The sequence below is a fragment of the Stegostoma tigrinum genome, chromosome 15 (assembly GCF_030684315.1).
Source record: "Stegostoma tigrinum isolate sSteTig4 chromosome 15, sSteTig4.hap1, whole genome shotgun sequence".
Lineage (NCBI taxonomy): Eukaryota > Metazoa > Chordata > Chondrichthyes > Orectolobiformes > Stegostomatidae > Stegostoma > Stegostoma tigrinum.
Window position 1 is genome coordinate 65,212,252 of NC_081368.1, and position 144,179 is coordinate 65,356,430.

The 144,179-nt window shown below is 42.4% G+C and overlaps 2 protein-coding genes across 2 annotated transcripts; both read left to right on the forward strand.

Annotated features, from left to right (window-relative positions):
- The first annotated feature begins 9,721 nt into the window (after nucleotides 1-9,721).
- LOC125458778 (sodium- and chloride-dependent neutral and basic amino acid transporter B(0+)-like) lies at nucleotides 9,722-71,179 on the forward strand. Its single transcript, XM_048544429.2, has 16 exons — nucleotides 9,722-10,011; nucleotides 17,144-17,329; nucleotides 17,593-17,746; nucleotides 20,052-20,114; nucleotides 20,600-20,744; nucleotides 28,207-28,374; nucleotides 45,764-45,902; nucleotides 46,256-46,388; nucleotides 47,065-47,205; nucleotides 51,049-51,277; nucleotides 53,135-53,260; nucleotides 59,724-59,842; nucleotides 60,171-60,270; nucleotides 65,721-65,830; nucleotides 67,431-67,601; nucleotides 70,944-71,179. The coding sequence occupies exons 1-16, from the start codon at nucleotides 9,722-9,724 to the stop codon at nucleotides 71,070-71,072; spliced, it is 2,403 nt and encodes an 800-aa protein (XP_048400386.2). The 3' UTR covers nucleotides 71,073-71,179.
- Nucleotides 71,180-97,938: 26,759 nt separating this feature from the next.
- LOC125458777 (sodium- and chloride-dependent neutral and basic amino acid transporter B(0+)-like) lies at nucleotides 97,939-127,271 on the forward strand. Its single transcript, XM_048544428.2, has 15 exons — nucleotides 97,939-97,998; nucleotides 98,117-98,447; nucleotides 98,678-98,831; nucleotides 102,107-102,238; nucleotides 105,739-105,906; nucleotides 108,026-108,164; nucleotides 110,551-110,683; nucleotides 111,875-112,015; nucleotides 112,993-113,221; nucleotides 115,327-115,452; nucleotides 118,892-119,010; nucleotides 120,552-120,651; nucleotides 122,582-122,691; nucleotides 122,796-122,966; nucleotides 125,060-127,271. Exons 2-15 carry the CDS (start codon nucleotides 98,376-98,378, stop codon nucleotides 125,183-125,185), a joined length of 1,920 nt encoding a protein of 639 aa, XP_048400385.1. The 5' UTR covers nucleotides 97,939-97,998; nucleotides 98,117-98,375; the 3' UTR covers nucleotides 125,186-127,271.
- The last annotated feature ends 16,908 nt before the right edge of the window (nucleotides 127,272-144,179 follow it).

Sequence of the window (144,179 nt, forward strand, 5' to 3'; positions counted from 1 at the left end):
ACACCAGCACTTCCTAGTCACATAACAATTTGGATATACATCAACATTCTTCGTTTCTGCTGGGTCAAAATTCTACAGTTTCCTATATTCACCACATCAGAATGGAAAGAATAGGAGCAAGCATAGACCATTCAGCCCCTCAGGCTAGTCCAACATTCAATATGCTTATGGCTCATCTTCTACCTTAACTCCCTATGGGGAATAAATTCTAAAGATTTATCCCGCCTGAATGAAGAAGTTCTTCCTCATCTCAGACATAAATGGCCTACCGCTCATTCTGAGACTGTGTCCCTTTATTCAAGACCCCTCCATCTGAAGGGAAAATATCCTTCTTACATCTAGCAAATTGAACCGTAAGAATTTTCCATGTTTGAATAAGGTCCCATTCATTAAAGGACATTCCGAGGAATGAATTTTGTGAAAGTTTTTTGCATTCCCTCTATGAAAAGTATATCTTTAGGTAAGTAAGGAGACAAAATCAACACATAATACACAAATTGTTGTCCAAACAAGATTCTATTGAGTTACAGTAAGACACCTTTACTCCTTTTGTAAAATCTTCTTGCAACAAAGGTCTTCTTAACTGCTTACCACTCCTATACATTGTTTCAGTGTCTTGTGAACAAAGACAATCAATTCTTTGATGCTCAACACTTCCCAACCTTTCACCGTTAAAGAAATACTCTGTATTTCTGTTTCTCCAGCTAAAGTACATAACATCACACTTCTCCACACTATTCTATCTGCCAATTCTTTGCTCACTCACTTAGCCTCTCCAAAACCAAAAAGCATCTTTGCGTTTTCCTCATAACTCACACTTACAAATAAAAGCACCATACTGCGGGTACTGGGAATCTTAAATAAAAGATAAAATGTTGAAGAAATTCAGCAGGTCTGGTGGTATGTGTGGACAGAGAAATGGAGTTAATAGTCTGAATTCAATATAACTCTTCTTCAGAACTGGTTACAGCCTTCCAAACTGAGAATGATCCATTTGTACCTACTTTCTGCTTTCTACCCATTAGCCAGTTCTTAATCCATATTTATTCATTCCTCTTTAGATTCATGTGTTGGTTTTGTTTACTATTCTTGTGTGTGGAACCTTATCAAAAACTTAGTGTAAATCTAAATATACCACATCTATTGGTCCTCTCAACCTAACCACACACCTCACCCTTCCCCATCTCACCTAGAGAAAATCTGCAGATTATGTTCTCATAAAAATTAAAGCAGTTTTCAAATGTGATGCTCTTTTCATAAATCTTCACGAGTTATGTTAACAGGTCTGTAACTCCTTGTTTTCTTAAATTGTGAGGTTATATTTGCCAACTTTCAATCTGCAGTAACCACTGCAGAGAATAAAGAATTTTTAATTGTGACCACTGATGCATTCATTATCTCTACAGCCACCTCTTCTTACAATCTGGGATCATCATAGAATCCTTACAGTGTGAAAAAAGCCCACTCAGTTCACACCAACTGTCCAAAGAGCATCCCAACCAGAACCAACCCCTTGCCCTATCCCCATAATCCCGCATTTCCCATGGCTTACCAACCCAGCGTGCATATCCCTGGACACTATGGGCAATTTGGCATGGCTAATCCACCTAACCTTCACATCTTTGGACTGTGGGAAGTAACCAGAGCACCAGGGGGAAACCCATGCATTCACAGGGCAAATGAGCAAACTCCACACAGGCGACTAACCTAGCGTGGAATTGAACCCGAGATAACAAGGTGTAGAACTGGATGAACGCAACAGGCCAAGCAGCATCATAGGAGCAGGAAAGCTGATGTTTCAGGCCTTGAATCCAAGTCCCTGGTGCTGTGAGGTAGCAGTGCTAACCACTGAGCCACTGAGCCATCCAAATGCAGTTTACATTCAGAGGATTTGTCAACTTTAAATTGCATTAGATTTTCCAGTTATTATTGTTTGCCAATATTGACCATTTAGAATTTGAGTTCCTAATTTGCATTAGTTTGTAGATTTTTAAATTTTTTTCTGCGGTATTTTCAATATTTTCCTCTATGGCGATAGATGCAAAGTATTTCATCAGTTTTGCTGCTGTATCCTTATCCCCTTTATAAATTCTTCAGGTGTTTCTTGTAATTGCCTTTTTTTTATTTTTACATACTTATAGAAGCTTTTACAGTCCAACTCTATGTCTCTTGCTACTTCACTCCAATGGTCTATTCTCCCTTTGGAAAATAGAATTGTTTTCACATTCATCATTTGCTGAATTCCAAAACATTTCTAATCCATAGATTACAAATTATTTTGGATGGTTTATACAGTTCTTCCTTGGATATAATACAGTTATTAATTTCTTTTATCAGTCACAGTTAACCATTTTTGTTTCTGGATATTTGTACATTAAAAATATGGATTTTTCTTCTAAACTATATTGTAGATCTATAAATGTCAGCCATTATCCACTATTATGCCATTATACTTTTAATGTACTATTATGACTGAGGCTGTAAGAACTGTTGCTCTAGTCCCTCACTATAGATAAAACGAAAATACTTTTCCCAGTAACTGAGTTGGCAATTAAATTTCTTATTAGTGCCAATAAAATCAATCAACCAAGTTTTCTTATGGCTTTCCATAGGAAACTCCTGATGCCTCCAAAACAGTTTTGTGTTTTTGAAAGGTACTCATCGATAAGACAGACCACAGCATGGCTGCCAATGGTGCCAGGCAGGCAGTTCCCCCATTTGGATGTACTCAGTGCCTCGAAGTAGGTGCCAAATCTACCTCTTGACCAATTAGGTCATTTAATTACAAAAATTACATTGCGAGATTGACATACCTCAAGCATGGGTTGAGGTGCAGAACTCATCTAGATATTGGGGTTTCCCACCCCACACTGAAAATCTGGCTTACAAAAGAGATCATTCAGCCAGCCAATTCCAGAGTTAAATGAAAACCTCAGCGAATGCTATAAGACAGACTTTTTTTTTACATTTTTTTAATGGAAGGTGGACATTTCCAGCTAGGCCAGTGTTTATTGCCCATCCCCAATTGCCCAAAGGGTTTTTTAAGAGTCAACTACATTGCTGTAGTTCTGGAGTCCATAGGTAGGCCACCAGGGAAGGATGGCAGATTTCCATCTCTGAAGGGCATTAGCGAACTAGATTGTCATTTAAAAAATAAGCAATCAACAGTGGTTAGTCATCATTAGACTTCTGGAATTTTATTCCAGAATTTTGAACAAAACTATGTCCCCCACAACTTCACCCTGGAGTTCTGGATGATTAATCCTCTGACATTATTACAGCTAGGCCACCATCTCCCCCAATCATTGCATTGCCGCACAGACTAATAATCACCAAAAATCCTTCTGAGCAAAGGTGTTTCCTGTTACAAGTGTTAGATCCAAACGGCATGTTAAAACAATTCTGCGTGAGCTTGGAAGATACAAAGCTAATTATTTATTATATATAAAAGAAACAAAAGAACTGCAGATGCTGTAAATCAGAAACAATAACAGAAATTTTTGGAAAAGCTCAGCAGCTCTGCCAGCATCGTGAAGAGAAACCAGAGTTAACGTTTCAGGTTGAGTGACCCTTCCTCAGAACTGATGGTAGAGAGGAAAATGTTGGTTTATATGCAGAAGATAGGGTGGGAAGAGGGCCAAGGAGTAAATGATAGGTGAGTGTAGAGCCTGAAGAGAGAGAAGAACAGTTGGACAAAGGAGTGTTTAACGATCCGGCTGGGAGGGTGAATAGCTATTAATGGGGGCTGTTAGTGGCTAACAATGGGTTGTGTCTAATAGCAGGCTATGTGATAACAAGGCCTGGTGTGGGGTAAGGACATGGGAAAGGCCAAGCCTAAAGTTGTTAAAGTCAATATTGAGTCCAGAAGGCTGTCGAGTCCCTAAACTGAAAATTAGATGCTGTTGTTCCAGCTTGGGCTGAGCTTTGCTGGAGCACTGCAGCAAGCCTGAGACAGAGGCGTTGGCCAGGGAACAGGGTTGGGTCTTGAAGTGACAAGTAACTGGAAGCTCAGGGTTTTCTCTGCAGACGGAACGTAGGTGTTCTGCGAAGCAGTCACCTAGTCGACACATTATTTCCCCAAAGTACAGGGACCACATTGTGAGCAGTGAATGCAGAAGAGTAGATTGAGTGGAGTGCAGGTAGAACACTGCTTCACCTGGAAGATGTGTCTGGACCCTTGGATACTGAGGAGGGAGGAAGTAAACGGGCAGGAGTTACACCTTCTGTGATTGCAGGGGAAGCTGCTGTGAGCCGGTGGGGGAGGTGTTGGGAGTGAATGAGGAGTGGACCAGGGTGCCCCGGAGGGAATGGACCATATGGAAGGCGGACAAGGGAGGGGAGGTGAATATGTGTTTGGTGGTGGCATTCTGCTGGAAGTGGAAGATTTAATATGTTTGAACATCCTTTAAAGTATTTATGTTTAACATGCACAAATCCGCATGCACCAAGCAAGTTTAGTGCACAGTATCAGAAATCTTCAGTTATCAGTCTCCTGAGTGAAGTCAGTTTTGTGAGTTGGAGTTCTGTATTGCTCACTTTAGTTGCTCTTCACACTGGTACAAGTGGAAACATTTAAAACACATTTGGATAGGTACATGGATGGGAAGGGTTTAGAGGGACATGGAGCAAATGTGAGCAATTGGAGCGAGCTGAGAGGGTATCATGGTCAACATGGACCAGTTTGGGCTGAATGGCCTGTTGCTATGCTGCATTACTGTATAACCACATAACCTATAAGCCCAGAAAGATGGAAACCAAGAATAAATGCATAAAGATAGTATAGTATTGATCCTCAAAATCTTTAAGGCAGAAGAAATTCTCACTTGGTTAGATAGTGAAGTACGCAAGCCAGTAATTTGCCTGGCAAAGTTATTCATTTACTGAACTTTTAGAATTGGAGCAATCTCCTTGATACAAATATAGGAATCACAACATGGGCTGTAAACTAACAGAGTATAAAGATAAAATGATTGTCCTATGTAGCATTGATCAAAGGAAAAATTAATAAATATAGATAAAGTGAGAAAGAAAAAGTCAAATTTTTGACATCAACATTTAGACCAAATTCCACTCTTTGGAATCAGATCACTGCATTCCTGTAAATATATAATTGTTATCCGAGAAATATTCACTTCACAGACTGTCAGACATGTATTCTAGCAAGCCAGGTGTTGATATTCAAATAACTTCTTATAACAGTTCCACTTTTTTGGCCAACGTAGACTAGAAATCATTTAGGAAGTATCTTTTCCCACACAGCAAGAAAAACATCCAGCGATATAAGCTTGCTGCCTTTAATATCAAACAACTTTTCACCCTCAGGGTGTGCTACATAAAAGAAGGAAGGGTTATATTTTCTTCTGCTTGCTCACCTTTCATGCAGCAAACTAGCTACACATGTCAGGTGCTGTGCTTTGTGTAAGGAGAGAATTATTGTTCTTTCTCATGCCTCTCAGCAACATTTATTTCTCATTGCTATATTAACAACTGTGCCATAGTCTTGCAGTTCTGCCAACACTTCCATTTTTACCTTTGCTTCCTCATATACTCATCCACTTTTTGCTTAACACTCCTATAAGGTAGAACCTTCCATGCCCTAACAATTCTCTGTACAAAGATCAGACAAGAGAAACTGCAGAGAGACTCAGTATGGAGGGATTTAGGGTTCCTTGTACATGAATCACAAAATGCATCCACATTCAGCAGTTTGTAGGGAAGGTAAATGGTTTTGAGGAATGGTCACTGGATCCGAAACGTTAGGTCTGCTTTTCCTTCACAGATGCTGTCAGACCTGCTGAGCTTTTCCAGCAACTTTGTTTTTATTCCTGATTTACAGCACCCGCTGCTCTTTCAATTATTGCGAAGGTAAATGGACCGTTGGTGTATATTTCAAAGTGACGGAGTATAAATTTGAGGGATCTTGCTAAAACTATGCAAGAGACAAATCAGATGATAGCTGGAATACGTTGAACAGTTTTAGACATCTAATCTATGAGCAGTTTAGTAAAAAAAAGGCAGGTCAGAGAAGGTTCACTTGCTTGACTTCAAGTATGGAAGAATTTTCTTATGAGAAGAGGTTAAGTAGATTGGGATTGTACTCACAAAGGTTATTATGGACCAGACCGGACACCGCAGCCCCCACCCCATGAAAGTTATGACAATAGCCTTGACCCTAACTTTTATAATTTTTCAAAAGGCAAATGTAAGGTGTTGAGTTTCAGATATGATTCGATTGGTCCAACACTAAGTTTTTAAAAAGTACACTTTATTCTTACAACACAATTAAAATACAATGGAAAGGAAAGAAGAATTGGCTTAACTTTACACTACTGAAATAATTAGCAAGATAACATATAATGTAACCACTAATCATCAACTGTTCCAAAATCAATAGCATTCCATAAATACACCCCTGGAAAAGGCAATTCAGTGACACAGTTATCATTCCCACGTGCTGTCTCTCTCCAGTCCATGAGAAAGAAACAATCTGTCCCTTATGGTTTTTTACAGGAAGCCTCTCTAAGGCTTCACTCTAGCAGCACAGAACTCAACCTTTCAGCTCCACCAGCCAGCAAAACAACATTACTCGATGGAAGCAAAAACAATGTCAACTGGTTCTATTTGAGCCTCACCCTGCTCACTCATGATTCTTTTGTCTTACTTTAAAAAGTAACACCCAGGGTGAATTCAAAGTTTTTGACCAACTGCTTGTCTGAAGGAGACATTTCGGTACCACTGTGGCAATACCCCTCTGCGAGAGAAATAGGAGAAAACACATCTTTAAAAGGCACAGTGTCATCACAGTTTCAAAGAATTAGACGTGACCTTATTGAAACAGAAAAGGTTCTTAGAGAACTTGACAGGGTAGATGCAGAGATGACAGTCTAGAACCTGAAAACATAGCTTCAGACAAGTGTGTACCCATTTAATACAGAGGCAAGGAGGAAACTTTCTTAAGGGCAGAATCTTTGGAATTCTTTTGTGCAGAGGCACATGAAGTCATTAAGTATATTCAAGGCCAAGGCAGGCAGATTTTAATAATAAAAGAAACAAGGGTTATGGGAAAAAGACGGAAAGTGGAGATGAGGATTATCAGGTCAACTGTTATCTCACTAAATGTTTAGATTCAGTAAGCAAAACTAACTACTGCTACTCGTCTTAACACGCTATTTGAAGGAAATAAGAATTAAATATGTGGATGGTATAAGAATTTTTAACATAAAAATTACTGTTCAGTAAAGCCTACAAGCAAGTGGCATTCTTCTAAGAATAAGAAGACAAGACCCAGCATGGTCAACTTCCTTCACAACTGTGTAGAATAGTGAATACAGGATCTATGTATCTAAAAACCACTATCCTGGAGATCCTTGCGATGACAACTTCTCAATACAGTACGACGCTAGTTCAAATAAGTAACACTATGACCTGATCAAGGAATGTCACACTTTCTTACCTCATTACCTGATTGGACCCGAACAAACAGATTGACCAATATGTCTATTAATTAGCCCTAGCCAGAACAAATTCAAAACGATTCATTCGAAATTGAATGGGCAATATTATAATGGGAAGGCATTTTCATTTATTATGGGATAATGATTAGGGAATGTCTATTATTGATCAATGACGAGCTTCCATGCTATCTTTAAATTATTGCAAAACCCAACAAAAAAAATCAATGTAGATGTCTTGACGTGACCTAAACAATTAGTTTTATTAAAGAGAGATTTGGGTACTGATTACCTTAATTTCAAACTAATTCTGAAACAAATGGGTCTCACAATCTGGGGGAATCCAGATACTATATATTATTTTGATGTTAAATTGATTGTGTTGCTTTCTTTTAGAATCTTTTACTCAGATCAAATAGAATTGGAAGCATGGATTCTCTTTCCTTTCAAGATATAATTTTACTTTGTTGTTTATATGCTTTGTATATGCATTGACTGTAATGAAATCAGCCAAGTTGTCCTCATAGAGGGACCCCTGGCTGACAGATAAAAATGGGAGTGTCAGAAGTTCTCTTCATTCTGAGAGCTGGCTCTAAGGGAACTGGATCAGTGTCGAGGACACTCTACGGGTAAATAAAGGGTGATTTCGGTGATGGGATACCAGCCTCTGTGGAGCTACTTCAATGGCAACGAGAGTGCAACGATTGATGTAACCATGCAAAATACATACTAGCTGAAGACCAACTGGAACTTCGAATAGGCACTTCAACTGGCTTTCTCATTGGAAAATGCTGCAAGTGGAGTTAATGAAACTGGACAACCTGACCAGTCTGACTGAGCTTGGGAAACACCACTTGAATGAAGAACATATCCCGAACAAGAGGACTGTAGAACAGCCCATAGCAAAACCCCAAAACAAAGCTAAGTCTCAGCCAAATGATTAAAATTTTCTTCAGGATCCAGGCCAGCAAGCCATTGTAGTTGCTGCCAGTATGCAGGCTCAAGACAGCAAAAGGATCTCACTAGACCTAAATTGAATAAGAGAATGCATAGGCTGGTATCTAAGACAGTGCACACCCTGGAAAGTCCACCTATATCTCATTTGGAATACCCAAATGAGAACCAATCAAAATAAACATCTGGCTAAATGTTGATTGGGTTCTAATGAAGGCCGATGTTCTGGGGTGGCTATTTCAGTGATTGCAGAACAAAATTAGCTCTGGACTCCAACCCTTAAGCTTGTGTAAGGACTTGGCTAGACTGAGAACCTATACCTGGGAGCCTTTACAGATTAAGGGTACAGCATCGGTTCCCATCTCTTATGAGAAGCAGCTGGGTCAGTTACCACTGTTTATAGTAAAAGGCTCGAGCCCAAGCCTGATGGGGTGAAGTTGGGTGAGAAAGGTTCACCAAGATTGGCTCAGCATTTTTCGATTAGCAAGTGGCTGTCTGAGTGAAGTCCTAATTAAATACCCAGAAGGTTTCTGAGAAGGACTAGGTACAGTCAAATGAGTGTAAGCCACCTTGTATGTTGACCAGGAAGCAATTCCACAATTCGGCAAGTGCCGTTTGCCTTAGATGCGAAAGTAGATGGTGAAAGCAGTGGGCTGGAAAGCGAAGGAAGGATCAGACTAGTCCAGTTTGCAGAATCGGCAGCACTGGCTGTATGGATTTTGAAGACCGAGTGGGTCATTTCACCTTTGTGGGGGTTTTAAATAAATGGTAAACCACTTTTTGCAGCTCGATCAATACCCAATTCTTCACACAGAGGATTCACACACAAAGCTGGCATAGGTCTGTCCTTCACGAAGCTGGACATGGGCCATGCGTATTTACAATTGTGGTTAGATGAGGATTCCCAGAGTTATGCTACAATTAACACCCATAAGGGTTTGTACCAATATACAGGCCATTTGGGTTATCATCAGCCTGTGCAATTTCTTGGCAGGCAATGGAGAACATTTTACAGGTCACTATTTATACAGATGATGTGCCTAATAGCAAGGAAGACAATAAGGAGAACTTATAAAACTTGGACATAGTCCTTTGACATTTCTCTCTGGTGGTAGTGTGCCTTAGAAGGGAAAAGTGTGTGTTCCAGACACCGCAAGTGACCTACTTGTGCTACAGATGCGATAAAAATTACCATCAGCAGCACCGCCACGTTCATGGGGCTGGCCAGGTAAACCCCAGGCTCAATTGTGTGTCACCTATGCAGGTCCTTGCATGGCCTCATTGTTCTCTGTTATGTGGCTGCCCACTCAAAATGGATGGACGCACATGGAGTTCTTCGTCAAACACGTGGTCAACAACAGAAAAATTGCACGCATCTTTTGCAGTACGCGGAATCCCGGAAGTTTCGGTCACAAATAACAGGCCATAATTTACCAGAAGGGAACTTCAGTACTTCGACAAGTAAGGACAGCTCCATACTACCCATCATCCAACGGTCTGGCAGAAGCAGCAGTCCGAACTTTGATGTCAGCTTACAGCTACACTGGATACCAAATTGTCCTGATTCCAAATTCATTACAGGAACACGCCTGATGCAACGACAGGGGTAGGTCCAGCAGAGTTGCAAAGTGGGAGAAAACTCCGTTAAATCTGGTCTTCTCAGACCTGGCGGCAAGGGTGTAAAAGCATCAGAAATGCCGATGCCAGACAAATGACACCTCTAAGTGGAATCGAAAATCACACGACACCAGGTTATTTGAACACACAAGCTTTCGGAGCATTGCCCCTTCCTCAGGTGTAATGAGTGAGAGAGGAAGGATCAAGATTCAGAACTTATAAGTAAAAGATCAAGAGATTATACAAATGATGCAAATATATTTAATAACCCCAAATTGGCTGGCCAACTCCCTCCTGTTAAATCCTTAATCATTTAGGAAGGAGATGCAAGTTTCAATTGATTGATTATTATTCAATTGATTGATTAATTGATCTGAATTTCTTCTAAGTCAATGTCCCGAGATAACTAAAGGCTTTGTCAATGAATATAGGAGGTGGCATCTCAGGTCAGACAATGCCTTTTGGTGTGAGGCCTTGTTTAGAAACTGTCAATGCTTGAACAAGAAGTCAGACTGGTTTTATTTCCCAAGCAGGAATTCAGAAAATGCCCACTGACTGACTGTGACAACAGTGTTGCCAGGGTTGGAGGGTTTGACCTATAGGGAGAGGCTGAAAAGGCTGGGGCTATTTTCCCTGGAGCATTGGAGACTGAGGGGTGACTTCGTAGAGGTTTATAAAATCATGAGGGGCATGGATAGGGTAACTGAACAAGGTCTTTTCCCCAGGTTGGAGCAGTCCAAAACTGGAGGGCATAGATTTAAGGTGAAAGGGGAAAGATTGAAAAGAGACCCAAAGGACAATTTTTTTTATGCAGAAGGTGGTGTGCGCATGGAATGAGCTGCCAGAGTAAGTGGTGGAGTCTGGTACAAATACAACATCTAAAGGACATCTGGGTGGTATATGAATAGAAAGGGTTTGGAGAGATATGGGCCAAATGCTGGCAAACGGGACTAGATTTATTTAGAATACCTGGTCGGCATGGACAACTTGGATCAAGGGGTCTATTACCTTGCTGTACATCCCTATGACCCTGTGACTCTAATCTTCTGTATCACACCACTCAACATCCCCAGTTCCTGTTTCTTTTGGTGGAGGAATATTTTCTGAGGAGTTTCAACCTTGACAACATCCAGGAAAATTACAACCTAGCTGAAAAATAATTTTGCATTAGACTATACAGAAGAAGGTAACACCCTTGACTGGCTTTCTTTCTTTGGGTGCGAAGCTCTGTAGTCTCTGTGGGTTCATACTACATGTTCGAGAGTCCAGCTTTGTCTGGCTGAACTGAGACAAATTAGTTGAGAGATACTCCAAATCTCAATACTTCCAAGTGAGAAGTTATGCTTGTAAACAAGACCACAGCTGAATGTCCACATGCATATGACCCACACGTTCAATTTGACTGGCAACTCTAACTATTTCCCAGGTGTGGGAGACTAACGCAATGAGGCCATCTGCACACTTGGTTGCCAGAGATGCCCTGGATAGATGGCTTCAGATGCACTGGCATGGATGTGCAACAGTACAGACATCTAACACATCAATCCTGAGCCCTCCGTGCCCCTCCCAGGCCACAGAACAAGTAAGTTCCACCTGAAAAACTCAGCCCATTCACGGACACCAACTCCTTATCTTTGACATATCAGATCTTGTTTTGTGACATAGTTGGCAGACAACAGGGGGGAAGGTAGGACAATGGAACATTGAAATATATTCTATGGATTGTAAACACGAATCAGATGAAAAAATTGCAGGCAGACAAAGGAGCCACCTGAATTTGAGCTGACCAATATTTTGAAAGGATGTAAGCGAAAATGGAGCAAAAATCTGCTGGAAAAGCTCATCAGGTCTGGCAGTATCTGTGAAAGAGAAAACGGAGTTAAAGTTTCAGGTCCGGTGACACTTCCTCAGAACTGATGGAGGCTGGGAAAACACTAGTTTATATGCAGAAAATAGGGAGATGGGGGTGGGGGGGGGGGGCTGGGGTGGGGGTAGGGGGTAAATGAAAGGATAGAGCCCTAAGAGAGAGAAAGACAGTTGGACAGACAAAGGAGTTGCTAATGATCAGGCTGGAAGGGTAAGTAGTTGTTAATGATGACTGTTAGTGATTAACAACAGGACCTGTGTAATGGCAGGCTATGTGGTAACAAGGCCTGGTGTGTGGAGTAGGGGACTGGGACATGGGACAGTTTAGGCCCTAAAATTATTGTACTCGATATTGAGCCGGGAGGGCTGTAGGGTCCCCAAGCGGAAAATGAGGTGTTGTTCTTCCAGCTTGTGTTGGGCTTCACTAGAACACTGTAGCAAGCCAGAGACAGAGATGTTCTCCAGGGAACAGGGTGGTGTGTTAAAATGCAGGCAATGGGTAGCTCAGGGTCTTTTTTGTGAGCAGAACGTAGATGTTCTGAGAAGTGGTCGCCCAGTCTAGCTTTGTTTCCCCAGTGTAGAGGAGTCCACATTGTGAGCAGTGAATGCAGTAGACTAGATTGTGGGAAGGGCAGGTGAAGTGTTGCTTTACCTGTAAGGTATGTTTGGGACGTTGGATACATGGAAGAGAGGAGGTAAATGGGCAGGTGTTGCACCTTTGCCAGTTACATGGGAAGGTGCCGTAGGGCTGTGGGGGTGAAGAAATGTGGACGAGGGTGTCCTGGAGGAAGAGTCCCTGCAGAATGTGGACAAGGGAGGGGAGGGGAATACGGAGAGTTGCTGAAGATTGGTGCATCTTTGCAATAGGATGAGGGTCAGACGTGACTGCTCAGATAAGGATTTGAGAAGCTTCCCCAACACCTACATTGCCTGGAAGAATAATATAAAAGAGAAGGTTTGGGAAGGCAAGGCGAAGGGCTTTGCTAATCTCTCTTGCCTGAATCAGCCGTTTGGATCTCTTGACTCTTTTCATGAGATATGTGCAATACTGGCTAGGTCACATTTATTGCCCATTTCTAATGGTCCAAAGGTCAGTGAAGAGCCCAACACATTGTTGTGGTTCTGGAGTCACATGTAATAATGGCTAATTTCTTTCCCTAAAGAGCATCTGAGAACCAGATCAGATTTGACAGTGGTTACTTTGTCACAATTAAGCTCGCTTTCTTTTCCAGATTTTAACCAAAGTTGATATGATGTTTCACTGCTGGCCATGTTGCGATCTGAACATACGTCCCCGATCAGAAAAACATGAGGGTTGTGAGTTATCAGTACCACTCACATAACTGCAACAGCACTGTCTGTCTGGTGTAGGCAGGAGTGACAACCCACATTCCTGCAGCAAATTTCTGACTCTAACATCAGCAGTTCTTACTAATTCTGCGGTGGTGGAGTGTCGCATTTCAGACTGGAAGCCTGCGACCAGCGGTGTGCCACAAGGATCGGTACTGGGTCCACTGCTTTTCGTCGCTTAGATAAATGATTTGGATGTGAACATAGAAGGTCTGGTTAGTAAGTTTGCAGATGACACCAAAATTGGAGGTTATAGTGGACAGCGAAGAAGGTTACCAGGAAGAAGTTAGAACAGGATCTTGATCAGATAAGCCAATGGGCCAAGGAGTGGCAGCTGGAGTTTAATTTAGATAAATGTGAGGTGCTGCATATTGGAAAGGGAAATCAGGGCAGGAGTTATATGCTTAATGGTAAGGACCAGGGAGTGCTGCTGTACAAAGAAATCCGAGAGTGCAGGTTCATAGTTCTTTGAAAATGGAGTCCCAGGTAGACAGGACAGTGAAGAAGGCATTTGGCATGCTTAACTCTATTGGTCAGCGTATTGTGTGTAGGAGTTAGGGCATCATGTTGCAGATGCACTGGACGTTGGTTTAGCCGCTTTTGGACTACCACATACAATTCTGGTCTTCCTGCTATAGGAAGGATGCTGTGAAACTTGAAAGGGTTCAGAAAAGATTTTCAAGGGTATTGCTAGGGTAGGAGGCTTTGAGCTATAGGGAGAGGTTGAATAGGCTGGGGCTATTTTCCCTGGAAGGTCAGAGGCTGAGGGGTGACCTTAGAGGTTTATAAAATCATGAGGGGCATGGATAAAATGAATAGACAAGATCTTTTCCCCAGGGGTGGGACAGTCAAAATCTAGACGGCATAGGTTTAAGGTGAGAGGGGAAAAGATTTAAAAGAGGCAACGTTTTCAGGCAGCAGATAGTGCTTGCATGGAATGAGCTACCGAAGAAGTGGTGGAGGCTGGTACAGCTACATCATTTGAAAGGCATCTGCATGGTTATATGAATAGGAAGGGTTTGGGAGGGATCTTGCCAATTTCTGCCAAATGGGACTAGATTTATTTAGGATATCTGGTCAGCATGGACAAGTTGGACCGAAGGGTCTGTTTCTATGTTGTACAGCTCTATGACTGTGACTCTAAACTCTCAATTACTTGAAGTCAAGCCCTACTTGTTCCCTGGGTCTATCCTTTTCCTCCTGCTTATTGGGAACAGTCTCCCTGTAGTTCTGGCAGCTTGTCCTCCAGGGCATGCAGAAAAGTGTGGTGCTGGATTGTCAAAAGGAGCCTGCATCTTTTACAATTCACAGGCCTGTCAAAATGCACGTGATTCTTCAATTCTGATCCTTGCTGCGTCCTTTTAAACTCATTCCAGACTGCCATGTGTTGCTCCCACTCTAACTAGTCAGGAAACCCCGAAAGATTGATGTAAGTATTGTGGCTGGTGTTTAAAGGTGACAGACAAATGCAATGCTGAAACTTCCCAGTTCCCAATGTACTGTGAAGGGGTCTGCAAGTTAATTATCTTAATTTAAGCCTAACAGAATAAATATTCAAATGGTAGTCATACGGCCCAGATTTTAATCATCAGATATTTTTTAAAAATCCCGTTATTTCATTAATGTATGGATGGTTCAAAATTCCATGAACTGATTGCTGCAAAGTTCTGACACCTTTTAAAAATGCAACAAAAATGTAAATGCACTTTGACACTGAGTGTTCTGAAATTGATACACATTAGTAGCCTTGGACCAACAGATTCACCTGTTCCGAGTTGGTGCAGATGGCGCTTGTCTGAGACTGTGCCAGGAGTCACTCCTTGCAGCCAAAGCACTGCAGCAGCTTGAGTTTTCAAACTGGAGCTCTATACCCCCAGTAAACAGAAGAATCTTTTGTTTTCCACCACATGGCCAAACGACAGCTGACTGTGTCTAGGTTTTTACAACTTTACCATCTAATACACCCTCCAGAGGGCACTGTGAGTACCAGATCAAAATATGCGTGTAAACACAGGCAAAATGCTGATGGTTTTGATTATCGCGAATTGCAGGGTCTCTCTGTGTGGTTCAGGGGGATTCTAAACCGGTCAATGGTTGCTATTGAATGCAGATCTACACAGCAGGCTGAATCATGCTTTTTTTTTTCATTTTGATAAGTGCGAATTGCATCGGGGTTTGTTTTTTTGGAGGGATTTCCACCATGAGGCCTAGCAAGATTTCTCGCCCTGCACTACCAACCTCGCTGCATTAAATACCCTATCCCGCCAGCAATGGCTTCCCTCACATAGGATTCCTGCCCCATCTTACCGTGAGCTGTTCCCAGAACAGCTGAATGCTCGGTGGATATACTGCAATTCACCAGAAACCCTTGCCGTCAGCGTCATCTTTGAAGGCCTGGAGCACGCAGGAGTAGCCGCTGCTTTGTACAGTGCCTGAGATTTACCCTCCTCGCTGGTAGTCAGGCAGCAATGGGTGCCCTGCTTTTCAGACAGATGTCTGGAGGTCCTGCCACAGAGGGGGTAGTGTAAAAGCAGGACTTCCTCTTCCCGCAGGACTGGCAGAGGAGACTGCAGCACTGACCATGCCAGCCTGATAGGAGGGTGTCACTCAGGTCAGTACGTCTCAGCCGTATGGTGGAATGCCCAGTGCAGTGAGACGCAAGTCAATGACCTTCTCCACTCCGCCAGCGTCAGTGCCACCATCTTCTCTCTGTTGCCTTGCGTCCACTTTGTCTCTGTACGGCACCCACCTCCCACCAGGGTTCATGTTCTACCACTCTCACTATTGCCTTCGACCTTTTCCCTCACTTGGTCTCACACACCCCCAACGCTTTTGGTGCCACTCATCCTGCATACCCTCTGCACCGCCCGCTCACTCACTCATGAAAGTTCCTCAGCTCCTCTGACATATAATCCTGTGACATACAGCGTGGAAGCAGGCCATTCAGCCCATCGAGTCCATACCAGTTCTCTGAATAGCATCCCACACAGACCCAGTCCCCCTTACTCTATCCCTGTAACCCTCTATTTGCCACGGCTAACTCACCTAGTCTGCACATCCCTGAAAACTATGGGCAACTTAGCACGGCCAATCCACCTAAACTGCACATCTTTGGACCGTAAGAGGAAGCCAGAGCACCCAGAGGAAACCCGTGCAGAGTGAGTGAGTGCTAACAGAGTGAGAGCTTAAGAGAACAGAGACACAGCCTGGTCCAGTCCACGAGCCAGGTGTGTGTCCCCTGAGCACACAGTCTCCTTGCTGCAGCATTACACTGGGAGTTGCCGGGGCAGCCCAAGATGTAGCGTTGATGCTCAGAAGTGTCCTGTATGTGGCTCAGAGGTGTGCCATGAGGGTTCAGGGAGGCTGGTGCATATTGGATGTCAATGTCCCTGGATGTCGGATACACGTGGGCAGTACCTGCGGAGTTCACCTTGAGATTTTAGCGCGTGGTTTCCATGTACAGATCGAGCAGCGGACTCAATTTGCCAGGCACTTGCTCTGGTTTCAATGCCGAGCTTTCTTCACATCTGACTTGGTTGGCAAGTTGTGGTAAGTCAGAAAGCTGAATGTTGAAGAGGTGAATCAGACTCTCAAAAAAGGTGCTTCCAAAAGAACTAGGAGCAGGAGTGGATAATTCAGCCCCTTGAGCCTGTTCTACAATTTCATACAATGATGGCAGCTCTCATCCTGGCCTCAACTCCACTCTCCTGCCTGCTCTCCATTAACCCTTCAACCCATCACTAATTAAAAGTATGTCTCACTCCTCCTTGGGTTTAAACAATGTCCTGGTGTCCATCGCCCTCCAGTGTAGTGAATTCTACAGAACCTTTCAGAGAAGTGATTCCTCCTCATCTCGTTTTAAAATCTGCTACCACCTATGCTGAAACTATGGCTTCTTGTTCCAGATTGTTTGGCAAGCAGAAATTGCGTTTAATTGGTAACTCGTCATTGCCTCGTGGGAAAGTCAACAGGCCGCTCATGAGAAACATTGAAGATGGAGCCAAGATACTCCGACGTCAAGGTGGCCCTCCCTGGTCCCCTTGTCCAATTTCAAACACAAGTCTCCCCATAGCCCACATTGCTCAGAACCTGTAAGATTCCGCTCAGTGTTTCTGTTGTGGGTGGGGTATTTGCGTACAGTCGATTCTTAGAAAGTCCAACTTATGAATCAGGCAAAATAAAAGTGAAGTAAATGCAAATGCTGGAAATCTGAACTGGAAACCAGAAAGTGTGGGCAGAGTCTTCTGGACTCAAAACATTGACACTGTTCCTCTCTCCGCAGATGCTGCCAAAGCTGCTGAGTTCCTTCAGTAGTTTCTGCTCATATTTTTTTTGAATTCTCTGTGTCCCTCAGGCTGCCAGTAATGAACAAGCAGCTGAAGGTGAAGAGAATGTGGAGCGGGGAAATTGGTCCTCAAAGTCTGACTACTTGCTCTCGACGATCGGCTGTGCAGTGGGTCTGGGCAACATCTGGAGATTCCCTTACCTGGCTTACAAAAACGGAGGAGGTACTATCGTGAAATCTGAATGACAGGGAGAGAGAAAATCATAATTAATGGAAACAATTCACTGATTTACAGAGAATATCACGTTCAGTGTAAAAGGGAACTCTAAACCACTGTTATGTCATCCATCCGCCTAGCAGTGAGATTAGGCCTCTATCATATAAGTAGTGTTTATTATAGTAAACATTATTATTAATTAAATATTGTCATTGAACTCACTAACTAGAATCTAGAACATAAAACAGTACAGCACAGGAACAGGCCTTGGGTCCACATGTCTGTGCTGACTATAGTGTCATTCTAAACTAATCTCTTCTGCCTGCATACAGCCCATATCACTCTATTCCTTGCCTGATTATGCATCTGTCTAAATGTTGTTTTCGTGTCTACTTCCGCCACTTCCCCGGCAGCATGTTCCAGGCTGTAAGGTACCACAGATGTAAGGCTCACTGGCCTGTAATTTCCTGGATGGTCCTTATTGCCCTGCTTAAATGAAGGAACAACGTTGACTATTCTCCAGTCTTCTGGGAACTTGCCTGTGCAAAGATCTCAGTCAAGGACCCTCTTACCTCAAACTTAGTAAATGACATTTCCACCCTGGGATACAGACTCTGACTATCCACTCAATCCATTCCTCGCATAATTTTACATACTTCTTTCAGGTCTCCCCTCAGCCTTTGACTCTCTCACAGAAAGAATCCAAGTTTGTCCAACCTCTCCTTATAGCTAACAAACTCTAATCCACGCAACATCCTGTTAAACTTCCTTGCACTTTCTCCAAAGCCTTCACATCCTTCCTATACTGCTGCAGCTGGAACTGTACACTATATTCCAAATTTGGCCAAACTGAAGTCGTATACAACTGCAACATGACTTGCCAACTTTTATACTCAGTGCCCTCAACTGAAGAAGGCAAGGATGCCTTATCTTTACCATCTTATCCACTTGTGTAGCCACTTTCAGGGAGCTATGCACGTGCACCCCAAGATCCCTTCATATATCAATGTTCCTAAGGGTCCTGCCATTTACCATATAGTTTCCACTTGCATTTGACCTGCCAAAATACATGACCACACTTATCCAGGTTAAACTCGAGCTGCCATTTCTCTGCCCAACTTTCCAACTGATCTACATCCTGCTGTATCCTTTGAAAACCTTCATCGCTATCTACAACTGCACCAGTTCTCATCTTGTCTTCAAAATTACCAATCAGGCCACTGACATTTTCATCCATATCATCTGTACACATTACAAACAACAGAGGTCCCAGCATTGATCCTTGAGGAACACCACTGATCACAAACCTCCAGTCAAAAAAACACCACTCCACAACTACCCTCTGTCTTCGAAGATGAAGCCAATTTTGCATCTAACTCACCATAGATCCCATGTGTCTTCACCTTCTGGACCAACCTGCCATGAAGGACCTTGTCTGATGCTTTCATGAAATCCACATAGACAACATTCACTTTCCTACCCCCATCATCTTCATAATTTCTCCAAAAAACTGTCAAATTTGTGAGACAAGATCTCCCCCAGACATAGCCATGCTGACTATCCCTATTAAGTCCATTCATTTCCAAATGCAAGTAAATCCTTTCCCTAAGAATCTTCTCCAATAATTTCCCTACCATGGATGTAAGTCTCACTGGCCTATAATTTCCTGCATGGTCCTTATTGCCCTGTTTAAACTAAGGAACAATGTTGACTATTCTTCAGTCTTCTGGGAACTAGCCTGTGCAAAGATCTCAGTCAAGGCCCAGCAATCTCATCCATTGTCTCCTTCAGTATCCTAGAATAAATCCCATCAAGACTTGGGAAAGCAATCTGCCTTAATATTTTTCAAGACCCCCAACACCTCCTCTTTCTTAATATTGACATGCTCTAGAATATCAACATGTCCCTCCCCTTATCTTACCATCATCCATGTCCTTCTCCTTGGTGAATGCCAATGTAAAGTACTCATTAAGAACTTCACCCACTTCCTCTGGTTCCATGCATAAATTCCCTTCCTTGTACTTGAGTGGGCCTGCAGTTTCCCTGGCTAACCACTTGCTCCTAATGTATGTATAAAAGGCCTTGGGATTCTTCTCAGTACTACTTGGCAAAAATATCTCATTACCCCATTTAACCCTCCTGATTCCTTAAGGTCTTCCTTGCTCCCTTTACATTGTTCAAGGATCTTGTCTGATTTCGATTTCCTAAATCTTTTATATGTTTCTTTTTTCCTTCCCCATGACTAAACTTTCAACACCTTTTCTCGTCCAGAGTTCCTGAACTTTGCTGTCCTTATCTTTCATTCTTGCAGGAATATGATGGTTCTGAACTATGGTTAACTGCTTTTACAAGATTTGCACATCTCAGCATGAATGTAAATTGAGGCGCAAATGAAGCAAGGACGTTGTGAAATTAAAGAAAAAATGTCTTCCCACAGCCAGTTGTAAGGGTCTGGATTGCGCTGCCTTGCAAAGTAGTGGGGGCAGGCACAGTTGCAATATTCCAGAGAGTAATGCCATACAGTTGATATTAGCGAAGACAGGAAATTGACACTAGGGAACAGAACTGTAGAATTGTGAGCTGAATGGCCTCCTTCTGCACCATAGCAATTCTGTGAAACTGTGGGGTAACTGGGGAGAAGGTTCAGGGGAAAATGGTGGAGCAGAGCCAAGGGGGTCATTGATAAAGCAGGACTGACAGGAGTGACCATTTGCCTCTTATTCCTCACATTTTGCCCTCTGTTACTCTCCCTGTCCGCTATGCCCGTCAGTTTTGAACAGATCCAGCAAATATATGTACTTCATTAAAGAGTGATTAATTGTCAATGGGTCCTTTTGCTTTTGTGATTTCAATGACCAGAACTACTGCACGATTGCTGCTCATAGGTACTTATGGACAGTGACAAAAACTTCTACCTGTGAGCCATATCCACTGGGCACCCATTGGTTCAAATTGGTTCACCAGGCTATCAACGACTCAGAATTTGCCCCCAGCAATTCGTCATGTATTAACTGAAAATCACACTACCCACACAGCACAATAATACTTCAGATAGTAGAGGTACTTATCGACAGAATCACAGAATTGTCACAGTGTAGAAGGAGGCCATTCAGCCCATTATATCTGCGTCAGCTGTCTGAGCATTTTCACTTAGTGTCAATCTCTTGCGTTTTCTTTCTCTGTGGCCCTGCTCATTGTTGCTACTTACATCATCACACAATGCTCTCTGGAATGTCTCAGTGCCTCTACCACATTCCCTACCCTAACTACCCCCTGTGTGAAAAACCTCTTTCTCACCTCACATTTGCTTTATTTGCAAAACTCTTCAAATCTGTGGTGCGTAGTTCTCTATCCTTCTATGAGTGGGAACAGTTTCTCCCTTTTTACGCTCAGCAGTCTTTTCAGGATTTTGAAAACCTCGACCAAACTTTCTCTTCATCTTCATGTCTCCGATGAAGTCAGTCCTGATTTCTCCAATCTGCCCTCAAAACTGGGATCCCTGGGATTATTCTGTAAATTTCTTCTGCACTTACTCCCGCTCATATTTGTCCAGTGCTGGACACAATACTGCAGCTGAGGTCTAACCAGTGTCCAGGAGAAGTTCATCTTAACTTCCCTGCTCTTATACTGTGTGCCCTTATTAATGATGCCTGGAATTTTTTTTCTTATTCGTTTTGTGGGATGTGGATGTCGCTGACGGGCCAGCATTCCTTGCCCATCCCTAGTTGCCCTTGAGAAGGTGATGGTGAGCTGCCTCCTTGAACCACTGCAGTCCTCCTGTTGTATGTTGACCCACAATACCATTAGGGAGGGAATTCCAGGATTTTGACCCAGCGACAGTGAGGGAACACCAATATATTTCCAAGTCAGAATGGTGAGTAACTTGGAGGGGAACTTGGATGTGGTGGTGTTCCCATATGTCTATTGCCCTTGTCCTTCTAGATGGAAGTAGTTGTGGATTTGGAAGGTGCTTCTGAGGATCTTTGGTGAATTTCTGCAGTGCACCTTGTAGATAGTACACACTGCTGCTACTGAGCATCAGTGGTGGAGGGAGTGGATGTTTGTGAATCTGGTGCCAATCAAGCAGGCTGCTTTGTCCTGGATGGTGTAAAGCTTCTTGAATGTTGTTGCGGCTGCACTCATCCAGGCAAGCGGAGAGTGTTGCAGGACAGGCTTTGAGGAGTCAGGTGATGAGTTACTTGCCGCAGTATTCCCAGCTTCTGGCCTGCTCTTGTAGCCACTGTATGCTTTCTTTACATTTGGATGTTTAGTCTGCATTCTGCTGCTCTGTAACTGACCGAGTTATTGATGTTGTGAAACTCAAAGGGATGCAGAAAATATTTACAGGAGGTTGCTGGAGATGGAGGGTTTGAGCTATAGGGTGAGGCTGAATAGGCTGGGGCTATGTTCTCTGGAGTGTCGGAGGTTGAGGAGTGACCTTATAGATGTTTATAAAATCATGAGAGGCATGGGTAGGGTGAATAGCCATGGTCCTTTCCCCAGGGTAGGGGAGTCCAAAACTAGAAGACATTGGTTTAAGGTGGGAGGGGAAAGATTTAAAAGGGATCTGAGGAGTAACTTTTTCAGGCAGAGGGTGGTGCGTGTATGGAACGAGCTGCCAGAGGAAGTGGTCGAGACAATTACAATTATAACATTTAAAAGCCATCTGGATGTGTACATGAATAGGAAGTGTTGAGAGGAGTATGGGCCAAATGCTGGTAAATGGGACTAGATGAGATTGTGAAGTCTGGTCAGCACAGATGAATTAGATCTTAGGATCTGTTTCCATGCTGTACAGCTCTTTGACTCTGAAATGTATGTGCCCTTGACCGAGGACTACTGCAACAAGACAACCTGCTTGATTTCCCGACAACTTGTTGTTGCGGTGATAAAAACCAAAAGAACTGCGGATGTTGTAAAACAGAAACAAAAACAGAAATTGCTGGAAAAGCTCAGCAGGTCTGTCAGTATCTGTGGACAGAAATCAGAGTTAACGCTTCGGGTTCAGTAATGTTTCAGGTTCTGAGGAAGGGTCACAGGACCCGAAATGTCAACTCTGATTTTCTCTCCACAGACGCTGCCAGACCTGCTGAGCTTTTCCAGCAATTTCTGTTTTTGTTTGTACATGGATTTGGTGAGATCACAAGTGGAACTGTTAACAAAGGGCTTAACAAGTAATAATGTGCATTTGTTTGCAAACTCAACCATTGCTTGGTTCGAATCTCATCATGCCATTAGTGTGGCATAGCAGTGCTGTCTCTGGGTACCTGCCTCTAGGCCAAAAAGGCTGGTATAAATTCCTGTCTGCCTCATAATATCTCCCAAAATAACATCTCTGATCAGTCTGATTTAAAATGTCTACAAGATGCAGTGAGATACTTTTGATAACAAGACAGGTCTCATTAAACATCTCACTTGATTCTGCCATCACCCATGTTGCTCAGAACCTGGTAAGACGCTGCCTGTTAAGTCACTACCTTGCACACTATAATTTCTAGGGAATATTAGGAATTAATGCATGTGCCAGCTCTGCTTGGTCCCTGGTCAGTCAGTATGCATTATATCATGCCGATGGATTGCTTGAAATGCTTTGGTATTCCTGTCAACATGATACGAAATGTCACTTTATGTTAGCAAGCCTACGAGTCAACTCTTTAGTCAGATATTGAACCTGTAACTTCTATGGGAAGCAGCATTTTGTGCTGATGGCTCTTTGGTCTCTGTGTGCAAATACACCTTTGCTAGGTGGTTTCTGCCAATCTAACTGGAAACTTGGACTTATTGTATTACTCACATTTGAGGCAGGTTGGAACTACTGAGAGATTCAGGAGCAGACACAGAGTGGAGAGCTAGAGATATAGATAGGAACGCCACAACAGCCAGGAGTGGAATACAGCTCATCCCCAAATACAGGCTATCCCTGGGTTGAGAACCTATTCCATTCCTGATTCCATTCACAAGTTGATTTGTAAACAAGTCAGATCACAATACAGGACGATCTAAGGGAGCCATTTGTAAGTACATGCAATGTTCTTGTGGTTATATTTAGTGATTAATCGCCACAGTAAAGAGATTGCAAAAATAAATCATATGGTCCATCAAGCCAGGTGTTGCAGCGGACTGTGACCTGTTCAGTCAGAGCCATTTCTAGGATAATAACATATTCTATATTTTCCAGGTGCATTCCTTATTCCCTACATTGTCATGTTGGCACTTGAGGGGATACCATTGTTTTTCTTGGAGTGTTCTTTAGGGCAGTTTTCCAGCCTCGGGCCCGTGGCAGTATGGAAAGCCGTGCCAATATTAAAAGGTAATATTCATTGATAAACACTGACATAGCAACCTTGTAAATGAGCACATATGTTTAATACAAATTAATAAATTGGCTGCATTCATTATCAGGTGACATTGTCAACTAACCTTGCTCCCACACTGAATTGACAGTATTTTACTAAGGCAGATAATAAAAAATAATTGTTTGTCTTTCCTTATCCAAATTTTCAAAATGACCGCTCTCTCAATAATTCAGGCAGACCTAGTATGGCCGCTCGAGAAACGAGGAAGACATTCCGGTACATCATAGAAGTATTTCATTAGCATGGTAATCCAAGTCAATTCCATTAAAGGAACATAATGTCTAAAACCTGACTGAGGGGATTAATGAAAATGTTCTTTGGGGTGACCCATAACAGAACTTTCTATTTGTTGTCCAAAAAGAACTGGATATCTGCTCTAAACTGAGAATGCAAAGATGTCTGTGTGGCATTCTTGAGCAGATGGTCTTCCAAAGGAGCACTATATATCCCTTAAGATTGTACTGTAATTTGTTTTGGAGAATGGAGAGAAAACATTGCACCCTCCTGCCATATCTCCTGTTAGCCCATCATGGGAAGCCTTGAGATCTATACAGGGCTTGCTCTGTTTCAGATGCTGGGTGAATGACAATCTAATGGATCTCTTGACACCATGAATGAGGAGTGGTAGGGAGCAAAGTTCACATAGAGTGAAGATGAGCGAGCAAAATGAGGGGGTAAGCCCTGGGATGTAACTGAGGGCTCGTTTAAAGAAGGCACAAGACAATCCAAGAGCCTAACGTAATAACAAGACTGTGGTCAGAAAGTCCAAAGCAGACAATCCAGACTATCTGTAACATGAAACAAAGAGCTGTGGATGCTGTCAATCTGAACCAACAAAAGTAGAAATTGCTGGAGAAATTTATTAAGTCTGGCAGCACTTGTGAACAGCAAACAGATTCAACATTTCAACTTAAATGTCAACTCCAATTTCTTCTCAGATGCTGCCAGACCTGCTGAATTTCTCTAGCAATTTCTGCTTTTTTGTTTATACCAGATAAACATCCTGAAGTAATAAAGACAGAGAGAGATAGAGAAGGAGAGAGGATCTCACGGTGATGCAGGAACTACTGAGAGACCTTTACCCCAGGGAACAGAGAGCTGTTCATCTCCCCAATCAACTGATTGGTAGGCTGTATAAGTAGGTTCATGACGTGGTTTCTAGACAGCAGTACTTTCACATCTTGACAGGTGAGGATAGGTGAGATTTACAGTGACATGGCAATACCATTCAGAGTCACAATAAAAGTTATCAAACCTTTATCAAGTCCCTAAATCCAAAAAAGAGGGACAGGGAAACCAGGAGATTAAGAGAACATGAGGGAACAATTACAGTGCAAGTGGAGTAGATCTTCATTCTGAAACCTGAACAGAAACCCACAGTTATGTAATGGCATTCAGAAACTGATATGAGGTACTTACTTGATGGCCCAGTTGGATGAGATTGGGTACAGCCAGTTCACAAACTGGAAGCAGGCTAAAGGGTACCGACAACTTTAACAGGATATTGAAATAGAAAATGGCTCAACTTGATCCCGAATAGGTTGATTATAAGTATCTACAGTTAACATAGAGTTACACATCTACATGAGGGGAGCTTCTATTAGACAGAGCATGAATATTTGGACTCATGTCAAGTGCAACATTGGGTTTGTGAAGAACAAATACCTTGGATACAGAAAGTTGAAATTATAAAAAATCCAGTACAATTCAAGATAAGGAGCAAGTCAGAACATTTTTGGATTCATTGTTTATTACCAATGATTTCTGCACTTTTATTACCTTACCGACCCCTGATTGAAGTGAAACCATCATCTTGGATATGATGGATCCTTGAGATACAGGAACTTCTACAAACTGGCCCTAAACTTTATATACTACCCTTGTCTCATGGTCATAGATTTTAGGGAAAAATACCATTGCTTCAGAGGTTTATTGTTTCTCGCCACTCAAATAATTTGAGGACAGGAATACCCAATATCTAATCTGAGCAGGTATTACAGCCTAGGAGACAATAGTACATTAAAGTGTACATAGCGTGCCTACCAATAAAATAGAGTTTGGAAGTCTTAAATTTCTACATGCTGGGGTGGCATTGTTTCCTGGTTAGCAATCATGTGACCTGCATGTTGAATGTGATCCATCAAAGAGGATCCCAAGATGCTTAGTTTCACACTGATGAAGATGGTCCACCTGGAGAAGAAGGAGTCCAAGGTGGAGGGCCTCATTGGAGTCAGCAGCCACCCCTTTAATGGTCATCCTAAATCCCTATGAATCAATCCTGAAGGCATGAGGTAGACGACGGAAACACTCGGGTTCCATGGAGTACTTCCATCTGTCAACATTATGTATGCCTCTAGTGAATCCCGAACACACATTCTGTGAGATCTATTGGAGGTGACTGTACACCAGTTCCCCATTCATCATCCTGTGCTTTACAGACCACATGTATGCAATCTAAAACGTCCTATGCCTGGTGGAACCTTGTATACACCTCCGGCCTCAAATCTTTGACTCGCTCAGAACAACTATCTGGACCAGTGGGATAATGAATGTATCAGTGGACTCTCCTAACATCAGTCACCACCTTAATACAGTGACGTTACTACTGATTGTGAAAGGCGGCCACACATATCTCCGTTAGGCTACAGACTGAGCCAGAGGCACTGAAGCTAAGAGCCACTGTAATTTTGACAGGTTCTGACATCTGGTATCTGATATCTGACACGTGACACTAATATCACATCGGAGAAAAATATAGTTTTATTGCTCTGAGTTCTATATTGAGACTAGACTCTTATTCATAAAAACACTTCTGATATTTGTTGACACTTTTTAATACATGGGCACTCATGGACAATATTGACACTTCTTCAGTTGACATTGTTTGACACTTCTCAACACTCTGCAACAGTGCTTGACAGATCGAGACAAGTCCAACAGTTCCACGCAGTCCTCTTATACACATCATTGCCACAGTTAACAGTCCCAAAGAGCACGCTAACCCCCAAACCCAAAGGATATCTGACATCAGCCTCCAGCAAAGAATCCCAAACTTCAAAAAGGATACCCCAACCATCCAAAAAAAACAGAGAACCAAACTGCTTTTAACCGGTCATTCAAATGGCCAGCTGCTTTTAGGAGACATTCATGCATGAACTGGCCACAGTGCCTCTCATACACGAAAGAGAAATGCCAGTATCAAAAATAGCACTTAGAATTCCCAGTAGTACCTGGTATTTTTGCAACAACAGAGGTGTTCTCTGTCATGGCCAAAATTAGGCCTCACTTTATTGGGCCTTGAATGATCTTATTGCATTTTGTCACATCCACACATATGTAATCTCAGCATATCAGTTCCTCCTTGTAAAATATGAAACTGATACAGTGTCTTCAAAGGGCCCTGAAAAACCAATATCAGCCAATATTTTTCAGGATTATGTACAAATGTTTTGAAGATGTGGCATCTTAAGTTGATACACACTTATCCTTTGTTTTAACTAATCAAGTGTCCTTATACACTCCTGAGCTATGTGGTTCTTGATATTTATACATTTCTACATTATATATTTATAATTAGAAACATACATCTTCACACTAAATGGCTTGTAATTAAAGTACAGCTGATCCTCAAATGTGATATAATTCCAGAGAATGAAGGACACGCAAATAACTGGGTGGCAAAGTGGTTCAGTGGTTAGCACAGCTGCCTCACAGCACCAGGGACCTGGGCTCAATTCCACCCTTGAGTGACATTCTCCCTGTATCTGTCCAGGTTTGCCCTGGTTTCTTCCCACAGTCCAAAGATGGGCAGGGTAGGTATATTGGCCATGCTAAATTGCCCATAGTGTCCAGGAATGGGCAGGCTAGGTCGATTAGCCATGAGAGATGCATGATTACAGGAATGGGGGCGGGTCTGGGTGGCATGCTGTTCAAGGGTTGGTGTAGAGATGAGGGGCCGAATGGCCTGTTTCCATTGTGTAGGCATTCCAACTGCAGAAATTACAATGGTTACTGGCTATGAGACAAGGTTGATTTATGTGCAAGCTGAAATTATGTGGAAGAATTTATTGCAAAAGCAGTTTCAATCTAAGTTTATGTTCCTTCTTTAAGGTGTGGGCATAAATATGGTAATACAAGGATCAATCCTAAGCATTTCCTACTCCTGCATTGTCGCCTACAGTCTGTACTACCTGTTTGCTTCCTTCCAATCACCCCTGCCGTGGTCAGACTGCTTCAGTTGGTGGGGAGCAGATGAAACATGCAGCAGGACTCCCAAAGGTACAGTGCTCACTTCTACTGGGGAATGTGTTCATATCTTATTCAGTTGATCTATCAGAGGAAAACTGGCCAGTTGTTTCAATGACCACCTTCATTGTGTTGTGTAGAAGAAATGCTGATAGAAATATGCAGCAAGAATATTATTACTGAGTCACTGGACTTCTATAATAATCAATGGCTTTAAAACATTAAAAACTTAGAAGAAAATAACGATGTTTCTCATGAGGAATTCAATAAACTTTGGGTTTTAAATGTATCTTGGGTTGGGCTACAAAATGAGCCATGATAAATTGACGTGCTTTTTATACATTTTCTGAATTGTCTTTTCATCAGATTAAAGTGCAAAAAAATTGCTGTACTAATGTTAGTCTTCAGTCAGGGAATTGGCACTGCACTGTGCTGTCTGTGCCCAGTTATGTTGGACAGACAGCAGCTATAACTTCTTGCTGGCTGCTCGTCAACATAATGCAGTGTACAGCATTGTGCAAAATGCACTACAAATTTAGCTCAATAGAGGATCAGGTGTGTGTTTGATTAGAATATTGGATAGCTAAGTTATTTCCCTTAAAGGCTCTGCGGTTAACACTGCTGCCTCACAGCATCGGGGACCTGGGTTCGATTCCACCACTGGGTGACTGTCTGTGTGGAGTTTGCACATTCTCCCCGTGTCTGCATGAGGTTTCCTTCCACAGGCCAAAAATGCGCAGGTTAGGCGGATTGTCCATGCTATATTGACCGTAGTGTCTGGGGCGTTTAAGTTAGGTGGATTAGGCATAGGAAATGCCAGGTTACAGGGGAATAGGTCCGGCTGGGATGCTTTTGGGAGAGACGGTGTGGACTTGGTGAGAAAACAAAAAAGGGCAGCACAGTGGCTCAGTGATTAGCACTGCTGCCTCACTGCGCCAGGGACCTGGTTTCAGTTCCACCCTCGAGTGACTGTACGCGTGGAGTCTGCACATTCTCCCCGTGTCTGTGTGAGATTCTTCAGGTGCTCCGGTTTCTTCCCACAGTCCAAAGATGTGCAGGCTAGGTGGATTGGCCATGCCAAATTGCCAACATGCCCAGGGGTGTTTAGGTTAGGTGGGTTAGACATGGGAAAATGCTGGTTTAGGGGAATGGGTCTGGGTGGGAAGGTGAGTGTAGACATATTGGGCCAAATGGCCTGTTTCCACACTGTAGGGATTCTATGATGATTTCTATGAAGGTGGTTACATCGGATGACATAGAAAATATGACACAGATCAGGCCATTTGGCTCGACAAATCCATGTTAGTGCTTCTCTCCCAAGCAAGCCTCCCCCTATCTTTTCTTGTCTAATCTATCATTGTAACCAGATAGTCCGTTCTCCCCATCTGGTTGTACTGTTATCTCCTGTATCTCTTGCTCAACTTACTCTGGTAGCAGTTTCCTCATTCTCAAGACATTTCTTCTGAAATCCTGATTGGATTTTGTGGTAATCTCCTAAATTGATGGCTCTAATACACTCTTCATTCAAAATAACATTGTCACTGTGTCCACTCCATTAAAATCTATTTGGTATTTTTGTGCCTTATCCTTCCTGGGCTTGCACGTTCTAAGGAATAAGTGGTCTCCTTGTTTTTGCAAGTAACATGTGCCAGAACACATTTATTTCTCACGTAACTTCATTCACCAATTATCTGTTCAGTCAGCAAGTTCATTAATATCCTACTACAATTTGTGGTTGCTCACCTCAATTTGGCGTCAGCTATACATTTTGATATTCTGTTTTTGATTCCAAAGTCCATATAACTCGTGTAAATTGTGAACAACATTACTCTCAGCAGATCATTGTAAAACATTCATTTCTACCTTCTACCAGACTGAATAACATCCCTTTAGCCACACTCTGCTTTCGGTTTTAAAGCCAGCCAGCCGATCCATTCTACCATTTCTCCCCCTTTCTACATTCCTTGGCCTAATTAATTTGCTTATTAGGAAGTATATTATCAAAGTTATGTTATGTTACTTCCTTATTTCCAGATGTTCTTCTTTCTCTCCTTTTTTGGAGAGTCTATGACTTCCCTTCTCATTATATCAAGCTGACAGGTTGATGATTTTCTGTACATGTTCTCTCTCCTTCCTCAAATATGGAGGTAAAATTAGTTTTCTGTCATTCCTCAGCCACTGTTGCATTTTTTGTTCCAATTAATTATTAATATGTGTGCGGTAATGCCTCTGCTATCACTTCCTCAGATCCTTTAAAAATTCATGGACATAACCATGGAATAAGGGCTCCATTCTTTCACTTCTGTTTAATTTTTTCGATATATCCCATTTTTTGTTTAACTTTTTTCATCGCTTAGCTCACAATTCAGTGCCACATCTCCCTGTTCTAACTCCAAGGGAAAAACCAAAGCAAAATAGTTATTGAATATTTCTACTGTGCCTGTATTGTTTACTGTGGCATTAGCCTGCCTGTCGTCTAGTGGTTCTATTCTAATCATAGCCTGCCCATTTAATCAATGCAGTATGTAAAAAATTTTATTATTTTGATTTATGTTCCTCGATAATTGAATTTCCTAGTTCCTTTTGCCTTCCTAATAAATTTTTCTCCAAATCACTTTGTACACTCTCTTATTCTGCATTCCTCTGCTGTCTAGGTAATTTATTCTGTTACAAAAGCTCAAATGTTCTTTTATGTCTTTATTTATTCAGGGAGTCCCTGACTAGTGTTTATTTCATTCGTTCCTTTTCCTGGAATATATTTTTCTGCATTCTGTTGAATCTGGGTAGATACGTTTTCATTGTTATGTTACAATGTTGCTTTTTGATATTATAATTTTGTATTCTCAACCTTTAAAATCAGTTTTCTCCAAATGGTTAACTTCATTTTCATCATATGTATGACCTTTTGGCTGCAGTCTCTCTGGACCAAAGGGGTGCCCTCTCATTACAGAGAGAGAAATGGTGATAATTTAACCTGGGGGTCACCATGCCTCAGGGGAGGGGGGAGGTTGAGAAGGAGAGCCTCTTATGGTAACCTCAGCTGTTTGCGGGAATTGGACCCATGCGACTGTGCCTCTCTAATCACAAACCAATGGAGCTAACAATTAAAACCAATCACATTATGGTGGCTTGGGGACCGCTTTGCAGAACACCTCCGCTCAGTTCGCAACAAACAACTGCACCTCCCAGTCGCAAACCATTTCCACTCCCCCTCCCATTCTCTAGATGACATGTCCATCATGGGCCTCCTGCACTGCCACAATGATGCCACCCGAAGGTTGCAGGAACAGCAACTCATATTCCGCCTGGGAACCCTGCAGCCATATGGTATCAATGTGGACTTCACCAGTTTCAAAATCTCCCCTTCCCCTACTGCACCCCTAAACCAGCCTAGTTCGTACCCTCCCCCCACTGCACCACACAACCAGCCCAGCTCTTCCCCCCCCACCCACTGCATCCCAAAACCAGTCCAACCGGTCTCTGCCTCCCTAACCTGTTCTTCCTCTCACCCATCCCTTCCTCCCACCCCAAGCCGCGCCCCCATCTACCTACTAACCTCATCCCACCTCCTTGACCTGTCCGTCTTCCCTGGACTGACCCATCCCCTCCCTACCTCCCCACCTATACTCTCCTCTCCACCTATCTTCTTTTCTCTCCATCTTCGGTCCGCCTCCCCCTCTCTCCCTATTTATTCCAGTTCCCTCTCCCCATCCCCCTCTCTGATGAAGGGTCTAGGCCCGAAACGTCAGCTTTTGTGCTCCTGAGATGCTGCTTGGCCTGCTGTGTTCATCGAGCCTCACATTTTATTATCTTGGAATTCTCCAGCATCTGCAGTTCCCATTATCTCTGACATTATGGTCATTATATTCTAGATGTTACCCACATTTTAATCCTCTTAGCTATTAGTAGATCTCATGGCAACACCACACCCTCCTCTCCCCCACCAACACCCCCCACCCACACCCCGCAACCCCCCCCTCCCCCGGCCATTCCCTTGTTGATCTTTTTACATGTTGGTTTACATAACGGAGTCCTGAATACATCGTAGGAATTCCATTCCATTTCCTTATTATCTTTCTTTCCAGTTAATACCAGGTACTTAAAAATCCACCCAGATTGTTATGATGTTTTCTTTTTATTTAGCTTTGTAGTTTGTCAGCTCATTTTTCTCCAACTCACTTCCATTATTAGTTGATCTTGTAAGCTACATGATTAGTGAGATTGATCAGTTACTATTTATTTTATCTGTACCAATATAGATTGTGTTTTTGTCTTCATAATAACTGTAGCACAAAGGGTAAATGGCAGTTATGGGATGAGATGTGGGAAGGAGGTTGTAAATTAAGTCTCTGTAAATAGTTAATACATGTTCATTTGTTTGTATTGTATGTCAGTGCAAACTCACTACCCTAAATGAGGAAGGGTCTAGGCCCGAAACATCAGCTTTTGTGCTGCTTGGCCTGCTGTGTTCATCCAGCTTCACACTTTATTACCCTAAATGAGATACTGCTCATGACGGACGTTGCTGCTGTTCTAGTTTGGGAAACTATAGAGCCTGCTCGGTCTGGCATGAAAGAGAAAAACTGTCTCCTAATCTAACTAGAATGATGATCCTCACTAACAGGTTACATTAATATGATAGATAGATCCTGAAGAAATGTACTCACCTTTTAGAACTGCCCACAAGTTCATATGACATCATCATCAGAAATTATACTGTGAGGTGACAAAACAGTAGTTCTCCGAAATCTCGTGGTTTTAAATAAACCTGTTGGGCTATAACCCAGTGTTGTGTGACTTCTGACTTTGTCTACCACAGTCCAGCATTGGTATCTCCACATCGTGACATCATCATGACAGGTCTGCTGAGTTTCTTCAGCACTTTTGTGATTGTTTTATGTCCAAAACATTAAAATTCGAGGTGGCACTGATGCATGGCAACTCTTTGCGAGCTTTCTGCAGCAGATCTTATTCTTAAATATCTTACAATCATTCTGCTCTTTTAAATTTCAACTCTAAGTCTGTTAAAATTACTAACAACGTTCTCCATAATGTTGCTTTGCTTACTTTGTTTCATTACCCTTATGCATTTTGTATGTTATGATCTGCCTGTACTGTGTGCAAAACAAAACTTTTCACTGTACCTAGGTACATGTGACAGTAATAAATCAAATAAAATCAAATGTCCATGAGTCTTCTTAATATTAACCCTCATCCGATGCTTAAATGCCCACATACAACAATTTAATAGCAATAATAGGAGCAATTACTCACTACCAGTGTTCTATGGCAGCTGAATAGAAGTGAACAGAGTGATATAAAAAGACACAGGACGTGCACATATTTTCCAGAGACTATGGTCCTGCTGGAGGAGGAGAAACGTACTGTCAGGAAGATGATTGTCATGTACAGAGGTGCTGCGGTTGAAAATCAGCAGCTAGAGCATAATCATGGCAAAACAGATCAGGTCTTGCATTGTGCTGATAGATACTTCAGGCCTAAGGTGTTGGACAATCACAGACAGAGGGCAGGATGGAAATACTACGGAGGACAAAACTGAATCATCTTGCACACAAAAAAGTGTGCTCCGAAAGAAGCACAACAAGGCAAGTCCAAATGGCCATGACAGATGTCGGCTGAAGATTCTGACAAATCAGTCTACACTAAACAGCAAGTAGATTCAGTGAGGTCAGGTGAATCGTGACTGAATCAGGAACGTAGAATAAGAACATCAGATCAAGATAGAGTGTCAGATACTAAAGAAACATGCAATCTTCAAAGTGATGCAACATGGTGATCCACAAATGAAGCGTTGGAAAAAGTAAATTTGAGGCTGTATGATGGTACCATACCTGTGCCAAGAGGACAGTTCACTCTGTGCACCAAACACAATATGAGGATCTCAAGTACCAGATGGCAGGAAATTAAGTCACTCAGCTCAGAGAAAATCCAAAGCTTAACTGGTACCCTTAACATTCCAAAACAAATTTGTGACACATTGCAGCCGTTAGACCACTGATTGTAGAACACTAAAATGATGTGTTGACAGGATGAAGATACCTTTCCGGAGAATGTCATCTTGAAATAGATGCAAGTCCAGTTCAACTTCTGTCAAAGAAAGTTCCATCTGCCCTCTGGTCCAGCTTGAAAGGTGAGATGGAAGAGCTGGAAAAGAAAGAACTATCCAGAAACTAACACCTCCTACAGAATGGATTAGCAGCAGGCTAGCAGTGAAACAACCTGGAAAGCTGAGAATATGTATCTACCTGGAGAATGAAGCGATCTCAAAATTCGTACAGATAATTAAGGAAACATTGCCAGAATTTGCAAGGGAAAAACTTTTGACTCCACTAGATATGAAGGCTACAGACTGACAAGTGAAACTGGATGGAAAAAGTCAATTTCTAACTGCATTCTGGATGCCATTTGCAAGATGGTTACATCTGCTGTAGCAATTGTAATGGGTCAGCCAAGCGGAGCTCCTAGAAAATGAGCTCCCTGTTTGGAGCTGTCCATCTGGTCCAATCGGGGAGCCCTGGCTGACAGATATAAACAGGAGTGTCAGAGGTCCTGTTCACTCTGTAAACTGGCTCTGAGGGAGCCCGATTGGTGTCAAAAACTTTCCATGCGTAAATAAAAGATGACAGGATACTGGCATCTGTGGAGTTATTTCAATGGTAATAAGGAAAAATACATGGTCCTGAAGAAGATCGCTCATAACAGTCATCTTTTTAGTTGGGGTAAGCATTTCTGGCGTCATGCTGCTTTTTGGGAAGCTTGACTCATTCATCTCTGCCATCAAAAACTGAGCCCAGTAGTTGGAAACAATTCTCAGAATTCTTTCTGGGCAAATGACAATGAAGCAGATGAAAAGCAATGAGTGGATCCAGATCTTTTTCAATTATTAGGAAACTAACTTTCCCTGAGGCACTAGATATTAAAACCTTTCAAGGGCTAATGGGGTTGGTTCATGTTTCCGAGCCTCCTTTAATTAGGAGACGCTATCAGTTTTATTCAGCAATTCAAGATTCAGGGGAATCCATTTTGGGATTTTTGATGAGGTTAAGACGACTGGCAGAGGCATGTGACTCTGGTTTAACCCTTAATAGGATACTAAAAGACCGTTTGATACATGGGGTTAATGGTGTAACCATGCAAAAGTGACTTTTGGCTGAAAGTCAACTGGACTTCAAATGGGCGCCATGATTGGCTCTGTCATTCAAAAATGTGGCAGTTGGAACATATGAGTTACAAGGTATCCCAAAGGAAATCGACAGTCTCGCCATGCCAACTGAGCTTGAGAAACACCACTGAGTGAAGGTGATGGCATAGCCTTGTTCAGGACATATCCTGAACAAAGGGGCTCTAGATCTTCATTGAAATTTTGCATCTTCATAGAATCCCTCAGGTCAAAACACAGGAAAATCCCAAAACAAAGCCAAGCCTCAGACAAGCAGTTAAAATTTTCTTCAGGATCTGGGATGGTAAACCATGCTATTGTGTAGATTCAAGACAGCAAAAGAGTCCATTTACACCGAAATTGCATAAGAGATCTCATGGGCCGGGATTCAAGACAGTGCAAACCCTGGAAAGTCCACCTTTATCTGGTGTGGAACAGTTAAATTACTTAGCAACATTCAAATCAGAACCAGTCAAAATAAAGCAAGGAATAGCAAGAACTGCAGATGCTGGAGTCAGAGATAAAAGTGCGGAACTGGAGGAACACAGCAGGCCAGGCAGCATCAGAGGATCAGGAAAATTGACGTTTCGGCTTGGGAGCCTTTTTCAGAAAAGAAATCAACGTGTGGTTGGATGGTTAGCCAATTCTAATGGAGGTCAATAACAGCACAGCCACTTCAGTGATAGCAGAACATGTCTTTTAACAAAATTTGCTCTGATCTCCAACTCTTAAATTTGCATAAGACCTCAGCCAGACTGAGAACCTGTGCCGGAGAATCTTTACAGATTCGACTTCGGTTCCTGTCTCTTATGAGAAGCAGCTGGGTATAGACCACTGATTGTAGTAAAAAGCTCGCCGGAGAATCTTTACAGATTCGACTTCGGTTCCTGTCTCTTATGAGAAGCAGCTGGGTTATATACCACTGATTGTAAAAAGCTCAGGGGCCAAAGCCTTATAAGACTAAATTAGTTGAGAAAGATTCAGCTACCTTGGATCAATATTTCTCGATTAGAACATGGCTTCCAGAGTGAAGTCCTGATTAAACGCCTGGATATTTTTCAGGGAGGTCTCGGGACTATCAGAGGAGCCACGGTCACCTTACATGCTACCAGGAAGCAATTCCGTGATTCTGTGAGGCCCACCCAGTGCCATTTTCTTCATGGGCAAAAGTGGAGGCAGATATCAGAGGCTGGAAAGCGAAGGAATCATAAATCCAGTCCAGTTTTTGGAATGGCCAGCACCAGTCATACCAACTGTGAAGCCTGACAGATCACTTCACTTTTGTGAGGAATTTTAAACAAATGGTAAATCACTTCTTGCAGCCGAATAAATAACCAATCTCCCACATAGAGGATTTATTTATAAAGCTGGCGAGGGAGGCGGGCATGAAGCTGGACGTGAGCCAGGCATACTTGCAATTGCGGTTAGGTGAGGAAAACCCAGAAATATGCTACACTTAATACCCATAAGGGTATGATACCCAATATGTGAGACTGCTCCAGCCTGTGCAATTTTTCAGCAGACGATGGAGAACCTTTTACAAGGTCTACCCCAGGCCGCCATTTATCTTGATAATGTGCTAAAAATGGGGAAGACCAAGAAGGAGCACTTGGAGAAGGAAGATGCAGTCCTGAAACATTTCTCCCAGGCAAGCACACACTTTAAACAGGAAAAAAGTGTTTTGCAGGCACTCCAAATGACATACTTGGGCCACCGACTCGACAAGACAGGGTTACACCTGTTGGAAATACATATAAACTTTTGCATTTGCTACAATGAAAACTGGGACTCTTGTTAGTAATAATATGGCCATGTTTTCTGTGAGGTGTTTGTGCCTTAAAGGAATACACATTTGTTGCATACTATGTACTTTTTTTCTTAATTTTTGCTATTGTTTGTCTATCACATCTTTTGATGCAGTTTCTGAATCAGCCTTAGCCAAATGGACCCTCATTCTAGATCGGCTGTGTAGATGTAAAACTCAGACTTCACAAGATCCCTTTTATACTCAAAGTAAAATTCTATCATATTTCAGTCACTCCTCTCTCAGGACCCCTTTATATGATAAGGTTAGTTAGCCCTAATCCCATTGTGCAGTAATAGAAAAAAAATCAGTCTGTTCCTTCATTTCTTCTTCGACGCACTACTTTGAAATCTAGCCTGCATACATTCTCTGTAGTCATTTATTATGAAATATTTTGCTTAACTCATCTGTTTGAACATTAAGTTCCAACATGATTAGTTTATGAACTTTATGACATATAAGTTCTTAATTTATATTCTTCCTGACCATGCAACTTCTGTTATGGGGCCTACAACTCCAAGTAATACTTCTTGCCAGTTGCTTCAGGTCCACAAAAGCTGACTTAATTTTTTGACTTTGTGAGGAAATATCATTTCTCTCTATTGAAGGTTTAGGATTGGAGCTAGCCTCTTTATCCATTTTGCTGATCTCTCCGGATGTAGTGCTTTAGCTTTCGTTTTTTTCACTTTCTTTTTCTGTTGCCACATGAGTCACAAATGCCCAATTGTTTGGGAATCATACAGGGGCCTGAACAGTATGGGCAATGGTGAGAAAGGTGGCAGAATTGTCCAAGATATCTGGTGAGGTCTACCTCGGTGTTTCTGCACCTTCTTAGCGTGTTCTGGGCGTTGAGGGGAGACTCTCGTTAGGGGGTTCTAGTTGGATATTGACTGTTAGCAACCTTATTAACTGCACGTCTCACCTCATTCAGATGCAGCTGCCAATCCCACCGCCCACAACTGGGTGTTGCAAATGCTCACCATGGAAGTCAAGGTGGGTACCTGCTTGCCATTGGCTGTGAAGAGCCTCCATGTTGCTCACCGCACAACAGCATCTCTGGGCATTATCCACAGGCACTGGCCATTTGCATCCCTCGTCCACAGATGTTGACATTCAATATTTACCAATCCCTAATGACCATCATGGCACCTCTCCGATCCACTTGCCAAATGCTTAGGAAGCACTAGCCTGCATTGCAGGGTGCAGCGGCAAAGGCCTTAAGCGTTGAGCAATAGGAACAAGAGTAGGCCGTTCGGCCCCTTGAGCCTGCTGCGCCACTTGACAAGATTATCCGCACGTCCACTTGCCTGCCCTTTTGCTGCAACACTTGATTCCCTGACTGATCAAGTATCTACCTATCTCAGCTTTAAATAAAGACAAGGACTCCGCCCCACAGCTCTCTGTGGCAAGGAGTTCCATAGACTTACAATCCTTTGAGAAAAGAAATTCCTCCTCATCTGTCTTCAATTGGTGCCATTTTATTCTCAGACTGTCCTCTCTAGTCCTAGACACTCTCACAAGGGGAAACATCCTCTCAGCCTTCACCCTGTGAACCGCATAAGAACCCTATCTCCTTCGAAGAGCTCAACTATCATTCATCTAAATTCCAGTGATACAGTCCCTTTGTTTTGCCTTTGCTCAAAAGGCAATGCCCCATATCATGAATTGTCCTAGTGAACCTTCTTTCAAGTGCCTCCAATGAAATGATATCCTTCCTTAAATAATGGAACGAAAACTACTCACGGTACTCCGAAAGTGGCCTCACCAGCACCTTGTACAGTTGCATAAGACTTCACTACTCCTGTACTCCAGCCCCTTTGAAATAAGGGACAACATTCCATTCGCCTTCATGATTCAGGTACAGCTACACCCAGGTTCCTGTGTGTTTCAATTTTCTGCAGCATTTCTCCAGTTAAATAATATTCTGTTCTTTTGTTCTCCCTTCCAAAATGAACAACTTCACATTTTCTCACATTTTACTCCATTTGCCAACTTTTTGTCCACTTACTTAACCTATCAATGTCTCTGTAACTTTTGTATTCCTCTCAGAACCTGCCTTTCCAACTATTTTTCTGCCATCTGTAAATTTGGTTACAGTACATTCTCTTCCTTCCTCCAAATCACTGGTTACAGGTTGCCAATTTGAAAAAGAACTCTTTATCTCTACTTGCTATATCCTGCCCATTAATCATTTCGCTATCCATGCCAATATACTGCCTCCAACACTGTGGGCTCTTATCTTATGACAACCTTTCATGTGGTACATTATAGAACATCACCTGGAAGTTCAAATACATCACATCTAGTGGTCTCCCTCTCTCCACTCTGATTGAGACCTCCTTGAAAAATTCTAATAAATTCATCAGACACAATGTTCCTTTCCTGAAGCCACGATGACTCTGCTTGTTTAGATTTTGATTTTCCAGATGTTCTTATTATTTCCCTAAATAATTGATTTCAATAATTTTTGAACAACAGATGCTAGGCTAATCAGCCAATCATAATCCACTTTCTGCCTCCCTCATTTTTTGAATAGGGTTGTCACGTGACAATTGAAGTTGGTTGGCTCGCCGAGCTGGTTAGTTGTTCTGCAGACGTTTCATTGCCATGCTTGGTAACATCCTCAGTGCAGTCTCTGACGAAGCGTCAGTGTGTTTTCCCACCTGGTTTTTAAACTCAGGGGTCCATTGCAATGGGTTGCCTCACTTCTGGGTTTCCCCCATAGTGGAATGTATATGGGGTTGAGTTCAATGTGTTTATTAATAACCTGCTTCGTGGAGTGCCATGCTTCCAGGAATTCTCGTGCTTGTCTTTGCCTAACCTGTCCCAGGATCATGGTGTTGTCCCAGTCGAAGTCGTGGTTGTCCTTGCCCATGTGGATTGAGATGAGTGAGTATGGGTCGTGTCTTTTTGTAGCCAGTTGGAGTTCATGTACTCTTACTGTTAGTTTCCTTCCTGTTTGTCCAATGTAGTATTCCTCACAGTCTCTGCAGGGGATCTTGTAGATGACATTGGTCCTGTCCATGGCGGGGAGTGGGTCTTTAGTTCAGGTGAGCACTTGTCGTAGAGTTGATGTGGGTTTGTGTGCCACTCTGATGCCCAGCGGTCGTAGAAGTCTTGTGGTGAATTCTGACGTGTTCCTGATGTAGGGTAGTGTGATGAGTGTGTCAGGGCGTGTGCAATCTTTCTGATGCTGTTCCTGCAGGCATCTCCCGACTCAGTTCTTTGGATATCCATTATCCTTGAACACTTGGAAGAGATAGTCCTCCTCCTCTTGGCACAGTTCCACGTTGCTGCAGTGTGTTGTTGCCTGGAACAACAAACCAGCTCAGCGAGCCAACCAACCTCAACACCCACAAACCGAGCTACAGATCTACTCCAAAACCTTAGAGACCCATGGGCGCAACACGCTCAAACTGCAAGGAAATGGGAAAACTATGCCAAACGTGAGCGCGCAACCCACGAACAACTCTTCTTCCTACATGGATGCCTCTGGAACCAGGTACTACCACACAGTGTGAAGTACAAACCACCCATCACCAACCCACAAGCCCGGGAAACAGCAGAACAAAATGGCCGCAAGATGGTAAGGGTAATAGTAAACGATGCACACAACCGGCTCCACAAATACAACAGAGAAATTACATGCCAAAAGCGTTATTCCAGGAAGCTACCAATCAAGACTGGACAACCGACATGGAACGAGCCATTAATATCAGCTGACAGACCACAAGAGCCAAACAAAGGCAGACCTTGCAAGACAAGACCAGCTAACCACACTTACCCACAAAAATGACAACAACAGAACTGACACATGGATAAGGAACCTCTCCGATAGGAAACTGACAGACGCGGAAAAAGCCGTTCTCACCCGGGGACTGAACTACAACTATGGAGACGCCAACAAAACAGAATGGCTAGCTACACTGGAAACCACACTCAAGACCAACAATATCAACAAAGAAACACAACGGACTGTAAGACAGACAGTAGTCCTGACACTAACCGGAAGGAGTGAACTCCACTCCCTCAACACACGGGAAAGACAAGCCCTGGACAGATTAAAGAAGGACAAGAACATCACTATACTATCTGCAGACAAAGGGTGCATGACAGTGATAATGAATAAAAGGGACTACATCTCCGAAGCACAAGCACTGCTCGCTGACGAGAACACATACTGACCAGTACAAACTGACCCAACATCGCAACTAGGCAACAAACTCCTATACACGCTACAAAAGACTTAAACAAACAGGACAGATCAACAAAGCAGACTTCTTAAGAATAAAACCTGAAGGAGCCAACACACCCCGATTCTATGGCCTCCCTAAAGTGCACAAGCCGCAAGTCCCTCTCAGACCCATCATCTCCCTACCAGGCACTCCATCGCACAGATTAGCCAGAGAACTACAAAGAAGACTCAAGCACCTAATCAACAAATCTCACCCCACTCCATCCACTCAGCCCAAGAATTCCTGAACTCTATCAAACACATAAAGATAGAGGACGAAGAGACCATTATATTGTTTGATGTCACCTCCCTATTCACATCAATAGACACACCACTAGCAAGGGAAACAATGACAACACTACTTGAACAAGAACACAACCCCGGTGAAACCATCTCCAACGACAACATGCTTAAACTACTGGACCTATGCCTGACCACCCACTTCACCTTCAATGGCCAAACATACGAGTAAATCAACGGGACACCCATGGGATCGCCTATCTCCAGACTCATAGCAGAAGCAGTGACGCAATGACAGGAAAGGACTGTCCTTCCGCAAATCCAACCTAAACTATGGATACGCTACGTAGACAACACCTTTGTCATCATTAAACGGACCAAATTAGAAGAGACACACGAACTCATAAACAACACCCTCACCGGAATAAAATTCATCAGAGAGGAGAAGAAGAACAAACAACTCCTATTCCTGGATGTCACAGTAGAGCGCAAGACAAATGGAGAACTGCAAACAAAAGTACACCGTAAAACCCCACACACAGACCAGGTGTTGAACTTCGACAGTAACCATTCCCAACACACACAAACGAAACTGCATGCGAACACTATTTGAAAGGGAAACAACACACTGCAGCAACATGGAACTACGCCAAGAGGAGGAAGAGGAATATCTCTTCCAAGTGTTCAGGGATAATGGATATCCAAAGAACTGCGTCAGGAGATGCCTACGGGCATCAGAAAGATTCTACACGCCCTGACACACTCATCACGCTGCCCTACATCAGGAACTCGTCGGAATTCAGCACAAGACTTCTAAGACCGCTGGGCATCAGAGTGGCACACAGACCCACATCAACCCCACGACAAGAGCTCACTCAAAATAAAGGCCCACTGCCCGCCAAGGATAGGACCAATGTCATCTACAAGATCCCCTGCAGAGACTGCGAGAAACACTACATTGGACAAACAGGAAGGAAACTAACAACACAAGTATATGAACTCCAACTGGCTACAGAAAGACACGACCCATACTCACTCATCACAATCCACATGGGCAAGGAGAATCACCACTTCAACTGGGACAAAACCGAGATCCTGGGACAGGCTTGGCAGAGACAAGCACGAGAATTCCTGGAAGCATGGCACTCCATGAAGCAGGTTATTAATAAACACATTGAACTCAACCCCATATACGTTCCACTACGCGGGAAACCCAGAAGTGAAGCAATCCATCGCAACGGACCCCAGAGTTTAAAAACCAGGTGGGAAAACACACCAACGCTTTATCAGAGGCTGCACTGAAGATGTTACCAAGCACGGTAACGAAACATCTGCGGAACGACAAACCAGCTCGGCGAGCCAACCAACCTCAATACCCACAATCCAAGCTACAAATCTACTCCAAAACCTTAGTGTCACATGAATAGTTTTCCAATCCTTTCCGACACCTCTGACCACCCCCGCTACACACACACACACACACACACACACACACTCACAGACATGTGCACACACACATACGTAAATCTATGGGGTGAATTTGTGATTGCAGATACATTCTGTTTTGTTCAAAAGCACACAATTTGTAGACTGTCAGTCAATGCAGCATTTTATAAATTCCTACTTTAGAAATAAATCCTGTCTGAATCCAAACCAAAACAAAACCAGATTCTCACACCTAACATGCATTGTCTGACCAAAATGTCACCTCGTTTTTACACTGATAAAACCTTTAGTTCTCACAGGGCAGTGACTTGAGTGAAATTCGGGTATTTACATGTACATATTAATCAATTAAAACCTTCTAACTGATTGAAGACTTAACAGCATCTTGCGTTTGTTTAATATATCCTCAGCAATGGTGTTGACCCTATGATCTTATAAATTCTGTGTCTGATACCACCTCTCTCACTATCACCTGAAGAAGGAGTGAGGTTCCAAATGCTTGTGTTTTCAAATAAACCTATTGGACTATAAGTTGGTATGATGTGATTTCTGACCTTGTCCACCCCAGTCCAACACCTGCACCTCCACATCATTAATATTTTCCAACCTCTTCCATTGGGCAGAAGATACTAAATCTAATACACACGTACCAACAGATTCAAGAACAGCTACTTCCCCACTGTTATTAAACTTCTGAATGGACCTCTCAAATTTGAAATTTAATGTTGACCTCACTCTGTGTGCCCCTTTTCTGCAGCTGTAACATTGTATTCCTCACTGTGTTCTATTACCCTTATGCACTTTGTATGGTATGATCTGCCTGTACTACATGCAAAAACAAAAGTTTTCACTGTACCCAAGTACATGTGACAATAATAATTCAAATCAAATCAAATCCTGTCAATTTTCCAGAATTCAAAGATTTTTGGAAAATTACAACTAATGCATCCACTGTCTCTGTAGCTACCTCTTTTGGGATCCTAGGATTATTTCTGAATGGACACAAGGGCAGGCACCCAGATGATCGACTGGACAAGGTAGTATCTCAGGGTTGCTCACTCACTGTCTTGGTACATGTTCACTTAGCACCTACCCACATGGTCACAACATCCTTGGCTTGCAATTCTTATCCCTGCAGTCACACCAGAAAGTCTGCCTTGCTAGTTAACTGCCCTCCGTCAAGAAACACATATCTTGCACTGCAGCAATGTGCTACATCAATCTCAAACCTACTCCAAGTGCCGTGGTCAGTCTGTCGGGTCCCTATAGAGGAGCCAGGGGAAAGGGTGTCAGTTTCTCTATTGGACAAAAGGACATCTCACAGTTTCCTGTAAGACATAAGAGAGGGGTGTCACTGCCCATGTTAGGAGTTTTGGGCAATCAGTGACACTGACAGTGGGGCTAATGTGAGAGTTGCCGTAGAATGAAGAGTGGTACTTACTCAGTTTTTGGGACATGGATATCTCAGCAAGCCCACAGCAGCAGTGTCGGTTTCTTCTGCAAGGGCCAGGAATCTCCCCTCCTGTGGGGTAAGGAGCCTCATGTTCAGTGGGTGTCTCGCGTCCTGGCTCTTCCCATGTTGATATGGGCTGTTTTCTCCTGCAGTGGGAGAAAGAGGGATTAGGCGGTACAGGTGAGCAAACGGCAGTCACAGATGAATGAGTGGCTGGTGCAGTGGGCATGGAGGGTTAGTGGTATGGGGGGAGAGGGAACAAGCAAGTGAGGGAAGATATTGTAATGGTGAGTGTAGTGGTGCATGCAGCTTGGCAAAGAATGGTGCAGTAGCAGAGAGAATGAATGTGATGTAGCAAAGAGAGAGAAGTGTGACACTCATCCTGGTGCAACGGAGAAAGTAACTGACCCTCTTATCACACACACACACACACACACCTATATTACATACAAACATACACATGTCAGTATGACACACAATTGTATTACACACAAACACACAGACGCAGTACGACACATAAATACACATGAACACACATACACCTGTATTACACTCACCACACATGGACACCTGTCTTGTTTAAAGTCCTATCTGGAGAAATAGAAAGAAGAAAAAGCAGAGTTCACAATGAAGTGACATCCAGCGTTACACACAGAGTGAGCAGCAGGACTGGACTGTGCTGCGGGTTGAATACGCCTCTGTATTCTGACTCATCTGTAACCTCAAACAGATCAGGCTGAATCCGACAGGGTGAAACAATGGCCCCGGTTTTATCATTACAAATGTTGATACTGGAATTTAAAACAAAATTGTTGGTATGACGAAGGTGCTGCCAGATGCTTAACAAAGTTCCTTTGGCTGACTAATATCTGGTCTATAATAAATTCCAATCATTTCACAAAGGCAGTTATCTCTTAATCACCACCTAAAGAGGCATATTAACCTCACCTGCTAAGATTAGTAGTAAATGTCTGCCCTCCTAATAGTTCTCACATGCCAAGAACATGACTTAAAAACAAATCTTCAATAAATTATACTTCATAAAACATGTTCCACATTTTCCAGATCCACTCTGTAATCTCACTCTGGATGATGGATATTTTAAAATCGTTAGTACAACATGGCTACAGGCAAAAAACAAAATTTGTCCAAATGGATCAGAAATCTCCGTTCCTTTTGAGACTCCAAGTGTGCAATACTGGAAGTAAGTGCATTGCTACAGATCGTTACACCTGTAACCTGCACAGCTGTGCCAGTAACTCCTCTCGGGACAGTTGATCGGTGATTGTCCTATTTAATGAGAGAGAAGCTGTTTGATTTTGATTGAGGTATTTTTCATGTCATACTGCTTATACAAAATAACATCACAAGGGAGGCCTTTTCATTAGTTAATAATACACAACAATGATACGCAATAATGTACAACAATATGAATTAGCTGCATTTATTGGGTGACCAATTGACTAACATATTTAGTTTAACAGTGCAATTTCATTAATCTAATATTTTTCATCTGTAATGAGCATTTCATATCTTTTCTGTTGTCATTTTCTTCAGTAAAGTGGTTTTACAGCGTTCCAGTTCAATTGAAGAGACTGGAAACATAGTCTGGTATTTAGCTCTCTGTCTGCTTCTGACCTGGCTGATAGTTGTAGGAGCCTTATCAAAAGGAATCAAATCTTCAGGAAAGGTAAATGATTGGTGATGAATAGAGTTATAACTAGTGACAAAGCATAGATTTCTAAAACCATGGAACTAGAATTTATAAATCATTTGTGAAGTGGCTGGTTTATCACCCAGGTGATGTTAACAGTGTCCTTTTGGGGAGTGGGAGATCCATAATTCATCAACACTTCAGGCCTGAAGGAGATCTGAAGATCTTTCTCCTGAGGGAAAGAACAGCAGCAATTCCACACCCCCACCCCCAACCTCCGCAAAGTCTCCCTTAATCTAAGGGTTGCAGTCACTGATACAGGGTCTCCGGAGGAATTTTTAATTGTTCTGGAAGGCTGGACAGGACAGGGGGAAGGGATTGAGCAGATTAGGGTCAGGGTTTTATTTGAGTGAAATGAGATTTTTCTGGACAATGAGAATGGTAAAGAAACCTGAGAAATCAATGTGTGAAATGAAATATATTCACCATACTCCTCTGTCTAAATATGTTACTTTCCTCAAAATGCAATGTTGTGCTATTTAAGTTCAATTACACAGTTCAATTTTACATTATATATCTTTATGCATATCCTCACGACATTAAAACTCCTTCAATTCTTCATTGACCACAATTATATTAGTTCATCATTAAATTTGACTGAATACTGTATCAGCAATGCAGGAAAATCTAATAAGTTATCCTCCATGTACAGGTGGTTTATTTCACTGTGACGTTCCCTTACCTGTTTCTGACCATACTCCTGATCCAAGGACTTACTCTGGAAGGAGCCTATAAAGGAATTGACTTCTACATCGGAAGCCAATCAGACTTTTCCAAACTGGCTGACGCAGGGGTAAGTACATCAGAACAATCCACAAAATTTCAACTGTGATTTTCAGTCAAGTTGGTTCACGTGCTGAGGAAAGGTCACTCAACCACAGACATTAACTCTGACTTCTCTCCACAGATGCTGCCAGACCTGCTGAGCTTTTCCAGCAACGTCTTTTTTTTTGTGTTTTTGGTTTCCTGCCTCTGCAGTTCTTTCGGTTTTTGCACACCAAAGGTAATCACTTTAAAGAGCTAAATGCTGTCTTTATGTTCCTGCTCAAATGTGGAGAAAACAAAGAATGTTTTGTGAAACTGCAGGGGGATGTCAGTCACGGGTCAGGAACCATTCCTCAGTGACAAGGATTTGGCTGTGACTGTGACTATGATATGGACATCAGTATTTGGGTGCGAAGACAATCTTCGCCAACTAATGGAAGAATTTCTCCTCACAGTATTCTGCACTGTTCCTTCACTTGAGCCACATGGTCATGTTTTAGACAATGAGGGACCACAGGGAATTTCTGTTTCCCACTGAAGTGAGCAAGGGGCCAGTCTCATGGAAGAAAAGCTGGAAGTGGTGGAGAGAATGAACCGGACAAAGCCGGTTTCAGTGCCTCACGGGTTTCAATGAACTCAGAGGAGTAAAGTTGCACGTTATTTGAAGGCAGTACATCCTGCAACTTTGGTTTCTTCAACATTCTTGTGCTCTCCTCCCTGAAACTGGATCTTTTTGTTAGAAAGCGGTCTTCCCTCCGTGGAAGACTACATAGGTAACAGAAAAGACCTGCCGTGGACCTCTGACTCTTTTAGTGCATTATTTGTCATATCGAGGAAGCTAATCCTCTACTCTATAGAATCCGTGCGGTGTGGAAGCAGGCCATCGAGTCCACACTGACCCTCTGAAGAGAATCCCACCCAGGCCCACACCTCTACCCGGAGCCCTGTATTTCCCATGACCAATCCACTTAACCTGCATACCTTTGGACAGTGGGAGCACCCTCAGGAAACCCACTCAGACACAAAAAGAATATGCAAACCCCACACAGACATTCACCTGAGGGCGGAATCGAACCTGGGTCCTTGACAGTCTGAGCCACCAAGCTGCCATCTTGTATACCTTGTGCCAGGCGTAGAACCTCCCTGTGATGTGGCTGTGAAGAAGGTTGCTGTGTTTCTCCTTGTGCTGTTGGAAATGGTGTCTCACCTGTGCCCCATCAGAGCTCCCAACTGGAGCTGTACAAGCTCCTATCCTACAGTGCTGCTTGACAGCAGTTCGGATCAAAGTGGAAAAGTCAGGAAAATTTCCAAAAAATGTTTGATTGCACTGTGAAGGAAATAGTGCAGAGTGCAGGAGTTTCATTTTGGCAGAGAAACAGCTCAGCAGTTCCAGTGTTTGAAGTACTCTTAGCTTGGAAGTTTCACTAAATGATAAACTTTCACTGTAGTCTCACTTTATTGACCCTGGCACATGTGTACACTGGCTATTAAAGCCAGAGATCCAGGTTTAAGGATGGATTAATTGGCTATTTACTAGTTCAAATGCTGGAGATACTCAGAAGGTCTGTCATCTTTTGTGGAGAGACCTCCTAGTTATGTCGCTGATATTTATCTTGACCACGACAACTGGATCATTCCCTTTCCACTCCAAGTTCCTCTCCAGCCCAGAAGAAATGGCTTCTCCAAAGTTCCATTCTGAATCTCCATACCTGCCTCACTCTCAATCTCACCCCTGGTCCTGGCCCTGAACACAGACCAAATTAACCTAACGGGTATGAAAGCCTCCAGGGACCAGCGTCCACCATTTCTTCCCCCTCCCTGATATGCTGCAGTGCCCGCGCTTCTGATTCCAGCTCTTCAACCCTGAGCCAAAATTCCTTGAGCAGTCAACACTTGCTGCGAATATAGTCACTGTGCATAGCACCAGACTCTACCAGATCTCACCCACTCAAGATGCGCATCACCTACACCCACACTAATTAATTTGGATTTTAAATATTTTCAAGGTGGATTTCTTAATTTCTTCACACTTCAGCTGTAAGAATATCTCCTGATTTGGATGACTTGGCCAATTAAAACAGACACAGAAGAATTACTTATCAACCATCTCCCTGTTTTCCTGTGAGATCACATGTAAAAAACGGGGTGACCTGTTGTCGGATTTAATCTTGCACCACGATTGCACATCTCACACAGCTTGGCTCTCCTGTTTCTGAATCTGCTGTCCCCATCCCCTCACACTGAATGAAAAGCTGCTTACCCTGTTCCCTCTCTCTCACTGTGTATGTAGCCACTGTCCTCGCTGTTTCTCGTGTTGTTTTAGAAGTTGCTTTCTTAGATACTGGCGGTTGTCTCGAGGTCCTCACTTCTTTCATTCTTTTGAGACGAAGTTAACATCATGACAAATGAAATTGCACTAGGCTTCTAACTTTTGACATTTTGATATCAAAATGTTGGGAAGGATATGGAATGGTTAGATTGGGGGGAGATAGGAAGAGAAAGTATAGGTAAAACCATGTGAGATGGAAAAGAATCAGATTCAATGAAATTGAAAAGGATGGGGTGGAATATCAGAAAATTGCAGCAGTTTAATTGTTTGGGCTGACTTTATGTTAATATCTTAAGTTCAATTCATTGTCAGTCTAATGTGTTGGGTGATTTGATTTTTATCATAGCATCATTCAATGGACAATCAGAATTCTGGCAACATTTTCATGAATGGGTCACAAGAAAAGAATCAAATTTTTCACTCTAAAACATGGTTAATACATCAAACATCAAGTAATTTGTCAGGAATTTGGCAGAAAGTAGCTGACACAGAGACAAAGTGATGTTCCTGTTTGAGTAAGATGTTGTCGACCAGAGGAAACTTCATCTATTCAACTCAGCATTGAGTTGCGGCATAAAGCCAGCCCTGGTTCTTTGTGGTTAATGTAGGCCTGGTTTCTTGTGGTCTCAGAAAGTGGCAGAAAGTGCAAATAATTGGACAGGTTGGCAAAATCCTCTTCTCACCACATCAGAAACTCAGTTCAGTGCAGGAAGGCCCACATTCAATCTTTTCAAAGTGCCACCAATTAAGTGAGCAATTAATGACCACTTCAGAGCCTCATCACCACCCCTGGCTCACAAGAGAAGCACAAACCTTCATAACTAGTAAGGTGGCTTAGCCTTTTTGTGGGATTTGGAGGATGGAGGAGCCTCAAACTAAGTCAATTTGAGGATGTTCAGAATTCCCGACAGGATTCAGCCAAGTGTGACTGCAGAAAGCCACTCTCCCTGTCCTTTCCTCCAACCTGTCCCCTCCGATTCTCCTCTTCCTGTCACACTTCAGAGTCTTAAAGCGGCATGGTGGCTCAGTGGTTAGCACTGCTGCCTCATAGGGCCAGGGACCTAGGTTCAATTCCAGCCTCAGGTGACTGTCTGTGTGGTTTGCACGTTCTCCCAGAGTCGGCGTGGGTTTCCTCCTACAGTCTAAAGATGTGCTGGCAGTGGGAAATGCAGGGTCCAGGGATACGATAGTGAGGTGGGTGTGGGTGGGATGCTCTTTGAAAGATCACTGTGGACTCGACTGGCTAACTTGCACATTGTAAGGATTCTATGACCTGTGCGCAATCTCTCCTGACCTTCAGAGGGTGCACATCAATCCTGCCATAGCAAGCAGGGCACCAAACAGTGTGCTAAGTGACCAGCCTGAATGCCAGAGAGGCACATGGTCCATGGACTCTCAAAAGTGGTGGCGGAGCTGCCATAATTATAATGCCCACCTCCACACTGTGACCCTGAGATCGAAAATCCAGGCCATGGCTTTGTCTGTTAAATGAGTTCAAGTGATGTTTCCTGACACTAATTATTTCTCCTCTCTTTGTACCAGGTCTGGAAAGATGCTGCAGTGCAAATTTTCTATTCTTGTTCAGTGGGTTCTGGCTTCTTAATAACACTGTCTTCGTACAACAAATTCCACAACGACTGTTACCGAGATACCATCATTGTCTGCATCATTAATTGTGCTACAAGTTTGCTTGCTGGGTTTGTCATCTTCTCCACTCTTGGGCACATAGCTCATGTCCAAAACAAGACTTTAGCAGAGATAGCGCAGTCAGGTAAAGCAGAATCAAACGTAACAGCATCTGTGAAAACATTTCAAAACAAATGATAAAAATGGATGCATTTCACAGTCTAAACATCTCCATCCTGTTAGAAAAGTGTGGGTCCGATAATTTTAGCTGAACAATGAACTAGAACATTATCTTTTATAGAGCAGTGGAGAGGATCCTGAGCTTGGTGGGGAGTCTTGTGAAAATATGATGGATTAAAAGGAAACTAGGTCAATTAGTTCGCATACCTTCAGAGCTAACGAGATGTGATTTAGAATCCTAAATGATTTGAGGGAGGACATGACAGAGGCCCCATGTAAAGAAGTTCCCATTGCAACCAAAAGTGGTCAGCAACAGTGATCACTGTATAATACATGGCCAAGTAGTTTCATAACAACAAGCTGAAATATATATTGAAAAGGATGGAATGAGTCTTTCACATTTGTTCCACAATTTACATGGATCCAATCTGGCTAAGGATGATCAGTACCAGGATAGTAGTGTTCAACAGCCCCTTGAGCATTCAAACATTTAGGGAAATGTATTCCTCTCTTGTCCTGTGGTGTGTTGTCCTACACACGGTTGTGTTAGTATTCCACCGAGCTGACGACAGGCTGAACATCACGCGCAGCTCATTTAATGTTGTTATCCTCTCCTCCTATTAGTTGGTTCTTTTGATGTTTTCAAAATGCTAGCCACAAAATGGCCTCGCATGTCAGGCTGTGGAATTTCCTGGAACCAGATTCAGGGCTTAGCTGCAAGAAGTTCTGAGGGTAATGCCCTGAATCCCACTATCTTCAGCAACTTCATCAATCAGCTTCCCTCTATGTGCGGGCCAGAGGTGGGGATGATCACTGGTAGCCATACAGTCTGCAGCACTGTTTACAACTCGTCAGATGCTGAAGCACTCTTGTGGCCATATACAGTGAGACCTGGACATATGCAAACCTGAGCTGCTGTGGGCAAAGTCGCTTCTCCACCTCTCATGGGTCCAACAGTAACGGTGACCAACATGAGAGAATTTAAACCTCGCCTCTTGACATTCAATGGCATCATTACTGACACTGTTATGATCAAACCCAAGGCCAGGTTTCCCATTTTGTGGTGACCCCAGACAGGACACCCCAAACTTTTCAGGTCCTGAGTATGGAGGGATAAATTGCTCCCCTCTTTTATTCACTAACACCTTGGTTGGTCAAAACCAGGCTAATTTAGAAAGGATCCCTTCTCTTGTGCCTGATTGATCTCTCTAAATTGGATTTGTCTTCCTGAAGCACAGCAACCCCTCCTCCAATGTCACGCATGTCAATGGTACTTTAAATGATTGGCATGAACAGTCCTCATTTGTTAAAACGTTTAAAACAAATACTGTGCTGAAATTTGTGATGAATTTTCGTTAGGACCTCTCAATCCCAAGAACCTCGTGATTTCCCATCATGCTGTGAGAATGGGGAACTGTGCTGCTTGCTGTTGCTTTGCAGCTCTACGCAATACTCACTCATGTCCCAGTAAGCTGTCCTGGAATATTTTCTGGCGTCAGGTTGCTCTAAGTTAATTTCCCATGTGCAAAATAGGTCAATTAGCCATGGGAAATGCAAGGTTATTGGGACAGGATGGAGAAGTTGGGTCTGGGTGGGATGCTCCTTGGAGGATTAGTGTGTACTCAATGGGTGGAATAGCCTGCTTCCACACTGTAGGGATTCTATGACGTAAGACTGCCCCACGATGGTTAATGGGTTAATGTTAAACTTGTCACCCTCCTAAGACTGGGTCTCAGGCACCTTATTATTGTAATAATAGGGTATCTTCATTCTCTCCTTTCAGCAACACTAATTTTACTATTTCAATTGTGCCATTATTTAGATTACGGTTTGGTTTTCACTGTCTATCCAGAGGCTGTTTCACAGTTGCCATGGGCACCTTTATGGTCCATTTTATTTTTCATCACACTGCTCCTGATGGGAATCGACAGTCTGTTTGCATTTGTAGGTAAGCATGACATGCCTTAACCAGTTCATTTGTAAAGGAAAATGATATTACTATATCAAGCGCAATTGGCATAATGGTAGTGTCATTGCACGAGACCAGGCTAATGCTCTGGAAACACTGTTCAAATTCCATTACATGTTGTTGGTAAAGTTTAAGTTCAAATTCTGGCAGCAAATCTATAATCGAGAGCAAGTGTCCGTAATGTTGTTCATGCAGCTATCATTGACATATCGTTATGTTCACTCATGCCCTTTAGCAAAGCAAGTCTGCCTTCCCTACCTGGGCTGCTCTACTCTTAACTCCAGATCCACGTTAATGTGGTTGGCTCCGGAAGATCTACTGATAGATCTGGTGAGCCTCCAAACGACAAATAGGGATGGACAGTAAATGACAGCCTTGACCATCACACTTACCACATGATTTTTTTTCAAAATTAAGATCTTGGAAGATTTTGCAGTAATTAACATTATAGATGATAAATTACTCTTCATGATAGGGTAATGAAAGCTGACCATGTTCATGTATTCATTCTCTGCACATACCTTAATGGAGACTTAGGCTGTGTTTAATTGAGCTAAAAGCTATATTCATTTGTGATTCTAAGGAAATCATAGAGCCATGTAGTTATACAGCATGGAAACAGACTGTTCAGTCCAACTCATCCAGGCCACCAGATATGCTAAATTAATCTAGTCCCACTTCCAGCATTTAAACCCTTCCTATTCATATACTGATTCAGCTGCCTTTTAAATGTTGTAATTGTACCAGCCTCCACCACTTACTCTGGCAGCTCCTTCCTTCATACACCACCTTCTGCGTGAAAAAGTTGCCCCTTAGGTCCGTTTTAAATCTTTCCCGTCTCATCTTAAACCAATGCCCTCTAGTTTTGGACTCCCTCAACCTGGAGAAAAGATCTTGGCTATTCACTCTGTCCATGCCCCTCATAATTTTAATAAACCTCTATAAGGTCACTCCTCACCCTCTGACACTCTAGGGAAAATAGCAGCAGTCTAATTAGCCTCTCCCTGTAGCTCAAACCCTCCAAACCTGGCAAGATCCTCATAAATCTTTTATGAACACTTTCAAATTTCACAACATCCTTTCTACAGCAAGGAGACATGAATTGCATACAGTATTCTAAAAGTGGCCTAAGCAAAGCCCTGGACAGCCACAACATGACCTCCCAACTCTTATACTCAATGCACTAACCAATAAAGGCAAGCATACCAAATGCCTCATTCACTATCCTGTCTACGTGGGACTCCACTTTCAAGGAACTCTGAACCAGCACTCCAAAGTTGTTTAGTTCAGAAACACTCCCCAGGCCCTTACCCCAGGCTATTCCACCCATTGAGTGTATAGGTCCTGCCCTGATTTGCCTTTCCAAAATGCAGTACCTTATCTAAATTAAACTCCATCAGCCACTCCTCAGCCCATTGGCCCATCCGATTAAGGTCCTGTAGTACTCTGAGGTAAATTTCTTTAATGTCCGCTACACCTCCAATTGTGGTGTATTTTCTGCAAACTTTTGACCATTCCTCCTATGATCACATTCAAATCATTTTATAAATATGAAAGGCAGCAGACCGAGCTCCATTCCTTGTGGCACAGTCCACCCTAACATTTCAAACATTGTGGGGAGGCAATGGCCCGGTCGTATGTTTGCTAAACTATTAAGCCAGATCTCTGCCAACTGTTTGGAAAACCAAGTCTGAATCCCCCCCCCCCAACCCCTCCAAGGCAGGTTGTGGAATCTGAATTTAACAAAAAAAATCTGGAATTAAGAATCTACTGGCGTCCATGAATCCATTGTCGATAGTTGAAAAAACCCATCAGGTTCATGATGTCCTTCAGAAAATAAAAACCTCACCTGTTCTGGCCTACATGTGGCTCCAGATCCACAGCAAAGTGGTTGACTCTCAACTGCCCTCTGAAATGACCTAGCAAGCCATTCAGATGTACTAATGAAACTGGACAGACCACCCAGCGTCGATCTAGGCAACAGAAAAGACAACAGCAGAAACATCCCTGTTGACCCTGTAAAGTCCTCCTTACTAACATTTTGGGGCTAGTGACAAAATTAGGAGAGCTATCTCACAGACCAGTCTATCAACAGCCTGATTTGGTCACACTTACAGGAGACAGATTCTATCCCAGATACCATCATCACCATCCCTGCATATGTCCTGTCCAACCAGCAGGACCTTCCCTGCAGAGGTGATGGTCCAGTGGTATACAATCGCTGGGAATTGCCGTGGGAGTCTTCAACATTGACTCCAGACCGCAAGAAGTCTCGTGGCTTTGGGTTAAACATAGGCAAGGAAACCTCCTGTAGATTACAACTTATCATCCTGCTTCATGGAGAAGCTGGAATGATTCCATGGAAGTTGCAAGGAACTGGAAGATAGTACCCCTGGCAATATTGGGCAGAGTAGACTGTGGCCTCATTACTCACACAGTTATCCTGCAGCACAAAAGACTGGGGGCTCCAGGAAACCTAGAATTGCGTCCACTTCACCATTTCTAAATGATTCTGAAATCCTTAAGAGTTCAGTTGCCTTTGATAAGGCCCATAATTTGCAAATAGCTGCTTCAAACATTTGGAAAAAAGCTGTAATTCAGGCCTGACAGAAAACTTGTCAAACTAAATTAAACAGCAAATATCTGCTATAGAGAACAGTGGAAACCAAGGCCAAAGAGATCACAAAGGTTCATGGGGAACCAGTAATGACCAATCTGAGGATTCTGTATTGAAGAAGTTTTGATCAGACTTTCTGGCACCTTGACATCCAGCCAGTGCCTGAGGACATTTATATCTTCCTGGTACAGCAACAGTGAAGGGTGTTGGCATGGCCTCAATGGATATTTTGAACCCCATTTATGACACCAATGGCCAAGGCCACAGAACAGTCCACAAGTTCAAGATCAAGTGGGATAAACACACATACCTGGCAGTCACTCCTTCAGTGAAGACTCGCAGCAAGATTCATGATGGAAGACCATGCAACAACCCAAGAAGATCCAGGAGAAGATCCGCCCTGAACTGTGAGATCTGCCTGATAGAAGAGGAAGGAGATTCCAATGGTTCAGGTGAAACACATGGATCATTGTGGGTGATATCCTTTCTTAAATAGATAGAGCTAGATACAGGATAAATATTGTGGGAATTTGGGAAATGGTCACATACTGTTTTTAATAAGGAATATTTTGTTAATAAAGTTGAGCTGAATCACAGACCCGAATTCTGTGTCCCTTAGTCCAGCTCACCAACAACAGCACTGGTCAAAGTGTTCAATGCACAGGCAACACACCTGATCCACACAGTTGACAAATTTTTGTAAAACCAAGTGGATTAGATTAAAGGTAGTCAGTGCTGATAATGACATTTCCCCTGAAGGGCAATAAAATTAGTTAGTCAGACATCCAGGAAGTGTAAAATGGTCCTCATTTCCTATTTGATTTACACCATTATGAGAATCTTCACAAGTTGTAGATGAAATATCTTGTTATGGTTATCAGCAGGAAACAATAATCTCTCGACATGGAATACACAAACAGCACCTGTTTCAAGGAACTAAGTTAAACTGACTGACTTGAAAGAATAGACTGTTAGCCAAGAAATGTGTTTAAAGCATGAAAGCCTCCTCCAAAAGCTCCAGTGAAGGACACAATTGCATTTAGGCAACTGATATGCTGAAATCACCTTTCAAGATAGGGTGGCTCAGTGCTTAGCACTGCTGCCTCACAGCACCAGGGACCTGGGTTCAATTCCACCCTCAGCCAACCGTCTGCGTGGAGCTTGCACATTCTCCCCATGTCTGCATGGGCTTCCTCTGGGTTCTCCGGGTTCCTCCCACAGTCCAAAGATGTGCAGGCTAGGTGGATTGGCCATGCTAAATTGCCCATAGTGTCCAGGGACTAGGGGGATAGGTTCTGAGTGGGATGCTTTGAGGACCGGTGTGGACTTGTTGGGCCAAAGGGCCTGTTTCCACACAGTAGGGATTCTATGATCTCAAAAAAACTCTAGAACTGCAACTTATTATTCCCTATTGAATTGTTTCAATTTTTCCAACAATCTTCACCTCTTTCACACCAAAACTTGTTGGTTTTATCTTGTTATATATTATGCTTGCATTTGTTTGTGATGGGTGAGTTAGGAAACAAAATATGTTTCTTTAAACAAGACGAGCACCTACTGTTTTAATAGTCTTTGTTTAACCCAAATGAGTTTGTTAATAACGCACTTTGTTCGAAACAATAATGCAACTGAATCTATCTAGACTATTTCTTCACATCATGTACAATTAAGCTATACAAATTAGGATTTTAAAATTCATCTCTGCTATGACAGTCTTGGATGTGAGGAAAGGAAGGGGGCGTATTCATGCCTCGGGAGCATTCAAAATAATGGTGAGGAAACTCCAGACAAAGCTGTGGTTCGGCACAAAAAAATTTGTAACTAGTGCTCAATCTCCAAGATTACCAAAGAGTTCGAAACTAAGAACAGTCTAATCAAAAGCAGTCTTCTAACTATAATAGAAATCACCAAAACATTGACCTTCTCAAGTTGGTGGAAGGGGAGAGGGTGTAAGGAGTAATCAACCAGATAATTGACAATCATCAGAGGTCTTATTTAGTACACATTATGGAAGCTACTTTGCGAAAAACAGGAGGGATCTTATTTTTATTTGTTTGACATATTTGAATGAATTAGATTTTGAGCTTGAAATTCAGAAAGAGCCAAATACTACTAAACTCAATGAAGGCCATGCAAGCATGAGGCTGGAGTTCTGAGAAGATGACTGAATTTCTGAGTGTGACTAGAATGCAGTTAGACAGAGTTGTGCAGATTGAATCTGCAATATCAGGGATTTGCAGGGCAGTGAGGGTTGTATGTAAAACAACACGTGAAAGAAAAGTATCAGTGAGAAGATACAGTATTAGTGGTTGAAAGAATTCATCGTACAGGAGTGTTTGAATAACACCTCACATAGAAATGATATATAAGAGAATGCATACAGAGTGCTCTTGTGACACAGCAGTAGTGTACAAACCTCTAAGCCAGAAGCCCCAGAGTGTCATCACATCTCTGAACATGTTGATTTGGAAGATTCGTAAGAGAACATGTGACAAAGAAGAGTTGATCACGTCTTCATCAGAGTTCCGTAATGTGTAATGTACTAGTTCCTGTTTGAACTTATGACTGGCTCAATAATCAGTCCAAGACTACCTAATAATCAACTTTTAAGCAATAATCATGATATTTTATTTTCCATTCTTTCATCTATGTCATGTTAAATATAGTGGAAAGCTAAGGGATGTATGGATTCCTCTTGGAAATTTTGTTTTATCCTATCAACTGGAGTTTATCCTAGCAATTGGAGTAAATACCCATTACTCCAAACTGTCTATTTCCCACCACTAAATCCTCATGTATTACAAAGGGATGCTGATAAGGCCAAGTACTTCCTAGATTCCTGAGAGAAACACAAGCAAATGCTTCTGGGTAAAGTCCACATAAATTACATCCATGTATATGCCCTTATCTATCATGTTAGTCATCCCAAAGAAAAGTGCGAATAGGTTAATTCAGACCACATTTAGAGTATTGTGTACAATTTTGAGCCCCATACCTCAGGAAGGATGTACTGGCCCTGGACCAGGTGCAGAGGAGGTTCACGAGAATGATCCCAAGAATGAAAGGTTTAACATATGAGGAATGTTTGAGGATTCTGAGACAATACTCGATGGAGTTGAGAAGGTTGAGGGGGGGATCTAATTGAAACTTGCAGAATACTAAACAGCTTGGGCAGACTGGACATTGCGAAGCCACTTCCATTTATAGCAGAAACTAGGACCTAAAGATGCAGCCTTAGAGAAAGGGAAGGTCTTTTAGATCGGATATAAGAAGAAACTTCTTCTGCCAGAGAGTGGCGAATCTATGGAATTCATTGCTACAGAGGGCTGTGGAGGCCAGGTCATAGAGAATATTTAAGACAGAGGTGGACAGATTCTTGACTGTCAAGGGAATCAAGGGTTATGGGGAGAAAGTGGGAGAATGGGGATGAGAAACTTATCAGTCATAATTGATTGGCAGAGCAACTTCGAAAAGCCAAGTGGCCTAATTTCTGCTCCTATGTCCACGTTGCTTCTTCCTGGTCAGCTCGTATTTGTCCAAATCTCAAATGACCTCAAAAAGCAGTCTCTTCATCATCATTTTCCTCCACTTCTGATGCAAACATGTTTAATCACAAATGTGGTAATATTCAGCTTTGAATACTGTAAGTGATTGAAAGCCTGAGAGTCTCTCCAACGATTGAGACAGCAGACTCATGTTAAACGGAATGTGTCCCCATGTGCTCCTCTGGTCTGCTGAGCTTTAGTACTTTGAGTCGGGTTGTGCTGGGAATGTATAAGTTATTAATTAATTATTGATTGCAAGTAATAATTTTCTTTTTCTTAGAAAAAATCCTAACATGTATGATGGACAGGTTTCCGAAATACCTACGACCAAAGCGTTTTAGTCTAACAATTGGCATTTGCATGTTAGTTTATTTGCTTGGCCTTGTGAGTGTAACAGAGGTATGTTACCATTATAATTTATTGTGACTTTTTTATGTATTGCTAGTTGTACCTAGGAAGTCAAAAACTTCAAATTATTAAGGAATAAAGGATGACTGCGATTTTGATGACTGTTGTTTCACCATTTGAGTGATAAGGTGCAGCGATGCCATGAGACTGATTGACCCTTCCCCCATCTCCTGTTACTAAATAAGTGCCTGAAATCCTACTCAAGTTCAGATTGTACTTGAATAGAAGTACTCAGAGGTCTTATGTCACAGTAATCACATATTTTGTACATTAGACCACTGTTATTTTCTCAAGTGCTCATGTCTCATTTTAATTTCAGGCTGGAATTTACTGGATAAACTTAATTGATCATTTCAGTATTGGATGGGTCCCCATTATAACAACACTGCAGGAACTCATCGCTGTAAGCAGTGTTTATGGTGAGTTGAGTAAGAATTGAAACAACGTAAAATAATGCAGCTAGAATTACTTGCATGGATCTTCATGTCTCTTCAGAAAACATAAGATGAGTGAATTAGATGGTTTCTTAGTGTCAGAGTCTTGGTCAGAATGGAAACAGACCCTTTGGTCCAACTTGTCCATGCTGAAAGATATCCTAAATTAGTCTAGTCCCATTTGCAAACATTTGGCCCATGCCGCTCTAAACCCTTCCTATTCATAAACCCAACCAGACACCTTTTAAATGGTGTCATTGTACCAGCCTCCCACCACTTCTCTTGCAGTTCATTCCACGCACATACTACTATCTGCGTGAAAAAGTTGCCTATCAGATTTCTTCTAAATCTTTCCTTTCTCACCTTAAACCTATGCCCTCTAGTTTTGGACTCCACTTCCCTGGGTAAAAGACCGTGGGTAAACACCCCCAAACCGTAACACCCTCATGACTTTATACGCTTCAGTAGGTCACCCCTCAGTCCCTAATGTTCCACACAAAATAGCCCCAGCCTGTTCAGCCTCTGTCTATAGCTCAAACCCTCCAACCATGGCCACATCCTTGTAAAAGTTTTCTGAACCCTTTCAAGTTTCTCAACATCCTTCCTATAGCAGGGAGACCAGAACTGCAGGACAACAAAGTGTGAAGCTGGATGAACACAGCAAACCAAGCAGCATCCCAGGAGCACAAGTACTCCTGGGATGCTGCTTGGCCTGCTGTGTTCATCCAGCTTCACACTTTATTGTCTTGGATTCTCCAGCATCTGCAGTTCCCATTATCTCAGACCAGAACTGCACACAGTATTCCAAAAATGTCCTAACCAATGTCTTATCCAGCCTCAACATCACCTCCCAATCCTAGACTCAGTGCACTGACTAATAAAGGCAAACATACCAAACACCATCTTCACTATCCTGTCTACCTGCGACTCCATTTTCAAGGAACTATGAACCTGCACCCCAAGGTTTCTTTGTTCAGCAACATCCCCAGCACCTTACCATTAAGAGTATAAGCCCTGCCCAGATTTGCCTTTCCAAAATGCAGCACCTCACATTTATCTGAATAAAACTCCATCTGCCACTCCTCAGCCCATTGGTCCATCCGATCAAGATCCCACTGTACTTTGAGGTAACCTTCTTTGCTGTCCACTTACATTACCCATTTTGGTGTCATCCACAAACTTACTAAACGTACCTCCTATATTCACATCGAAACCATTTATATAAATGACAAAAAGCAGTGCACCCAACACCGATTCTTGTGACCCATTGCTAACCAAATCTGAAAAGCAACCCTCCACCACCACCTTCTGCTTCTGATTTCAAGCCAGTCCTTTATCCAAATGGCTAATTCTGCCTGTATTCCATGGCTCTAACCTTGCTCACCAGTCTACCATGAGGAACCTTGTCAAACACCTTACTGAAATCCATATAGATGACGTCCACTGCCCTACCTTCATCAATCCTCTTTGTTACTTCTTCAAAAAACTCAATTAAGTTAATGAGACTTGATTTCCCATGCTCAAACCTATGTTGACTATCGCTAATCTTGTCATTGCCCTTCCAAATACATGTTAATCCTGTCCCTCAGGATCTCCTGCAACAACTTGCCCACCACTAATGTCAGACTCACCGGTCTATAGTTCCCTGGATTTTCCTTACCACCTTCCTTAAATAGTGTCACAACATTAACCAACCTCCAGTCTTCTGACACCTTACCTGTGGCTACTGATAATACAAATATCTCAGCAAGAGGCCGAACAATCCCTTCCCTAGCTTCCCAAAGAGTTTGAGAGTACACCCGATCAGGTCCTGGGCATTTATCCACCTTTATGCATTTTAATATGTCCAACACCTCCTCCTCTGTATTTGGACATTTTTCAAGATATCGCTATTTATCTCCCTAAGTTCTCTAGCTTCTGTATCCTACCCTACGGTAAACATTGATGCAAAATACTTGTTTAGAATCTCCCCCATCTCCTGCGGTTCCAACATGGGCAGCCTTGCTGATCTTTAAGGGTCCCGTAGTACCCTTTTGTTCTTAATGTATTTGTAGAATCCCTTTGTATTCTCCTTAATCCTATTTGCCAAAACTATTTCAAGTCCCCTTTTAACCCTCCTGATTCCCCTCTTAAGTATATTTCTACTGCTTTTATATTTTTCTAAGGATTCACTCAATCCCTGCTGTCTATACCTGACATATGCTTCCTCTTTCGCTTAAGCAAAACCTCAATTTCTCTGGTCATCCAGCATTCCCTACATCTACCAGCATTGCCCTTCACCCTAACAGGAACATACTGTCTATGGACTCTCGCTGTCTCATTTTTGAAGGCTTCCCATTTCCAGCCATCCTTTTACCTGCGAATATCTGCCCCCAATCAAACTTTGAAAGTTCCTGTTTAATACTGCCAAAATTGGTCTTCCTCCAATTTAGAACTTTAACTTTTAGATCCAGTTTATCTTTTCCATCACTGTTTTGAATCTAGTATAAATATGATCACTGGCCACAAATGGCTCCCCTACCGACACCTCAGTAACTTGCCCTGCCTTATCGCCCAAAAGTATGTCATGTTTTGCTCATTCTGATTCATGGGCCACATACCGAATGAGAAGGTTTTCTTGTATACACTTAACAAATTCCTCTCCATCCAAGCCCTTAACATATGGCAGTCCCGTTCTCTGTTTAGAAAGTTAAAATCCCCTACCATAACCACCCTATTATTCTTATAGATGACAGAGATCGCCTTACAAATTTGTTTCTCAATTCTCCTTTGACTTTCTCAGAGTCTATACAACTATCCCAACAAGATGATCATTCATTTCTTATTTGTCAGTTTCATCCAAATAACTTCCCTTGGCCTCCTAGGAATATCCTCCCTAAGTACAGCCATTATGTTATTCCTAATCAAAAATGACATTCCCCCTCCTCTTTGTCCCCCCTTTCTATTCTACCAATAGCACTTATACCCTGGAACATTAAGCTGCCAATCCTTTCCATCCCTGAGCCATGTCTCTGTAATCACTATGATATCCTATTCATAAGTTTCCAACCATGAACTGAGTTCATTTGTCTTACCTGTCAAGCTTCGTGCATTGAAATAAATGCAGTTTAATTTATCAGTCCTACCTCGTTGTCTGCTTTGTTCCTGCCTGCCTTGACTCATTGATTTGCACCTTTTCCCAACTGCACCAGCCTGAGACTGATCCCTTTTCTCACTGTCTCCTTGGGTCCTCTCCCCTGCACCCCCCCCCAACTAGTTTAGATCCTCCTGAGCAGCTCTAGCAAATCTTCCGTCAACATATTAGTACCCTTCCAATTCAAGTGCAATCCATCTTTCTTTTACATGTCACTTCCACTCCAGAAGAGATTCCAGTGATCCAAAAATATGGATCCTTCTCCCCGGCACCACCTCTTCAGCTACACACGCTTCTGCTCTAACCTCCTGTTCCTAAACTCACTAGCTCGCGACACCGGGAGTAATCCAGATATTACTATCCTCAAGGGTCTACTTTTTGAATTCCAGTCTAATTTCCTATATTCTCTCCTCTGAATCAAGTCCTTTTCTCTCCCTATGTCACTAGTTCCAAAATGTACAACGACCTCCTGTTGTTCCCTCTCCCCTTTGAGAATATCTTTCACTCGCTCCAAGACATCCTTGATCCTGGCACCCAAGAGGCAACATACCATTCTGATGTCTCGGTGCCAGCCACAGAAACATTTGTCCATGCCTCTGACTAGAGGGTTCCCTCTCACAATCGATCACTTGGAACCTGATGTACCCCTCATTACATTAAAGCCATTCTCGGTACCAGAAACCTGACTGCCAGTCCTACCTCACTCTAAGAGTCCATCACTCCCCCCATTTTCCAAATCAGCATACTTGTTTGAGATGGGGATAGCCACAAAAGACTCCTGCAATATGTGCCTACCTCTCCTGCCTTTCCTAGAGGTAGCCCATCTACCTGGCTGTATTTGCTGTTTCTCTACCTTCCTGCAAATACCATCCAACATGCCCCTGAAAATTCCTCATTGCCTCGAACTGCTGCTCCAAATGATCCATCTCATCCCATAGGATTTGCAACTAAATGCACTTCCTGCAGACATAATCATCAATAACATTGAAATTCTCCTTAAAATCCCACATCCAACAGGAAGAGCACATCATTCCACTAAATGTCACCTGTGCACCTTAACAAAGATCTGGAAAATAGCACAGTCTAACTGCTCTAAAAACACTGTTCCAGGATAACTTAATACTTTCGTTTTATATTTTTAAAGTTCAATCAAGAGACAGATCTCAATTAAACATATAATCAAAAACCACCCACTCTACTTACTATTTTAGACTGACAAAAAACAAGTAAAGTTAAACTTTAAAGAGAACAACGTAGCTGCTCCCTGGCAATGAGCTCCCCCACATAGGTTCCTCCAAGGTCAGCTGTGAATTTCACCGTTTGTTTATTTTTCTTAGAATGGGCTACAGCGTCCAGAGATACTTGTTTCTAAACAGCAGAAGCAGTCAGCTGGGCAGGACCACTGCCTGGTCAGACAGCTGTAAAGGTTCACTGCTCATATGTTTCACTTCCGAGTAATATCTGCTCTCCCCTCCTCCTTTTTCAAAATGCTGTTGTTTTGATCTTTGTTTTCAAATCACCAAAACAATACAACAGCTTATAAAACAGTAATTACTGCTCCAAAAATTGAAGGAAATCAGCTTCAACATTGAAAATACCTCAAAAAGACAGCAGCTCCTCCAGCTACAATGTTATTCCGTCCTCCATCTTTGGTTACTCAGAATCCTGTGATTCAGATCTTCATTTGCAAGTGTACCCTCTTTAATTGTCAAAGATCTATCCTTGAGTAGTTCCAGTGCTCCCTGCACCAACCACATGTGAACACCTTGCATTGCTGGGTTACAGCTGATTGTGGTTGGGGTCAGTTTGCTGCTAGCATGTTCCTGTTAATTGTTCATGGGGAAGCTGTTCAAACATCTTCATCCCAAGTCCAACTGCAGGTAACTGCTGAATGCATTCAGTTCCTCCCAATCATCAAGGCAGGTAGGAAAACAGAACAACTTGCGTATCCATGATACTTCCCATGACCACCCAGGATCCACTTTTCACTCTTCATCTCAGCACAGGACAACCTCTGATGTTCCATTGTCCCCGATTCTGATAACGGGTCCGACCATCTCAGCACAGATCAGAAACACGGGCCTTTCTTAGAGAGACTTCTTCAAGATGTATACAAACATTTTACTTTCACAGTAATTGGGTAGGTGACAGGGAATCAGTTTGAATCCTGAGTGACCCCTGCCCTGGTTTAACCTGTTCATTAATGCCAGCCAGTACAAGATGAACTTCAACAGTAAACAAGCCACCCTGAAGGCAGGATAGAGTGAGTGATGGTGTCTCTCTATTTCCTTGTTGTTCACAGGAGTAAATAGATTCATCAAGGACATTGAGATGATGATTGGGGCAAGGTCTTGGTACTTCTGGCTGTGGTGGAAACTCTGTTGGTTTTTTATCTCTCCATTCGCACTAACAGTAAGGAAATGTTACAAAATTATTAAATAAATTATTCCTAACTGATTAAAATGACATTGTAGTTTAGAAATAAGCAAAGGCTAGCACTCAGAAAAAAATTTTCATTCTATGGGAGAAACAAAAATATGGAGGTATAAATCTAAGATGGTCCCAAGTACGTCCGAATTTGCTTGGGAAGCAAATGGAATGTGGAACTTTCTATCACCAGGAGCAGCTGAGGCAAATGGCAAAGGTATAGCCACAAGGAATCAGGTTAGCACATGGGAGAGACAGAAAGGTACATGCAAGAACAGCCAGTAAGAAGAGCCTTGTATGGAGTATAAACACTAGAAAAGGTCTGTTGGGTTAAGCAGCCTTCTTTTGTACTGTACAATATACGTTCATTCAAATTTTGTTGTCAATTCATTACTTCATTGTTGGTATGTAGCTTGTTCATTAAAAATCTGATGCGCATGAAAAATTAACATCATAGAATAAAATTTATAGCATTACAAGATAGTGACTGATTAAAGTTGACACAGAGTGGAGTTGGAGAAACACACCAGGACCTGATGAAAGATCCTAATCCAAAACATCGACTTTCCTGTTACCCGATGCTCCCTGGCCTGCTGTGTTCCTCCAGCTCCACCCTGTATTGACTCTGGCTTCCAGCATCTGCAGTTCTTGTTATCTCCTAATAACTGATTAAATAAGGTTGGAAACTAAATGCATTTAAAATAGTAAATGGGGCAGTAAAATCATTAAAAAACATAAATTGAACACATTTCTTAAAATTTATGAAGACTCTGAATAAAGAGGCCTTCTTTCCAAAAGTAGTTACATCACCTACCCCATTCCCCTTGCCTGAACTCATGAAGAGTGTCATTCCAAACAAAAAAGATAATTATGTTTTGGAAAAATGGTGGCATGGGAGAAATAACAGAGAAGTAAAAATGCTAGATAACAAAGTGTAGAGCTGGATGAACACAGCAGGCCAAGCAGCATCTTAGGAGCAGGAAAGCTGATGTTTCAGGCCTAGACCCTTCATCAGAAATGCTTACCTGGTTTGCTTCAGGACATGGTCGAGCAGTTTCAAGGCCAAAGAGATTACAGGAGAGTTGCAGTGGGAGAGAGATCCCCTGAGGTTTTTCCCGAGGAAAGAGGGTAGCTTCTTCAGGTTAGGCATCCCCAGAAGATGCTTCGCAGTGGGGTTAAAATTGTATCAGAGATAATAGGAACTGCAGATGCTGGAGAATCCGAGATAACAAAATGTAGAGCTGGATGAACACAGCAGGTCAAGCAGCATATTAGGAGCAGAAAAGCTGACGTTTCAGGCCGAGACCCTTCATCAGAAATGCAAATGCTTATTGGGTGTGAGAGAGCAAAAGACATGGACAAAAAAACATGAAAAGCATAAGAATGCGGCCTGACGTTGACTTATTTCTAGTGATACACCACAAACCACCTTACACAATGCTTGTTTGCTGAAGGGGCTTCACTTGAATTTCTGATATGTAATTTCATGTGATGTTTCCGTGAACAAAACTGAAGATAATCATGTTTGAGATACCAGGTTTCGTTCTGTTTTCCTGATCATGACTGATGTAATCTTTTTAAACAGATAACGTTCTTCTGGTCCTTAATGACGTTTATCCCGCCAAAATACGAATCTGTTCAATATCCTGTCTGGGCGATTGCACTTGGCTGGTGTCTGATCATTCTCTCTGTTATATGGGTCCCCATTGTGGCTGTAGTGACAATTATTAAAGCTAATGGCTCCACCTTGTACCAGGTAAGGAAACACCTTGATACATTTCAAAGAGGAAAGAATAAATCTCCAATATATGTTGTATCTCCAGTTGAAGCATGGAGAAAGCAAATGGCAATTATTTTAGGCTTTCCGTTGATCTTTTTCCAGATATTCTCCAAATTTTTTTATGCACGTGTAAATTTAATCTGTATTTATTCACGCTGTTATTTAAATGGGAAAACCTAGAGAGCAAAATTGGACTAGTAGAAAATGAGCTGAGTGAATGTGATTCACCCAAGCATGTTCCTTTTGATGTAAATACCACACAGACTGCTCATCCAAATGTGTGCTCCAATGCGCATGCTTTTTAAATAGCTGCACACTTCAGTGGGGGCCCAAGATTTTTTCTGAGGAGAGTGCCGCATAAAGATAGTTCCCACTGGGAACATGGGAAGACCAGGAGGCTTTCCACCATTTAATGTGATTGTGGCTGATCAGAAACTTGAAAGTGCTTTACCCTGATTATCTCTGTAATCCCACCCAACGCAAGTATCAGGAATCTATCAATCTGTAAATTAAACATACTCAAAGACTGAGTCTCCATTGCTCTCTGTGGTAAAGAATTCCAAACGTTCAAACCCTCTGAGTAGAAAAAAATCCCACCTTTTTCCCCATATTTTTAAGTTGAGCCTCCTGGTACTAGATTTCCCGACCAAGGTAAATATCTTACTTACATCTAAATTGTTCATCCACTTAAGCATTAAGGTAGGCATTGATTGCTTGGTATCGTCAACGCGGTGAAAGGAGAAGAAGATGGGAAGGGAAACATGGCGATATAGTCTGCAGCAACTCACTTCGCTGCTCGAGGATCCTCAGCCTCAGGCTGGAATGGGTCAACTTGTCTGAGAGTGCCAAGGCATCTCAAGATACAACATAAAGACAATGCACACCCTTACACCCTTGCCAACCCGTCCACTCTAATCTTCGCCAACACCTCCACTCTAACCCTCACCAATGCCTCCACTCTAATCTTAGCTAAGCCCTCCACTCTAGCCCTCACCAACACCTCTACTCTGACCCTCGTCAACTCCTTTACTCTGACCCTCATCAACCCCTTGACTCTCATCCTGAACAACCCCGCCACTCTAACCCTCACCAACGCCACCACTCTAATCCTCGCCAAATCCTCCACTCTAACCCACACCAACGCCTCCGCTCTCATCCTCACCAACCCCTCCTCGCTAACCCTCAGCAACCCCACCACTCTCATCCTCGCCAACCCCTCCTCTCTAACCCTCACCAACCCCTCCAATCTAATCCTCACTAACGCCTCCACTCGAACCCTCGCCAACCCAACTCTAACCCTCACCAATGCCTCCACACTCATCCTCACCAACCCCACCGTTCTAACCCTCACCAACGCCTCCACTCTAACCCTCACCAAAGCCTCCACCCTCATCCTCATCAATGCCTCCACTCTAACCCTCACCAACCCCTCCTCTCTAACCCTCACCAACCCCTCCTCTCTAACCCTCACCAACACCTCCACTCTAATCCTCACCAATCACACCACTCTAGGCCTCACCAACACATCCACACTAACCCTCAACAACCCCTCCACTCTAATCCTCACCAACCCCGCCACTCTAATCCTCACCAACTCCTGCACTCTGACCCTCACCAAGGCCACCACTCAAACCCTTGCCAACACCTGCATTCTATTCCTCACCAATGCCTCCACTCTCATCCTCACCAATGCCTCCACTCTAACCCTCACCAACCCCTCCTCCTAACCCTCACCAACGCCTCCACTCTCATCATCACCAACCCCTCCTCTCTAACCCTCACCAACGCTTCCACTCTCACCCTCATCAACTGTACACTCTCACCCTCACCAATGCCACCACTCTAACCCTCGCCAATGCCTCAACTCTAACCCTCACCAACGCCTCCACTCTCATCCTCACCGCCTCCACTCTAACCCTCACCAACCCGTCCTCTCTAACCCTCACCAACACCTCCACTCTCACCCTCACTAACCCCTCCACTCTCACCCTCACCCAGGCCACCACTCTAACCCTCGCCAATGTCTGCACTCTAACCCTCACCAATGCTTCCACTCTCATCCTCACCAACACCTCCACTCTCATCCTCACCAACGCCTCCACTCTAACCCTCACCAATGCCTCCACCCTAACCTTCGTCAAACCCTCCACTCTAGTCCTCACCAACTCTACTCTGACCCTCGTCAACTCCTTCACTCTGACGCTCACCAACCCCTCTGCTCTAACCCTCACCAACCCCTCCGCTCTAACCCTCACCAACCCCTCCACTCTAACCCTTGCCAACCCCGCCGCTCTAACTCTCACCAACCCCTCCACTCTAATCCTCACCAACCCCGCCACTCTAACCCTCACCAACCCCTCCACTCTAATCGTCACCAACCCCTTCACTCTAATACCCACCAACGTCTCCACTCTAACCCTCAGCAACTCCTCTTCCCTGCCAAACCAAATCCCTGCTCCCACCTGTGGGGTTTGCTTTGTTTAGACTTAAGATGCTACATCATAAAGAAAATACCCACAACCTCAAAACAAAATATAGAGTCCCTAGGTAAAGTTACTCTACCCTAGAAACTTTTTCACTTCAAAGTTAAAAATCAACTCTTCCTCATAGCATAGCTTCACGGCCGCCTGCTCTGTTAACGGGTAGTGATTTACACAACTATATTTTCTCCAATGCATAAACCTGCCCTTCCCCATTAAAATGTCATTGTTCTCAAGAGAGATGGATGAGTAGAGATGCAAGGCAATTTGGTTTGACAATGCTGTGCGGGAGGATGCTGCGGTAGACAGAGAGTTGGTACAGTCACCTGTAGGTGCTTTGTGATTGAGCTTTCCTTTCCTTTTTTAGGAGATTAAACCCCCTGGGCGCTGTATCCATGTTCTCAGGAGAGTCCTACCGCAGCTCGCTGCTTCTGCAGACTCCAGCCACAACTAGGCAGCCGCCACCACCAACCCCCCTTCTCTCCATGGGGATCAATCCCTCCCTTCCAGACCCCACCCCATCACATTGAGCCTTGGGAAAGGAGTCAGAGATTGGGGTGGGAGGCAGGGGTTTGAAAGCAGTTCTTTCATATCTTTGCGCCATCATTTTTCTGTCTTCCCAAAGAAAACAGGGCGTAGCCAAGGTCCCTTTAATAAACAGGGAGGAGCCATCACTGGGATTCTAGGACTGGGTCAGGAATCCCGGAGCAGGAAGTGAGATCCGCATCGCAAAATAAACTGATTAAGATTGGGATTTCTTTCCCCGGTTAGAGGTTACCGATCTGGTTGAAATTAGGTCGAAATAATCCAACTTTTTGTTTTGCTTTTCCTTCCGCAGAAATTTTCTGCCGCTTGCGCATCAAGCCCTGACTGGGGTCCGTACTTGGAACAACACCGAGGGGAACGGTACAGAAAAAGACCCGTTTTGTCAGAAGCCCAGATCAGCGTGGAAAGTGTCACTTTGTGAAATTTTAAAGGAAAACGTATTCTTAATTTGTGATCATTTGTAAAACCCACTTCTATTCTGAAGCGCGTTCATTGTAATTTCAATGGCAATTTCCAATGCAGCCAGTAAATCGGTCAACACAGTTTCCCACTGCTCTGCATCTTTAGTTTTCTGCTGAAGTCTGTTTGGGTCCTGTCCAGCTGACTTCTTCTCCCTCTCATTTTGTCTCCACATCAACCTCAATTCCTCAATATCTGCTCTTGTCAGTCGGTACGCGTTGAACTTACAATTTAATGTTTTGGTCACTGCAATGTTGCGGAGCTCGCTTTTTCAAACAGCACTGTTGTGTGAACACCAATTTTTTTTCAAGTTGACTGCTGCTGTTTCTCTCGCTCTCTCTCCCTGCATTGGCTCCCGTTTGAATTCTGCTTGCACGAATCTTTATCTTGGCGCAGCTGGATGTGTGGCAGCAACAAGAGGAGATCTGTTTCAGAGATAATGGGAACTGCAGATGCTGGAGAATCTGAGATAACAAAGTGTGGAGCTGGATGAACCCAGCAGGCCAAGCAGCATCATAGGAACACAACACAAAGAAAGGAGATCTGTTGGCTGATTTTGATCATTCACCCACTTGTCCATTTTCTGACTGTCCATGAGTATTATTTTTAACACACACAACCACATTAATGTACAGAGGCAACATCTTCACTTGAATCAACTTATCAAAGTTAAGAAGAACTTTATTTCAGTAAAGCGTTTGATAAGGTTCCCCACGTAGGCTATTGCATAAAATATGGAGGCATGGGATTGAGGGCTGTTTAGTGGTTTGGATCAGAAATTGGCTAGTTGTGAGAAGGCAGAGGGTGGTGGTAGATGGGAAATGTTCATCCTGGAGTTCAGTTACTAGTGGTGTACTGCAAGGATCTGTTTTGGGGCCACTGCTGTTTGTCATTTTTATGAATGACTTGGATGAGGGCGTAGAAGGATGGGTTAGTAAATTTGCGGATGACACCAAAGTCAGTGGAGTTGTGGATAGCGTGGAAGGATGTTGCAGGTTACAGAGGGACGTAGATAAGCTGCAGAGCTGGGCTGAGAGGTGGCAAATGGAGTTTTATGCACACAAGTGTGAGGTGATGCACTTTAGAAGGAGTAACAGGAATACAGAATACTGGGCTAATGGTAAGATTCTTGGTAGTGTGGACGAGCAGAGGGATCTCAGTGTCCATGTGCATAGATCCCTGAAAGTTTCCACCCAGGTTGATAGGGTTGTTAAGGTGTACAGTGTGTTAGATTTTATTGGTAGAGAAATTGAGTTTCGGACCCATGAGGTCATGTTGCAGCTGTTCTTGTCGCCGCATTGTAGGAAGAATGTGGGAGTATTGGAAAGGGCACAGAGCAGATTTACCGGGATGTTGCCTGGTATGGAGGGAAGGTCTTAAGAGGAAAGGCTAAGGGACTTGACGTTGTTTTCGTCAGAGAGAAGGTTAAGAGGTGACTTAATAGAGACATACAAGATGATCAGAGGATTAAATAGGGTGGACAGTGAGAGCCTTTTTCCTCGGATGGTGATGGCTAGCACGAGGGGACATAGGTTTAAACTGAGGGGCAATAGATATAGGACAGATGTCAGAGGAAGGTTCTTTACTCAGAGAGTAGTAAGGGCGTGGAATTCCCCGCCTGCAACGGTAGTAGACTCAACAACTTTAAGGGCATTTAAATGGTCATTGGATAAACATATGGATGATAACAGAATAATGTAGGCTAGATGAGCTTCAGACTGGTTTCACAGGTTGGCGCAACATCGAGGGCCGAAGGGCCTGGACTACGCTGTAATGTTCTATGAACAAAGAACTGCAGATGCTGGAAATCTGAAACAAAAACTTGTTTAGTTCAAAAAGGCTGCCAGTGGATCATAGATGTATTTCAACAAGAGTGAGATAAGCAAGAAAACAATAATGGAGAAAAATCAGAGCATTAAAATATGGAAAATAGCCAAAGCCAGATAGTTTCCATCTAGGTACTTAAAATAAGTAGGTTGGATTATTTTAGATAGAGTAACAAAGTTATACAGCATAGAAACAGACCCTTCGATCCACCAGTCCATGCTGACCATAATCACAAACTAAACTAGTTCCACCTGCCTGAAATTGGCCTATATCCCTCCAAACATCTCTTATAAGATACCACAACTGCAATCCCTGAGTATTCTCTCAATTTGGGAATAATTTACTAATATTGAAAAATGTGATATAATCAACGTGAGAAAGCAAAAGGAGGTAGAGACCAACTAGTCTAAAAACCTATTGACAGGAAATTATTAAAGTTGATGGTTAAGAACAGGGGGCTGAACACCTTGAAAAATTTTAACTGATCAGAGACAGCCGGCATGGGTTTTTATGACTGGTTATGTTCCTCTTGTCGCACTCCAGAAAATATATAGTCACCACTTCTGACAGTGTCCCCAGTGAGAAATCTAGCTTCCTGCAGATGCATGTCTTGTGGTTGCTTCACTGTGTTCTGGACCATGCAGTCACCCAAAATGCTGGTAGCCCCAGCCACGACAGCCAGTTATCACATACATAGGTCAGACCCACCATCTGTACAGCCCATCTCTTAGAGCCTGCTGCCCTTAATTCAGTTTGTGCACCACTACTTGGACATTCCTTCAAAATGGATCGTCCAACAACAGCATCAAGCAGCGTTGGGATTCAGAAGCAGTTTCAGACCTGTAATGAAAATTCCACCCGAAGACTCTGAAGGAGGGGGCTTGACAGATCAAGCAAATGGGCAAGCTGGTAGAGGAGGGGGAAAGCTTGAGGAGGAGGGGGCAAGCTGGTGGAGGACATTTGAGCAAATTTGGAAGGAAAAATTTTTTCTTACACGTTAAACTGTTAGGTGTTGATGTTTAGAGAAATTGGTTGGCTTCAAACATGGAACAGAGGAAGGAATTTGGCATGCACAGTAAATGCGAAGGCAAATGGTATGAAGTTCTTCATTAGAAAGGCCCTGGAGCTCAGGTGTAAAGAAATCTTGTTGCAATTGTATAGGGCTTTGGGGACAAATGCTTCATATCTTAAAAAGGATATAATTGTCTTTGAGTGCAACAGAAGTTCACTAGACTGATTTCTGAGGTGAAAATGTCTACTAGGACAGATCAAGCCAAATAGGCTGCAGAGTTTAAAAGAGTGAGCAGAAAGCATGCTGAAACATATTTGATTGTGGGAGGGTGTAACAGGGCGTGCACCAGGCGAGATCAACATTAGCAAGATCAGCATTATATGAGGCCAGAGAATCCATTCATCAGTTTGATAACGGTTGGGAAGAATCTGTTCCTGATCAAGGCTTCTTGGTCAAGGCTTCTGTATCTTCTGCCTGACGGAAGATGTATGAGGTCATTACCAAGATGCAATGGGTCTTTAATGATGTTGGCAGCCTTTCCAATGGCAGCGAGCCATGTAAACACAGTCCATGGATGGAAGGTTGGCTTCCATGATGGTCTGGGCTGTGCACACCACCTTCTGTAGTTTCTCACAGTCCTTGGCACAGCAGTTGCCATACCAGGCCGTAACTCACCCAGATAGTATGTTTACAATGGTGCATCTGGAGAAGGTGGTGAGACACCTTCTGGACATGCCGAATTTCCTGAGCTGCCTGAGGAAGAAGAGGCATTGTTGCCCCTTACTGACTGTTGCATCTATGTGGGAAGACCAGGACAGGTTGTCAGTTATCGTCACTCCAAGGAACTTGATGCTCTTCACCTTCCATCCTCAAGAGAACTTATGTATTTAAGACAGAGATAGGTTCTGGATTTGTAAGGGGATCATGGGTTACAGGGAGAAGGGGGTTGAGAAGCATCAGCCATGAGAAATAGCGGAGCAGAAATGATGGGCCTAGTTCTACTCCTATACCTAATGGTGAATTTTCTGTTCAGCATTTGTCTTTTCAAATTTTGCCTACTGTTATGCTCTTCCACAGTACTTGCCCATACTGACCTTCACTGATTCCCGGTCCCCAGTGCCTTACTTTTAAAACTTTTCATTCATTTGCTTAAATGCTTTTCCCATGATTAAATTTGTAACATGCAGAAACTCCTACCACTGATGTACCACCATCTTCCCTGCTAGGTTGCCCTTCCAAACTCTCGCTAACTCCTCCCTCATGTCTTTGTAGTTACCTTTACTCAATTGTAGGGCGAGTACATCAGAGTTCAAATTCTTCTTCTCAAAGTGTAGGGTGAAATCTATCATATAATGGTCACTGCCCTCTCAAGATTCCTACATATTAATCCAGTACGTGTCAATCCCTAATCCAGTATGCCTCATTACACAGCACCACACACAGAACTCATGAAATCATGCCTTACCATGTCCCAGGCACCATCATCACTCCATGGATAAAGTCATAGAAAGTACTGTGGATGGGGGATTTCAAACAGAGGCTCAGCAGCAGTACAATTGATTGAGTTGGCCAGGTCCTAAAGGACATAGCTGCTAGACTGGGTCTGCAGCAGTTGGTGAGGGAACTAACAAGACTAAAAAAAACTTGACCTCATCCTTACCAATCAGCTGGCTGCAGATACATCTGTCCATGACAACATCTGTAAGAGTGACCACCGCACAGCCCTAGTGGAGGTGAAGTCCCGTCTTCACGTTGAGAATAACCCCCCAGTCTTGTGTGGCACTACCTCCGTGCTAGATGGGACAGACATTGAGCAAATTTAGCAACTCAAGACCGGGCATCCATCAGGCACTGTGAGCCATCAACTGCAGCAGAACTGTACTCTGACATAATCTGCAACCTCATGGCCTGGCAAATCCCCCACTTAACCATTACCATCAAGCCAGGGGATCAACCCTGGCTAAATGGAGAGTGTGGGAGGATGTGCCAGGAGTGGCATCAGGCATAGCCAAAAATGTCAACCTGGTGAAGCTACTAAACAGGGCTACTTGCATACCAAGCAGCATAAACAGCAACTGATAGACAGAGCTAAGCATTTCCAAAACTAGTGGATCAGATCTAAACTCTGCAGTCTTGCCACATCCAGTTACAAATGATAAACAGTTAAACAATTTGCTGAGGCAGTATGCTGTGCTAATATCCCCGTCCTTAATGATGGAAAAGCTCAGCACTTTTGTAGAAAAGATAAGGCTGAATCATTCATGACAATTTTCAGCCAGAAGTACTGAATAGATGATCCATCAAGGCATCTTCCAGATGTCCTCAACATCACATATGCCAATCTTTTGCTGATTCAGTTCACGTGATATTAAGAAGTGGCTGGAGACAGTAGCTGTTGCAAAGTCTGGAGGTCCTGACAACATTTGAAGATAGTACTGAAGACCCGTGCTACAGAACCTGCTGCACTCTTACCTAAGCCGTTCTAGTACAGCAACAACACTGCCATGTTCCTGACAATGTGGAAAACTGGCAACATTTGTCTTGCAAACAACAAATAGGAGAAATGCAACAGGCCTCATTAGTCCACTCCCAATAATCAGTAAAGTGATGGAAAATGTCACCAACAGAGCTACCAACCACTGCCTGCTTAGCAAAACCCTCTCACTGACTCAGGTTGGCTTGTGCCAGAGCTTATAGTTCAGCTCAATGTGATAGCCATCACTTGGATCAAACCTTACCACTCCATTCGTAGCCAAAGAACATCCATAATTGGGCCCACTTCTCAATCCCCCACTATTATCTCTGAAGTGTGTCAAATATCTGTTTGTGGTCCCAACTCCATGACAACATCAAAGAAGTGGATCAGCTTCATATATGTGCTGACGTCACCTCTTCAGCCTGTACCTTGATACCTCTACTAATACCCAGCTTTGATTGGTCTATTTTTTCCATTCAAACTTTCAGAAGACAGAAGCCACAGTCTAAAGCCCATTGCCCTCGTCACACGCGATCAAACAACAAGGTAAATGAGTTTGTAGCACAGATTGTAATTGGCAAGTATCACAGAGGTGCGGCTGCAAGGGGATCAGGGCTGGGAACTAAATATCTAAGGATACACGGCCTATCAAAGTACAGGCAGATGGCAGAGTGGGTGGGGTTGCCCTTGTTAGAAATCAAATCAACAGAAAGAACTGATATTGAGTTGAAAGGCATAGAACTTGTATGGGTTGAGGAACGGCAAAGGGGTAGAGACTCTAATGGGAGATGTGTACAGTTCCCCTAGCAGTAGTCAGGATGTGGTGAGAAAATAAATCAGGAGACAGAAAAAGCATGTAAGAATGACCCTATTACTGTCATCATGGGGGACTTCAATATGCAGGCGGATTGAGAAAATCAGGTTGGTAGTGGATCCCAAGAAAAGGTAATTATGGAATGTCTACAAGATAGTTTTTTTGGAGCAGCTTGTGACTGCATCAGGCTGATACGTGACTTGCCTGTGAAACAGCTCTCCCAAGAGGTTGTTGACTTGCTCGCCGAGCTGGCTTGTTTTTGTTCAGACATGGGTTATGCCCGGAAGAAGAAGAATACTAATACAAGATCCTCGTTTAAATGGATATCCCCGCAACTTCATCCACAGATGCCTACACAACAGGCAAAAACAGGAGGAAACAGTACGCCCTAATACACTGACCACAGTTCCCTTCATCAGGAATATATTGGAACTGACAATAAGACTCCTCAGACCACCAGGAATCATGATGGCCCACAAGCCCATGGTCACTACGACAAACACTTACAAGGATTAAAGACCCCATTCCCACAGTATGCAGAACGAACATGGTTTACAAAAGACCATGCAATTACGGCCACAAACATTACATCGGACTGACAGGAAGGATGAACATCAGCTAGCAGCAAAATGGCACGACGAACTCTCCTTAATATCTGTACATTCAGACAATGAAGGCCATCAGCTTAACAGAGACAAAGTAGCCATAGTAGCCCAAGCCAAACATCGACACGCAAGGGAATCCCTAGAGGCATGGTTCTCCACCCATACTTCCATCAACACACATATAGAATTGGACCCCATATATAAACCCATACAGATCAAATGCGGAAATGACAGCACTCACCATAACAGACCGGACAATATAAATTCCAACTGGAGTAGAATAATTCTGCTTCATTGGAGGCTCCACTGTTGATGTTACCCAGCATGGTGACAAAACGTCTGAATGAGAACAAGCCAGTTCAGCGAGCAAGGTGGATTGGCCATGCTATATTACCCATAGTGTTCAGGGGTGTGTGGGTTATAGGGAGATGGGTCTGGGTGGGATGCTGCAACAGGCAGTGTGGACTTGCTGGGCCAAAGGGCCTGTTTCCACACTGTAGGGAATCTAATCTCAGATTCTCCAGCGTTGCAGTTCCTATTATCTCTCTCTACATAAGAGCAGCAGATTGTTTCCTTTAAAGACATTAGTGAGCCAGATTTGTCTTTTTTTTGCTCTGACAATCAACAATGATTACCTGATCATCATTCAATTTTTAATTAGTGAATTCAAATTCAGCAGGATTTGAACCCAGGACCCCAAAATATTAGCTGGGTTGCTCACAATAATACGGTTCAACTATGCCTGCCCTGCATTAGTTTCTGTCGGAAGATCAGAAGCAGGCCATTCAGCCCACAACTCAATTAACTGATGAAGGTTAAAGCCACTTATGAAAATCACTTCCTTGCTTATTGTCCCCTGATTCATTCTTTGTCCTACTGTATAGCTATTGTTAGGGACCCACAGATGACTACTATTAATGTTGTCTTCTTCTTGTTATTCCTTACTTCAACCCATCTTCCAATGCAAGATCATTTCTTGCTATCGTACTTATTCCATGTTGTACCACCAAATCTACCCACCAGCCTTAATTTCCTGCCATCCTTCCAAAAAATCACATACGCCAGAATATTTAGTTCCCAGCCTTGAACTCCTTGTAACCATGTCTCCATGGTGATTATAAAATGACGTCCATTAACTTCTATTTGTGCTTGCTTTTAAACTTTTGTTCTGAATATTGTGTAACCAAGAAAAGAACCATTAATGTTACTTTATTCCCCACTCTGACCCTTTTTGCTGCTGTTCTTCTGTGTTTGTATATTCTGCCCCACTCTAGATGTCAGTACCCAAATAGCTGCCCTGCAATCATGCCACATCATTTTCTTTTGTAAGCCTAATTGCCCTCTCCCAAACCCTCCATCCTTTTAATCCCACCCTACACGCTGCAGTAACTCACCAAGACTCTTTCAATAGCATCTTCTAAGATCACAACAACTTTCATAGAATCCCGACAACACAGAAGCAGATCATTCGGCCCATCAAGCCTACACAGACCCTCCATACACGCACTCCACCCCCCCCCCCACAACCCTGTCCCCGTAAACCTGCATTTCCCATGGCCAATCCAGCTAAGCTACATATCCCTGGACACTACGGGCAATTTAGCATCGCTAATTCACCTAACTTGCGTATCTTTGGACTGTGGGAGGAACCGAAGCACCCGGAGAAAACCCACACAGACACAGGGAGAATGTGCAAATTCTACACAAGCAGTTGCCCAAGGGTGGAGTCACACCCAGGTCCCTGACACTGTGAGGCAGCAGTGCTGACCACTGAGCCATCATGCCATCCATGCTTACCACCTAAAAGGACAAGGGCAGCAGATACATGGGAACACACCATATACAAATTCCCCACCATCTTGACCATATTGCCATTTTTTCAATGTTACTGAGTCAGAATCATGGAACAGTAAAGGAGCTGTCCCTATATCCCAAGGAATGCCACAGCTTAATAACGCATCTCAACACCAGCTTCTCCAGGACAATTAGGGACGGGTAATAAATGTTGGCTTTGTGAAAGACTTCCACATGCCATGAACGAATAAAAGATCACCCAGATATCTTTTGGTTGATGTAACTTCCCATTTTCTGACGAAGCATCTCATTCATCATTACCGTGAGGGTCTTCTAGTTTTATTTTCAGAAGTTGCTTGAATACAAAATAGAAAGTTGCAAAACAAATGCAATCGGTGCAGCTTATCAGGCTTTTTTGTACTTTTTTGATTATCTTTCCAATTTGTCGTATGCAATGGCAGAGGAGAACGATTCGTGATTTATTAACACTGCTCCTCACTGACAATTTTCTCACACATGGAGTGGTTCATCTTCCAGAGGAAGTGGTTATTGCAGGTAGAGTTGCAACATTGAAAAAACATTTAGATAAGTTCATGAAGAGGAAATGTTTGGAGGGATGTGAGCCAAGAGCAAGCAGGTTGGACTAATTTAGTCTGGGATTGCGGTCATCCTAATGGTTTGACCAAAGGGTTTATGTCCATGCTGTATGACTCTGTGACTGCAACGTTATCAGAATAAGACTCATGTTAATGACTAATTTGAACACTGGTCTGTGGGTTTTCCACAATGGTTTCATAATTTTCCCACAGGGTGGTGCTGTAACGTCATTCTTTCCATCTGTTTGAGGCCACGGATGAATGTTCAAGTCTACTCCAGTGTCTCACTACCAACATCCTCACACCTAATGCTCATTACGCCACCCCATAGACCCTCCTCACCCCGATCTCTCATATAATCACATGGTCCGCCTTAGCCTCACTCATTAACCACTGCAGTGAACCTCACACCCACCTCTCACAGCCTCCTGCACTTACTGTTTTTCAACCCTGACTGATGCATCACCCAAACATGTGACACCACAGTGATTGTTAAGTCAAGCAAACAAGCTATTTCATTTACTGGGATCTAAAAATATATTGCAAAGACAAAACATGCACAAGCAGAATTCCATTGAAATTACAAAATAAGACAGCAACTGGATCAATTTTGACTCAAGTCATGACAACAGAGAAGAAATAAGAACAAAGTTTAAGAAACACACTTTGAGGAGACGGATGCCATGGTAATAACTTGGAATGTTTGCCTTAATCAGCTTATCGTAACCAGAACCAATAAGTAGCTGCATTCCAGGGGTAAACTGAGAAAGACTCCCTGACATTGCTGAACAAATCGCAGTTTGCCCTATAGTCAATTAATCAGATAATTAAATTCCTTAAACCAACAACTGTCTCCCTTCAGAATACAGAAACCTCTGGGAGCCAACAATCAACACCGCCCCAATTAATGAATCCTGTGTACCTCATCTGAGCACATCTCTCTCACCCCAACAGTGAACCCCACTCCCACCCTGTTGATAACCAGCTACACAAAACCCACTCGCCTTCTGTATTGACTGGGAGCCAGGGTGCTCCCCACTAAGTATCACTAATTCCATTGCAGTCCACAGCCTAAGCCAACATTCCCCAATGCTTTTCGCCATCCTCTCTGTTTAATTCTTTGCCTCTCATCTCCTCCATACCTTAGCTTCAATCTCTCAACACTCTCTTACACTTCTTTTTCCATGTTCTTCCTTTTCCTTCCATGTTTGCCCCTAGTACTCCCCCATCCTACTAACCCCTGTCACCCTACGTCTCTCCCTCCCCTCTCCTCCTCAAAAGTCTCCCGAACTTGATCTTGCCTGAATATGTTTGAGGCTGCACAACATCATTATCTCCTGAAAGTCATATGTTGTCTGCAACATTCAATTTCACATTGCACTTCAAATTCCAATATCCGTTTATGTCAATCGGGAAAATACCTTACACAAATTAAAGTGCTCACCTCATGTACCTGAATAGATTGTCAATCTTTTTGTTTAAAAATTGCATAATATGAGCAGTTAATTAGCAGCTAGCAGTTGCCAGGAAAGAAACTAAAGTGCAATGAGGCCTGACAATAGGGAAGGTTGACCTCAATTAAAGCCACTCTGTGTCTATTAAACAGCAACATAATTCTGGTAGTAGCAATTCATTCAAGAGGCTGGAAAATACATTCGGAGCAGAAGAAAAAGACTCAGCAATGGTGCTACAGACCAGAGAGAGGGACTCTGTGATTCTCTTGCAGCGATGGAAGCTTTGGTGTAGGAGGTTGAAAGGAATTTATAAGAACACCATCTGCAGATGTCCAAGAGAGTGTCCAGGCACATATTGTTGGAGCAAAGTCTGTGGGCATCGACACAAATTTACAGCTCCCCGATACAATGCCAGAAAATGTTCATTGATCTCCAGTGGGTGCTTGAAGGTCTCTGAATGAATCTTCAAGTATATTCCAGTAACTCCACTGCCAACCACCAAACCAGCCCCTCAACACACACAGTGCTCACTACGCCAATGCCCCCACCGCAACAACGCTCATATAATCACATGCTCCTGCTTAGCCTCATTCATTAATCACTGCAGTGAGCCTCACAGCCACCTCTCACAGCCTACACTCCAACTGCTTTTCAACCACGACTGCTGCATCACCCAAATATATTACACCACAACAACTGTCACTCCTCTCTCTCTCTCTCTCTCTCTCTCTCTCTCAGGATAAGATGACCCATAACACAGTAGCAATGTATCGGCAGGGAACAGGCAAGCTTGAACATCGTTACCTGCACCAAGGGCACAGGACTCAGGCTCACTGAGTTCTTGGAGGAGCAAATTTTTGGGTGCTCTGTACTGAGCAAACACTGGCGATCACAGTAGGTCAGACAGCACCCATGGAGAGAGAGCAAGCCAACATTTCAAGTCTCGATAACTTTAGCTTGCTCTCTCTCCATGGATGCTGTCTGACCCACTGTGATCTCCAGCATTTGTGGTTTTCCGTTCTGACTGAGTTCCTGAGCAGAGTCCTTCAGAGTGACAGTATCATACACAGAGAAGGCTGAAGAAACTCAATAGTTTGGGGCAGCATCTGGGGAGAGGGAAACCTTTAACATTTTTTGAGTCCGGTATGAATCTTCTTCCGAAGTGAACGGTGTGGAGCACAGTGGGCTTTTTAATATAATTTTGACAGAGGCAGAGGGGGAGCAAAGGGGAAGATGGTGCTGAGGACCAGTGCAAACGACGAAGGGCTGTGAATGGTGACAAAAGAGAAATGGAGACACAGAATGGGCATATATGAAGGTGTGAAAGGGAGAGAATGGGGCCTCTCTACTGGGACTAAAGTAAACAAAACAGAAACAAAGGCAAGGCTGTTGGAGAAGGCATGGGGAAAGAGAACGGAAGAAAAATGGTGAGCAGACATAATGTGGTCAGCTTCTGAAGATATTGACTTTGATACTGAGACCTCCAGAGTGTCAAGTGCCAAAGAGAAAAATGAGATCTTGTTCCTCAAGCTTGCGTTGGGCTTCATTGGAACATCGTAGAAGGCTCAGGACAGAACATCGGCAAGACTGACTGCAGATTAGGTGACCACATTGTGGTACACCTCCACGTTATCTATAGGAATGACCCTGACCTCCAAGTTGCTTTCCATTTCATTAAACCACTTTGGTCTCATGCTAACACTTCTATTTCAGATTTTCAACATCAGCAATATTTTTCCTTAATTCAAGGGTGAAAGTATCACTGTTCCTAACCCACCTTCATCCTGCATAGTATCTCCACAGCCCACAATCTCTGTGGGTGAAAGTGCTGCAGATGGTATAAGTAGGTACATCTTATTGCCTCCATGCCCACATTCTGACTCAGTGAGCACAAATTCCTACCCTAGTGTTTTCCTTCGGTCACATACACATGAACATAATTGAAACAGTCAGGGTTGGAAGATCAAGAGCTGGCTGAGGATCAAGACACTGAGGATTTGGTCACAGTGCCATTTGATCCAACGTCTACTGCTCAGTTGCTGGTACCACGTGTTTTTCCCTAGGGTAGTACAGCCAGACATTCCACATAACATGGTGAAATTTTAGGCAAGGTCACATTGCAGCTGGCCAGAGGGAAAGGATAAAGTGTGGGGGACTTGAGCTCTGTTGCAGAGGGCTCCAGTGACAATCTTAATGGGGCAGAATTTCGACAAAAGTGGATGGGAACGCATGTGAGAAATGAATTGGTGGAGGGCCTGCCCTGAACCCGCTGCCATGGCACAGGGTCACGGAAGAATCCAACAGCAACATGGCAGAAGGTTTCATATGGAGCTCAGATGCGATGCTAAGCTCGCGTGGAAATGGCAACAAAATGCCTGCAGTTCTGGAGCACTGGGCGGTCGATATCTCAGCTGCCTCTTGCCTTCCCCATTCACCTTCCACCGCACCCTGCCACCTTCCCCTGAGGTGACCATTGAAGCCATGGTGTCAGGGTCTGCATCTAATGCTGAGGATTCCCATGAGCCAGGGGCCCCGCTCCCTCTGAATCCTGGAGGGTTCTTCCCAAGTGTTTCACTTCACTTCAGCATTCCGACGATCCGCTCGATGACATTCCCTGTAAGCGTCCACCACATTAGTGAAGGCCTTGCAGAACAGAAACTATTCCCCCGGGGAACATTCTGACCTGGGGTCAAGGGGTTTCCTGGAACTGCAGACTGAAGCATGATAAAACCTACAGGCCTGCTACCAGAATAGCAGGCATTCACCAGTGGGCCCTTCCAGGCATGGGTCACCAAAAAACTAGAGGTTGCACCCTTCCCTGTTACTGTGCCACTTCCCCTGAGAAGCTGTGCCCACCTCCATGTGATTAAGGACTCCCTGTGCCAGGGAAAGCCATCAACCTGGCAACGCGAAGCACATTTTATCCCTAGGGAAACAAAATGCCATGGATTAGAGACTGCAACTAAAAAGGAGCAGAAAAGATGAGTAGACCCAGCTGATGTGGAGAGAAAACAGAGTTAATTCCAGATCTGTGACTTCTCATTTGAACATTAAAGCTGTTTTTTCTTTCTCTCTCTCTCTGCCTGACCTGTTGGATCCATCCAATTTTTTTCTCTCAGTTTAAAAGCCCACTATTCCTGTTTTGTATTGTTTACTAAGAGGAAACTATGAAATCCCATCTCCTGAAGCCCCTACAGTGCAGAGAGAGACCGTAGAGCCCATCAAGTCCACACTCACCCTCCAAAGATCATCCCACAGATCACCCCCGCCCCAACCTCTAACCCTGCACTTAGCATGGTGTTATAAAGCAGAAGTTGATCATCCCTCCACTCTGAGAACTTAAACTAAGATATTCAAAGAGGTGCACCTCACCCTATAATCTTTAAAAGAGTGTACAATGTGGTGTAACCTGCGCTTCAGTAACTTCTTGTCGTTAAATGAAATAAATCCCTGACACTCATTTAAAATTAATGAGTAACAATTTATTTATCCAACTCTTAACAGTAAACAAATTAAATAAAGTGTTAAGAAACCAAACAAATTCCTGCTAACTGCAAACTATTCCTAAATAAAACAAAATTCTAATGGTATGCTACTCCAATAAATACAAGTCCCACTTTTAAAAAAATAGAATTTATTCCCCCAAAATTACAACCAGGTTATGTCTTCCAAAATGTTCTGTGCCTTCTCCGTTGAATCCTCTGTCAAGAATATTAACTAGCTGTACTGTTGTTACTGTTGATATTTAGATGGTGCTTTCTCAAAGACATAGAGGAGGCTGTGAAAGCCAACTATTCTCTTTGGAGATTTAAGGGCTGTTAGCTCTGGCAGATGACAGTTAGCTCTGGACCTTTGTCCAACAACTGCCCCCTTCTTTTATATCCTTGATGACATATCAATATGTCTTACCATAGGATTGGTCCTATGTTGTCAAAACCATCAGATTCAAATTTAATTGGTTTTCGGTATCTAAGTGTCCAGCTAAATCCAAAATTTTTAGCCTTGGTAAAAACTGTTGCATGGCCTGCTAACTGTAATGCCTTTCAGTACAAATGTTTCAATTCACGTACTTTCTGTATACTTCCAAACTTCAAGTTGCTGCTCACAGACATCATTTTAAATCTCTAAGCACAGAAAAAGCACGTCATCTTTCAAAGGGACCACACAATGCTTCCCTTCCCCCAGCATTTTAGAAACTCAAAATTCTAATTTCCTGCTTCCCAATCCACAAGTACTCTCCTCAACTTTGCAACAATGGCCAATGCACCTAACCTGTAAATCTTTGGACTGTGTGAGGAAAGCAGATGAACAAGGAATACCCACACAGACACAGGGAGAATGTACAAATTCTACCCAGACAGTCACCTGAGGGTGGAATCCTCATGGACCTACTTCTGTTGGTCAGCAGTGCTAACCACTGAGCCACCCTGCCTGCCTAATGGCCATTGCTAGTGGATATAGCAATGAACAGGATACAGCAATATGTTGGTAACGTTGCTGGCTCATGTCTGGAAGGATGCTCTGATGGAAAGATTGAAGGTCAAGATCACCTCAATAGCCGCCAACAGTGCCTTCCATGTTCACCCTACTCTGTGACTGGCAGGTCTACTTCCAAGAGGTGATAGAGTTCTGCAACTATGCCCTTGGTGAAGTGGAGTTACCAAATACAGAGGAGAGTTCTCCACATTGCTCTGCTCTACCAAGCAGCCTGCCTTCCCTGCTCCTTCTGCTGTATCCCCTCCATATTTTTGCTGTATCGCAAGGGGAGCAGCTCCGATCATCCCCATGACTGGGGCCAAAGGGTGCAGTCCCAGTACAAAAGGCATTGCAACTCCTCACTGACCTGCAGAATTTTTCACAGCTCCTCCAATCAGGCAGGATGGGCCAGACAGCCTCCTTCACACTGAAATAATTCCATGATTCTGATTCGCTGCTGCAAGGGCAAATGAATGAGCAGAGCCGCTGATGGAGTGGCCTTTAAACAGTGTTACCGGGGTAACAATCTCTCATTCAGTCATTGCAGGCCAGCCCCATACGTTGTTGAGGTTCAAAATGGCAGGTCCATGGGTCAGCTCCAAAGTCATCATTCAAGGTCTACATTACTTGCAGCCTGCCGAGAGAAATTCCATGCTACAGCCCTCAAAGACATGAACATCACTGTAGACTGCTTCAGAAAGGGTCGGAACATGGCTTCCAGCAGTTTTCATCTCTTCCAGCTCCCATAGCCCTGAAACCATTGGTGTTACTGAAGCCAAATTTTAAGGTCACATACTGACACTGTGTGATGGAAAAAACAAAAGCTAATTGAGACATTCGTAGTTGTGGAATATTATTGTTGGAGGACGGTGGAGTAGTTGGCATTAAAACCCTCATGTGATAATTGGCAGTCATCTTTGGAAAGTGGACATCACTACCAAGGCTTGCATTTATTGTCCATCCCCACTTGCCCTTGTGCAGATTGGCTCCCTAAGCCACTTCAGAGGACACTAAAAGCTAACCACATCACTCTGGGTCTGGCTTTACATATAGGCATGGAATCACAGAATCCCTAGAGTGTGGAAGCAGGCCTGTTTGGCTCATCGAGCGTTTACCAATACTCCGTAGAGCATCCTGCCCAGACTCACCCTGCTATCTTATCCCCATAGACCTGCAATTCCCCTGGCTAACCCACCTAGCCTATACATCTGTGGACACAATGGGCAATTTAGCACAGTTAATCCACCTAACCTGCACATCTTTGGACAGTGCTTTCTGCCGACACCTTTGGAGCTAATGCCTGCACAGTGATATGAATTTGGCAGAAACAGGCCATTTCCAAATCCCAATCCCTTTGCTCAACATCCTCCTGATTGTTTATCTCACTTTGGTTTCTCATTGTCTTTTTTTGTCATAGAGATGTACAGTACAGAAACGGACTCTACAGTCCAACTCATCCATGCTGACCGGATATTCTAAATTAATCTATTCTCATTTGCCAGCATTTGGCCCATATCCCTCTAACCCTTCCTATTCACATAACCATCCAGATGCCTTTTAAATGTTGTAATTGTACCAGCTTCCACAACTTCCTCTGGCAGCTCATTCCACACATGCACCATGCTCTGCACAAAAAAGTTGCCCCTTAGGTTCCTTCTAAATCTTTACCCTCTCACCTTAAAGCTATGCCCTCCAGTTTTGGACTCCCATACCCTAGGGAAAAATCCTTGACTGTACACCCTATCCATGCCCCTCATGATTTTATAAACCTCTATAAGGTCACCCCTCAGCCTCTGACACTCCAGGGAAACCCACCGTAGCCTATTTAGCCTCTCCCCATAACTCAAACCCTCCAAGCCTGGAAACAGGCCTGTACATCTTTTCTGAATCCTTTAATTTTCCACAACATCCTTCATACAGCAGGGACACCAGAATGTCTCAGGTTCCTAGTCTATCTCAACCACTGAAGCTATTTCGAAGTGAAGTCACTGTTATAAAACAGAAAGTGTTACAGTCAATGTGTCCATTGCAAATAACAATTCAATAAATAACAGATTATCTGCATTAGAAGTTGGTTGATAGATTTATGTTGGTCAGGGCATTTGACAGGGTTCGCTCCCATATCTTTAAACAATGTCAAGCGATCTTTCCCATGCGCCTGGGAAGGGAGATTTTAACCTTTCATCCAAAAGGCAGCACTTTTAATCACATGTCACTCTCTCAGTAATGGACTGAAGGGCCACCAAAATTATGTGCTTGGGTTTCTGAAGTGGGCCTTAATCACTACCTTCAGGTTAAGGGGAATGTGATCCCATAATAAAAAGACTATATTGGTGGATGCTGGAAATCTGAAATAAGAAGAGAAAATGGTAGAGAGACTTGGCAAGCCCAGCAGCACTTTTAGAGATGGGGAACAGATTTATTGTGTCAAGTCATTTGTGACTTTTTAAGAACTGAAAGGAGCTGTTGCTGTTGAAAGAGGGGGAGGAGGAGCGAGGGGAACAGATTGTAAGGGTCCCCAGGGCAAAAGACAAAGACAGTGTCCATGTTGAGAAAGGAGAGATAGAGATATAAAGTGAGTGTACATGAAGGTGTATAAAGGCAGAAATGGGTCCTTTCTGCTGACAAAGCCAACAAAACATTGTCTTGTCAAGGGGAGGAATTGTAAGAAAACTGGAGGATCGAGGTTTTGCTGTGCAATTCTGGAATTCAGTCTTGAATCCCAAAGGATGTAAAATGCTGAAACAAGGAATAAGGAGCTATTCCTCCAGCTTGTGTTGAGCTTCTTTGGAACATTGCATTAGACCAAGAATCGACATGTTAGCAATGGGAGCAAGGCAGCTTATTGAAATGGCAAGCAACTGAAAGGTTGAGATCATTACAATAGCCAGAACAGCAGCATTCCAGCAGTCGCCCAGTCTTGCTTTTGGTCTTACCAGTGTAATGGAAACCACACTGTGAGCAGCAAATACAGGAGACTAGATTGAAAGAATTACAAGTAAAATGTTGCTCCAACTGGGAGATGTATTTGAGGCCTCGGACAGTGCAGAGCAAGGAACTGAACAGGTAAATGTCACACTTCCTGTAAATGCAAGGAACATTGCCAATATGGGGGTGGTGAGGAAATCTTGGAAGTGACAGAGGAGTTGACCAGTGTGTTGTAGAGGGAACGGTCCCTGCAGAATGCTGACAGTGGAGGAGAAGGTAGTGGCATCATGCTGGAGGTGGCAGAAATGATAGATGATGATCCTTTAAATATGGATTTAATCCCTTGGTGTCCTGATGTACACTCTCCGTAGATGAAGCCTGACTCTGTGACAACCCATTTGTCAAAGGAATCCTCATGATATATATTACCGGTACCTCAGTGTCATTCTAGTTCCTAGGTTACAAATACCTGGGGCTGTTAATGATCCTTGCACAGTGAGCGGAACAGACAAACACCAAGAAACATTTACTTTACATATAGCTACTGACATTTATCCTGTATTAAGTATAGGACTGAATTGAATAAATTATTTTATGATTCTCAAAGAAGACAAATGAAAAAGAAGTCTTCGAGCATGTTGAGAGTGGGAGGTATCATTACACAAATTGTGTATAAGATTATTACCTAAACGTATGGTCCCAGTGGCAAATTAATGATGAAAATAGGATATTTGGATACTTTGAGATGGTAAGAACTGCTGATGCTGGAGTCAGAGATAACACAGCGTGGAGCTGGACGAACACAGCAGGCCAGGCAGGATTAGAGGAGGAGGAAAGCTGATGTTTCGGATCGGGACCATTCTTCAGAAAATGGACAATTTGGATGTGTATTGACCCATAAAATTATGAAAGGGAATTTCTGGTCTTTACTTCCTAATCTTTATCTGCTTCCCACACAGACTATCACATGTATAGAAATGTGTGACATGGCGATCACATAAATGACAGATTGAGAAAATACCAATTCTGGTGACAAAATGATGATGTTTTAAAGCCATCTGAATCCTGTGATTGCACTACCACCCCATAAATCACTCACAGGCGTTTAATGTTTTCTATGGCTCCATTGTGATCTCGGTGAAACATTTTCAAAAGGGTGAATCATTCAGTGTAACTTGGCTGTGTGAGTTCATCATTGATCTTTGGAGATAAGCATAAGAAATGTTTTCTCTTTTAGTTGAGTTATCAGCCATCAGGAACAGAAAACATTTGATGACAGACTTCACAAAGATCTGAGGCTAATTCAATGGTTTATACAAATAAAGAAAACAATCAGCAACAGGATAATTTATGTCAAACTATCAAATTATCAATATAAAGTTAAATGCAACAGGGTAAGACACTTTGGGTGGTTGGAGTTCCAATGCCTTAGAGATGAAGCTTGTACATTGGTAGATTGTTATATTAGGTAATTATTTTTATAAGGTTAATAAATGTTAGAAATATTAGAGAAGGATGGATTAATTTTTACTTTAGGTACGATAGCAACATGTAGATTATCTATTAAATGTTTCTACTGTATTTTGTTTGCATTAATGTTAACCCAAAACATTGTTTACTGAGCTCCTAAATAAAAGTCAAAATTACCTCCATGTTAGTTGTGTGATTTGGGAAAAACGTGGCTTCAAAAAAGACAAAGATATGATTTTCTCAAATTAAAGAATTAGTATTTAGGTACTTAATAAAAGATTAGATTCCCTACAGTATGGAAACAGGCCCTTTGGCCCAACAAGTCCACACTGCCCCTTGAAGCATCCCACCCAGACCCTTTCCCCTACAACCCACACACCTTTGAACACGATGGGCAATTTAGCATGGCCGATCCACCTAGCCTGCACATGTTTGGATTGTGGGAGGAAACCGGAGCACCCAGAGGAAACCCACGCAGACACAGGGGAGAATGTGCAAACATTCCCACACAGACAGTCGCCTGAGGCTGGAATTGAACCTGGGTCCCTGGCGCTGTGAGGCTGCAGTGCTAACCACTGAGCCATCATGCCGCCCCAAAACATGAAGTAATTTTTGATCAGTAACCATTTGGCAGGAACTGTGACAACTAATTTGGTAAGCTAATCAGATACAGAGTCAGAGAGTCATACAGCATAGAAACAGACCTTTTGGTCCAACCAGTCCATGCCGAATAAAACCTCAAACTAAACTCAGTGTCACCTGCCTGTTCCTGCCCCATATACCTCCAAACCTTTCCTACTCATGGACTTATTCAAACGTCTTTTAAAAGTTTTAATTGTACCCACACTCACCAATTCCTCAGGAAATTTATTCCACATGTGAACCACCTTCTGTGTAAAAAAGTTGCCCCTCATATCTTTTTTAAATCTCTCTCCTCTCACCTTAAAAATGTGCCCCTAAGTCTTGAAATCACCCATCCTCGGGAAAAGACGACTACCATTAACTTTAGATAATAAAATGTGAGGCTGGATGAACACAGCAGGCCAAGCAGCATCTCTGATGAAGGGTCTAGGCCCGAAACGTCAGCTTTTGTGCTCCTGAGATGCTGCTGGGCCTGCTGTGTTCATCCAGCCTCACATTTTATTATCTTGGATTCTCCAGCATCTGCAGTTCCCATTATCTCTGATACCATTAACTTTATACACTTCATCATTTTTATAGACTCCTATCAGGTCACCTCTTGACCTCCTATGCTCCAGTGAAGAAAGTTCCAGCCTATTCAGCCTTTTCTTATAACTCAAACCTTCTATACCCGGCAACATCCTGGTAAATCTCTTCTGAACCCTCTCTAGCTTGATAATATCCTTCAAATAATTGGGTGACTAGAATTGGGCACAATACTCGAGAAGAGGCCTCATCAATGTCCTATACAACCTCAAAGTGACTTCCCAACCCCTATACTCAAAGGACTGAGCAATGAGGGCAAGTGTGCCAAATGCCTTTTTAACCATCCTGTCCACATGTGCTGAAAATTTCAAGGAATTATTTACCTGCAACCCAAGATCCCTCTGTTTTACAAAACTACCCAATGCCCTACCCCTGTTTTGTGTCAAAATGCAATACTTTGCATTTATCCAGATTAAACTCCATCTGTCATTCTTCAGCCCATTGACCCATTTGATCAAGAGCTTTTTGTAGTCTCAGAAAGCCTTCATTATCTACAATGCCACCAATTTTGGTTTTGTCTGCAAACTTAGTAACCATACTTTCCATATTCTCATCCAAGTCATTTATACAAATGGCAAACAAAACAGAATCTAGAACTGAACCCTTCAGAACACTGCTGGTGACAGGTCTCCAGTCTAAAAAGCAACCCTCTTCCACCACTCTGTCTCCTGCCATTAAGTAAATTATGTATCTAACTGGCAAGCTCACCCTGAGTCCCATGTGACCTAGCTTTACTAATTAGTCTACCATGTGAAACCTTGTCGAAGGCTTTACTAAAATCCAGATAAACAATGTCTACTGCTCTACCCTCATCAATCTTTTTAGTAACTTCCTCTAAAAACTCAATTTGTCATACAGGATTTTCCTTGCACAAAACCATGCTAACTACCCCTGATCAATTTTGACCTCTCTAAATGTCCATAAATCCTCTCTTTTAAAACTACCTTCTACAATTTACCCACAACCAATGTGGAACTCACTGGCCTACAGTTCACTGATTTCTCCTTACAAACTTTCTTAACAAAGGTATATTATTGGCTACCTCCAGTCATCAGGCACCTCACCTGTAGTTGTAGATGATGCGAATATATCTGCAAGGGGTCTCACAATTTCTTCCCTTACTTCCCACAATGTTCTGGGATACATTAGATCAGGTCCCAGAGATTTATCCACCTTCATATTCTCTAAGACCTCCTGAACTTCCTTTTCTGTGATGTGAACTATTTTTAAAACATCAAAGTTTATTTCTCTGTATTGTCTGGTCTCCATTTCTTTCGCACAGTAAAAACAATCATGGAATATTAATTTAGTGTCTCTCCCATCTCCTGGGGTTCAACACAAAGATGACCCCCTCGATCTTTAAGAGGCCCTGCCCTCTCTCTAGTTACCTGCTTATTCTTAATGTATTTGTTGTATCTCTTTGGATTATGCTTAATCTTATCTGCCAGTGCTATCTCATATCCCCTCTTTACCTTCCTGATTCCTTTCTTAAGAATGCCCCTGCACTCTTTATATTAACTAAGTGATTCAATTGAACCAAGTTGGCTGTATTTAAAATAAGATTATCTTTTAATCCTGATCTAGAACCTCTATATCTTTATTCATCCATTGTTCCTTAATCTAACCAGCCTTACCCTTCACTTTAACAGGAACATGCTGCCTCTGAATTCTTGTCATCACACCCTTGAAAGATTCCCACTCGTCCTTTTCCCTGTGAACAGCCTACTCCAATCAACTTTTGAAAGCTCTTGTTTCATACCATTAAAATTTGCCTTTCTCCAATTAAAAACTTTAATTTTTAAGAAAGCCTTGTCCTTTTCCAAAATGATTTTGAAACTAATAAAATAATGATTGCTAGACCCAAAGTGTTCGCCCACTTTTACTTCCTGGCCTGCCTTATTTCCCAAATTTGAGAATGCTCCCATTTTTTCAGAAAATGTCCCTCAGTGTCCTGACAAGGTTCGTGCAATACATCAAAATTCCCTGTTTTCATTTTCATTTTTGTTAAATATACATGGAATATGGTAGAAAATCTCTACGCGAGTTCACAATAAAGACATCCCATTCCATCACAAAACAGTGCCTGTCTCACAAACTTGTCATACTTGGCACATAGGAAGATGGATATGATTATTGGAAGTCAGTTATCTCTGCTCCAGTACACTTCTGCAGGAGTCCCTCAGAATAGGGGACTAGGCCCAACCATTTTCAGCTGCTTCAGCAACGATCTTCCCTCCATCATAAGCTAAAAAGGCATCATAAGCTAAAAAGTGGAAATGTTTGTCAATGATTGCACAATGTTCAGCCCCATCCATGACTCTTCGGCTACCAAAGCAATCCATGTTCAAATGCACTAAGGCCTGAACACCATTCAGGATTGGGTTGGCAAGTAGCAAAGACCATCTCTAACAGAATAAAATCTAACCGTTATCCCTTGACATTTATGATAGTAACATCATTGAATCCCAAACTGTCAACACTAAGGTTACCATTGATCACGAACTGAATTTGACTCACCATATAAATACTGTGGCTACAACAGCAGGTCAGCGGCTATGAATCTGGCAGTGAATAATTCACCTCCTGACTGCCCAAAGCATATGTATCATCTATAAGGCACAAGTCAGGAGTGTGATTGAATAATCTCCATTTGCATGGATGACTGCAACTCAAACAACACTCAAGAAGCTTAGCACCATCCATCCTATCCTTATTCATTTGTGGGAGATGGACATTACTGGCTGGGCCAGCATTTTTATTGTCTGTCCCTGGTTGCCCTTGAGAAGGTGATGATGACCTGTCTTCACAAACTGCGGTAGTTTGCATGCTGTAGGTTGACTCAGAATGCCCTTAGGGAGGGAATTCCTGTGACAGTGAAGGAATAGTGATATATTTCCGAGTCAGGATGGCGAATGGCTCAGAAGGGAACTTGCAGGTGGTGGTGTTCCCATGTACCTACTGCCCTTTTCCTTCTAAGTGGAAGTGGTCGTGGGTTTGGATAGCGCTGTGTATGGATCTTTGGTGAATTTCTGTCATGCATCTTGTACATAGTGCACACTGCTGCTACTCTTTTCCATATCTACATCAATCAACTATTTATTAACTATAAGATTTACTACAGAAATTCACTAAAGCTCTTTACTCAGCACTTCCAGGCACAACCACCACCATCTAGAAGGACAAGGGCAGCAGAGCTTACAAAGCAAGTGAATTATATAAGAATGTTGTTCTGACCTCAATTCTTCCTGTGCCCATCCCAGCAGAAAGCCAAATTCCTCCACACTTCACTTACCTTCAAGTTTCCAACTGACTAGCTTTCCTCTCTTCATTTGACACCATATTTGTGCAACTGTTTATTTGTTCAATCTTTCCTTTATCTTCAGCTTTTGACAAAATCTTCACCCTTTCCCATTCTGCCCATTGCCCTCGGAACAGTCCATATCATTACCTCCCACCCAACCCGATTGTAGGGCTGACAGGCTTACCCAAAACATGCACACAATTGTTTCAGCATTAATCACCAGATTTATTTTGATATCACATCAATCAAAATCAATCACCATTCCCATTTGACTAAACAGTATTATTTCAGGATTATTTTGGGGATCAAAGAAATCATTTTTTTGCCTAATACCAGCCTATTTCTCTTTTTTTCTAGCCCCATCTTCAAGAAGAGCAAAGAGCTGGTGGACATCTTTGCCATTATTGTTGGGGCCATCTACTAAGCTGCCTCTATTACATCCTCTGAGCCCCTGAACATAAAACCAAACCTACTCCTCCCACTGCCTGAGCCCTAATCCTATTTCCTCTGTCACCTCTCTCCTTCTTTCCATCATATCTTTTCCTGGTCCATCAGTTCTGCAGAAGGGTCACTGGACCCAAAACATTAACTCTGCCTTCTCTCCACAAATGCTGCCAGACCTGCTGAGTTTCTCCAGCAATTTCTAATTTTATTATGGATGGGTTTGATGTGCAGTCACTGGAACATTTTCCAAAATTTGAAGGTATATTTAGCTTTGCTGAGGTATACGTGTTGTTTGTTTGAAATGAAATGTGCAAATGCATTTTTGAGATTTGAAACTGATACTACTTTGAGGACTGAGAGCACTGCTGAGATTTGACATTCACGCAACTAGAGAAGATTATACACATTCAAATATGAGGTTTGTTCAGTTCATGAGTTAGAAGCTGCGATCTCCCATCCATCTTCAAAAAATAGAATGTCGTGTGGGTGCTGACTTCTGTCCCAAAATGTACACAATTCTCATTAAGTTCTGCCCCATTGTCGTGAGTCATCTAATTTAGCTAGTGGGTGAAACCAGACTGGAATGATCTGTGGCAACTAATGAGCACTGAGTAAACCTGACAAATATTCCAACTGCATTACTAAATACGCATAGTCTTTGGCAACAGTCTGACATGACAACAGCCTGTTTGCAAACTTGGGAGTCAAAATTTGCCGCAAGATGATATTTCGAGGCCATAATCATGACAGCTCCTCTAAGATCGGCTATTTTTGTATCCACAACATCAACCAACGTCACCTTTGCATCATCTGCTCTTGAAACCATCATTCATTCCTTAATTATCACTCAACTTAATTATTTCAACACACCTCCAGTTAATTTCATACATCTGACTTCCAACAAACTTCCATTCACCCCTTTGCTCACAGAAATATTGGCCCACAGCCAAGCAAAGTCTTGATTTTAAAACTTTCGTCCTTGTTTTCAAATCATTCCCTGGTCTCACTCCTCCCTAATGCTTCTGTATCCCCCTGCCCCTCCAGCTACTGAGATACCTGAGCTTGTCTTATTCTGGCCACTTGAGCAAATGGATTTAAGTGCTGTACGATTAACATTGATGCCTTCACCTACCTAAGCCCTGGAATACCTTTACTGAACTTTCCTACCTTGCTTTTTTTTCACTTTAAGACTCTCCTTAAAGCCTATCATTTTCATTATCTTATCTTTCCTTTCCATTTTTCTCCATAATGCTGTGGAGGGGTTTGAAGTATTTTATTACCTTAAAGGTAAAGTGATTGTTGCTCTCCTGTGAAGGTTAAAGCAAACCGTGAATGTCTCATTCCTCACTTTCAGAATCACTTTTATTATGGTTTTCTCTTATAAGTTGTGTATATGAAAGAATGGAGCTTGTGGTGTGTTTCATACCAGTCAGAATTACAATGATCTTTTACCATATACGTTAGAAGCATGATAACCAATCCCTTTGAAGCAACTTAAATTCCACAGTTAATACATACCTCTTTTAAAAAAAATCATATGATTGGAAAATATATTCTGAAACAGTTTCAGGGAAATTCTTACGTCCCTGAACATACTGGTTTTGCCAGTTTCAGTTAAAACACTAATGTTTCACTGTTACTATATAAGTTACTCAAAACTACAGAATTGTTAATACGATATGAAAAAGCCATATGTTTTTAATGAGTAAAATAATGTGATTTGTTTTTAAATCATTTCATTACCCTTCAGAGACGGATGTCACTTTGAAAATATTATCATTTCAGCAGTTGAAAACCAGTTCAAAGGCCATTTTCCACAGCTTTGTTAAACACAAATTTTCTTTTTTATATATATATCTGTATATAAAGCACACAATTTACACAATTGGGTAACAATTACTGCCAATGATGTTGGTAAGAAAATATCTGGAGCTTTCAGATATTGGTTACTGTCCTCTATTGTTGCCTTACCACAAATGGGTTAAAGTGTGACAGCTAAAATAGTAACTAAAATATCATCTGCCCACTAATAATGGAATGGCACTGTCTTCGTGGCCAGTTGTATACATTTTATTGTATTTTCACAACTACAAGTTACAATCTAATAGATTAACAATGTCAAGAACAGTTGGCTCCTAGATTGTCAGAATTGATAGTACATCTTAACCACAGATACTGTAACACTGCATAAACACTAGATGTTCAAGGTAAACACCACAGGTAGAATATAAACAGCCCAGATACAACTGAGCAGATTTCACTTTGCAGTGAATGTGAATTCACTTGTAAGTGAAGCAGATAGATTCAGAATAACTGGAGCATAACCAAATGGCTAGACCGCAGTTTCAAAGTCTAAAAGAAACCCAGGCACCAACAGATTTCTGCATTCAAGTTTCTGCGTTCAGAAAGATTCTTCCACTCTTAAACAGCAGTTCTGCTTCGCCTGAGCTCCTGAGAGATGCAGGTGCGTTTGATGTCGTTGCCTTAAAAAAAATTCAAGTCTACCTAACCTGTAGATACAAGGTGTTAATTATTGTGACTCTAACACAACTGGGTAGTAATTGATCATTTTGTTTTGGCAGATCAGCATATTAATCGAAGTAATATCCTGGGAACTTGGATGTCATCATGATGTGTATAAACAGAGCAACACCCCTTTTAAATTGCATATAAGGAACTGGGTTCTGACTGTGCAACAGGCATTACCTGCTGTGGAGCTGAGTAAACCTTAACAAGTTGTACCGGAGCAAGACAAAGTTGGAAGATCTCTGACCAAAAAATAAGCTCCCGTTTTCCATCTCACCCTCAATAAACTAAACAATCATTAATCACTGTTCAAAAATGGGCAAGAAAGAATTGCCTTTACCTGGATTCTTTAAGAAAGATCAACAAATACAGCTTCCAGAGGACACAGTGAGTACTTACCAATCATGACAGTAAACTCACGCAAATCCCTGCAAGAAAGTGAAGAACTTGACTTGTGTCAATTGCGAATGTTTGCTATAGGCTCCAAACTACCAACTGGTTCCTACCAAACGGGAACAGCACAATGTTTCTGTACTGGGGGGTGAAGGGGGGGTGACGTTAAGCGTTTTACTGAGCGTATTCATTTCTGATTCAGCTATTTCCTCTCTTTCCACCAGGCTGCAACCAATGACCATGTGGGTGAAGGTGATGAGAATGAGGAACGAGGGAACTGGTCTTCGAAGGCTGACTACTTGCTCTCGATGATCGGCTACGCTGTGGGTTTGGGCAATGTCTGGAGATTTCCTTACCTGGCTTACAGGAACGGAGGAGGTACTGTGATGAAATCCAAAACTACAGCAGAGAGAAAGGCAGATAGAAATTAAAGGGGCCATCCATTTAAATTTTAAAAAATCAATTCAATAAAGCAGTAAATCCTTGAACACGACATAAATAATTTAGGTTTGAGCCTAGTATAAAGAATACTAATTGAACTGCATCTTCAAACTATACGTTGTCTAGAAGTTCTAGGGAGAGTTCCAGTTGCAACTTTATTAAGGTGGTACAATGGTTAGTACTCCAGCCTCACAGCACTAGGGACCCAGGTTCAAATTGCAGCTTGAGTGACTGTGTAGAGTTCGCCTGTTCTCCCAGTGCCTGCATGCTATTGCTCTGGCTTCCTCCCACAGCCCAAAGAAGTGTAGGTGAATTGGCCATGCTAAATTACCCTGCAGTGACCAAGGCTCGTTGGGTTAGCCATGGCTAATGCAGAGTTATGCAGATATGTTGGGATCCTTGGAGGGTCGGTATGGACTTCTGTAGGGATTCTATGACTCCTGCATGCAAACAATGTGGTGTTCAAAGGATATGCTGACATTCCCACTCCTCCATGACCAGCCTTGAAAGTTGAATGAATGCCTGCCCCTATGCAATTCAACGGAAGTGACCAATAGAAACAAAACTGCAAAAATATCACAACACCGTTATTCAATATACTGAATCAAAGAGACAGAAAGTATTTTAGTTCAGTTAGACATGAATTTTACAAGGTAGGTCTTCTCCTGCTTCACCTCATTGATGTGCTGAATTTCAGAGCTGGAATTAAGTGTTAAACATCCTCCATACATTAATGTACATTGACATCATAAGTTTCTATGGGAATTATCATATGGCCAATTAAGTAGGTGAGTCTGAAGACCGGTTGATTATGCTGTGCAGTGTCAGAAAGAAGTCTTTCTGGATAAAGCACTGATACAAAAACAGACAAGCAATTAAATATTTTCAAAAAGAGCAATACCTTTGCCCGGCTTGTACACAGGTTTAGAGTACCAATTCTTTATGGTAAAATAATAAACTGATCTTCCCTGAAAGTAGTACTTCTGCTAGACATCTCCAGTATTTGACATGCTTTAGAAATTAGGGGGAAGCATCAAAATCTGAAGGTTTGCCAGGACGGCGGTGAGACAAAGCATTGGCCTTTCACACCGATAGTTTAATATGTCTGGATGTTGCACATAGAATTTCCAGCATTTTTTTTGCTCAAGTTCAAAAGAAACGTTCATATTTCCATATTACGTGCAACAAGAAGCGGTTACAAAGCAACTTCTCTAATTTCTGAACCAAGCCCCACCCTTTGGAATTGGATTACAGGATGTCTTTAGATATAATTGCTAAAGAATTATTCACAAAACAGGTTGGCTTACCTACGTACCTCCAGGTCAAGTTTCCATCTTCAAATCATTTCTTGCTTTAGTTTTGCTTGAGATGGGCAAGTATTGGGAATGTTCCTTTAAGTTAGTCTGAAAAATATTCCCATCACTTCCTTTCCCACACCATATGTATACTTCAATTTAACAGAAACTTGCCAGCAATATAAATCATTCCAATTAAAGCCTGACTTCACATTGAAATTATGCAGGAGGAAAAAATGTTTCTGATTCCTGATCACTGGGAGAAAACAGATAGTTGTAGAGGGCAAATTGTACTGAAATTTACTTTGCCGCTAAATGCAATAAACATAAAAAGAAATCTTAATACAATCTGCTCGCTACACCACAGATCTAGAATGGATATGACTTTAGTACTGAAGCAGGGATGTTATGCTGTCATTGTACAGCACCTTATTGAGGCAACAGCTGGAATAGCTCGGCTGGTTTCAGTCTTATCTGAGGAAGGATGATTTGGCAGTGGAAGGAGTACAATGAAGGTTTAGCTGACTGATTCCTGAGATGGCAGGCTAATCAGTTAAGATTATTTTTATCGGAGTTTAGAAGAATAAGGAGGGTGGGGAATCTTGGAGAACCCTATAAAATTCTAACAGGACTAGACAGGTAAATGCAGGAGTGATGTTCCTAATGACTGGGGCGTCCAGAACCAGGGGTCGCTGTCTCTGTATTCTATGTAAGCCTTTTGGACTGAAATGAAGAAAAATCTCTTCACCCAGAGAGAGAGTTGAGCCAGTGGAATTCTCTGCCACAGAATGCAGTTGAGGCCGAAACATTGAATATTTTCAAGAAGGAGTTAGATATAGTCTGAGTGTTAAAGGGATCAGAAGATACAGGGAGAAAGTGGCAACAGGGTACTGTGTTGGATGATCAATCATGGTCATTATGAAGGGCAGACCAGGCTCAAGGGGCTGAATGGCCTTCTCCTCATCCTATTTTCAAAGTTTCTAATTTAACGCCCAAAGTTCATGCGGTACTTCCACATTAAAGTTTTAGAGGCACAATACAATGATTTAATGACTCATTTGGAAGAAGATGAAAGTTGATTTTCTGCACCCTCAGCTGCACATTCTAACTGAGCTTCATTTGATAACAATGGAGGTCACAATAAGGTATGTACATCTTGAAAAGTCAGTTATAAAGTCAGGGTCGTTAATGCCTATAGTTTTTCAGCCTTTCAATTATAAAAAAAACTTAATTTAGTGAAGTCATTTTTTGTTTCCCACATTGTTAGGTTTTCATTCACTGTGCGTATTCGTATATTCTGGAGATTTGAACTTGTTTTACCTGAAGTAGAAGTGAACTCTGATGTTGTAATAATCTCTTTAATTAAAGTCATTGCTTTTATTCATTCATGGGACGTGCACGTTGTTAGCTGGGCCCAGCATTTATTGCCATCCCTATTTGCCCCTGAGAAGGTGGCGGTGAGTTGTCCTTCTTGAAGTCTTGCAGTTTATGTACTGTTGTTTGACCCACACTTGCTAGGGAGTATTTCCATGATTTTGACCCAGTGACACTGATATAACTGCAGACTGCTCATTTGTTAGTGAAAAATTCAAGCAAGCGTTGTTGTATTTCAGCTCCCAAAATCAATTTCATGTAAATCTCTTGACCGTGAAAACAAGCATTTACAGGTGCAATTTGTGACCCTTTAAGTGCAAGGTGTTGGGCTGTTGGGAGTAATGCAACAGGATGAGACTCTGAATGTTAATTTCTGGTATGCTGCTTTGCATTCAAATACTGAGTACCTTCTGTAATTACTGTGTTCGCACAATAACTTTAATGAACTTCTGTGCCAAAATGATGTGCTTTGTCATTTAATGTTCAGTCTCAAACTATGTGAATTATCCCTGTAATGCTTTCCAACATTTATATCTTTTTCAGGTGCATTTCTCATTCCCTACATAGTCATGCTGACACTTGCCGGGATCCCCTTGTTTTTCTTGGAATGTTCCTTTGGGCAGTTTGCCAGTCTTGGACCTGTTGCAGTGTGGAAAGCCGTGCCCATATTACAAGGTGAATAAAAACCAAAAGAACTGCAGTTGCTGTAAATCAGGAACAAAAACAGAAGTTGTTGGAAAGGCACAGCAGGTCTGGCAGAGTTAACATTTCGGGTCTTGCAATCCTTCCTCGGAAGTGATCCCATCTTCTCAGATGCTTCCAGACCTGCCGAGCTTTTCCAGCCACTTCTGTTTTTATTACAAGGTAAATGTTTATTTAGCAACTGAAGCTTAAATAATGTCATTTATTTCACAGTAATATGTTGGCTACACTTTCTTCATCAAATGAGAAATTAAGCTCGCCTTTATTGAAGTACTGTTGAAAATCTGATCTCCTGTACACTTTTAAGAAATCAGACACAGACAATGATGTAATATGCACAGCAAGTAAAATATTTGCTTTCCTTTTTTTCAATGTGGCCAGGTATGAGACCCCATACATGGAAAATTCTCTGTCTTTCACCTCGGCTGCAATTTCACACTCATCCAGAGTGTTAATTGACAGTAGTCGAGGTGAGCGCACAGCATGGACTACTTGTTTCAAATACTGGCTACTTAAGGGTCTCCCCCCACTGTTATTGAGACTTTTCTTTTCCCAAAAGCCAACAGGGGAAGGCTAGTGCCAAGCGTCCAGGTTACCAGGTAGCATGTTGACCAGGTTAGTGGGATGGGGGTCCCTCTCGTTGGGTACCCTCTACTCATCACAAGCCAATACCTCAAAAAATTCCTTGACATTACCTTTCACCTATGATCCTGGCTGCAGGACCAAGGTGAGTAGGGTCCACAGGCTAGGCCTGTTCTGGAGTGAGACACCAGACCTATCTGTAAATAGGGTGGCACGGTGGCTCAGTGGTTAGCACTGTAGCCTCACAGCGCCAGGGACCCGGGTTCAATTCCAGCCTCAGGTAACTGTCTGTGTGGAGTTTGCACACTCTCCCCATGTCTGCGTGGGTTTCCTCCGGGTGCTCCGGTTTCCTCCCACAGTCCAAAGATGTGCAGGCTAGGTGGATCGGTCATGCTAAATTGTCCATAGTGTTCAGGGGTGTGTGGGTTATAGGGGGATGGGTCTGGGTGGGATGCTGTAGTGGGCAGTGTGGACAGTTGGGCCAAATGGCCTGTTTCCGCACTGTAGGGAATCTAATCTAAACTAAATCCAGCCCTTCTGGCTCCTCTTCTTTGGGGAGCTGCCTATAATCCCAGCACTGGCTATCAATCCTGAGAGCTAATTTAGCAAACAATTTGTGAACTGACAGCCGTGAAGTGGCTAGGGGTCTGGGCCTCGACTTGGAGGAAACTTTGTCCCACGCTTCTGCAGACAATGCCACTGGCCCTGCACAATGCCCAGCTTTAATGACTTGGCTACAACTCCTAACTCCAGGACACTCAGCAATTAACTCAGAATAAAACCATTTCGCTTATTTAAACCTTGAGGTTACCAAGGGGAATTTGAAGATCAATATTATCCGTGAAATATGGAGAACAGAATCCAGTCCAGGTGCATTGCTGTTAGAGTGTGAATGGGGATTTCAAGCAAAGTTGGACCTTCAGCTCAGCAGCATTACTAAACTTCCAACTCCACCTGGATCCTTATACTGAGGAGGAAAAAAGAACAATCTTCTGCTTAAAGTAATCCCTGCTATAGGAAAGATGTTGTAAAATTTGAAAGGGTTCAGAAAACCTTTTCGAAGAATGTTGCCAGGATTGCAGGTTTTGAGTCATAAGGAGAGGCTGACTCGTCTGGGGCTTGTTTTTTTCCCTGGAGCGTCAGTGGCTGCGAGGTTACTTTAAGGAGGTTTATAAAATCATGAATGGGATGAATAGCCAAGGCCTTTTTCCCGGTTGGAGGTGTCCAAAATTGAAGGTGAGAGGGGAAATACTGAAAAGGGATCTGACGGGCAACTTTTTCACTCAGAGAGTGGTGCGTGTATGGAATAAGCTGCCAGAGGAAGTGGTGGAGGCTGGTACAATTACCAACATTTAAAAGGCATCAGGATGGATATATGAACAGGAAGGGTTTAGAGGGATATGGGCCAAATGCAAGACAATGGGACGAGATCAGATTGGGATGTCTGGTCAACATAGACAAGTTGAGCCAGAGGGGATGTTTCAGTGTTGTATAACTCTCTGTTTCTATAAGTGCAAGTGTGGTTTCTACAAATTAGATGAGGACAGTTTAGAGCACTGCTGGAGTATTCTTTTTGACTACTAGTTACTAGTGCTCACTGTTTAGGTTTTCAGTTGAAGAATTTCTATCCTGAAGCAGTATTAGGATTGTGATGAAGTTTCTTGGTCATTCCTAACCTCTGAGGCATAGAACCCCATGTGATTTACTGAATCAAATACTTTGATCACATCAGTGAAGTCAATAAGGAGTTTCTGATGTTGTTCTCCTGAAAATCTAATCCGTTTCTTGGGCTGGAATTCCTCAACCACAAGAAGGAGACAGTTCAGGAGAATGAGAGTCAGGATTTTCCCTGCCCCAGACAGGAGGAAAATAACTCAAAACCAACCATGACGTGATTTATTTCCTTACCGGAAGAAAGTTATAATTGCAATATTCCTGAACTCCAGATGGAGTTGGGGGGGGAGAGAAAATCCTGAAAATCTCTTCTCCTTCCCAAGGCCATGGGATGAGTGTGTGGAAGTTTGAGGTCTGCAAAACCCCAGAAGCTTTGAGGACCTTTCACTTTCCAAGTTTTATGTAAGAAACAGGGCAGCTACTTTGCAGACAGCAATCGCTCATAATAGCGATACAATAACTGCATAAGCTTTTACTGATGTTGACTGGGGGATAATTAATTGATAATTGCCAGGACTTCAGGGAGAACTCCACTGTCTTCAAAATGGTGCCATGGGATTTTTTTTTACACCCACATGAGACCAGATGTAAGTGCAGTTTAAATCCTCGTCCAAAAGGCAGCGACTATAATATTGCAGCATTCCCTCAGCCCTGCACTGCACTGTCAACCTATATATATGTACACAAGGAACCCACAACCTGTTGATCCAGGAGTCGCCTGCAAGCTGAGCCAGTGACAAAAATATAAGAACAAAGAACAAAGAAACCTACAGCACAGAAACAGGCCCTTCGGCCCTCCAAGCCTGCACCGATCAAGATCCTCGTCTGACTAAGCATTTGCATAGAGCTGCTTTACAATCAAATACAACTGTGAGATTTTGCAGTGAAGCATCTAATTACCAAAAACAGCACAAGTTCTATACATCATCCAATCCTTCCCACCAAATCACAATCACTATATAAACCATCCAACTTTCTACTCTACCAATGATACTCTGTCTTCCAACTCTGTCAGTGTCCTGTTAGCCTTCCTCATTCTCAATTTGTCAGTCTTTTTATCCTCACCTAGTTCTACAGAATATGTGCACACACACAGTATAAGAACCTGTCATGCTTAATATATTGGTTTCTTATTCAGTTTATTTGACAGCTGTATAAGTGAAAAAAATTGACATTAATAGTTTCTAAGTAAAATTGTTTTCTCTGTTCATTTAAAGGTGTGGGAATCACCATGGTCCTTGTATCAACATTTGTGACAATTTACTACAACTGTATCATCGGCTACAGTCTGTACTACCTGTTTGCTTCCTTCCAATCACCCCTGCCGTGGTCAGACTGCTTCAGTTGGTGGGGAGCAGATGAAACATGCAGCAGGACTCCCAAAGGTAAAGTGCTCACTTCTGCTGGGGAATGTGTAGACACCAACTGTTCATTTTAAATTCTGTACAGGCTGTCAACATGTGGCAAAATAGCTGTTAATACTGTTAAAGAACCAAGAATTTACCTAAGTGATTCATCCTTGTACCCAACATGAAATTACTCACTCCCCACTACAATTCCAACCCACTCACTATCCACCAAAACAGTTTGATAAATAACACAAGGACCACTTGCCACAGTCCAAAAGCTGCTGCAGTGATCTTACAACTTCTTGCTGGCCTACTTCAATAACATCGTGTTGTAGTCACATAGCATCTTCAATCTAATAAATGCTCTGACTTACATATATTTAATGGAATTAGGTTCCCTGTTGAATACTGTACGTCCTTTCCTCTTCAAGTTTAGCACAAAGTAGGCTGGACCCAGTAGTGCAGAGCACCAGCTATACCAAAAGTCCATATTAATGAAAATTCCAAGCCATTATGTCTATTGGATCCTTGTTTAGCATCTTGAAATAAATCAGTGTCTACAGCTGCAATTCCTTCCAGTTTACATATTCCATGCTGACTCTCTTCATTCCTCCAGTTCTGGTCTTTTGAGTTCCCTTTGCACCACTGTGACTGATAGAAACTTACTCAGCTTTCAAAATCTTATGCATCTGATCATGATTAAAATGACCCCTTACATGTGGATTCATTGCAACTGAACATTGTTAATTTTATTTTACAAATAGGCTGGTGAAACCAGTCTTCTCCAATGAAAGTATGTTCTCTAATTTGCTTGTGGTCTACATTGTAAACAGTATGTAAGCTCCAGATCTGGCTGTGAGACTCTTCCTTCGAGAGTTTTCTGCAGGAAAGGAAGAATTTCCCAGCCCACAAATTAGGATTTGCAGACCCTTGTTAGGGTACATTATGTTATTTTTTGGAGGGGGATTTCTTTATTCATTCATGGCGTGAAGGCGTCACTGGCTATGCCGTATTTATTACCTATCCCTAATTGCCATAGAGACACTTAGGAGTCAACTATATTGCTGTGGGTCTGGAGCCTCATGCAGGTCAGACCAAATAAGGATGGCAGTTTGCTTCCCTAAAGGATATTAGTGAGCCAGAGGGGTTTTTCCGACAATTGACAGTGGATTCATGGTCATCATTAGACAATTAATTCCATATTTTCCTTTATTGAATTTAAATTACATCACCTGCCATGGAGGGATTTGAAACCAGTCCCGGGCACGTTTTCTGGGTCTCTGGATTAACAGTCCAGCAATAATACCATGGGGTCATCGTCTTTGTCAAGCTTATACATACATTATTGCTCTCTTTGTGACCCAAAATGAGAGCATTGATATGGTCATAAACCAGGAAAAATGAGGACTTACATTTCGTTGTATGTTGCAATCCTCAAGATTTGGTCTCTACAAGGACTGTGCAATGTCACTCCTAACCATAGTGTCATGGAAGAAAATATCTGCAACAAATAGTTGTTTGAGAACAAGATAAAATAGCTTTTTCCCTTTTCTTCTTAGCCTTAGCTCATGTTACAAATCCAGGCTGGTAAATCTGTTAGGACTTGGCCAGCTCTGTCGCCATTCTATAGCAGTGCTATCTAGCCAATCTTAGTGATGGAAAATTGTAGTCCTCCACCTAGAACATATTCTTTGTCCACTGCCACTGCTTCCTCCAAGTATGATTCAGCATGGAAGTGTAGTCTTTCATCAATCATGAAGAGGGAATGGAATCTAGCTGTGCACAAGTTGGCTGTTGTAATTCCTACATTTCAAAAGCAAATACACTTCAAAAGTAGAGATAACAAAGTGTAGAGCTGGATGAACACAGCAGGCCAAGCAGCATCAGAGGAGCAGCAAGGCTGATGTTTCGGGCTTAGACCCTTTCTTCTAGGCCCAAAACATCAGCCTTCCTGCTCCTCTGATTCTGCTTGGCCTGCTGTGTTCATCCAGCTCTACACTTTGTTAGTTCAGATTCACCAGCATCTGCAGTTCCTACTATCTCTGTACACTTCAAAAGTACTTATTTTACTGTAGAGCTCTTTGGAATTTCAGATATTGTAACTTCCTTAATGAAGGTATATGTCTTTCAGTCTTTCAAATTCTATATTTTCCAGACCCACTCTGCAATCTCACTCTAGATAATGGATATTTTGAAATCGTTAATACAACATGGTTGCAGACAAACAACGAAACTTGTCCAAATGGATCAGCAATTTCTGTTACTCACCAGGGTCCTAGTGAGCAATACTGGGAGTAAGTACATTTCTGCAGAGAACTGCACCTATAAATTGCACTGCTGGGCCAGTAACCCGTCTTGGGACAGTTGGTTGATGGAAGCCTTATGTAATGAATGAGTAAAAATGCAGTTGCCATTGACAATTCAATAGTTCAGGGCATGAACAAGTATTTCTGTAACTGATTCCCAAATGGCATATTGCCTCCAAAGAGCCAGGTGAAAGAGTATCATTGAATTTGTGCAGGATATGCTGTGCGTAAAACAGAAACAGCCAGAAGTCAACAATTATATTAGAACCAAGGACATGAGTGGTTCTTCCAACAAAGTCTCAGGATGTGTGCTCGATGGAGTAGTCATCAGCTAAGTTAGTGGTAGTTTTCTCTCAGTTAGCCACTAAGTACCACTCAAAGAGAAAAGCCCCCAAATCTCCGCTCTGATTTACCTGTAGTATGAGCCATGTGGCAACAGGCCGTCTGCAGCATCATCAGCCCCAGCAACAGCGGGACAAGGCTGTTAGCTGCCATTAATTATCCCCTTAAGAGTCTCTATTGGTAGCATGATAGTGTTTTAAGACAGAGGCTGACCCCTTTCTAAGAACTAAAACCAGAATACCTAAAGAGGAGCACCTCACACTATAATGTGTAAAAAGGAGTATGCAAAGTGGTGTAACCTGCCTTTCAGCAACTTCTAGTGGTTCAATAAAATAAATCCCTAGCAATCACTTTAAAATTAATGAGTAACAATCTATTTATCTAACTCTATTAGGGAACAAATTAACTAAACTAAACCCAATAAATCCCTTCTAACTACTAACTATTCCTCAATAAAGCAGGATTCAAATGGTATTCTGTTCCAATAAATACAAGTCCCACTTATTATATAGAAAGTTAAGTCTCTTGAAATTACAGCCAGGTTACATGTCTTCTGGAATGTTCTGTGTCTTCTCCATCTTCGGTCAAGAATATTAACTAACTGTGCTGTAGATGCCATTTTTATTTAGATGGTACGGGTACCATTTTTATTTAGATGGTATGGGTACCATTTTTATTTAGATGGTACTTTCTCTAAGACATAAAGGAGGCAATGAAAGCCAGTGATTCTGTCTTGACAGCTGAAGGCTGTTAGCTCTTGCAGATGGCAGCCAGCCCTGGGGCTTTGTCCAGCTGCTGCCTTCTTTTTATACCCTTGATGAGATATCGATATTTCCTACAATAGGATTGGTCCAATGTTGTCAAAACCATCAGACTTAAATTTAGCTCGTTCAAATTGATCGGCTAAACTTAAAAGCCTGTTGTCTTGGCAGAAACTGCTGCTCGGCCTGCTAACTGTACAGTCTTGCCTTAAACTCAACTCACAAGATGTTACAATTCAGGTGCACTCTGTGTACATGCAAACTTTCAAGCTGCTACTCACAGACATCCATTTTAAATCTCTAAGCACAGAAAAAATGACATCATCTTGTAAAGGGACCACACAATGCTTTCTCCCCCCCCCCCCCCCCACTCCCCGAGCATTTTACAAACACTGAATCCTAACTTCCTTCCTCCCAATCCACAAGCATTCTGCCAACTTTTCAATTATGGGAAGCCTTCTTGCGACACACTTAGTCAGAATGGAGGCAGGTAGGCAACTGAACATTTACTTCCTATCTTCTCACCCAGTTAAATGCCCATTCTTCCACCTCCAAACATACCACAGGAGACAGTGGGTAATTCCGCCCAGTAACACTCCTCCTGTCTCCACAATGGTATCTAACAAGCTGAGTATTTCCAGCAACTTTTGTTCTTATTTTGTATTTCCAGTATTTTGGTTTTACATTGCCCTAAATTCAACTCACAAGTTTTTCATTTCTTTATGCTTCTTTTCTTTGATGCAAACAGAAAATTAAGAACGGGTAGCATAAATACAATGGGAAAAAAGTATCAAATTTAATTTTAACCCCTTGCTAATTCACTTCTAAACATAGTATTAATTCTCTTTACATTTCAAATCAAGTGTTATGGGTAGTGCGGTGGCTCAGTGGTTAGCGCTGCTGCCTCACAGAGCCAGGGACCTTGTCTCGATTCCAGCCTCAGGTGACTGTCTGAGTGGAGTTTGCACATTCTCCCTGTGTATGTGTGGGTTTCCTCCCACGGTCCAAAGATGTGCAGGTTAGGTAAATTGGGCAGGCTAAGTTGCTTACAGTGTCCAGGGATGTGCAGGCTAGATGGGTTAGCCATGTGAAATGCAGGGTTATGGGAACAGAGTAGAGGGCTGGAATGCCCTTTGGAGAGTTGGTGCGGATTTGGTGGGCCTAACAGCCTGCTTCTATACTGTAGGACTTCTATCATGAAGTATTATTGTTTAAAAAATCAACTGCAATAAACAATGCCTGACAAGATGTTCTTTTTTCATTTTATTTAGTAGTGTGGCTTTGCGTCGTAGCAGCTCAATAGATGAGACTGGGCCGGTAGTCTGGTATTTAGCCCTATGTCTGCTTCTGGCCTGGATTATAGTTGGGATAGCACTATCTAAAGGAATCAAATCTTCAGGAAAGGTAAAATGACCAGTTATGAATAGAATTAAAGTTAGTGACAAAGTAAACATTTCTGCACTGATGCATAAATAAATTTGCACAATGGACGAGGTTTATTTACAAAGCTGATACTAACAGTCGATGACTCTGCAGAGTGTGTGAGATCTGCACTTCACACACACTTTAGGCCTGATAAAGATGTGGGGGATATTCTCATGTGTAACATGATTCTCTGCAATAATATATCAGAAATTAGACCTGATAACAGCTTGGCAAGGAAAATCAGCATCTTAGTTAATCACTGAATTAGCAGCTGGACAAATAAAATGGAGAGTGAATTAAAAGACACTATAGAGAGGGAGTGAAAGATTGCAGTAAGGGAAGGGGAAAGAAAAGAAAGGTAAGAGAAAACTTGGCAACTTAAAACTACCAAGACCAACTTCACACCTGAAAGGAATGAGGCTGCACGGTGTAGATTATTCAATTTCAAAGTCAGAAGTCACATGAGACCAGGTTATAGTCTAACACGTTTATTTGAAATCACAAGCTTTCAGAGCACTGCTGTTTCAACAGGTGAACCTCACTTGTTAAAGGAGCAGTGCTCTGAAAGCCTGTAATTTCAAATAATCTGTTGGACTATAACGTGGTGTCACGTGCTTTCTGACTTTGACCAATCCACCCTCCCACTCCTCTCCATCCAACACCGGCATCTTCACATCATGTTCAATTTCAAGATCAGATCATGATTGACATTAGATTAACAAAGTGTTGCTTTGATTAAAATGGTATTTACAGTTTGTTTCATTGAATGACTACATTTCTGTCCTGTCTCAAATGTGTAAATAATGTGTAAATCCACTTAGGTCTTAGAACCAACAAGAGGCTAAGGCCGTTTGTGTAAAACCAACTGCAGAGTACGACAGCAAGTTGATTAAGCTGGAGAGATTTCTAGCTCACAGCTCATTATCCCAGAACTTGCTGGTTGATTTGCATGTAAATAATAGCATATTATGACTATATAATTGTTGCAGCATGGTCCAGCCAATATCATGCTTCTTAAACTGTTTTAAAAGTACCTTCACAGATGTCATTACTCCTCCAATTAACTACTGGTTCATTCACTGCTTTATTAGTTTGTCATTAAGTTGGATGCACTTGATATCCCATCAGTAGAACAGGAAACTCTAACAACAACTTACTCTCTATGATCAGGTCGTTTATTTCACAGCAACATTCCCTTATTTGGTTCTCATCATACTTCTAGTCCGAGGTGCTACTCTGAAAGGAGCCTATAAAGGAATTGAATACTACATTGGAGCGCAGTCCAACATCACTAAACTGAGAGACGCTGAGGTAAATACACCGGGATAGGCCATAGTACTTTAATTACATTTTTCAGTCAACCTATTGCACTTCTTAAATTTCCTGGTTTGTGACACGTTTGAGTTAAAGGTTGTGCTGCTGTTGTGCTCCGGGGAAAGTTGATTTCAGTCAATGTATTTTGGCTGGTGTAGAGTGAGAAAGTATTTGCAAGTGAAAGCTAGCAATACAAGTTAATGACTTAATGCATGCTATCTAAGATCTAGCTGTCTGCAGGTTGGATGGGATAACAGTAGCAGAAGGGGTTCAGAATAAATGAATCAATGATCGGATGGAATGGCCTATCAGAATTGGAATGGGCTGGGCGGATTACAGTCAGAATGGCTGCCATTTCTCTTAAACTTATAAACATTTGCTAATAAACTTATCAAGTAAATATCTCAATATGTTAGCAATCCAGGTGGGAGGTTACCAAGTAACAATTAAGACAGGGTGACATGTTATTGATTTGAACTGAGATTTGATTGTTAGTTTTAACACAATTCTAATGAAGAATTGGCGAATCTTTCATCTGTACTGCTTTCAACAATGGTGATAGGTGGTTAAATTAAGCTGAAGCTCAAGCTAAATTAAATACAGTTCTGAAGAAGGGTCACGGTACCCAAAAGATTAATTCTGATTTCTGTCCACAGGTGCTGCCAGACCTGCTGAGTTTTCCCAATAATTTCTGCTTTTATAGTTAAATTAAGCAGTAAGTTTATTGTAAACGGAGCTATGCAAAGCCTTTGACCTTGTTCAGGGAATTGTAAAAATAGAATGAGTGAATGAATGTCCTACTATTTAAGAAAAGCTATACTGACTGGAAGTATTTCCATTCAGTCAGCTCACCATTGAGCTCTGATACTAATTCCCACAGCATTACTCACAGTTAATACAGCATTGTCTGTTACAGTTCAGAAAGTCATGTAAGAAGTTCCCACAGCTAATTAATTCTACTTTCTATTTTCCAGGTCTGGAAAGATGCCGCCACACAGATTTTCTATTCGCTCTCTGTTGCTTGGGGAGGTTTAACAGCTCTGTCATCCTACAACAAATTCCACAATAACTGTTACACAGATGCCATCATTGTCTGTGTTATTAATTGTGCTACGAGTGTGTTTGCTGGCTTCGCCATCTTCTCCATCCTTGGACACATGGCTCATAAACAAAACAAGCTTGTCCCAGAGGTTGCCCAGTCAGGTACCTGCAGATTCACCTTATCATTTTCTGTTGAAAACAGGGTTAGATGAAATTGTTCCACGGTCTCAGCTATTCCACAGTGTTTGGTCAATCTGCCTCCTAATGTTTTGAATTGGATATAGTTAAGATGAACTTGGTGTAGTTTAAACAAGCAACAGTGATTCTAACTGTTAAGTGCTTGTAACAAGAATAAGAACTCGCAAGAATTTGGCTTAAACCATCTTGAACAATATCATCATGACTTAAATTGGAAGAGTGTACTGACAATCATGCTTCGTATTTCACACTCCATCATAAATGTGTAATCACCCAGTTAAATCACCAAAGAGATCCATTTGCCAGATGACCCTCTACACATGGTTTTGTTGCTGATGGAAAAATTGTTTTATTTATTGGAAACAAACTTAAACTTTAAAAGTTGGCAAAATAAGATTACTAATTTACTACTATGTGGCTTAAGTTATATCCATTTGAAATTCAAATACACACATATTCATTCACAAATTGGACAAACCAAAGAAAATGTTTCATTTGACATAAATATTATAGGTGGAAAAATATAGATGGGCATTATGAGTTCTGCTGGTCAAAACCACAAAATTATAAAGTTAATTCCACAGTTTTAACACTGATGACACAATGTTGCCTGCAGAATGACGGTTGCTGTATAATTCAATAGCTGATTTGGTGGACCTAGGTCTTGTACTGGAATTCTTTCTTCAGAGTCTCAGAAGTCTAAATTCTTCAGAGTCAGGTTTTTGCCTTTCCCCTGAGAGATAGATATGGCAGAAAATGTTTCTTGTTTACAGACCTTTAATCAACAACAAACTACAGCTCGACAATCTAGACCGTTTTCAGGCAGTGCCTCCTTAGCTCCAAGACTTTTGGTGTCAGTCTGTCTGAAAGTACCACCTCATTGCTGTGAAAACTAACACATAATGTATAGCTAATGTGTACACAATCCCAATTGATCTCCAAGTTACAGGAACAATATAATACTCCTGGTACTTTTAGCTACGCAGCAATGTCCAACTTCCACTTTCCAGTTTAATGTTAAATGCAATTACAATATCAGATTCACTTTGCAGTTGGGGAAGTTTAATGGGCGAGGTGACATTCTTGCTTTTCATAACTAGTACAATACTAATGGGATTAATGTCTTCTCTGTCTGCTAGAGTTTTTCACAGGATGTGGGCATTGCTGGCTATATCAGTATTTGTTCCTCATCCCTGATTGCCCTGGAAAAGGCGCTAGTGTCTTCTTGAACCTCGGCAGTCCTGGGTTTTTGGTTCACCTACAGTGCTGTTAAGAAGGGAATTCCATGAGAAGGGTTTGGGCAGTCTCCAAGCAAGGAACGAATGGTGGGCAAGGAATTAATTGGTAGGCAAGGAACTAATGCACAAACTAGCATTTACTTGAAAATATCATTGCTATGAGCAATGAGAAAAGGTTATACCCTCGCAAGAATTAGTGGAGTAGGGTAAAGGGATCTATACTCTGCAGACAATTGTGATTCAAAAAAAAAGACTTACGTGCACAATACCTCAGGAAGTCCAACTGGAAAGGAACATCTTTTATTACTGAACAGCAAAAAAGAGCCACAATAGTACATAGGCTAGTGCCAGTCCAGGCCAGACTAACCTCTGCACCTGCTTTTTTTAAATTTAACCTATTTTTCTAATTAATCTGTTCAAATATGTTATTATATCCTCTGGAGCAGGTGGGACTTGAATCCAAGCCTCCTAGTCCAGGGATATAGACACTACCACTATAAGGGATTCAGGTGATGAGTTCTCACCCTTGCCTGAGAACTCATACTTAACAAGCTCCACAGGGAGATTAATTAGTGATGTGCCATGGACCTTGTAAGAATTTATCACAAGGTATTAATTGAAAACTGCTCCACAATGCATTTCTGCCATTACGGGTCCAGATATAGTAAATACAAAATCTCAGGCCATAATACAAATACTGTACAAACTTATATTATTTGGCAATCTGGATTCTAAACTAATTAATAGGTCTTAAATAAATGATGCTAATATATAGTATATTTATCTTATGCACCATTAATTATGTATTTTCTGTTTTGATTCACTGTCTAGGCTTTGGTTTGGCCTTCATTGCTTACCCAGAGGCCCTCGCACAGTTGCCAGTGGCACCTTTATGGTCTATTTTATTTTTCTTTATGCTGGTCACTCTGGGACTGGACAGTCAGTTTGCAAGTATAGGTAAGAATAACATTACTTCAAAATATTTCCTTCTGTAACTTCCCATCACATATCATTGACTTATGTACTCTGGGGTGCTGAATCTTTGTGGACCTACATTGCTTCGAGCTGTTTATTACTAAAATGAATGACCTTCCGCTTATCTAATGTGTAAACCATTTGCCACATCCTAACGATATGTTTCCACCCATTTCTGTTAAAATATCACCTATCTTTGTGTCATTGGCTAACTTGTATATATGGCTTTCCATGCCAACACCAATGTTATCTATAGATATGGTGGACAGTTACTACCTCATTACGAATTCATTTAGGCACCAAAGATCACATCCCTTCATTTAGAGAATTGACCCATAATACCTACTGCCTCCTTCCTGCCACTCAACTAACTTCCTTAGTAAGTTCAATAATTTTCCTCAAATTCAATGAGTTTCAACTGTAGGTAAACGTCTTTTATAAGGAACTTAATCAAACGCTGTCCAGAAGTCCATATAAATAACAACATCTATTGATATTTTCTTATCCACAACTTTTGTTACCCCTTCAAAAAAGTCAATCAGATTCACCAAGCAAAATCAACACTTTACAAAATCCGTGCTGATTTTGCTTTTCTGATTGACTGCTTTCTGATTGCTTTTTGTCACTTATATTAATGATTTGGATGTGAATTTCTCCATTACTCGATAGTTGTGTCCTTGTGCGATCTCGTGCTATAGGAAATCACCATAAAAAGTCACGTTTTAGGGAAATCACTACAGAAAATTGCTATATCTTTACAGCAGAAAGTTTGTGTTATCCAGTGTCCACTCTTCATCAATCACATTACAGCCAATGTACGTTAACAAAACATGCGTTATGGCATTAATACCTGTAGGAGGTATGGTTAGTAAGTTTGCAGTTGACACCATAATTAACGGTTTTTCAAAGATAGTAGGAACTGCAGATGCTGGAGAATCTGAGATAACAAGAGAAGGGTCTAGGCCTGAAATGTCAGCTTTCCTGCTCCTCTGATGCTGCTTGGCCTTCTGTGTTCACCCAGCTCTACACCTTGTTATCTCAGAATTAAAGGTGTAGTGGACAGCCAAGAAGGTTATCTCAGTGTGCAATGGAACCTTCATCAGATGAGCCGGTGGGCTGGTGGGCTGATGGGTTGAGGAGTGGCAGATAAAGTTTAATTTAGATAAATGTGAGGTCCTGCATTTCGGTAAGACAAACCAGGGCAGGCCTTATACACTTAATTGTAAGATCCTGGGAAATGTTGCCAAACAAAGAGACCTTGAAGTGCACATTCATAGCTCATGAAAGTGGAATTGCAGGTAGTCAGGATAGTAAAGAAGGTGTTTGGTATGCTCGCCTTTACTGATCAGTGCATTGAGTATAGGAGTTGGAAGGTCATGTTGTAGCTGTGTAGGACATTGCTGAGGCCAATTTTGGATTACAGTGTTCAGTTCTGGTTTCCCTGCAATAGGAAAGATGTTGTGAAACTTAAAGGGTTCAGATAAGATTTACAAGAATGTTGCCAGGGTTTGGTGTGTTTGAGTAGTGGGGACAGCCTGAATAGGCTGGGGCTATTTTCCCTGGAGCATCGGAGGCTGAGGGGTGGCACAATAGAAGTTTATAAAATCATGAGGAGCATGAATGGCGTGAACAGCCAAGGTCTTTTCTCAGGGTAGGGGAGTCCAAATCCACAGGTATAAGATGAGAGGGGCAAGATTTAAAAGGGACCTAAAGGACAACTTTTTCACACAGAAAGTGGTGCATGTATGGAATGAGGTGCCAGACGAAGTGGTGGAGGCTGGTAAAATTACAACATATAAAAGGCATCTGGAATGGGAATAGGAAGGGTTAAGAGGGATATGGGCCAAATGCTGGTAAGTGGGTCTAGATAAACTTAGGATGTCTTGTCGGCACAGACGAGCTGGACCGAAGGGTCTGTTTCCGTGCTGTACGTCTGTTTGACCCCATGACTGAAATATTCAACCTGTTTTGTCATCCCTTATTTAATTAAAGTAATTTCCCATCGCTGACATTAGGCTATGACTCCCTGGCCCTATCTCATTTACCTCTCTATTACTTGAGAGATATAAATAAATTTCTAATCAAAAGGTGCTCTAACTGAAATGAGGGGACTTTGAAAATTATGGTTAGAGTACCTACAGCACTGTCACTCACTGTGCTTCCCTTTAAAGCCTTAGGACAGCAATCACCTGAGTGCTGAAGAAATGTTAGACTTCAGCACTGTCATTTTCTTCATTATTGATAGTTTGTTTACCTTAATTTTAAAGATCTTCTGAAACTGATTCAATGCACGTTTCCTGGGAACATTTGAAATTCTATTGTCTTCATCTATTGCAAATACTGATGCAAGGTGATTGTTGAACATGTTTGCCGCGTTCTTATTTTCATTTGCTTTATCCCTGTTGTCTGCCTCAAGAGATCCATATTCCTCCTAACTGCATGCAATTCCTACATAAGTTCATTGGAGAAAACTTGTAACGATTTTGGTGTCCTATCAAAACATTTGTCAAAGACTGTTTTCACAGCTTTTCCCGCCTGTTTTGAGCACTAGTTGCCCTATGTTTGTTTCTCATTCTCTGGGATTGGTGTTATTTTGGATTTTTTCTGTACCCTCTCTTTTAGTTTTATGTGCCCCCTTACCTTTTTCCTAATCGCTGTCTGCTATTTTTAGGAAGCAATACTCTTACCCTTAAAATGTACAAATTGTTTGTTTCTCACTTTAAAGATTTGGTTAAATCTAGGATCATTGAAGGAGTTTTACATTTATCCCTGTTAAACAAAACACTGAGCTCAATCATGTTACAATCACTGTCAAAATAAAGCCATTAAACTGTTAACTAATGCTGGCTCATTAATCAATTCTGACAAATTAATCTAATATGACCCTTATTGGTTTTGGACACATTAAGTTGAATTATGAAGGCTATGCTGCAGTGCCCTGCACTAAAGACATTCATAAAATTTTGGCTTTTTCACCACCATGCCACAGCAGTACAAACCACTCAAAAATAAAGAAAAGTTCAGCAGGTCTAGCAGCATCTGTGAAGGAGAAAACAATTAACGTTTCAGGTCCGGTGACCCTTCCTCAGTTCTGAGGAAAAGCTTTGTTTTTGTCCCTAATTTATAGCATCCGCAGCTCTTTCAGTTTCCATTCAGGGAGCTCGCTGTAAGTGGTCTCAGAATGATAAAGTTATCAACTTGTTCAAAGGATGGATTAAATGATTCCTGTGTTCCTGGGCTAAAGACAACTTAAGTACAAGCAAGCCTTGTGGCGATATATAATCTTGTAAAGGCCTGACCTTTGAATGCTTCAGAAAATGGGCTTTTAGTCAGAAGACAACATCTTCACCAGCATTTCTGCTATAGCTTTGGACTGTGGAAATAACTAATCATGGATTACATTTAATTTTTTTTTCATCAGAAACAATTATAACAACCTTACTGGACCAGTTCCCTACCTTTCTACGAACAAAACGCACTTTTGTGACATCCGGTGTTTGCTTGATATTTTTTTTCTTGGGCCTCGTATGTGTAACGCAGGTATGTTGTCTTTTAATAGTGTGCATTGTGTCTATGTTGTGCTGCTGACTGCAATTGAAATCTGCAGTCTCATAGGATTCGCTGATCAGGAAAGATCTTCTATGTTGGCCCGGCCTTTTCCTTCCAGTCATTTAAAATTGTGAATTAATGGTGTGGGTCTGACTGACCCTTCCCCCATCTGCTTTGCGTTGATACAGAGCCTAGTTAAAATGCTGAAAGTCACATTCATTGCTGCTGTATACCAGACTTACACTGAGTTCATTTTAGATCCACAGGATGTCTTTGGATAAGTATTCTTTCTGTAGAGATTTGTCCACCTTGGTAAATTTCTGTCTTAAATTTTGCTTACTGCCTTTGAAACACACCATGTTGCTTAGTGGGAGTTCAGACTGAAAATGCAAATTGAAGCACATATTCAAGGCTGGTATTCCAAAGTAGTAAGAAAGGGACAGCTCCATTAGTATAGATGTCATCGTCTGCACGAGTTACGTTAGGCCCTAACTCTACTTGTTAACGTTTATGCTGATCATTTCTTCGCAGATGCTGCAACACCTGCTGAGCTTTCCCAACAACTTCTGTTTTTGTTCCCGGTGTTAAAGAATCCAGGGTTCCTTATACAACACTTTCCAAACCTAAATCTTCCACCAGCTAGAAGGTCAAAGTTAACAGATGCACAACAGCATTGTCCACCTGCAAATGCCCTCTAGTCGCACACCACCCTGATTTGGCACCATTTTTTTCACTGTTGCTGGGTCAAAGACTTCCTAACAGCACTGCAGGGATCCTTATGGTCCAAAGCAGGCAGTGTTTCATTAAGACAGATCACCATCAGCTTCTCTAGGGCAATTAGTGTTGGGCAAAAGATGCCAGCCTAACTAACAATGCCCACAGCCCATGAATAAGTTTTTTTAAAAATCCACTTGTATACTCACCTGAATATCTCCACTCAGTTAATGATGCTGGACAAGTTTGCAGAGTCAATGAGAGATCCACCAGCATTGAAAGATTGGCAGCCCTGCCTTCAGAGATGAGTGCTCCGAATGTAGAATGGAGACAGCAGGGACTGTGTGATGATGGAAAATATGGGAAATGGCTGTATATGGGATGGAGCTGCTCCGCACCTCAACCCAATCTGCTGCCTCAGAGCTACCTCCCCTTTCTTCGGCCTGTTTCAGCCTCGATTCTGCAGAATGATCTTATTAGATGCTTTTGTAGGCATGACAGGCTAGTCTCTGCTTGTGGGCAGTTCACACCGCCTACCAATCCAACCTGAATGAAAATGGCCTGGAGGTGAGACCACTGGCAAAGGACCGACACATTGGCTAGTCATAGAATAGTGTGGCTGTGCCCACCCAGCTTCTCCCCCTCATGCAAACAAAAACCTGTCCAACATCTCAGAAACCATTTTTCTTTAGCCTGGCTGGTTTATGCCTGAAAAAAATTTAGTTTTATTACAGCCAAAGAAAGGTCTTATTTTGAATATCAGAGTGTTATAGTTTTCTCAGGCAGGGGCTATTTCCTAACATTTCATTTATTTTCAGGCTGGGATTTACTGGATCAATTTAATTGACCATTTCTGTGCTGGATGGGGAATTCTTGTTGCTGCTATTGCGGAACTTGTCGGAATAAGTTGGATCTATGGTAAGTGGAGCAAGGACATCACTGAAATGAAATGAAATTAAATGGCTATAGTTTGATAATAATACTTCTGTGGGCTCTTCTCAATAACAAGATGAATCATTTCATGCTGTGGCAGAGATAATCCTTTACAGATGACGAGGCAACCCAGTGCTCCCATTCCCTGTCAATTCTTTCCTCATTCGGGCCATGATTGACTTAGACAATATCTCCTGCATCCATTGCTCAAAAAGCTCCCTTTCTGTTATTGGGTTATGGTTATATGTTGGGGTTAATCATAGAGCAATTGTTTTCCTGCCACTTGTTATTTGGAGATCATTCAAACATCTTCATCATGAGTCCCATGGCTGTTTGCCACTGGACTCGGTCAGTTATTGATTTCTCCCAATTTGTGAGATAGATGGAACCACAGACAGGCTCTGCTGTATTATACCCATGAGGTGTGTGAAATCCATTTGCTACTTTTCAGTATAAGACACAGGAACCATCTATCTCACCCCATTCTCAGCACCGGTCTAAAGCACAGACCTTTCTTTGAGGGAGTTCTTCGGGATTCGGAGGAACATTTTACTTTCATAGGGACAGGGGACAACTTACTCGTGCTGTGCGAAAAACCTTCTCTGATTTACACGCGGAATTTTACAGACCCAGCCAGACATGCGCAAGGTGAGGCCTCTTAATGAGGTGGTAGGCAAAAGATTTAGTTTCCGGACGCAAACTGAAGGTTTGCTAGTAAGTTCTCAGAACATTTCAGGTGGGGCACCTCTTTTGCGCTCATCAACATTCGTCATGAAATTTATTAACATCCCAGTCACTGGAATTATGTTCACGGGGACCTTTTTGCTCATCAGAAATATGAACCACGTGTATTTACAAACGCGACTACACAAATTGGATGCAGACCTGACAGAGTAGACAGTTTCTGCTGATTAGCAATTTGACTCCTTTATTTACGAGCTGTTTCTTTGCATAAATGCTTGGTGTAGTGGGTGAAGCCTGTCTATATTGACCAGCTCATGAGGAGCTTCAGCAATGTGTGGTCTGGTTTGTTACTAAACACTCTACGGTGTAAGTAGACTTGATCAGCAACACTGCCCAAGCAGGGCAACCACATTGGTTGTTGCCAACAAACCTGGCTGGAACAGGCAGCCAGGCCAAAATTCGGAAGTGAGTGGTACATCAGGCCATCCTTTGAGGTTGTGTAATTTGCCGTGGAAAGAGTTTGGTGAAAAGCTACCAGATGTGTATGTTTTCCTAGTTATGATGAAAGATCAGAGAGCCGATGGTATGTGATCTGCTGAATGTTGTAGCTCCTCTCACAATTTAAGCCTGGCAGATATGTGACCTGTGTGCTACCTGTGGTCCTAACTGGTGAGTTCCAGTGAAGTGACCGTCAATGATTGCACCTCAGGCATCTGGACATGCCTGACACTGACCTCCTGAGTGACATTCCTCCGCAATTCCAACCTTACAATGCAAATTCACCCTGATAGGAGCTTGGAGCATTGACTGACACATCCCTGATGGAGCATTCATCCTGTTTTTGGCACAAGTCCGAGATTCTCGTAAGCCATCCAGGAGTGCTGATTTCTGCAACCTCCTCTGTCTTCATCAGTCAGGATAGTCTATTGTTGCCATCCCTAGAGAAAGGCCCGTTCCTTATATAGGGATAGACTTCAGCAGAACTTCTAGGGGAGGTGTCATTCATGTATGACACCATTTCTTGTCTGACCTCTGACATCGATAGCTGTGCATATGCACGATGAGTTGAGATTAACTTCTGGGTGCCTCGGAATTATGTGCTGCATAATACTTGTACTAAGCCTGTTCATTCATGCCACCCAGTACGAGATAAGCTTCTACAGCAAACAAGCTGCCCTGAAGACAGGACAGAGCAAGTGATGGTGTCTCTCTGCTTCCTTGTTGCTCACAGGGGTAAACAGATTCATCAAGGACATTGAGATGATGATTGGAGAAAAGAATTGGCTCTTCTGGCTATGGTGGAGAGCCTGTTGGTTTTTTATCACTCCGTGTCTGCTCATGGTAAGTAAATATTACATCTTTTAGTGAACAAAAATGAAAATATCAAACTGCAGATGATCTTTTTTGCGTTATTGATCTGTGATTTGTAAAATCTTTTAATCCAGGCAATCTTAATCTGGTCTTTCGTAACATTTGCACCACCAACATATGGAAAACTAGAATACCCTGCATGGGCAACAGCACTTGGCTGGTGTATGATCATCTTCATTATTTTGTGGATCCCCGTTGTAGCTATTATGAAAATTGTCCAAAGCAAGGGCTCCAATTTGTGGCAGGTAAGGAAACATGTTGATCAATTCTGTCTGTGTGGTGTAACAGAAAATCAGATCCCTTCACTAGTCTACTCAGCTCCAAAGTTGCGCTCCTGTTAACAATTTCTGTGGAGTATCATCCAACATGCTGTCACTCACACACACACATCATCACCCATTGTTGTGATTTAGGTCATTAAAATTTAAAATGCGTCCCAACTAACAGTGGAAATATATACCCGACTGAGTTTTGCATCTCACAGTCAGTTTGGATGCTAATTGTGACTGCAGAGAGCTGCAGGTATAGGGGTCAGTTGTTCTGTTGACTTGATGGTTGATTTACAATGCTAAGTGATGCTAACAATGGTTCAATTCCCACACTGGCTGAGGTCATCGTGAAGGTCATATCTTGACCCTTGCCTGAGGTATTGGTGACCCTCAAATTAAACTCACCCAACTCTCTCTCGTGACCTTCAACCTCACAATAATTTGAGTTAAATCAGAATTACATAAAATGAAAGTCAGAGCGTATGATTATAAAATACAGACTTAAGCATTGCTGTGTGCTGTGGTCCAGGTATTCCCTGCCCCCTAACCTTTCATCATATCCTCAGGAGGGAGACCAACTCGTACATTTGAATAATTTCTGAATTTGTAGAATATGGTTAATGCTCGGAAATAAACGGTGGCAACATGCTGCATTCATGTAGCCACCATGTTAGAGAAGACAAAAGAAATAGGCTTTGGTTCCTCCATTGTTTACTCCACTCTGTTGAGCATTTGTTTGACTGCTTCCCCCATTATCATTAACAGAATTTGGCCATGGATACTGCTCTCTTGCAATCCCTCCATAACCATTTTTTTTATTCTAACCTCTTCAGACCAAGCTTCCCATCAACTCCCCAGATCTCCTCCTTCTGACCTCGCACCTCTATCCTGTATAGTTACCACGGAATGCTTTGAAAACAAGGCAGTACAGTGGCTCAGTGGTTAGCACTGCTGCCTGACAGTGCCACGGATCTGAGTTTGATTCCAGCCTCAGCCTTACATACAGTTTGTAGATTTTCTACGTCAGTTTCTTCTAGGCACTCTGGTTTTCTACCACAGTCCGAAGACATTCAGGTGAGATGGATTGGCGATGTTAAATTGCCTCACACTGTGCAGGGATGTGTAGGTGGATTTGCCATGTTAAAAAATAATGTGTGAGTTTACAAAGAGGCGGCGGAGGGTCTGGGCAAGATGCTGTTCAGAGGGTCAGTGTCAACTCAGTTAGCTGAATGGCCTGCAACTGAAGGTTGCAGGAACAGCAACTCATATTCCACCTGGGAACCCTGCAGCCTAATGGTATCAATGTGGACTTCACCAGTTTCAAAATCTCCCCTTCCCCTACTGCATCCCTAAACCAGCCCAGTTCGTCCCCTCCCCCCACTGCACCACACAACCAGCCCAGCTCTTCCCCCCCACCCACTGCATCCCAAAACCAGTCCAACCTGTCTCTGCCTCCCTAACCTGTTCTTCCTCTCACCCATCCCTTCCTCCCACCCCAAGCCGCACCCCCATCTACCTACTAACCTCATCCCACCTCCTTGACCTGTCCGTCTTCCCTGGACTGACCTATCCCCTCCCTACCTCCCCACCTATACTCTCTCCACCTATCTTCTTTACTCTCCATCTTCGGTCCGCCTCCCCCTCTCTCCCTATTTATTCTAGTTCCCTCTCCCCATCCCCCTCTCTGATGAAGGGTCTAGGCCCGAAACGTCAGCTTTTGTGCTCCTGAGATGCTGCTTGGCCTGCTGTGTTCATTTTATTATCTCTGCTTCTGTATTGTTGGGATTCTGTGGTTTTTATCTCGAGATTAAGGGTACAATATAAACAGAAGTTGTCGTGACGAAAGGGAAAGACAGTTGGAGTTGTATGCAAATAAGTAACAGCATGTCAACAGGCCTTTTGATAATGTATAGGAATAAAATTGCAGTTTCATCGAGGATCACTGTAACATAAGAAACAATGCACAGGCCACTCAGTCCCTCAAGCCTGTCCTGCCATTCGGAATGGCCATTTTGCTAATCTGTCCACTTGGTTCCATGTAACATTACTTAAACATTTTCTTCCCACAGAAAATTGTTGCAGCCTCCAAGCCAACTCCAGACTGGGGCCCATACTTGAAAAAACACAGAGGAGAAAGATATGCTGCCAATCGGGACTCTACACAAACTGGCATTCCTGAGATGTCAAAATTTTAAGGGACATTTCAGTCCCATTTATACACAACGACCAGATCAAATTATCAAAATGCACAATGCCTCTGGAATTTTGCCAGCATGGATGGCTTATCAGGAATTTGGGTTTGTATTCCATGAGCAAATCATAGGGAACAGATGGCTGAATTCCCATTAAGGATTTCGAATGAGCTTGGCCCTTGGTTCAAAGTACGCATTCATAAAATTGCCCCTTTTCAGTTTCACTCAGAATATGTTGGCTCAGATTTTCGGATGGCCCAGCAGTCATTTCTGCAGCACAGATGGGATTTGCTAATGGGGACGCTTCAGACTCCCTGAGGTAGCAGAATCTGAGGGCATTGCCTGGGTAATTGAAGATTCCAATGGACAATTTCCCTATGTGTGGAATACCCCAAAAAGTATCCATTTAAAGCAGGGAATTCAGAGGCTATCAATGCTGTTAAGCAAGTGGCACCATACACACGCACACGCACACGCACACAATACTATATCTCTATATCTCCCCTTAAACTGGAATGCAACAAACTCCAATTTGACTCTGATTGTCACTCCTTGAAAAATTCAACTCTGTCTATAGCAATACGAAAGAGGAATGAGAAATTTTAAACAAAGACTAAGGCTTTTTTAGGCCTGAATGAAGTAAATTTGATTTATTTTTTTCACAAAAGTGCCTCCTCTCCTTCTTCCAAGACTGGATTCTGGTTGAAAGTATAGTGATTTAGTGATGGGATACTGGACTCTGTTGCATTAACTTAGATAGCAGATATTATTATATTCTTCTTTTACTCTAAATGATAAACTGTTAGGTACACAAATAAAAATTGTGCGACTCAGCTCGAATTACAGGACAGAATTATTCATTAGCCTGCACATGCCAAAGGGACTTGATTGGCAATTTCAAATAAAGTTAAATACACACCATAAATACATTGCTTGCAAATTTTTGGCTTTTCTTTCAATGAGCAAGAATTCACCTCCTTATGATCACATTTAAGGAGTTGTCTCAATGTCAAGAGATGGCTTCCAAAAACAAGAAATATTTGAAGTTCTTGCAGTTGAAGGCTTGGTCAAATGCTACCCCAGTGCATTGGACAAATAAAAACAGTTTGATTTCACCAGTCACTGCCAAACAATGTTTGCTGTGTTAACATATCTACTCCACAGTTACAACTCAACTGAGTGAACATGCAATTATCACATGCAGTCAGATGCAGATTTCAAATTTTTTTCGGCCATTCGGTCCCTACTCCACCAATCATGGCTGATCTATTTGCGGGCCACTTTCCTGCCTACCTCTGAAACCATGTGCCAACTTTGGTAATTGACAATCTATCTACCTCTGCCTTAAAAATATTGAGTGAGCTTCCCTCCACCATTCTCTGCGCAAGAAAATTACACAGACTCACAACTCTTTCTGAGGGAAATCATTTCTCTCCATCTCCATCTTAAATAGAAGACTGCTTATTTTCTAAACTGTGCCCCCTAATTGTCTCTCCCAAGGGGGAGCATCGTCTCTCAAGGGCAAGTGGGAGTGGGCAATAAATGCTGGCCAGACATGCCCACATTCCCACAAGTGATGGAACAAAAAAAACTCCCTTTCATAGTCCCCTCAGGATCTTATTTTTCAATAAGATCACCTCTTATTCTTCTGAACTTCAATGGATACAGGCCCAAACTATCCAGCCTGTCATCATAAGACAAATTTCTCATCGCAGGATTTTCAAAATAATCAAAGTCAGAACGTAGAACTGTTCGTGGGTATTAATTCAGGATCTATGAATCCCTGCAAAATGATTTAATAAAATAGGACAAAACACATTGCACTAGAGTGTGACGATCAGAGAAGTGAAACTTATGTAGCATAGCATTATGACTGACTGCATGGGCTGTATAGCTGTCAATTAAGCTGTATGTTTCCATGGAAATAGCAGCAAATAAGATTATTGTTTATTGAGAATTCTAAGACGTCCTACTAGAGTAAAGCTCAAGTAGAATAAAGAATGAAATAGACCTATTTTGAGTTGAAGGCTGTGTTTCTGCATTGGATTATATTATATTTTTAAAATAAAATAATTTCAACTCACTGAAAGGTTTCTATCTCTGTGTTTGTTTCCTATGAATTAATGGGTAGAATTTTCACTCTATTTTGGTCAGTCAGTAGGCTGGATGATTTTTTTTTTCCTTTATTCATTCATGGGATGAAGGCATCACTGGCCAGGCAGCATTCATTACCGATCCCTAATTGCCCAGAGGGCAGTTACGAGTAAACCACATTGCTGTGGGTCTGGAGTCACATGTAGGCCAGACCAGGTAAGGATGGCAGTTTCCTTCCCTAAAGGACATTAGTGAACCAGATTGGCTTTTGCCCCAAACAGTGGATTCATGGTCATCATTAGACTCTGAGTTCTAGATATTTATTGAATTCAAATTCCACCATCTGCCGTGGTGGGATTCAAACCCGACTCCCCGAACATTATCTGGGTTTCTCGATTAACAGTCCAGCGATAATACCGCTCGGCTATTGCCTCCCTGTCAGCACAATGTAATCGGAGTTTATGAAGGCCTACTGTCAGAGGCCAACTGGTATCCCAGGAGGCATCAGCACTAGCCCTCAGACTTGATAAGGCCTCCCAGCCCCAGACTGGAAGCCAAATCAGCAGCCCCCAACCCTGTCCAACCTCCGTCTATGTGGCGACACCTGTTGGTGGAGGCTGTGTTGTGGAAGTGGTGCCAATGTGCATGGAGTTCCTCTACCTCCATAGTTTCCTGGCTGCTGAGGACCAATTTCAATCTGAAGGTTTTAAAAAATGCAGAGCGGCCATGACTCAAGATAATGGCTGCCCTCTTCTCTCTCTCTCTCTACCTGAACTGCTCCTTCCAAACTGAAGACCCTCCTGCTGTCCCTCTAGCCCTGAGACCTGCCCGAGGCCACCCTGTGCTGATTAGTATACTAATTCTGGGAACATCACTGCAGAGGTGACTACTTTCCTTCATAGCGCAGGCTTATGACCCTTAGTTAACCCCACAACTGAGCTCCCAATCGATTTGATCAAAAATGTCAGATGCCTCCTTCATTTTGAAATTTGACACCAGTTCAGTTCCCCCACATCGCACCCCACCCCACCCCAGTTACTCCTCCTAAGGTCTAATTTCAACCTGCCATCCTGAGCTTTGATCTGCCCAAAAACTAACCTGGAGTTAAAGTGTAGACCACCTCCTTTACACTGTTCATTTGAACATTACTTCCCAATTAAATGAGTATAACTCAACTATTCAGCTGTATTGATTAACACAACATCACATCAGCTATCAAGGTTATTTTGACTTTCCTCTGCAAGTGTATTTGCAGTTTATGAGTATGAAACTGGGAGTTTGCTAACTGTTAACAATGTTGGATTATGTACAGATATCCAAAACAATCTCAACTACTTCAGTTGAGAAGAAATGCTGAAAATGTAAACAAGGGCCTCTCCAGGGTCATCAGCTGAATGCAACTTTTACTTACCTGTCTTCTAAGGAATGCAAACAATATTAAGATCCAGGCTAACAAGTACAAAACTGTTCACTCATCCTTACAAAGCATTTTGAATGATTAAGGACCAGAAACACAAAGAGCAAACAGTTCACTTGTGCAGTCTGAGTCCGGATGGGGTTAGGAAGACACATCAAGCACCTCAGAAATGGCTTCACCTGTCCATGACTGCACTGCCACCACCAAATTTCATTATTACAGAGATTCTTTTCTTTTTCACCCTCACAAGTTTAAGTTTATCCGCTAACACGAGTTAGCACTGTTTCACCCACCAAACAGCTCACCAAGAGCCAACACGAGAGTAAGGATATGTTTCTCCCCATTTCAGAGGCCTTGACATAGCAGAAGCTGCTGACCAATCAGAGGCCAACATTCTAAAGATCCGCCAGTTGAAGCCTACTCCATGGACTATCCAGCAGCAAGAACCCAAGTACTTTTTTTTCCCCTTATTCTTTCAAGAGGAACCAACTGAGTTTTTATATTCATTCACGGGATACAGGTGTCACTGACTGGGCCAGTATTAATTGCCCGTCACTAATTGCCCAGAGGGCAGTTAAGAGTCAACCACACCACCATGGGTCTGAAGTCATATGTAGGCCAGGCCAAATAAGGACAGCAATTTTCCTTCCCTAAAAGGGCATTAGTGGACCAGATGGGTTTTTCTGACAAATGACAACAGTTTCATGGTCATCATTAGGCTCTCGATTCCAGATTTTTACTGAATTCAGATTCCACGTTATGCCATGTCGGGATTCAAACTTGGATCCCCAGAACATTCCCCGAGCCTCATGGTCTAGTGATTGTACCACTAGGTCATCTCTTCAGAAATTAATCGGAAAGCCAAACAAAATACTGAGCTTTAAGTTCATTGGATGAGAATATAAGATGGGAGAAGTTAAGCTACAATTTGACCATACCTGGAGAACTCTACTCTCAATTCAGGGCACCACACTTCAAGAAGGTTACAGTGATATTGACAGAAACTGCAGGTTAGGTGGAGTTGGATCACACTCAACCATGATCTCATGGAATGAGGTAACAGGGCCTAAGTTACTTATTGCCAGTTCCTATTATATACGCCCAGGTCTATCGAGGACGTGTGAAACATTACCTTCACTTACCTGTGCACCACACATGAAAAGTAATGTCAGAGATAAAAGAATTGAATTAGCGCGGGGAAGGTGCGAGTAATGTGCAAGTTATATTTATAAAAATGAACATGTTTCATTTGTTACTGAAACAGGTCAATGTGCCTGAGTGCCATATAACAGAAATCTTCAATTGTCTCGCAAGGTAGCTAGGCAGTCCCAATCTCCCAGGGCTGGTGATGCCAAAACTCTTCTGATTTCTATTCCTTCCTTCTCAGCTCTTCTGTTGCCAAATATTTGTAGGTCCACCTTCTTTACTAGTCTTTTTTTCCTCTACTTTGTGCTGTCTTGCTCCTACAGTGAGGGAAAGAACGAGTCTATGAGTTACTGCAAAGGAACTTGTTCACACAATAGGTGGAGCGCATTGTATTTCATGACAAAGTATCTCAAAGGAAGCAATGAAATATCGTAAGGGGACTGTGTGTCGCAGAGGTGTATGCACTAATGAAAATGTGAGTAAGTGCAAAGAGGCAGCCGGGTGTGTGCATCCCTCGGGCAGGTATGTGTTAGGACCAATGTGAACTACGCTTGGCAACACAGACTGCGGGGAGTTAGGGGATGCACGCACCAGGATATATGTGAATGTGCAACATTTACCTGTCCTAGGCAGAGTATTAAATGCTTCCTGCATTGCCCCCAAAAGAGGGGCACAGCATATTCCTGCTGTTAGCCTTCTGGGAAACCTGTAGCCACACATTCTCTGGTTTGGACTCAAGTTTTTCACCCTGCAGTTGCCAAGGTGTAATATGTTTGACTAATTCCTCATGGCACACAGCAGTGCATCAACAAAGACATCTGCGAACTAGCTCCTTAATGTCTTGAATCCATCATCGAGGTTGCTCCTCTCTTCATTCTAGTCTCTAAAATTGCATTTTAAATAGGCCCTTTTCAACACTGGAGGCCAGATCTGCAGTGATTATCACGAGGTCAGCTCGGTGGACCTCCTGGAATATGAGTTCCCTGTTTGGGGCTGTTAATCTGGTCCAATCAGGGAGCCCTGGCTGACAAATAAGAACAGGAGTGTCAGAGGTTCTGCTCACTCTGAGAGCTGGCTCTGAGGGAGCTGGAACAATGCCAAGGGCTCTCCACATGTAAACAAAGGAGAACTTGGTGACAGGGTACCAGCCTCCGTGGAGTTATTTCAAGATCATTTCAGGCACGTTCTTATTTATATCCACCACCATGGACTGGATAGCAGAGCTGGAGGTAAAATTCTAGCATGTTTGCCAAGTTAAAAAGTGTCTGGTAGCAAGGCTGAATGTACTTTCCCACACGACATCAGGCTTCCCCAACTCCCTGTACGTCCCTGTATTAATGTTATGATCGAAGAAACTGGTGCCATTTGAAAAACAAGAAGACTTTAAACTAATGGTTCCCAAATCTCTCTCCCAGAGAGATTTTTCATGCCTTATGGCTGGAGGTGTTGTAACTCTATTGAGTAGAAAATGATTAATCAATAATTACATTTCTGTATACCTTTGGCCAAATAATAGAAAGCAAGCCCAACAGACATTGGCATTTTTATTGTCTTCCTATGTTGCTCTGGACTCATGAGTATATAGCATTTTGTTTCCATTGAAGTAAAGACAACGATGAAACCACTGGAATGCAGATTTGTTCCCATCTATGACTGGATACTCTCACAACATTGGTAATGTGAGCATGAGGGCCCCCACTACGAGGTCAGCCTCTTGTATATAAAAGGAGATAACATTACTCGTCTCAGAAATTGGATGTCTGGATTGAAAAGCTCAAAATTAATTAGGTCAGCTATAATACGTATAAGAATACTGGAGTGATTGAAGAATTATTTTGTGCCTGCTCCTTGATTTTGATTGATTATTTAATCATTGTTCTGCGAACTAGGAGAATGTTGAAAGTCAATGGAAAACAATCAGCTCATTCATTGACTGCCATCGGCCAATTTAATGCTCTTGTCACCACCTACAATAGTACTATTGTACTAGTTAACACAACAGCATGCATTAAATAGACAAGCTCCTCAATTATAATCCGGTCTACTGTTCAAGTAAATATTCAGCAGACTTTGGATTGACTAACAAATAAGAACAGATTTTCCCACTATCACCATTAAAAACTTATTGTTGTTTCTTTCTGAACAAAGTTCCATGGCTTGCTCTTTAAACAAGCACTCACCTATTCAAATCCAAATGAGCATGTGCAATATTTACTTGATTAGTTCATTTGTCTATTCAAGTTTGAAATACTTATAAAAACAGAACAATCCACTTTCTGAAAAATTCATTTTCAAAATTAGTGTGCTTTGTTCCTTCAAGTATTAAAATTCTGTCAGATAATTCTACCTTGCTGCCTTTCTTCCTATTCATAGAACTTAGAGAGAGATTCAAGTAAAATCACCAGGATGTAATGGCCTGCCCAATAAAGAACAAAACATAGTTTGAATCATTTGATAGCACAGACCTTGAGTAATACAGGGAATCTCCAATTTACAAATTTCTGACTTTTGAACACTCGTACTTACGAACGGTATCCCATTCGTGCTTTTATCTTTTAACGGCCAAGATATGAGCATTACCTGGACTACGAATGGTGTCTTTCTATTGTCCTACATTGTGTTCCGCATATATACAAATTGATTTGTGAAAGGACTCTCGAAAGAATCCATTTGCAACCCAGAGACTGCCTGTACCAAAGAAAGGCACATTTTGTCAACATTTCTGTCATTCACTCTTCAGGACAGTTCACAACATTGGTATTTCTTGCAAATTGTCCAAATCAATACATTTTTTTTATTCATTTGTGAGATGTGGGTTTTGCTGGCTAGCCAGCATTTACTGCCCAGCCCAATTTGTCCTTGAGAAGGTGATGGAGAGCTGCCATCTTGAATTGCTGCAGTCTGTGTGCTAAGGGTTGACTCACAATGCCCTTCGAGGGGGAATTCCATAATTTGGATCCAGTAAAAGATGGATTGGCTACATATTTTCAAATCAGGATAGCGAGTAGCTTGCTGGGGATCTTGCATGTAGTGGTGTTCCTATATGTCTGCTGCCCTTGCCCTTCTAGATGGAAGTGATTGTGGGTTTGTAAGGTGCTGTCTGAAGAACTTTGGTGTATTTCTGCAGTGCATTTTGTAGATAGAACACACTGCTGCTGCTGGGCATCAGTGGTGGAGGGAGTGGACACATACAGATGTAGTACCAACCGAATGGCTGCTTTGTCCTGGAAGGTGTCAAGCTTCTTGAGTGTTGTTGGGGCAGCATCCATCCAGGCAAGTGGGGAGTATTTATTCACATCCCTGACTTGTGCCTTGTGGATGATGAATAGGTTTTGAGGAGTCAGGAGGTGAGTTACTCGCAATAGGATTCCAAGCCTTTGACCTGCTCTTGTAGCCATTGTATTCATATGGTGAGTCCGGAACAGTTTCTGGTCAAAGATGACCCTCAGGATGTTGATGGTGGGGTATTCAATGATAGTAACTCTATTGACTGTCAAGGGGCAGCAGTCAGATTTTCTCTTATTGGAAAGGGTCATTGCGTGGCGTTTGTGTGATGGAGATGTTATTTGCCATTTCTCAGCCCAAGCCTGGATGTTATCCAGATCTTGTTGCATTTTAACATGGTCTGCTTCAGTATCTGAGGTGTGATAGAGGGTGAACATTGTGCAATCATCGGTGAGCATCATCACTTCTGACCTGATGATGGAGGGAAGGTCAGTAATGAAGCAGCTGAAGATGCATGGGCTGAGGACACCACCCTGAGGAGCCCCTGCAGAGATGTCCCAGAGCTGGGATGACTGACATGCAACACCCTCAACCATCTTCCTATGTGCCAGGTATGACTCTAACCACCAGAGCATTTACGCCCCCCTCCCCGATGTCCACTGATTCCAGTGTACCCAGAACTCCTTGATTCCACACTCTGTTTGAAGCAATCTTAAAGTCAAGGGCTGTCACTCTCACCTCACCTCTGGAATTCAGCACTTTTGTCCGTGTTCAAACCAAGGCTGTAATGAGATCAGGAGCTGAGTGGACCTGATGGGACTCAAACTGGGCATCACTGCGCAGGTTATTGCTGAGCAGTTGCTATTTGATTGCACTGTTGATGGCACCTTCCATCACTTTACTGATGATCGAGAGTAGATTGATGCTGTGATAAATGGCCGGGTTGGATTTGTTCTGCTTTTTGTATAGGACACACCTGGGTAAGTTTCCACATTATCAGGTAGATGTTTTTGTTTTAGCTTTATTGGAACGGCTTGGCTCATGAAGGAGCAGTACAAAACTTGTATCTTTTCTCAGTAAACTGTGAATATCATAATTTCAATGCTGGAGTCAGTTACTTTCTTGAAATTGATGCTCCTAATGGATCATTAATAAAAACAAATTATATGTAAAATGAGACAACACAGAATGGAGCTGGAAGAACACAGCAGACCAGGTAGCATCAGAGGAACAGGAAAGTTGACTCTTTGCGTCGGGACCCTTCTTCAGGAATGTGGAGTGGGAAGGGAGCTGGGAAATAAATAGAGAGATGAGGTGTGGGGCTGGGGAAGGTTGGTGGGATGGTGATAGGTGAGTGCAGGTGGGGATTGGTCAGTGAGGTGGGAGGAGCGGATGTGTGGGAGAGATGATGGACAGGTTGTGTCAGGTCAAGAAAGCAGGGGTGAGAGGGAGGGTTGGACATGGGATGAGGCTGGGGGTGGGGAGATTTTAAAGCTGGTGAATTCCATATTTAGGCCATCGGGCTGGAGGGTCCTGAGGCAGAATATGAGGTGATGCACCTCAAGTTTGCAGGTGGTATCAATGTGACACTGGAGGAGGCCCAGGGTGGACATGTCATCCAGGGAGAGGGAGAGGGAATTAAAATGGTTGACAACTGGAAGGTGTTGTCATTTGTCACGAACAGAATGCAGATGCGCTGCAAAAAAGCCTCCGAGTCAACCTTCTGCTCCTCTGATGCTGCCTGGCCTGCTGTGTTCCTCCAGCTCCATGATGCGTTGGCTCTGATTCCAGCATCTGCATTTCTTGCTATCTCTTGGGTGTAAAATGCTTTTTATTTCTCGCACATTAGTTGAAAACTGTCACCAGATGATGTAGCAAATTAAACACAGATTTTATTTTGACGTTTGCAATATCGTAAAACGTAATACAGGAACTGATGTCCACTATACATCTCTGTATTCAAATAGCTATTTTGACACTGTCCAAAGTTAAAAGAACTTTCTCAGCTCAGGGAAAATATATGTTTAAATGTCATTTCCGAGGGTGTTATCTGTACTTGATGAGCTGAATTAAGAAACAAAGCACTCCTGTTGGTAATAATTAAGCAATGGGCAAACCAAAAAGCAATCACTTTTTCCATCAAACTGATGTAAAGCCTGCTAGGTGGTCCTTGAACAATGCTCTGATAGGACTAACATTACATGCAAATTTAGGAACATATGAAAAGGGAGCGGGAAGAGTAGGCCCCTTAGCCCTACACTGAAATTTAAGATCGTGCCTTCACTTTTTCTGTCTACTCTTTGAATCCCCCATTAGACAAGACTCTTTTCAACTGAGCCTTAAAAATACACAGTGCTCCAGGGAACTGAATTTCCCAACTGTATGACCTTCTGAGAGACAAATATTCTGCTTTCCACCATTTTAAATGGGTGGCGCTTTGTTTTTAAACTGTGTCCACTAATTATACTTTCACTTTTGATCATTCACTCTCAAAATGTAAGAGTTGCTGGCAATATGTGAATTAATTGCCTGTTCCTAACTTAGCGTCAGAAGATAGTGCTAGGTTACCATGTACTTCTCTGCATTTATCCAGGTTAAATCCCATCTATCATTGCTCAGACCACCCCTTGTGTGCATCTGATCTTTTTTGTCAAAGACTGCAATTGTGAACGTTTCGACTCTTGCTCAAAATTCAGCATAACCTGCGAATTTACTGCTCATGCTCCCAAAACCAACAACCAGGTCGTCAATATAAATGAATGAATAGTAATGGACTCAACACTTCCTGCCTCCAATGTTCACAAGGTAATTGCAGTGCAGAAGAAGGCCATTAAGCCCATCACTTCTGTGCTGTTCCAAGTTTGCCGACCATTTTCATCCATACTTGACCTCTGATCCTAGCTGTATCGAAGTCCTTGCAAACCCTGAGCAGTGTCTCCCAGCATCTCTTTCTCCAGATTTGATGGAATGCGCTGATCCAGAGCACCTCAGCCACAAGCTAGCCTTTATTCCACCTTTGAGTTCACAATGACGCTCCTCTACCAACAATGGGTTGGAAGCAATGGACTGCCTCTATCTGTCCTCAACCTTCCATTTTACATTGTGTGCATGGGACCAAAATGGCAAAATGAAGGAATGACTTTAGGACTGGTTAAGGTAAGGCAATGTTTCTGAAAGGAAACAAAAGGTTACAGGAAATATAGTATCCTTTCACATCCCTCATTTAGGATTGACTGCAGTCCAAGACTATCCCACCTCCTCACCATCTCCAGAGGCATTCACTTCATTGTTCAATATCTCCAACCCCACTTGACAGTATCAGATTTTACAGCATCCAGCAAACCACCACAATGAATGAGATCCTCACCTGGATACACTGAAGAGCTCACCAGCTTAGACAATGCACCTGAATAGCCAGTCTTCTTGGTGTTCTCTCAGTTAATCTATGGTAGAGTTATAACTTTACTCCGTTTTTGTCTATGTATTCAAAGGAGCCATATCTTTAGTGGGCACTCCTTATCCCACTGTATCCATCCATGAAGGCATGTGGTGGTGGAATACTATAGCACTGAGGTCTGTCAAAGTGTGGAGGTAGAGTGCCTATTTTTGGGAACCAGGCTCACACATATGCCTTAAAGATCCATTTTCAACGGTTGCAGACCAGTTGGATATTGATGGAGTAGAAACTCATCCTACAGATCACTGGATCAATTTTGGAAGCCTTGATGAACACATTGCAGTGGTTGATCTCCTGCACCTTGGGGAGTCCAGGAATATCTGAAAACCTGACACACACATTGACATCTGATGAGTGTAGAGTGCACATGGTCACTGACCTCGAACATGCCATGCATCAGGCCCTCCTGGTGCACTGCTAGAGACTGGGGGATCCCATGTCTGTCCCCTGCGGGCACCTGAAAAGAGCTTGACGTACAAACATTAACAACTATCAGGGCGCTACTGCCACTGGGTATTCACCAAAGAGGGGATCTGAACTGTGCAACTACACCAATGGAGAAGCTTTGAATGGTCACATTGGGTGGGAAAGGAGGGAAGCTGTGATTGGAGGGTTGTGGTGAAGGGGAAGCTGGGATTTAAGAACTCTGGATATATATTTAGGTAACGGGTAAAGATTCAGTAAAGTGGAGATTTCAAGACCAGGAAACATATGTTTAGGGTGAGAGAAGATCTAAAAAAGACAAGAAAGGACTTTTTTGTTTACACAGAGGCTTGTCCATGTGTGGAATAAACTTCCTGAGAAAGAGGTGGATATCGGCACAGTTACAACTTTTAAAAGACATTTAGATAAATACATAAATAGGAAAGATTTGGAGGGATATGGACCAGGAGCAGACAGGTGGGGCTAGTTTAGTTTGAGATTATGGTTGGCGTGGATTGATTGGACTGAAGGGTCTGTTTCGATGCTGTATGACTCAATGACGGGCAAAGCTGGAGTAAAGGGTAACAGGGATGGGGTGATTATGGTAAGGGTTTAAATTGGAGCGGGGGAGGGAGGGAAGAAGGGCAGCTCGAAAGTTCCAGATTCTCTATCGCATTTGGGCCAGTGTTTGCTTAATTACAAACCTCAAGAGAAAGATTAAATTTATTTTCATTGTTCTTTACCGCATACCAGACACATACTTCGTGCTGCTAAAATTTTCTTTCATGTAACCACTTAAGTACAATACTCTTAGCCAAAAACTTCCTTCCAAATCCTGCATTATATTTCTACGCTCCAGAAACATTCTTCCAATGTTTATCTTATATTATGCCTCGTTAAACAGTACACTTAGCCTCGAGTACTCCCAGAGGCAGATAATTGAACATAGAACATTACAGCACAGTACAGGCCCTTTGGCCCTCGATGTTGTGCCGACCTGTCATACCGATCTCAAGCCCATCTAACCTACACTATTCCATGTACGTCCATATGCTTATCCAATGACGACTTAAATGTACCTAAAGTTGGCGAATCTACCACTGTTGCAGGCAAAGCGTTCCATTCCCTTACTACTCTCTGAGTAAAGAATTTTCACATTAAATTAAAAAACGAAAGAACTGTGGATGCTGTAGATCAGGATACAAAGCAGAAATTGCTGTAAAAACTCAGCAGGTCTGGCAGCATCTGTGAAGGAAAAAACAGAGTTAACATTTCAGGTCTGGTGACCCTTCCTCAGAACTGATGGTGGCTGGGAAAACGTCAGTTTATATGCAGAAAAAAGGGGAGGGGATGCGGTAGGAAGTAAATGATAGGATAGAGCCCAAAGAGAGAGAACAGCAGGTGTGCAGACAAAGATTTGACCATGATCAGGCTGGGAGGGTGAATAGATGTGAATGGGGACTATTAGAGATGAATAACAGGTAATGTGTAATGACATGATATGTGAATAACAAGGCTTGGTGTGTGGGGTAGGAAGCTGGGACATGGGAGAGTTTAGGCCCTAAAATTATTGAACTCAATTTTGAGTCTAGAGGGCTGCAGGGTCCCCAAGAGTCCCCAACTCTTCCATGTCCCAGCCCCCTACCCCACAAACCAAGCCCTGTTAACACACAGTCTGCCATTACACACTACCTGTTATTAATCACTAATAGTGCCCATTAACACTATTCACCCTCCCAGCCTGATCATTATATCAACTCTTTGTCTGTCCAACTGCTCTTCTCCCTCTTTAGGATCTATACTATCATTCACTCCCTACTGCATCCCCCTTCTCCCTTTTTTCTGCACATAAACTGACATTTTCACAGCCACCATCAGTTCTGAGGAAGGGTCACCGGACCTGAAATGTTAACTCTGTTTTTTTCCTTCACAGATGCTGCCAGACCTGCTGAGCTCTTCCAGCACTTTCTGTTTTGTTTCCAGGAATTTTCACACATGGTTTAATGGGACCTGGAAACGTACTCCTCCAAGATTTTCAACCTCCATAAAAGCATTAAAAATAATGAGAGGTTTTGCTGGATTAAATAAGGAAAAGCAATTTCCACTAGCAACTGGATCAGTAAGAAGCAAATGCAGATTTAAGATTTTGGGTAAAGAGGCGACTAGAGCGGGGATAGAGATAACAAGGTGTAGAGCTGGATGAACACAGCAGGCCAAGCAGCATCAGAGGAGCAGGAAGGCTGATGTTTCAGGCCTAGACCCTTCTTCAGATAAAAAAGCAGAGATAGGAATGAATGTTTAAATATTGAGTTGCTATCGTCTGGAATGGACTGCCTAAAGGAGGAAGTGGGTTTAAATTCAGTGATGACCTTCAAACGTGAATTAGACTGATACTTAGTTTAACACATTGTAGCTAAAGAGCAGCAGAGTGAAAATAAGAGGATCGGACAGTCAGGGAGCTGCTTCATATGATGGGCTGAAAGGCATTGTGTGTTCTCCGATTCTAAGCAGTTTCTGACAACGCATTTTATGTTCCCAAGGCCCAGTGCAGGACATAATTTCTCTAAATTGTTCTCCAGGCCCACAGTTTAATTGTTAATTTGAGCATCATTTAGTAGGGGCTCTCTAATTCTGGAAACAGCCTTCCTTATTCATCCCATTTCTGAGTTAATCTTACGCCATCAGTTGAATTTTACCACACTTCCAATTTAATTCCAGTTAAATCTATAAGAACCAGATGAAATAGGAAGAGGAATAGGCCATTTGGCCCCTTGAGCCCTCTCTAGTGGACACTCCTTGCCTGCATTTTCCCCATAACCCTCAATTCACCTACTGATCAATTATCTATCTGTCCCTAAATTTAATCTATTAAATGTAGACATGGGCTCTGCCCCCACAGCTCTCTTTGGCAAGGAGCTCCAAGGAATCACAGCCTTCAGAGAGAAGAAGTTTCTCGTCTTCTCGTAAATTGGAGGCCCCTTATTCTAAGACTCTACTCTTCGGTCTTAGTCTTTCCATGAGGGGAAACGCCCTCTCAGCATTTCCCCTGTCAAAATCCCTTAAGAATCCTATGTTTCAATAAGATCACCCCTCAGTGTTCTAAACTCCAGTAAATAGGGTCCTAAACTGTTTAGTCTTTCCTCATAAGACAATCTTTCCAGTGGGGGATCATCCCAGCAAACCTTAACTGAACTGCCTGAAATGATACCTTTTCTAAAATAAGCGGACCAAAACTGCTCACAATACCCCGAGTGTGGTGTCACCAGCACCTTGTACAGTTGCAGTTAAGCTCCCCACTCTTATATTCCGACCACCTTGAAATAAGGGCCAGCGTTCCATTGGCCTTCCTAATTACCTGCTGCACCTGTGTGCTAGCTTTCTGTGTTTCATGAACAAACCCCCGCACCTCAAAGTTCCTTTGTGTTGCAGTTTTCTGCACCTATCTCCATTTAAATAATATTCTGTTCTTTTGTTCTCCCTTCCAAAATGAACAACATTTGCCCACTTACTTAACCTATCAATATCTTGCTGCGATCTGTTTGTATCCTCGCTGCAAATTGCCTTTCCGCCTGTTTTTGCATCATCTGAAAATTTTGCTGCAGTACAATTGCTACGCTCCTTGAAGTCATAAATATATATTGTAAACAGTTGCAGTCCCAGCACCGATCCCTGTAGAACTTCAATGGTAACAGGTTGCCAACATGAAAAAGAGCCCCTTATTCCCACTCAGTTGTTGATGGTTGGCAAAGCGGGATCAATTTTCCCTGTCGAAACATTCCACTTTTTTTAATCTTTAAAATCTTAAATAAAAGCTGAAAATGCCAAAAATATTCAGAAGGTCTGGGAGTACCTCTGGAGAAAGCAACAGGTTATTTTCTTAGGTCTACTACCTCCACTCTGAACCTATTTAGTCCTCTTAAAAATATTATAAATATTCCAAGGCTGCTCACAACTAGTTCCCCAGTACTGACATTATCCTGACCAATCTCATCTGTATGTTCTCTATGGGTCTAATGTCCTTTATGTTATGTAACACCAAATCTGCTCACAGGATTGTGGCTTAGCTACTGATTTGCTCCATTTATTATTATTTGCTTATTTTTCTGCTATGTGCCCTCACTGAAAACATTCCAAGTCCTAAATTTTAATGCCTTTATCTATCTGCATTTGTACTCGCAACAGATCAATACATTTGAGTGGTTAGGTCTTTATTCATCTTCATTTAGTGTCTTATTTTTCTGTATTTACTCTCATTTCATATTTAGACCACAAAATACATTCCCTCCATTCCAACATATTAATTGTCTCTGACATATGGGTAACTTGACCTAAAATCACATAAAAGGACTTTCAAAACTATGCTGAGCCATTTAGCAATGCCCTTGTTGTAGTCATTTTTTATTGTAACTTGAGTATTTACTGGTATGAAGACCTGCAAATTATGCCCATGGGTGCACAGTTATCTTAGAAAAGGCATGCAAGCTGAGCAGCCTTCCCTGAGCAATGCAGTCAGTGGAATCTCATAATTCCACCTGAAGGCTTGGCCATTTTGTGGGCAAAGCCTGAGCCAAGCAAATAAATCTTGAGCCAAATTAAAAGGTTGCAGAAACCCAAGACGCAATTGGTTTGAGGACGTAGTTCATTATGGTTAAGTTGCCCAATGTTTGCACTAGTTTGAACAATTCTGCCCAGGTTGTATGACTGAATAGTGGAAACTGTACCCGCCCCCCCCCCCCACCTTAATCTGATATGATATCTCATGGAAAAAAACAGTCGTGGGAGAATTTTCCAATTTCAATGCCAGCAGCACTGAAGCAATTTTTGAAATATCCACATTTCGATCCAGAGGAGTGTCTTGCTCCCCTCCCTACTGTGTTCTACACAGTTTCTCCTGTTTTTTAACAGCATCAGTGCCTTTTCTTGTGGGGCTTGGCCAAGTTTTGTCGTACTATGTCCAGTCTCCTGCAGATATACCTTCCGTCCACGACAAGTATCCATCCACACTAGCCCCAAGTCATAATTCCCAGAGGTTGCATTGATTACTCACTGAATTAGATAATTCTCCTCACCAGCTAGATCCAAATTGTCTGGGCCTCCAATCTCAGGAATCTGACATTTAGGAGCTCTGTGGAGATGGGATCGAAAAGCAATATGAGATTATGAGGACAGGTTTGACAAACACTATTAGTATTCCTTTTAGACTAGCAAAATATTGAATTTGTTTTGAAAAAATTTGAAAGGATACAGACAAAGCACAGTACTTCCCAACATTTGAACGATGTGGGCAATGATGAGAAAGTCGGGAGAATGAAGAAAGTAGGATCTAGATGTGAAGTAAAAAGTCTGACTTTACCTGTGAGGCTCCAATGGCTAGGTTAGAATCTTGCTGGCAAGCTGTGCAGGGCTTACTTGAATGCAATAACATCTAGTCCCACCTCTTGTATATGCAGGTCACCTTCCTCCCAGGTCCTAATGAGAAACTATACGTGAGAGTCAGAGAGGTAACCTGTGAGCCGCCATACACTGCCATCTTCCCATTTGGCCCAGTATTCCCCAATGTCTCAGCGCATACTCCACGGGCAGTGACCACCTGCACCCTCTGACCAATGGCATCAGCAAAGCACCAACCTCACCACATCATCATGGCACAGCCCTGACTCTTTAGCCCTTTGGCAGTGCACTTTGGACCTTCCAATGCCTCAATACTGCTGTGAGGCCACTTTGTACACAGAGATTAGCCCTCCTGTCATACATTGAAACAAGGGCAACTCAAGGCTCTTAGCCTGCCTTATTGCTTCCTCACTTTGCACCTACTTGGATGCTCAACGTTGACTTATTGTGCATTGCCATTGAATTCAGAACTCTCAGACTCACGGCAGCTCTGTCTTGCCCTGACTTTTTGTGCAGACCGAGAGCCAGGCAGATTGTCGGCAGAAACAGAAGTTGCTGGAAAAGCTCAGCAGTTCTGGCAGCATTTGTGAAGACAAATCAGAGTTCTTGTTTCTGGTCCGCTGACCCTTCCTCAGAACAGACTGGACCCGAAACGTTAACTCTGATTTTTCTTCACAAGCTGCTGCCAGACATGCTAAGCTTTTCCAGCAACTTCTGTTTTTGTTGTTGATTTACAGCATCCACGGTTCTTCTGGTTCTTCTTCAAGTATAGGAATTGGGGCATCGTATTGAGGTTGTACAGGATGTTGCTGAGGCCTCTTCTGGATGCCCTGTTTTAGGAAGGATATAATTAAGCTGGAGAAGGTTCAGAAAAGATTTACCAAGATGTTGCTGAAAATGGAGGGTTTGAGATATAAAAATAGACTGAAAAACCAGACATTTTGCACTTGTGCAGAGGAGTTTGAGAGGTGATCTCATTGAGGTTTGTAAAATCATGAGAGGCATAGACTATATGACAAATGTCTTTTCCCTAGGGTGTGGGAGTTCAGAACTAGTGGACATATTTTTAACGTGAGAGGAGAAAGTTTTGGAAAGGACATGGGAGACAACTTTTTCACACACAGAGTGGTTCATGTGTGGAAGGAACATCCTGACGAAGTTGTGGATGAAGGTACAATGTTTACAAAATGTTTGGATGAGTTCACGAATAGGAAAGGTTTGAAGGGATATGGGCCGAGCACAGGCAAATGGTTAGTTCTGAGGAAGGGTTACCGGACCCGAAATGTAAACACTGACTTCTTTTTCTCTTCATTGATGCTGCCAGACCTGCTGAGCTTTTCCAGTAACTTCTGTTTTTGTTCCAGGCAAATGGGGCTAGTTTAGTTTGGGAACGTGGTCGGTGCAGATTAGTTGGACTGAAGGGTCTGCGTCCATGCAGTATGACTGTGTGGCATTAATCAATTATTTCAGGCAGAAGTGTCAGTTTTTGTAGCAAGCAGTAGCAGGTAAATAGAATTGAGATGTAAATCAATAAATATCTAATAATGGATGACAGACGGAAAGGGCTAAATGTCCCATCTTTCTCAGAGTTTGCTCACTTTGGCAATCCAAGCACTCAAAAACACTGACATAAAATGTGGTGGAAATTAGGAACTTTCTCCTACAGACAGCAATCTTACTAAACCAGAACTGATCCTGATGAAGGGTCTAGGCCCGAAACGTCAGCTTTTGCACTCCTTAGATGCTGCTTGGCCTGCTGTGTTCATCCAGCTACACACTTTGTTATCCTGATCCTGGATCAATTTTCAAATGTAAATTTGTAATAGAGACTGGAGATGCAGTAA

What these genes read in the sequence shown, in the direction of transcription:
- LOC125458777 (XM_048544428.2), top strand. Translation starts at nt 98,376, where the DNA reads ATGGGCAAGAAAGAATTGCCTTTACCTGGATTCTTTAAGAAAGATCAA. An exon ending in AGCCGTGCCCATATTACAAG is followed by an intron (nt 102,239 to 105,738) that starts GTGAATAAAAAC and finishes GTTCATTTAAAG; the next exon opens with GTGTGGGAATCACCATGGTC. An exon ending in CTAAACTGAGAGACGCTGAG is followed by an intron (nt 112,016 to 112,992) that starts GTAAATACACCG and finishes TCTATTTTCCAG; the next exon opens with GTCTGGAAAGATGCCGCCAC.
- LOC125458778 (XM_048544429.2), top strand. Translation starts at nt 9,722, where the DNA reads ATGGACGCACATGGAGTTCTTCGTCAAACACGTGGTCAACAACAGAAA. An exon ending in ATGCAGCAGGACTCCCAAAG is followed by an intron (nt 28,375 to 45,763) that starts GTACAGTGCTCA and finishes CACATTTTCCAG; the next exon opens with ATCCACTCTGTAATCTCACT. An exon ending in ATGGCTCCACCTTGTACCAG is followed by an intron (nt 67,602 to 70,943) that starts GTAAGGAAACAC and finishes TTCCTTCCGCAG; the next exon opens with AAATTTTCTGCCGCTTGCGC.